At 35.0% G+C, this 144,179-nt stretch overlaps 9 protein-coding genes and 1 long non-coding RNA gene across 14 annotated transcripts; 6 read left to right on the forward strand and 4 right to left on the reverse strand.

The window, feature by feature from the left end:
- Positions 1-2,874: 2,874 nt before the first annotated feature.
- Positions 2,875-9,159, forward strand: LOC108984125 (protein LOW PSII ACCUMULATION 1, chloroplastic). 2 transcript variants are annotated; one of them, XM_018955960.2, is made up of 9 exons: positions 2,875-3,276; positions 5,108-5,211; positions 5,634-5,769; positions 6,040-6,271; positions 6,378-6,535; positions 7,219-7,407; positions 7,961-8,061; positions 8,260-8,356; positions 8,848-9,159. In XM_018955960.2, exons 1-9 carry the CDS (start codon positions 3,040-3,042, stop codon positions 8,920-8,922), a joined length of 1,329 nt encoding a protein of 442 aa, XP_018811505.1. In that variant the 5' UTR covers positions 2,875-3,039; the 3' UTR covers positions 8,923-9,159. The 2 variants fall into 2 exon arrangements, with proteins under 2 accessions (XP_018811505.1, XP_018811507.1); XM_018955962.2 differs by lacking the exon at positions 8,848-9,159 and having other exon boundaries at positions 2,882-3,276; positions 8,234-8,339.
- Positions 9,160-12,571: 3,412 nt separating this feature from the next.
- On the forward strand, positions 12,572-13,366 carry LOC108984123 (protein RALF-like 33). Its single transcript, XM_018955957.2, has one exon. The coding sequence runs from the start codon at positions 12,683-12,685 to the stop codon at positions 13,052-13,054; it is 372 nt and encodes a 123-aa protein (XP_018811502.1). The 5' UTR covers positions 12,572-12,682; the 3' UTR covers positions 13,055-13,366.
- Positions 13,367-13,621: 255 nt separating this feature from the next.
- On the reverse strand, positions 13,622-16,030 carry LOC108984124 (heat shock factor-binding protein-like). Its single transcript, XM_018955958.2, has 5 exons — positions 15,908-16,030; positions 15,349-15,402; positions 14,873-14,896; positions 14,760-14,802; positions 13,622-14,095 (listed from the first exon to the last, which is right to left on the reverse strand). Exons 1-5 carry the CDS (start codon positions 15,908-15,910, stop codon positions 13,950-13,952), a joined length of 270 nt encoding a protein of 89 aa, XP_018811503.1. The 5' UTR covers positions 15,911-16,030; the 3' UTR covers positions 13,622-13,949.
- Positions 16,031-21,161: 5,131 nt separating this feature from the next.
- Positions 21,162-33,273, reverse strand: LOC109003856 (dol-P-Man:Man(5)GlcNAc(2)-PP-Dol alpha-1,3-mannosyltransferase-like). The gene is made up of 13 exons (XM_035682788.1): positions 32,971-33,273; positions 32,847-32,881; positions 31,394-31,531; positions 30,952-31,020; positions 25,158-25,315; positions 25,017-25,083; positions 24,866-24,919; positions 24,514-24,602; positions 23,814-23,930; positions 23,451-23,548; positions 23,188-23,266; positions 21,635-21,691; positions 21,162-21,530 (listed from the first exon to the last, which is right to left on the reverse strand). The coding sequence occupies exons 1-13, from the start codon at positions 33,119-33,121 to the stop codon at positions 21,356-21,358; spliced, it is 1,287 nt and encodes a 428-aa protein (XP_035538681.1). The 5' UTR covers positions 33,122-33,273; the 3' UTR covers positions 21,162-21,355.
- A 17,651-nt stretch (positions 33,274-50,924) lies between these two features.
- Positions 50,925-58,283, reverse strand: LOC108986851. Its single transcript, XR_001995428.2, has 3 exons — positions 58,081-58,283; positions 53,710-53,862; positions 50,925-50,967 (listed from the first exon to the last, which is right to left on the reverse strand). It is a non-coding gene; the product is annotated as an uncharacterized LOC108986851 (long non-coding RNA).
- A 5,305-nt stretch (positions 58,284-63,588) lies between these two features.
- Positions 63,589-64,394, forward strand: LOC108986877 (translocator protein homolog). The gene has a single exon (XM_018959674.2). The coding sequence runs from the start codon at positions 63,623-63,625 to the stop codon at positions 64,190-64,192; it is 570 nt and encodes a 189-aa protein (XP_018815219.1). The 5' UTR covers positions 63,589-63,622; the 3' UTR covers positions 64,193-64,394.
- Positions 64,395-65,194: 800 nt separating this feature from the next.
- Positions 65,195-67,864, reverse strand: LOC108986878 (alkylated DNA repair protein ALKBH8 homolog). Its single transcript, XM_018959675.2, has 4 exons — positions 67,572-67,864; positions 67,230-67,261; positions 66,694-66,900; positions 65,195-65,784 (listed from the first exon to the last, which is right to left on the reverse strand). Exons 1-4 carry the CDS (start codon positions 67,813-67,815, stop codon positions 65,464-65,466), a joined length of 804 nt encoding a protein of 267 aa, XP_018815220.1. The 5' UTR covers positions 67,816-67,864; the 3' UTR covers positions 65,195-65,463.
- Positions 67,865-84,346: 16,482 nt separating this feature from the next.
- LOC108986858 lies at positions 84,347-116,932 on the forward strand. 3 transcript variants are annotated; one of them, XR_004802736.1, is made up of 27 exons: positions 84,347-84,688; positions 84,769-84,988; positions 85,113-85,243; positions 88,750-88,866; positions 88,968-89,114; positions 89,325-89,995; positions 90,260-90,381; positions 90,482-90,573; positions 90,790-91,009; positions 91,154-91,220; positions 91,441-91,604; positions 91,715-91,788; positions 91,865-92,038; positions 92,168-92,239; positions 94,021-94,122; positions 94,205-94,294; positions 94,745-94,820; positions 94,910-95,006; positions 95,125-95,194; positions 95,328-95,507; positions 95,665-95,787; positions 95,872-95,955; positions 96,132-96,316; positions 96,414-96,552; positions 96,651-96,710; positions 104,641-104,715; positions 114,505-114,586. XR_004802736.1 is itself a non-coding variant. In XM_018959635.2 (27 exons), exons 1-27 carry the CDS (start codon positions 84,608-84,610, stop codon positions 116,604-116,606), a joined length of 3,777 nt encoding a protein of 1,258 aa, XP_018815180.1. In that variant the 5' UTR covers positions 84,347-84,607; the 3' UTR covers positions 116,607-116,932. The 3 variants fall into 3 exon arrangements, 2 of the variants coding, with proteins under 2 accessions (XP_018815180.1, XP_018815181.1); XM_018959635.2 differs by lacking the exon at positions 104,641-104,715 and adding an exon at positions 116,493-116,932 and having other exon boundaries at positions 114,505-114,609; XM_018959636.2 differs by lacking the exon at positions 104,641-104,715 and adding an exon at positions 116,493-116,932 and having other exon boundaries at positions 91,456-91,604; positions 114,505-114,609.
- Positions 116,933-128,164: 11,232 nt separating this feature from the next.
- On the forward strand, positions 128,165-131,720 carry LOC108986844 (thiamine pyrophosphokinase 1). 2 transcript variants are annotated; one of them, XM_018959614.2, is made up of 6 exons: positions 128,165-128,363; positions 128,481-128,577; positions 130,066-130,138; positions 130,390-130,491; positions 130,743-130,992; positions 131,425-131,720. In XM_018959614.2, the coding sequence occupies exons 1-6, from the start codon at positions 128,231-128,233 to the stop codon at positions 131,541-131,543; spliced, it is 774 nt and encodes a 257-aa protein (XP_018815159.1). In that variant the 5' UTR covers positions 128,165-128,230; the 3' UTR covers positions 131,544-131,720. The 2 variants fall into 2 exon arrangements, with proteins under 2 accessions (XP_018815159.1, XP_018815162.1); XM_018959617.2 differs by having other exon boundaries at positions 128,183-128,363; positions 128,476-128,577.
- A 9,189-nt stretch (positions 131,721-140,909) lies between these two features.
- On the forward strand, positions 140,910-144,150 carry LOC108986882 (probable U6 snRNA-associated Sm-like protein LSm4). The gene is made up of 8 exons (XM_018959682.2): positions 140,910-141,124; positions 141,266-141,301; positions 141,679-141,720; positions 141,845-141,943; positions 142,085-142,162; positions 142,813-142,852; positions 143,242-143,409; positions 143,884-144,150. Exons 2-8 carry the CDS (start codon positions 141,299-141,301, stop codon positions 143,904-143,906), a joined length of 453 nt encoding a protein of 150 aa, XP_018815227.1. The 5' UTR covers positions 140,910-141,124; positions 141,266-141,298; the 3' UTR covers positions 143,907-144,150.
- The last annotated feature ends 29 nt before the right edge of the window (positions 144,151-144,179 follow it).

The following is a 144,179-nucleotide window of genomic DNA, read 5'->3' on the forward strand; positions in this document are numbered from 1 at the left end:
GTGGGTTGATCGGCGTAGGGGAAAGTGAGAGAGGGATGCGGAGGAGCTGTCCGTGACCATGGTATCATGCCGTGGAGGATGGAGGCGGCGGAGCCCTAGTCTAGATAGAGAGACGGAGAAGAGAATGGAAGGGAGAGAGATTTGAGAGAGGGAGAGTGAAATCGAGAGGGATGAGAGGAGGTGGTGGCGGCGTCGCGTGGTGGTGGCGTTGCGTCTGTGGTGGCGGTTGAGAGAGAGAGAGAGATGGCAATGTTGAGGGAGTGAGGGGCCAAGGGAGAAGATGGGGGTGGTTGGCCGGCGACGGCGTGCGCGTGGTGGCCAGAGAGGCTGCCGGCGACGGCAACACTAGCTGGTTTGTAGAGAGGGGCATTCGGGAGTTTTCAGCTTGGGGCAGTGGGGGTTGACAACACCTGGAGGGAAGGGGGAGAGACTAGAGGAAATTAGGGTTTTATCCAAGTCATCCTAGCCCTACATTCTAACTCTAATCCAATGGTGAAGATTAAAAATAACTCTTTTTCAGTGTCTTATACGAAATATTGTCGTCGCAAAAAGTTGGTATATTCTCACTAACATTGTGATTTAAGTGTTTTATACAGTAGACTTATTTACAGCGATACAAAGTTGTTGCAAATAGTTCATTTTACTTGCGACTTTTTGGTTGTCGAATGTGATTTCGTGGTGAGAGGTTGATTTTTTTTTTTTTTCCATAGACGTTGTTTGTAACATCAGGTAAGTATTTTCTACCAACTTATTTCTTGAAAAAAGAACTTGTGGGAAATGGACAAATTTGTTGTAGGGAGGACAATTTGCAAATCTCGAACATGTAGATAGATCATAGACTAACGAGTACTTATGGTTGGGAGCCACAACTTATAATATATATATATATATATATATATATATAACTATGCATTGTAGTTGATTATTTTAACACTTAATGAACATAGCACAATATCTAGATTCATATGAGTCATATCTTTGAAATTTCATAGGTGATATATATATTTATATATATATATATATATATACACTACAAAATAAATGAACATTTATGACGAGTTGTGTGAAATGAAAATAATTATTTATGATAAGAATAGACTCATTTTGACATGAAATAATTTACAATAAATAAAAAAATTTCTTATAATAGTGTGTGGTTGTATGTAGTGTAGTGTATATGAGGTCCACATCATGTTAAAGGTGGGAGAATGGCAAAGTTGCATCTAGATCGAAGAATTGAGGTTGAGAAAAGGAGTAGTGCAGCATTTGTGCTAGCTATATATGAGTTTTATTATGTACAAACAAGTTTGCATACCAATATGCATATTAATGTTGTTGTCTTCATATTCTAAATTCAAATTAGTACTGTTTTCAATAAAATCTATTTTCTGACTAATCATATTGAATATGTGCGCGTATTAATGTATAAAATCACTTACAATTAAGTTTTTTCGCTATATATTTAACGATCAGTTAATTGACATGGAGGAACAAGGCTAGCTTGTCTATGACTTATGAGTCGACGCACGCAGCCACCTGGTACGTAGTCCTTAATTACAAAGAATCAATGTACATCTTGTTATTTGAAGATCAGCCTGTTTTGTTCTGTTTAGTTCCTTTTTCTTTAGTTAATTGCAAAATGAGACCTTACATATTTATATCTTTACAAAAAAACAAAAGTAAAAAAGCTATTACATAAGTAATTGTAAGCTTTTGTATGACCGTGGTCTTTTAACTGTCATACAAAAGCTCACAATTACTTGCTTATGTAATAGCACAATATGTCATATGGCCAATAGTATATGTCAATCAATTATAAAAGTCGGCACATTGGCATTTTATTTTCATGTCAAACACTTTACTAAAAGAATTAGGTATATTTGGGTAGTGAGAAGTGTTGAGAATGTTTGTGAATAGTAATGAAAAAATAATAATAAAATATTAAATAATAATAAAAAGTAAGTGAAAAGTAATTAATAATAGAAAAGTAGCTAAAAAATAATAATAAAGTAAAGAATAGTAGTTACTCTCACTTGCCAAACATACCCAAATCAAAACGTAAAAGATACTTTAAAAGTCAAAAAGTATTTTCAAAATTGAAATTAAAAATATTAGAAAAATAGTATTTTTATAGTTTTTTGTTTTATATAGAGTTTTAGGTCTCGTTTGGTTTTGTAGGACATCTCAGGTCATCTCAGTTCATCTCAACTCATCTCAGCTCATCTCAACTCATCTCACTACTATTCATTACTATTCAGCAACTTTAACTCACAAATCTTACTACTATTCACAACTCATCTCATTACTATTCACAATTCATCTCAACTCATCTCAACTCATCTTCGAATCCAAACGTCTCATAATTTCTATATATGCTTCTTTTATTTTTAGTCGAGGAGGGGGTCGAATCCAAAATCTTTATTTTGAAAGTTTGGTTGTTATGTCATCAGGTCATATGCTTTTGACAATTTTTATATAGAGTAATGTTACGTACAGTCTCTATTTTAAAAATTACAATACAAGTTTAAGTAATTTTATCTTTAAAATTTTTTAAAAGTGTAAAAATATTCCTCCTAAAATAATTTTTTTCTTATTTAATAAAGGGTTTGCATATACAGTCTCTAAGTAGAGACTGTAAATAGAATTTCTCTTCTATATATGCTTTTATTTGTTGGTTAAGGGATTTTTTAATGATTTATGGATTTTGAAACCTATAGGCTATTGTTATATTTCTTTACACTTCTTTTTCCAAGTGCTTTGACCCTAAAACGAATATATCTGGAACGGCATTAACAAAGTTGTCGTTAGCCACTACGGAGAGGACGGAATGCAATGCCGTTTATAAGAACGAGATCTGAACCGTCATTTGACTCATTTCGAACAAGCCACGTACACACGAACGCCCCGGACTTTTGCTGCGGCCTGCGGTAGATAGGAGCCCCCACCACCGAAGCTCTTTGGATAGATTGACAACGGTAATCTGTGACTTGAAATCTCTCTCTCTCTCCTCCTCCTCCTCCTCCTCCTCCATCGATCTCCATGGCTCTAGCTGCTCTTGCTCCGCACCATCAGTTGTTCAGCCTCTCAAATTCGAAAACGGGAACAAGACCATGGCTTCCATTTAAAACAAGCCTTTTGCATTCTCGAAAGAAAACTCATTTTTACTTCATTTCTTGCTCCTCCTCTTCTTCTTCTACTTCCGACTCTCCAGAAACCAATGTACAGACAGCTGAGTCCTGTGTCAACTTGGGTCTCCAGCTCTTCTCCAAAGGACGGGTATGTCAATGGGTTTTATGGCTTTTGGGACATGGTCACATGGGTGTGCTGGGTTTTGGGTTTTTTGGCTACAATATGTGCGAAATTCGACTATGTGGAGCGTGGGTTGTGATTTTGGTGAAAGATATCGTATGGGGATTGTCCTTGTTACTTATATAGCTACAATTTTGTTTCGCATACGTTAAAAGTTTGACACCAGGGATTAATTTTACTCTTTGTTGGGATGTTAAACTTTTTCTTTCTTTCTTTTTTTAATATTTGTTCAAAACTATATTATAAATTTATAGTCGTACTGGTTAGAAATTACGCTGCATATATTGCTCTGTAATCGACGCTTAATTTTTATGTAGACCAGTTTCTTTATATGGATCGTGTTTATTAATTTTAAACGTAGTTGGCGTTTCCTCTTATTATATATTGACACTTTTAATGCAATGCAGAAAATATTTCTCCTGTTTTGGGTTTTCACAATATTTCTTTCCCTGTTAATTATTTTGGCCTTATGTATTTTAATTCATCTATAAAATTATAGGATGTGATGCCATTTGTTATGGCGTTGAGTCGCATTGCATTTTACCTTCCTTTTGTCTATATCTCATCCAACTACAAGTATGAAACATGGCCCCATTAGCTATGTAGTAATGAACATCAATTTTTTTTTTCATTTTGATTGGTGTAACCTCAATCTTCCAAGCTAACCGGATAATAAACACTTAGGCCTCGTTTGTTATGGCGTTGAGTCGCATTGCATTTTACCTTCCTTTTGTCCCCATATCTCATCCAACTATAAGTATGAAACATGGCCCCATTAGTTATGTAGTAATGAACATCAATTTTTTTTTTTTCCCCATTTTCATTGGTGTAACCTCAATCTTCCAAGCTAACCGGATAATAAACACTTAGGCCTCGTTTGGTTGCACAAATGAGATGAGAAATAGGTGAATAGTAGTGAGATAGTTTGAAAATAGTAGTGACATGGTTGAGTTAAGATATTTTATAGGATTTTGGGAAATGAGAGAGAAAAAGTTGAATAAAAATATTATAAAGTTAAAATATTGTTAAAATATTATTTTTAATATTATTTTTGTTTTGAGATTTGAAAAGGTTGAATTGTTTTTTGTGTTTTGTTTGGAAGTTTGAGAAAGTTGTAATGATTGGGTAATGATTATATGAAAAAGTTGAAAATTTGAAAATTTGAAATTGAAAATTGTTTGTGGTTCTGTTTGAATGGTGGTTGAATGTTGATAAGATGAGATGAGATGAAATGGGATGCGATAGGTTGAGACCATCTGTGAAACCAGATGGGGCCTTAATTGTATTTATCGATAAACTGATGGTCCATTGTCTTGCCATCTGTATATCATCATTCTCATGTTAAGTTGCTCAGATTCTGTTCCCTACCTTGTTCTTGTATTGCAAGTCATGCAGTCCTAATGTTTCTTAACATTCCAGGGTTTTTACTCAGCATAGTGATAAAGACTAACACTTCACTTAGTAAAGCACTGTATGGGATGAAGTCCTTTGTAGATGTTTGTATTGGAATCATGATTAGTTACTAGCCTAAACAATATTTTCTTCTTTGATTTTACTTAATAGGGGTCCAAGCCTCTTGTATCAGAAGACTTTATTGTCCAATCGTTTAATTTTCCTGCATGACAGGTTAAAACATTTCGTTGAATGATATACTTTTTACTTTTGTACCTTAAGTAGATATATATGTTCTTATAACAATCTGTTTTTTCTTAAAAAAAAAAAAACTGTGTTCTTGGGATAAGTTTTACAAAATTTTTGTAAATGAATCCAATTGTCTCCATGGTGATGGATTTCTCAGGTAAAAGATGCTCTGGTTCAGTTTGAAACAGCACTTAACTTGGATCCTAACCCAATAGAGGCCCAAGCTGCACTTTATAACAAAGCTTGCTGTCATGCCTACAGGTGGAAAATTTGCTACTGTCATTTAATTACTGTTTTTTCTTCTATCCTGTAGTCTCAACATAATTAAAATACATTGAAGTCACGTGAAAGGGATTAAATGAATGATTTCCATAATTTAAATGAAATAATATGAACTCATTTAAAGAGTCTGTTAGGTTTAATGCTCTCTGGAAGTTGCTTCCAGGCCCCAACTGTATGGTAGAGCTTAGAATCTTCATTCAAAGAAGGGCCCTGAATCAGTCACAGTTACATACACTTATTAGTCAATCACATTGAATGCAATCCAATTTCTCGACCTGTGCTCTTCTTAAAAAGATTTAAGAGTTTTGGTTTGTATCTTACATACACTATATTTTAGATTTCACATTAAGCAACCCTTAGTGAAGCTGATGGATTTGTTTATCAATCTTATTTTGAGGAAGGGGGGAAGGAAAAAAAGCTTCTGATTGTCTGCGAACTGCTTTGAGGGAATATAACCTTAAATTTGGTACAGTACTGAATGATCCTGATTTAGCCTCGTTTAGAGCTTTGCCTGAGTTCAAGGAATTGCAAGAAGAGGTTTGTCGCTAAAGTTTGGCTGCTTTATGTTTATTGTCTCTAGTTTCTTCCCTTTTTTGCAAACAACAGAGGCTTGCAAGCCATCTTACATCTTTAGAAGTTAAATATTGCACCTAATCCTCAGTTTTTTTTTTTTTTTTCTCATCACTCAAAAGTAGGAAATGATAGAATCTGTTGAAAGGATTTTAATTAACCCTCACCATAATTTCTTCAATCTGTGGATTTAGATTCTTGAACAGCATATCTCATACTTATTTGTTGTTTTTACAGGCTAGACTGGGTGGGGAAGATATAGGTTACAGTTTCCGAAGAGATCTCAAACTCATTAGTGAAGTTCAAGCACCATTCCGGGGGGTTAGGAGATTCTTTTATGTGGCATTTTCTGCTGCCGCAGGAATATCATTGTTCTTTACTATACCCTTGTTATTCCGTGCGATTAGAGGCGGTGATGATGCCCCTGATTTATGGGGAACTACTGGAAATGCTGCCATTAATATCGGAGGTAAAGATTGATTACAATAGTCTTTAGGGCACAACAATAATTTTTAAGCAAACTCTTTATAACTTGCTTCTTAAAATGACTAAGCTTTTGAATCAGCCTTCTACAGGTATCATTGTTCTGACAGCTCTGTTTTTCTGGGACAACAAGAAAGAAGAGGAGCAGCTTGCACAGATATCCCGAGATGAAACTTTATCAAGGTTGCCTTTGCGCCTTTCCACTAATCGAGTTGTTGAACTTGTGCAGCTGCGAGACACTGTTCGGCCGGTTAGTATCAACAATTAATTTTGCTCAAATTGTTCATGTCAAAATATGTGGACTATTTTAAATAAATATTCATGTTCCAGTGCCATCAATGTATGGCTCTATATTCAGTTTATCTTCTTTTTTCTCTACTTTAATGCAAGGGAAGAACCTTATGATATATGTGCATTAGACGGTTTCATTATTTCTTGAAAATATCTATTCTTCTGCATATTCATGAATTTGTTATAATACTTTCCAGTTTCCACCGCAGTTTGAAGCATCTATTGGATGCTGACACATGTTGGAAATGACCAGAATATTTCCGGGAATTATAATTCTTCTATATATATTCGTTCCACTTTTTCCAAGTTCTCTAATCAATTAACATCACCTCGGGTTTATGGGGAGTGAAGCATACATGTGGAACAAATCAGAGAGGTACTGGAAAATTGAAAAGCTTTTTGGACTTTTCAACTCAAATAGTTCCTCAAATATTTGCAACCAGAGTGGAGTTTGTATCCATCTTTTTTAAGTGCTACTGCATTGTTTTTTGCACCTAAAATATTTTTAATGCATATTAAGCATAATCTAAATACAATAATGTTAACTTAAAGAGTCTTAGATTTAGGTCTGCTTCCTTCCTTTCCCATGTCTTCACCGTTGTCTATATCTGAATATGTCAATGACCTAAGTCTTGGATATAGGTTATTTTAGCAGGGAAAAAAGAGTCTGTTTCTTTGGCTATCGAGAAGGCAGATAGGTTTCGGACTGAACTCGTTAGACGAGGTGTTCTTTTAGTCCCTGTCATATGGGGTCAAGGTACGGCACCAAAAATTGAGAAGAAAGGCTTTGGTCTACCGTCAAAGGCAGCTGCTGCTATTCCATCTATTGGTGTAAGATTTGAGGGCTCATATCTAATTTGTCCTGCAAGCATCATTAAAAGCATCTTATTCATCAAGTTCCCATTTCATCTATCATGTGTATAGTTACATTTTGGGATAGTTTATATGAATGTAATCTTTTTGCATGTTGCATCTGCATGCTTGTGTATGCCTGATTGTTTCTCATGCTCCCAAAGGCTATATGCCAAAAGTATTACCACCAGTTTGATAGGTTTTGTTAAAGCCTTACAGAGATGAATTTAGAATAATTCTACTTATCATCCCCACACACCACACACTTCACTTATTTTAATTTTTTTTTTCATTTTTCTTATAACAAATATATGGTGTATGAATGATAGGTAGAACAATTCAATTAGTTTAACAAGAATAAAATAAAATAAAAAATAATTTTAAAATATGTAAAGTGTATGGTGTGGGATGATGAGTAGCATCCCTCATGAATTTAAGGTGTGGGATTTAGAGCCATGCATGTTTCAAGATTGCTACTTAGATATAAAGGTTCTTTTCCTTTCTTGACACTAATCTAATGGCACCATGGTAGGAAGATTTTGATAAACGAGCTCAGTCTATAACTGCAAAATCAAAGTTGAAAGCTGAAATTCGATTTAAGGCTGAGACTGTATCACCTGCAGAATGGGAAAGGTCATATTCTACTCTATCTTGTCTACATTTGCCATCATTTATGAAAAAAAGAAGGCTTCTCCATAATTTGTATTGGACACGATAAGTTCTTGAACCAGTAAAAAAAGAGAACTAGTTATCGTGGATAAATTTTGCTTTTTTCTGACTTCCCTACTGATTTTGATCACTATAGACTCCGATATTTTTTAAACAATCTAGGTGGATAAGGGATCAGCAAAAGTCTGAAGGAGTTACTCCTGGTGAGGATGTTTACATTATACTGCGCCTCGATGGCCGGGTTCGAAGGTCAGGGAAAGTAAGTGCTTGTGGAGGAGTAATTTGTTGCTTGTTCTTGAATTGAATTGAAAATCTTTTTCAAGTAGCATGTTCAGGGAAATTGGGAGTTAATAACATTCACTAGATTTCTTTCTTTTTAAAGAATAGTAACCAAACTTAAATGCTTGGGTGGCTGAGTGATGGTAAAAGATTGGGATTCTGCAGTTCAATAATATTGTATTTGTAACCTTAAATTGTTCCAGGGTTCCAGTTCAATGATGTTTTTGTTTTCTGATCCAAGTTCATTTTGATTTTTTTTCGTGCACCTCTATTTGTCAACAATTGGGACGTGCATACTGCATCCCAGATTAATGTGGGTGAAAATGGTTTAAATTGTTGGGAGATAACTCTAATTGTTGTTTTTTAGAGAGCTCATGTATTCTTAGAAATCTTGTGGAAGAGTATTATGAGATAGTAAACCTTTTTTCTCAAGTCCGATGTTCACCATACCAAACAATCATATCTTTGCAGGGCATGCCTGACTGGCAACAAATTGTGACGGAGCTACCACCATTGGAGGCATTGCTAAGCAAGCTAGAAAGATAGGAGTTCCTTCCATAACCAAACTGTATGATTTTCTACAGGAACACCTTTTAGTTTGTCCTTTGACACTGCTTAGAAATCTTTACCCATGCTTTTAAGTGTCACGAATACCATGTATTATAAATCTTACAAAGGAAATTGTAGAAAAGGAGGCAGAGATATTGGTATTTGGAAGTTGATATTGATGTCCATTTTTACAGGGAAAAAAAAAAAACAAAAAACTACATGCTTTTTTAGCCATGGATCTTCTTGGTTCCATTTATTTATTTATCCCTCAAACATCGGACACGCCACATTATTCATTTTCCCTATGTTTGTATTCTCGAAGAAGTTTTGTTTTGGGAGTGAAATTCTTGTTGTTTGTAAATGATTTAGTTCACAATCTACTGAATGGAAAATTGGTTTTGGAGAACAGCTCGCTGCATATTCATTCTAGGTTCTTGAGGTGTGAACAACATGAAAGTGGATTATTCACAACCCACATTTTATACACAACTTCTAAGCAATTGACATTTGACACAGGTGAAATTTGAAAACATTGTTGTTAAAACCAGAAGAATTGGGATCCGTTTAGATAGTGAGATGAAATGAAAATATTGTTAGACTTTTATTTTTAATATTATGATTGTTTTGAGATTTAAAAAGATTGAATTGTTTATTATATTTTGTGTGGAAATTTGATAAAGTTATAATGATGTGATGAGATGAGATGAAATCATTTCTATTTCTATATCCAAACAGGACTAAAGTCTTTACCAGTTATTGTGTTTAAAAAATAAAAAGTTAAATAAAATAAAATAAACCTTGAACGCGCTTTTGTATTCAAACTTGCATTTTCTTATTGTATGCAAGTCAAATCTATACACTTATGCCTCTTATCAAATTATTCATATAATTATACAAAGTCCATTAGGAAAAGACTTGTGAGTGTAAAATCTAAAACTAGATTTCCATTGGACAAATTAAATAAGTTTAAACATTAAAAAGAAATTAAAAAAGTTACATGACTTTTCAATTTTTTCAATTTATATTCCTTGTGTTTGAGAAATTTATCAGTCGTATGTATACTGTCAACTAAATCAAGGGCACCCTTGTCATGTATCTCCAAAACCACTTGATATTCATTCAATTGGACAGCAATTCATTAAAAACTTGACACATTTAACTCTGTTTGGGAATGCAGTGAGAAATATAGCTTATAACTTTAGAACTTATAACTTATAATTTAAATAATAAATTCTATTATTAAAAAGTTATTTACTGTTTGATAACTATATGTTTAAAGTACTTTTAAACATATTACATTTGTTTAGAAACAAATTAAAAAAGTACTTTCTAATGTAGAAATTACGATTATTTAAATTTTTAAAAATTATGACAATATCTTTGAAAGTTTAAAAGTTGTAGTTATTTAAAAATTGTGTGGATATTTTCGTCTATTAATAATCTTTTTAAAACCTAAATTACATTTTGCATTATTTAGAAAACGTTTGATATTTTTTCTCAAACGTACTTTTTAATTTATTCGAGATTAAAAGTACTTTTATATGTAACAATCAAATAGCCTAATTTTTTCATTAAAGAATTTTTAAGATTATTTAAACATTTTTTAAGACTCTTACCGCAACCCTAAACAAGCCCTAAAACATCAAAAAAAATACCACATTAATTTGAAGTTAATAAGCTGCCAAGGAGATGGGTAAAGGAGATGGTGAAGGGAGAAGAGTGAAGGCACCCTAACATCAAGCCACACCTTTAAAATATCCAAAGAGACTCCTTCGCAAGATGGCTGGAGACTCGTGGCTAAAAAGGGTTCTCCCATTAGGGTGTCAAATCGTGTTAACGGGTCGTATTCGTATTGTGTCAAGTTATGTATATTATATGATTTGGGTCAACTCAAACACGATCCATTAAGCTTAACGGGTCAGATTTTTAAATCCTAACACGACCCATTAAAATAACAACAACACGTTTTGACCCGTTAGGAATTAATTAAAAATATATTGACACGACCCATTTCGACCCATGTCAACCCGTTTATGTAAATGGATTGAATTGACCCAAATAATCCATTTCACCTATTTACATAATTTCATATAAAATTTAAAATCGTAATATCTACCAAAAATATAAAACTAATTACATAAGTCTAAAATTACAATCCGAACAGTAAAAATACAAAAATTACAATCCAAAGAAAGTATGAGAGACAGTCGTGACCCTTGAGAACTGATTAAACTAATAATTGTGTGTATGTGAGAGAGAGAGAGAGAGAGAGAGAGAGAGGAAATACGAAATAAAGTTAAGGTATTTTTGTTTTTAGGTTAAAAATAATATAATTGTAATTTTGAGTAAAAAGTTTAACAGGTCACTAACGGGTTAAGCGGGTTGACCTGTTAACGAATGATGTCGTAACATGTCAACCCGTTTTGACCCGAACTTGTTAACATCAAACTCAAATCCGTTAATTTTGTATTGTATTTATATTGGGTTAACGGGTCGTATCACATATTGACACTAATTTTTCCAAACAATTTCTTGTGGGATGCTTTGGGCCACTTTGAGAGTTTCCAACGGGCCACCTTGAGAAGGGTCGGACCCACCCCACAAAAGGATATATTTCCTTTTTATCCTTTTTTTTCTAAATTGTTATTATTTTTTTAGCTGACATCATTGGGGATATCATGTGGCAAGACTATCGTTAATTCAGTTGACGGAATATGAACGAAATGAGATTTTCAAAATCTAAGGTGTGAAGTGATAAAATTGAAAATGGCTCTTGAAAAAATGGCATGGCATGGCATAATGCAACGTGACAACACGTTTTGGCATGTGTAATTGTGATCCATTGGTGCATATATTCAATTACGAGAAAAGGATTGCGTGAACGAAAGAAAGAAAGAAATACAAATTCCATACAAAATAAGCTTTTTACATGCTTTGATTTTGAAGTAATCAATGTCGGTTTCTGTTTAGGTATTGAAATTGAACTCTTTTACTTTGTCAATATATGAAAACAAAGTCTACTCTTGCAAAGAATGAGCTTTGTAATTATCACACTTTTCTACTAAAATATTTTTTTTTCATTTTTAAATTATTGCTCTTTTTAATTATTTATTTAGCCGCCCAGGATTAATCTTATCAGTCAAAGGTCAACTAAATGCCTCCCTCCTCTATAAGCCATTATCTTCCATTTAATTACAGAACTACCACTTACTCGGTGTTCACAAATTATGCATTACACAATTATCCTAAATTATTTTTATGGAAATTGCCAATGGCTTGTGACATGATTGGGATAAATCCTAGTCTTCAAAATGGAGGTATTGGATTCGAAACCCTCCCTCTCCAAATGTATCAAAAAATAAAAAATAAAAAATAATTACCATAAATACGAAGAGATTATACAAAATAAATTTATAAACTAATGCGATTTCATGAAATCTGTTAGATCTATTTTATAATAAAAGTAACTTTACAATCTGACGTATCACATGAATCCACATCAATTTGTAGATTTATTTTTGTGTAATTAATTTGTAACTAAAATATTTCTTAAAATGAATTATCGCCGCCGAAGACTGGCAATTCCGTAAATATTGACAAACTCAATGCTATAGTTTGGGAACCATATCACTTGAAAACAAGTTGCCGACTTGCCACCCGCTATCGTCACGCATACTCATATAAACAAAGAGCAGCTCTGAAATAGTTCAGAGAAGGAAGGATAGTTAGCTGAAGGGAAAACAACAGCCCAACAACAATGGCCAAGTCTTCCTCTGTTAATCTGCTGACCTTTTGCCTCTTCATCACAGCCCTGACGATCATCGCCTCCTCCAACGTCGTCAACGCGGGCGTGGAGGAAAACTTGAGTTGGGTACAGTCGACGAGAAGACAGCAGTGCCAAGGTTCCATTGCCGAGTGCATGGGAAGTTCTGTAGACGATGAATTCGCCATGGATACGGAGATAAGCAGGCGCATCTTGGCCACCACCCAGTACATTAGTTATGGAGCTCTGCAGAGGAACACCGTGCCTTGCTCTCGAAGGGGTACCTCTTACTACAACTGCGAGTCCGGTGGCGAGGCTAACCCCTACAACCGTGGTTGCAGTGCCATCACTCGTTGCCGGAGTTAATTTGGTTCTTTTTCTTCTCCATTTTGTGTTCTTTTACGTACGTGGATCTGCTTTTTCTCTATTCATGTGTAGGTTTTGTGACTTTGTCTTCATATTTTCTTTTCACTTCGATGGGATGTTGACTATATTTACTTTTAAGTTTATATTGTGTTTTCCTTTTCATGATTCATTTCATCTTACTCTTTGTTCCTTTTTCTTTATCAATAGTTGTTTTTTTCCTGTGATTTTGCAAAACTTGTTTAAAGAGCGATGATCTCGAACTTGCCCTTATTGGAAAGGAAAATTGTCGGGTCAGACCACTTGGTTGATCTTTAAATTCAGTTCTCATCTTGAAGAGGGATTATTCTTTTATTTGCTATTATTCTTTGGGGGAGAGAAGGATTTGAGTAAGATGGCAAGATCATATTTAATATATATGATTCATATATTTTTCAAGAGGATTATGTCCAGGAACTCGGTGTTGGCGCAGGACCTATTCTGATAAACAGGTCCTGCACCTGTTTAACGCATTCTGACGAATCTCGTGGAGATCTGCCAGTTACAGGACCGAGAAAACTGAGCTGACTGGGGTAAGAAATTATGCTTACCATTCACACGGTTTAGCATCTGAACCTGCTTTCACGGAGTATAAATGTATAGGGGGCTACTTGTATGTCCACAAAAATAAATTGTCATACTCGTGACATTCCTGACAATATCACACGATCAAATTCAAGGGGCCAGAGAAACTATTACCGGCACCCGAATTAGGGAAGGAAAACAGCACATTAACTACAAAAACAAACAGGGTACTCATTCCATCTAACAGCAGTTTTTCATTTCTCAAACCTAACCGCAGATTACAGAATGCAGGCCAATGCTCATCACTCCAAGTAAAACATGAACTTTGTTAGCTCTATTCAGGACCTTCCTCTTTCTTCACTTCATCTAACTTGGGCTTGGATGGGGGCACAGGAGATGGAGAGCCTTCCACTCCCATCTCTGCTCTTAGGTCATTAATGCTTTGCTCCAACTCATTTATGCGACTTCCCATATCATCAAGTGAGTAGCAGTCAAGGAAACATAAAACGTCTTTCAACTTTACCAGTTTTGCAGAAGAGCATATACGTCTTATCTAAGCAAGTATAATAATAACATGGCACAAAACAAGGTTCCATTTATATCCAACGCTGTTAAAAACCTGGTAACCAAAACCAGGAACAGAGAGATAGGTTCTAATTTATTCTCCCACTCAAGGTTCCTGCTTCGGTGGTGGTTCGAATACCATCCCAGGCATAAGAGATGGAGGCCTACTTACACTAATCTTCAATAATTACTCCTAGCATCTGATCTGTTCACAGAACATTTCTGGAATACGAATAGCTGGATATCAGAGCCAGAACTAAGTTCTTCTGCCCATTTCCCCCCCCCCCCCCCCCCCCCCCCCCCCCTCGCGGCAGCTGCCCGCTCATTTCTTGTTTTCTCCCAATGATAAATGCCCAACTCTTCCCCTGAGCTGAAATCTCCAAAGTAGGAACAATAGTCAACTTTTCCTTAAGATATCCTACAGGAGGACCACTAATTCTAATCAAACGCCAGATTTACATAAATTGTGTAACTTAGTTCCTTCATTCATAACTGTTTCTATCTTCTTTTTATAATTATTACTGTTTCTATCCTAGAAAGTTTACTTTCCACAAAATCAACAAATGTTCAAAAAGGATATTCTTTGTCACGATTGATTCAGACATTTGTTGGAACCTTGATTGCTGCACAGACAAAATATTGGTTAGTTACAGCAGGATATTTGCCAAACATAAGCTCCATAGTGTAACTTACCATCTGTTCAAGAAGATTTTGCACCTGAAAATTTAAAGAAAGCAGTACATCAGCAAGGCTTAGACAAGAAAAACACAAAGACCGTTACAACGACGACGATAAGAAATTCGTATATCCTCAACAAGCTACCAAGTTTGTTTTTTTGTTTTTTTTTTTGTAAGCAAGCTATCCCAATATATATCCAATCATTGATGGATTGATAATGAATCATATCAGATTTCGTAAACAAAGGCTCAAAGAATATGCTCGACCAAACAATCTCACACAATCACATGAGTTCACACAACTAATAAGCAATAAGTACCTGAATTATGCTCTATCCTTATGGCATGTAGAATAAAGGTGGTATTAAAATGACACCAAATAATTATTTTTGGATCAGTAAACAAAGTTTTTATTAATCATGAGAATAGGCAAAAGCCAAAGTACACGAAAATGACACCAAATAATTAATCTCATAATCTTGTGCAACTTACAAAAACCGTCATATCTGCAGTGTTTTGCTTCGGATCTTCTGCATCATGACCATCCTGCGAAAAGTATGAAAATTCAGAGCAACTAAAATCATAACACAATGCATATATACAAGGAGATTGCATTAGCCTCCCCCCCCCAAAAAAAAAAAATGATGATCAAACACGAAAAGCACAACAATTGACGAAGCTGGAACACACAACTGATCATCGATATAGATTACCATGTTGAAAAAAAATTAAAGAAAATTCTAATTTCCAAGCATTCCCCAATATAGTGAATGGTTTTTACACATGCACGCAGACACATACTACTATTGGGTTCATTCAAGCCCCAACGCATACAAGATTTTGAATTATTTTGTTATACCATACATGAAAAACCTTACATTCTGTAAGGAATATAAATTTGTTCGACGAGTATGGATCTATGCGCTTTGAAAAGCATATTTGGGAAGAAATCTAGCTTAAAATTCTCGAAACCCTAACGCTTCAAATATGCAAAAAACTACAAGAGGTAATCAGTATATATGCCAGAACAGAAATCAAGAACAGGAAATACCATCTTTTCTCCCTCCGATTGTCCGTACAATGGCTGCAATTCGAAGTTCAAAAGCTAGACCGAGCGAGTGAAAAGGAAAAGGAAAATGAAAATGAAAATGGTCGCCCGCCTCTAAATCCTAAGCTGGGCAGTGGGCAGTCCCATATTATTTTATTCCCGTCTTTTCGTACAATTACGCTATTGCCATTGATTTGGGAAAATAATTAAAATCGCTGGGCATGTAGCATTTTCTTATGTTTTTTTTTTAATTTTTTTATATAGATATTTTTAATAATTTTAAATATTTAAAAAAATAAAATAAAAATTATAATATTATTAAAAAATACTTTTTTAATTATGAAGTAGAATAAAAAATTATATAAAAATATTTTTTTATAATTTTTTATTTTACTTCGTAATTAAGAAAGTATTTTTTAATATATATTTTTTTACTTTCTGATTAAGAAAGTATTTTTTTAATAATATTTTAAATTTATTTTATTTTTTAAAAATATTAAAAAATATTAAAAAATCTATATAAAAAGTTATTTAAATAAAACAAATATAAAATAATATAACAATCCCAGCGGGACTGTAGCATCACCCAATTAAAATACGCATCATAAAATACTAAAAACTATGCTGTTGATGCAATAGTATTTAACAAATTTTAGATAATATTTATTAGAAATAAATATATAAAAATTAAATATTTATTAAATATTTTCATGCTAATAAAGTCAGATAATAATAATATAGTAGTGTAGTTTGTTATATTAGTCATTTATAACATATATTAATAATAGATAATGCTATAAATTACGCTATCTCGCTTTATTTTTTGTGTCAAATTTTAATAAAAATAGATTATGGTGTATAATAATTGAATAGTTTTGTATTTTCGAGCAATTTTTATAGTATTTAAAATTTAATATTAAAATAGTTGTTATAGTTTGCTAAGCTCAATGCAAATATAAATTGGTCTATGAACTTTAAAATTAAACTTTTTACTATATTGCATTTCAAGATTAGTTTCATCGTCACTATTAAAAAACAAAAAATCCAGTTTTCATCGTCACTTTTTTTGTCAGCAAATCGGTCCGAATATCATTTCAAAATTAATAATTATTCTTGACATTTTGTAAGTGTAAAACAATTAAAAAGTATCCAAAAAATTCATTTGATAATTGTAAATCAAAAGCTTTTGAATAATCCCCGAAACGTTAATGGATTCTAAATTTGCCTTCAATATCCATATAAAAGCACATAAATTAAACCCATGGTTATATTTGTCTTTTTATTTCTTGCCTTGGCACTTTTCCGTATTTTAATTTATGGAAAATAATTTACACATAATATTTTTTAAAATACTTTACATAATTATACTTTAAATTAGGATTATTTTTGTAAAACAACCTTATAAAAATAACATCATTTTATATTTTATTATAAAAATACTATCATTTTATAAAAATATCTTCATTTTATAATATTATTGTGTAATATACCGTGTGTAAATCATTAGTCTTAATTTATTGAGTTTGAGTTTGAGGGAGTCATGTTCGCATCAGGAAACCGAAACATGGGAGGACATTTCTGTCATTTCGAGCTTTTTTCTTTTAAAATTCGAATGCGCTGCTAGGAGCGCAATTGTCCCTAAATTTTCAAATTTTGAAAAGTGAAAAGTAAATGACTTTTTCTTTTTACTATTGTTTTTTTTTTTCATTATTTATATTACTATTTGGTCTTGGGTCATGGTCAAAGTGGACCCACTTAGCAACTTTCATTATTTAATTCCACGAAAATTATATGAGAATTGCTACATATACAAAGAAATTATATAAAATAAATTCACAAACTGACGTGTTTTACGTGATCTGTTAAATCTATTTTATAATAAAAATAATTTTATAATTTAACGTACTACATCAAACTACGTCAATTTATAAATTTATTTTTATATAATCTCTTTATGTCTAAAACATTTCTCAAATTATATATGCCGTGCCCATCTCTAAGGGCTCAATTTCGCCATAAAAAATACTTGAGATAACAAATATCAAGTAATATATCCGACAACAATTCAGATCAATAATATCATTCTAAGCACAGTACTTGATAATAAATAAGGTTGATCGATAACCAGCTGTGATAGTTATGGATGAGTTCTTGTAACATAAGGACTAATCCTTGAGTATCCACACCATCATTAGAAAAATAATTTCTTTCAAATTTATGTAACACTCGATGGATAGTATTTGGATAGCTAGAAAATATGAAAGAAAATGGTCAGATTTGATATTGACCTAGCCTCCAAGGGAAAGAGAAAAAAAGAAAATATTTTCATTAATGATTCTGAATGTCTTTTCAAAATCAAGTTGCTCAGTACATATAACCCACGTATTGGGCTTGGGCTAAAAGTAAGAACAAGATAATAAGACTAGAATCTGCAACTAGTTTATGCTATGTGCCTAAGCCCACTACCTATCATAATCCAAAGATCCAGTAAAATAGTCTGAGGCCTAACACATAAGGGTAAAGTAGTAAAATGATATAAGGATAGTCCATGGCTTGGATTGGGCCCAAGTTACTTGGCTTGTTACATTGCCGTTCCCTTTAAACAACCTTGTCCTCAAGGTTGGAAGCACGGATGTAACTCTACGACTCAGTCCTTGTAACAGACTTTTCCATATATTATTCTACAGTCCCAACTGAAATCCTCCCTCTTGCTCTATTGCATCAAGAATTAACTTGACCGTCTCATCAGCAGCCTTGTAAGGCACAACGGTGGCATCAATATCACCAATAGTCTCCAATTTATCTCTACACGAGGCTCCCAACAAGCAACAATCATTTCCATAACAACCCATTGTGAGATACATGCTACCCCCCACCAGGGTAAAAAATGAGGATGTTATTTTTCCTAATTTTGTCACTCTTCTCTTCTTTAGTCCCCTTCAATCCCTGTGTAATTAGCTTACGAATAGCTAGTGACCCACGGATCCAATCAACAGATGGGACATCATCAACCATTTTTGGATTAAATCCTTCTAGACAATCAGAGGAGGAGAAGGCTTGGAGTAAACCACCACCTAATCCTTTGGTCTTAAAGCCATCGGCATCACCACAATCCCACACCCAAAAAATAATATAAGAAAATACCACAATACCACAATCCCGCAATGGCAACGATGAAGTTGGTTCCTTCTCACAAAACTCGGTCCAAGAAAATGCATTTTTACCACCATATCTAATGCCATTATTAGAAGGACCATATCCATTAAAAATTCGGTGCCACCAAGGACCATTCGCATCCTCCAATTATTTTCAAAGAAGACTTCCAGCATGTTCCAATTTGCAAAGCCTTTTCAGGCATATTATCAAACAATTGATGGACAAAAAATTTCTTACCCGTATACATGGGATTTGTAGCTGCTTCCATGGCGACAAAGCTAGCCACGCCCACATTGGCACCCGCATCGACGACAAGCTCATTACCTCTTCCTTCACCTCCTAATTTCTCACACTTCAAGCAATTAAAAGCCATATGCACGAGATTTGTATTCGGAAATGAAACAAGAGTTTGTGTTAAGGGAAACCCCTTGCGAATCGGAAACATGGCTACGATCAAGCTTGTTAAATCCCATCAAATCTTCGACAGCCGTGGAAATCCAACCGTCCAAGTTGATATTATTCTTTCTAATGAGAGCCTGGCTAGAGCTGCTATTCCAAGTGGTGCTTCTACAAGCGTCTACGAAGCCCTGGAGTTGAGAGATGGGGGAATTCGAAAATGATGGAGATGCTAGGTCCCGTGATACTTCACACTGTGTATTTGCGGAAGAAGATTTGGCTATCGTGGGGGTTGAAACAGCTGGTTCCGGCAGATAAGGAGGCGGTGAAACCTGAAGATTGGCTGGACGAGGAGCCTTGAGAATTTTCTTTTTGACAATGGCGAGCTTAAGTGCTTCTCTATGGACCTCGTTTGCCTTACCAAGATCTCGTTGTCCTGGTCTGCGACGAAAATCATGCCACTGCCACACACGTTCATGATTACGATCCAGGTGGTTGGCATGACCGACTTCTACCCTCAATACAAGAGTATCAAACCCTGGCTTAAGATGAAGACTCCACCCGTGAAAGGCAAGGAGATTTAAAGATTTAAAGATTTGAAGATTTGCCATCCCTTCAACAACGAAGATTTGTGAGTTAGATCTGTTAGGGCATTGATTTAATGGAGACGAGGACTTTGATTTAAGGAAGTGAGAAGCTCGGTTTTGGGAGTTTGGGAATTGTTGGACCGTGGATGACTGAGTGACGCCTCCTGGCCATGGAGGATGCCAAACTAAACAAGGCCATTTGCTTGGAACTGTTGACGGAAGGGAGCAAGAGGAGAAATCATTTCTAGAAAGTGATGGAAACGAAAGTCGGAGATGGAAATTTGAGTGTCCAAAAATTAATTTCAGATCTGTAAGAGAATTTCTGGGAACATGGATATCGACGGGATCACCCATGGCTCACTCTTCCTCTTCCTGTTCCTGCAATGCCTGGAGCTCTTGTTCCAGATAAGTAAACTCTTCGTTGAAGTTGTTCTTGAATTTTTCGAAGTTATTTTTGACATCTCTGAATGTCTGTAAAATAACATCCAAACGTTGTTGGGATTGTTCGACTTGTTTTCTGTTGTTTAGCAAGGATGAAATAATTTATTTTATTTCCATGGATTGATGAAGCCGATCTAAGGAAAGACTAGCTCTGGATACCACTTGTAACACATTCGATGGATAGTGTTTGGATAGCTAGAAAATATGAAAGAAAATGGGCAAATTCGAAGTTGACCTAGCCTCCAAGAGAGAAAAAAAGAGAATAAGAAAATATTTTCATTAATGATTCTGAATGTCTTTTCAAAGCCAAGTTGCTCAGTACATATAACCCACGTATTGGGCCTGGGCTAAAAGTAAGAACGAGATAATAAGACTAGAATCTGCAACTAGTTTATGCTATGCACCTAAGCCCACTACCTATTACAATCCAAAGATCCAGGAAAATAGTCTAAGGCCTAACACAAGGGTAAAAGTAGTAAAATGATAGAAGGATAGTCCATGGCTTGGATTGGGCCCAAGTTACTTGGCTTGTTACAATTTAATACCATATTTTGTCTTTTTAGACAACTTTTAAGGATGGTTTTATCTTTTAAAGTGAAAAATTGGGAACATGGGTAATCACTAAAATGATTAGGTGGGGGGGGGGGGGGGGGGGGGGTGACTGACTACAAATTGAATGGTAGCTTGAGAAGTATTTGTGTATTTCTCCCAAAATTTTGTAAAAATAAAAACAAAAAGAGCACATACAGAATTGGGAGGCCGACTGAAATTCATCCCTCTTGATTGCCCAAAAAAGAAATTCATCACTCTCGGAACAATAAACCAGTTACAGCCAGCTGTGATAAAATTTCAGCTATGGCGGAAAAAAATCCTACTTTTCCTTTCGTTTCTCCTTGTATGCTTTATTGTCCAGATAAGGATATTCGGATGGGGCAGACCATAGACCCCATAGTATAACCAAGTGGAGACACATAAGAAGTGCAGATGAATAAGCATTTGAAGGATAGACATTCCAGCAAATCTCCACACCCATAAACAAAATTAGACTGACACACAAAAAAAAAAAAAAGGATCAGATTGATTATCATTAAAGGAATAATCATGCAAAAAACTATTACAATTACAGCAAATGGAAATCGAAAGCGCCTACCGCAGTAAAGTAGGGAATGGTGTACACCACAATAGGTAAGGTAAACTGTAGAAATACCTGCCGCAAACACATGAAAATGAGGGTTCACCACCTTTTCACTTCAAATTATAAATAGAAAATCATGTACACCACATTTTAAACGATAATTGTAAGCAATGTATGATATTTACTGGGGTTTATCCAAGCAGTTTCAACACCAGAGTGAATGTATATGGATCACTTTCTCCAAGAATTGAAGGAAATGCTTAAACAAACCTCTACGTAACGAAAACAGAAGGCAGAGAAGTATAAACTCAGATGGCAAGAAAGGCAGCCCATGGGGAAGAAATTAAAATTATCAAGGTTGACTTTTCCATTTGTAGACCAAAAGGTTAAATACCACTGGTATTTCAGAGCTGATCTAGATTTCCAATGTCTCAGGGAATTGATCCGGATGGAAGACAACACATCTTCCATTGGAGGTAATCTCCTCTTTTAGGCCTTCACTTCCCGAAAAACAGAATGCTCAGTTGTAATAGTATACCAATGCAAACTGAAGCAACTACAAATTAAGAAAGTGGCGCATCACAAGAAAGGATGCTCAACCATAATGTAAACAGCACCTCTGGCTTGGTACTTAGGAATAAAAATGAAAATAAGCTTCATACACAGAAGAAGTTTCTGGAAAATAGGCGATGGATAGAATCGGTTTGCCATGAAATCAGTCAACTTCCTAACTAACTCTAGACTATACTTCTGCATCCCATGCTGAATGGTTTTGGACTTTTGGAGGCAATTAATGACTCACATGTCCTGGCAGTGACACGATGCAGTCTATTGATTATAAACCAGCACGATGCAGTCATTGAATTGATACATACCAGCACCATTGATATTACAAAATAACAGCATCAATTATAAACTCCCTTCAAGGCAGCCCCTAACTTGAAAGGTACTTTTATACTAACAACTGCCAACAATGATGTAGAGAAATGGAGGTAGAAAAACCAGATGTTCACAATGATGTAGAGAAATGGGAAAAGCTTTTGCTTGATAATTATGAATGCCAAATAAATATTATAGCCATAAAAAAAGGGGATCACCCTCAGTTATACAGATGGTACACAGCCCACTGGAAGCAACTGCCTAAGAGTAATGGTAGCACAGGTAATATTAGTAGTAAGATATAAGAAAAGTCCATGACATTTTTTGATGACGAGAAATACTAGAGACCGTGTAACCGCAACATGTCTTTTATATGGTTAAACCAAATTAATGTAACACGTCACCATCACACAGATCAGGTAAATCACCAGCTCTTCATCGATGGGGGCGTGGCCCCTAGAAATTTTTTTCACCCAAGGGTTTGAACCTTGGACTTACACTAAGACCAAGGCTCTTACTACTTGAGCCAACCCCTAGGGCTATACACATGAAGCTTCAAATATATTTCCACCCCAACATTACAATGTGGTACTTGATATAATTTTTTGAAAATACATAAGCAACTAGCAGTGTTGTTCAACCACCAAATCAGTGTTGTATAGAAAAGTATTTCATCCATCAAAACTTACCATGAATAGAACTGATAGTGCAAAGATCGAGCGCAAAAAATGCCGATGAAGTTCCCAACAAACATTGTTGTCACAATATCTGATTTAATAAGGGAAAATTTTAGCATCCAAATTTAGGAAAAGGAGAGAGAGAAGAAAAGAGCAAGGGGGTAGACTCGGGGGATGGAGACCAAAAACACACTTAACCTGACTAAAAAGAGAAATAATTCAAAGGGACAGAAACAGACATCCTCCTGATTTCATCTGGAAACCCAGCCACTTACGTTCTTTTTTGAGTATCTTGAAGGATGAATTGGTAAAGTCAGATCTCTTCAAAGATAGAAATCTAGAATGCAAAAAGTTGAGAAGCCCCCCTTCATGCCTACAGGCAAACATTAACTAAACATTATCCACTCCATGAACAAACACAACAATTTGGCTGCATCCAAAATACCAATATTCTATGGGAAAAAGCCATCTACAATGCATTATTGCTTCACAACATGGTGTTTACAACCTCATATTTGCAAATCACCCTGGATTACTACTTCAAAACAAGCAAAGCTTTTCCTTAATCCCACGTCCACATTATCATTGCAACTTCCAGTTTCTAACTTATGATGAAAAACTTAAGCTGTTGTACTTACCTGCACCATCTATAATGAGTGAAAGCCGCAAGTAATACAAGGTGAGCAATCAGCAAAGAGACAGCAAATTCCTTCGAAACAAAAAGTGGTTCAGGAATGAACTTGAAGTTCACAGACCTGACAAAAGAGAGTGAAGGTTATTTTTCAACAGAACTCACCTCAATCAATCATGGGAGAAAATTATCTTTAATATTTCAAATAAAATCTTTAATTTTTTTTTATAAGTTATTTCAAATAACATCTACAAAAGCAAAATTTGGAAATAGAATGCCATTCAAGTCTTTATGATAGATACTGCATAACAAGGTTAGGAAATTATAGAGCTATATCTCACTTCAAAATGATTCAGACAAAAGGAACAACTAGAATGGACTAAAGCTCTGAATGCAACTAAAATTTGGTGTGTGATTGTAGCATGATTCTTTGATGGAGTAATCACCATACTGACTCATGATTCTGGAGGGTGCATCTGGGATCACCCTCAATTAAATTGAACTCTATGGGGCCCTAGAATGATTTCTAATAACTATCTGAGGCATGTGTTGTCAAACACACATAAAAAAAAGGATCCAGAAAGTATCTGTCGAACACCATTTCAGAATAATTTAAACTACTCTTTTGATTATTTATGGAGCAAATAAGTACACATTGAGAAAGGTTCTCAAGAATCTGCAAAACCATAAATTCAGAAGCAAGGTACCAAAAGTGGATGAAGACACGCCCGAGATTGAAAGCTCTGGATATGTAAGCAATCGGATGTGATAGAATGAAAGGTAGTCCCAACAGGATCTGTACAACCATTCACCGGGTGCAAACACATGAATACCATAGATAATGCCCTCTCTTACAATATAACGGCAGTTGAACTCCAACTCACCTAAGCACGTTGGACAAAAAACATATAAGAATAACGCATACATCCAACTTCCAGAATCCAGCTTTAAAATACTTGCATATAACATGAGAAAAATAATAAGGGCTATATATTGATTGAAGAAAAATTTCAAGCCTACACAGACAACCCCTTAGAATGAGGCTGACAGTGTAATTACCTGCACCAGCGCTGCACCAGCTAAAGCTGATATCACCCCACTAATATCCATAGCCTGTACAAGAAGTGTTCCAGGAACAAACAATGGTTGCTTGAAAAATTTTAATAAATAATATTGGACTACCATTAAGAAATTTACGAACAGAAATTACCTTAACCATGAGAAGAAACAAAGGTGGAGCATATAGGAGCACATTCATCTTTATTGAAACAGCCCCACTGTACAAACAAAAAGGAAATGATCAACCCTTTACCTTTAAAAAAAAGGTGCAGTAAGCAAGCCAAGATGCTACCTGAAAATGATCAACCCTAGATGCCACCTTTTGTAAAGAAATGATGCCAATGAAGCATGAAGTAGCATCATTGCAAAACAGTCATTAAAAAGGCGGAGCACAAAAATAGAGTGGATTCTTTTTGACAGACAAAGTAAGCTAAGAGCCCACCATGGAACCTGTAACACAAAAGAAGTGAAGCTTATTAAAGTTCAGAAAAAACAGACAAGGAGAGAGGGAGAGGGAGAGAGAGAGTTATGAAATCTGTAATGTTTCAAAGCATGAATACTTCTTAAAAATTTACTTTCAGGTTAATTTCCAGAAGCCGCTTTCAATTACAGTTTCGCAATAAGGGAATTCGGTTTTAAGGTTCAAATATCAGACACTTGACTCCATTCAAAAGTTGATGTTGTACACCTATCACCAAAGACTAAGCCAACGAAGCATGCACATGGAACAATCGTTGCTGCAGAACATCTACTCTAAGAGCAGTGAGCAGTGAGCAGTATCCAGTCTTCAGTTTAAAAACCAGATAGCTATAACACCTCAGATACGGAATATGATTAAATTGCTGAATAAAGCATGCAATGCAATTTGATCTTATTATAGGCCCCACCTAGAGGAGCTCCAACTACATATTGACAAAGGGACAGAAATAAAACCACATCAAGTAGCCAAAAAAAGAAAACCAGAGGTTGCCCAACTCAGTGATAAAGAACCTTTGATGTCAAGGCAAAACAAGCCCATGATCATGCATAGGCTCAAGCTAAGCACCAAACTTAACCACTACCCTGGCTAGCATCAAACACTCACATGCAAACCGACCAATAGAAACTGATACAAGCTGAGCATAATGGCATACACCACACACAGCCATGTGGACCCATCAACATTGGAAGACGGCTTGTTCTTTTGTCAACTTAGAAGACGGCTTTAAGTGGGCGTTTGCTGGGGTTTATAGCCCTAATCTTGATTCAGAGAGAAGATTCTTGTGGGAAGAACTGGCGGGAATCATTAGTTGGTGGGAGCTACCGAGTTGCATAGGGGGTGACTTTAATACTTCTTGTTTTCCAAGTGAGAGGTCGGGATCTTCTCGTATCACTTCAGCCATGAGAGATTTCTCTGATTTTATTTCAGAACAGGAGCTCATGGACATTCCACTATCAGGAGGCACTTTTACCTGGTCCAACAACCGTGATTGCCCATCATGGTCGAGGATCGATAGATTTTTGCTAATACCCGATTGGGAGTCACACTTTCCGGATGTGGCTCAAAGAAGATTACCCCGTTTATGTTCTGATCACTTCCCTATTATTTTAGATTGTGGAGGCATCAATGGGGTAGAAGATATTTTAAATTTGAACATATGTGGCTTAAAACTGACGGTTTTTGTAGACAGGGTTAGACAATGGTGGACTTCCTATAGTTTCCAAGGCTCTCCAAGTTTCATTATGGCTAAAAAGTTGAAAGCGCTGAAACAGGACCAGAAGCAGTGGAATGAACAAGTTTTTGGCAATGTGCTTCAGCAAAAGCGCTCTCTTTTAGAGGAATTACAGGACTTGGAAGGTGAGGAGGAGGCCAGATCCCTTTCTGATCCTGACAAAATCCGTAAGAACCAGGTAGTTGCTGATCTTGAAAGGGTTACTTTGATGGAAGAGATTTCATGGAGACAGAAATCAAGGGTACTCTGGCTCAAGGAGGGGGACAAATGCACGAAATTCTTCCACAGGATGGCTAACTCTCACAGGAGGAATAATGCTATTGATACACTGATGGTAGATGGGGCAACTTCTTCGGATCAGACGGTTATCAAAAACCACATTCAACAATACTACCAACAATTATTATCAGAAGAGCATAATTGGAGACCGAGAGTGGATGGGTTGACTTTTAATATTTTAGATCAGCACAGTGCAGGGTGGTTAGAAAGGCCTTTTACAGAAGAGGAAGTGGGCAATGTTATCAGAAGTATGTCAAGTGATAAGGCTCCCGGTCCGGATGGGTTTACCCTGGGTTTTTTTCAAGCCTGTTGGGAGGTGGTCAAGGAAGATCTTATGCAAGTCTTTCTTGAATTTCATTCTAATGCTAGTTTTGAAAAGAGCCTAAATGCCACCTTTTTAGCCCTCATTCCTAAAAAGGTGGGATCTAGGGATGTGAGGGACTATCGCATATTAGTCTCGTGAACGGGATGTACAAGATTCTTTCCAAAGTGTTAGCAAATAGACTAAGCTCGGTGGTGGAAAAATTAATCTCGAAGCCGCAAAATGCATTTATCAAAGGTAGACAAATCCTTGACTCGGTTCTTATTGCAAATGAAGTATTGGATGGTCGGCTTAAGTCTAGAGAGCCTGGGCTACTTTGCAAGCTAGACATGGAGAAAGCTTATGATCATGTCAACTGGAAGTTCATTCTTTATTTACTTGAAAGATGTGGTTTTGGGGGGAAATGGCAGAAATGGATAGAATTTTGTATCACTTCAGCTCGCTTCTCCATCTTGGTAAATGGCTCTCCGGTGGGTTTCTTCAACTCCTCTCGTGGCCTGAGACAGGGAGATCCGCTCTCCCCTCTACTTTTTTTATTTGTCATGGAAGCTCTCAGTAAGATGATTGAGGGGATGGTGGATGGTGGGTTACTCCAAGGTTTTTCGGTAGGGAATGGTGTTCTTAACATTTCTCATTTGTTATTTGCTGATGACACACTTATTTTTTGTGGTGCACACCTCGGTCAAGTCCAAGACTTGAGGGCGTTACTCCTTTGCTTTGCGGTAGTGTCAGGATTGAGCATTAACCTCGCTAAGTCGGAAATAGTGCCAGTGGGGGCCGTCCCCGATGTGGAAATTTTTGCTTCTACCTTGGGTTGTAAGATATCTTCACTTCCTATGAAATATCTTGGTTTACCGTTGGGTGCCTCTTTTAAATCTGAAAGGATTTGGAATGATGTAGTCGAAAGGGTGGAGCATAGATTGGCTGCTTGGAAGAGGCTTTACTTGTCGAAAGGTGGTAGGTTGACTTTGATTAAAAGCACTCTTTCTAACTTACCCACCTATTTCTTGTCTCTGTTCCCGCTTCCTACAAAGGTGGCTAATAGAATTGAGAAGTTACAAAGGGATTTTTTATGGAGCGGTTTGGGGGAAGAGTTCAAATTCCACTTGGTTAATTGGTCTACAGTTTGTACCCCAATTTCTGGGGGAGGTTTGGGGATTCGCCACTTGCTGAAATTCAATCAAGCCCTCTTGGGTAAGTGGTTGTGGAGGTACCAAAATGAAAGGGAGGCTTTTTGGAGGGAGGTCATAGTTTCTCAGTTTGGGGAAGCTTAGGGAGGATGGTGTTCGAATGAGGTTCGAGGCACTTATGGAGTGGGTTTATGGAAAAACATTAGGAGTCTTTGGGGGACATTCCGTGAACAGGAACATTTTGTTGTAGGCGATGGTTCGCGTATCCGTTTTTGGTTTGATATATGGTGTGGTAACCATTGTCTACGAGATACTTTTCCTACCATCTTTGCGCTTGCAAGAGCTAAGGAGGCATCGATTGCCTTTCTTCATTCTTCAGCAAATGGCACCCCTCAATGGAATATTGACTTCATTAGGGCAGCCCATGACTGGGAATTGGAGTCTTTTACGGAGTTTTTTGCGGCTTTATATTCTGTAAGTATTCCAGGAGGCTCCGGTGATAAGTTGTATTGGAATCATTCTAAGAAAGGTATCTTCTCGGTCAGTTCCTTTTATCAAAAGCTTACGAACCCCGGTTTGTCTATATTTCCGTGGAAGAGTATATGGAAGACGAAAGCTCCTTCAAAAGCAGCCTTCTTTGTCTGGACAGCGTCTTTGGACAAGATTCTTACCATTGATAATTTGAGAAAACGACGGGTCATTATTCTAGATTGGTCTTGTATGTGTAAGAAGCAAGGGGAGTCTGTCGATCATTTGCTTTTACACTGTGAGGTGGCTAAGGCTGTATGGGATGATGTTTTCTTAAGAGTCGGACTGTCTTGGGTTATGCCTTGGAGATTGGTGGATTTCCTCGCTAGCTGGACAGGACTACACGGAGATTTTCAGGTAGCGGCAATTTGGAGATTGGTACCAATATGCATGTGTTGGTGCATTTGGAGGGAGAGAAATGCTAGATGTTTTGATGATCAAGAGAGAACAAGGGACGAGCTTAAAGTTTTCTTTTTTAAGACATTGTTCCTATGGGCGGGGGCTATAGTTTGTAACAGACGTAGTGTCCATGATCTCCTTCTTTCTATTGTTTCTTCTAGCTAGGTGTGTTTTCATGTATACTTCCTGTGTACCTGGGCTATACCTATTTTTATGAATATATTATCTTTGATTACCGATCAAAAAAAAAAAGAAACTAGATACTAATGTGAGAGACTCCGAAAATAAGTTGATAGCAACAGCACCTGAACAAACGTAGGAATCTTAACTATCAAAATACACAGGAATCTTGTAGGCTTGATTTTCTCAGTCATCCATAAAAACTTCTTTCATAAAAACTTCTTTTTTATAAGTCATCCTAAAAACTTAATAAAGGATATATATGAGAGACTCCAATTGACCAGAAAGCTTTCCTGATACAAGCCTAATGCTAAATTAACCTAAGAGGGAAAAAGGTAACCTTAATTAGAGGCAGTGTCGTGACAACAGACCACCTATCCTGGGCCCGGCAGTCGAAGGTGGCCTGAATTTATGCATAATAGAGAGTCCCATATATTAAACCAAACATTTTAGACATCTGGAGGATTTTTTTTTCAAAATTCTGTGAAAAAACCAGAATTTTTTAAGGACTAGACGATACTATCACCTTCTTCCCAGCGTCCAGGTTTCAGAAGCACCATTTAATTGCCTAATAAAAAAACTGCTGTAAATAATCAATCAGACCAAGCTTTAAACGCAGTCTATCTCATAGTTCTCTATGCTGCACCTCTCCCCCTCTTCCTTCAGTGCTCAAGTCGATTTAGATCCCTCATCCTCACATCCTTTAACTCCCATCCCTTCCCCCTTCTAATTTTTCGGATGCAGTGAAAGCCCCATATGTTCACAGCTAGGCCTGATTATGCTCCTCCAGCACTTGTTTAAGTTATTCAAATTTCATTAAGAGCGCAGCTCACTGTGAACCAAATATTCTCAACTAGCACTTAATATCGTATACCAGTAACATTGGCAGCTGCTATCAATTGTCAGACATATCACAATGAAGCATGTAGTTGATGGCAACTCACACCACCCTGAAAATGCATGCATTGGTTTGAAAATACACACAATCCAACTATTGAATCTACAGTTACACTCCATATATCAACTAATATCTTTTATATCAAAATCCTTTTTGGATTGGCACCAGGTGTCCAGGAACAAAGTCCTAACTATTCCTGTGGGGTGCACATACTCTCAATAAGGAGTTTCTTGCAAGTGCACCTCAAGTAATTCAAGAGGAAATTTCACTAGTCTAATGGCCCCTAGAAATTGTCTACACCCAAGGATTCAAACATTAGACCTGGAGGGAGCATACTACAAAGACCAAGGCTATTACCACTTGTGCCAACCCCTAGGCATTCAAAACCCAACAAATATCTCTTGTATACAGCCCGTGTATTTGGACACACCTTTTGCATAGATTAACAAAGTTAAATACATATAAAATAAATAAATCAAAATCAGTATCAAGCAACCATCAGTGACATATATGTCTCTTTTTTGAGTTTCATAAGTAATGCAAATCTATGTTACTCTTTTTCGAGTTAAGAATGACATAAATGTCTCTTAAAGTCAAAATTAGCACTTTATCTTCAACAAAGTGGAGCATATTCATACCACGTCAGTCTCCGTGTAGATGACTAAGACAATTCCCAGATTTATAATGTACAAAAAGCCGAACAAAATCTGCACCACCATAAAAGAATATTAACAATGAGGTAGTCATTTAATGTGGGACATACATGGATATCAATCTAAACTCTTCAATATAGAAATGATTTCACTTCATTATCCAAAGAAAAAAGAGGGTTTGGGGTTGGGGTGGGGGCGAGGGACAGAGGAGATTATGATATCAGCTTATAATGGCATAACTGCAACCAAAATCACTCCCCTCAATTCAAGTTCTCATAGAAATCCAAAGAGCATGAGCACTCATTTTACTTTAAAACACTTTAGCACTAGTTTTTGGTGCCAAGTGAACCAACTAGGCAGTCATTTTCATTGATTCAAGCAAATACGAACAACTTCAATTTTATTTTTCAAAATAAAATTGAAGTACCTGAGCTGGAGAGACCTCCCCACCTGTAACAGATTGAATTGCAGAATAAATATAGAGAAACCCAGCTGGATAGACCAGAGGCCCTGTGTCACCTTTCAATTTGCTGTAATCCCTTTCTCCTCCAAGAAACCCACTTACCTGTTTCACAAACAGATCAAACAGTACTGACGCATTTCACCAAAATAAAAGTCATACCAAGCCAGAAAACAAAACTACTCAACACCTCATTTGGTAGTTTAGAACAACTAAACCAAGTTATACAAGGCCTTCAATCAAAACTAATAACCTAACAAACACAAAACGCAAGTGTTAGGGGGAAAATGGGCAACACCGATTGCAGGCCTCAAGAACCCTGTACAAGAATGGCCCAACGAACCACACTCAAGCGAACCCGCGGGTGGACAAGGAGACTTGTGCCCGCAGGAACGGCTACTGATTCAGTTGGCACAGGGCAAGTTGGAATCACCCACCCCTCCCTGGCGCAATGCTGAGAGGGCTACGGTTTTTTTTTTTTTTATAAGTAAATATATATATATATATATATCAAAATGAGTAACCAAGTACACTAAATGTATACAAGTGAACACTTTGCCCATACTAGAAAACCCCTAATAAAAAGCCCGTGAAAAACAACCCAAAATATACCAAGCCCGACCCCAACCACTTGCTTCCTGTAGAACTAAAACTCTACCCAAAAACCCCACTCCATCCCCTTGTTTTCCCATCTTCACAATAAAGTGGCCCCTCAAGGGACATGCCTGTGTCAGGCCCCAAACCCCATAGGGTCCAAGAGAGGACGTCACAATAAACATGGTGATGTCTCCATCAAAGCATGGGCAAGCGTCAGATTACCTAGGGAAAGGAAAGGCAACCACTACGCTCTAAACAATATGAGTTGTGCTACACCCACCGACGGTTTGGCCCACAAATTCTCCCGAGAAGGCTAAATGCCTTTTTTTCATACATTTTTTTATATCCTTAAACATTTAAATCACAACATCGTTCAAAAACACTTCCTTAATCATTAAGTAAAAAAAAAAGCATCGGGACCCATTTTCGGTAGGGATCCTTGGGATACAAAGCATTTCCCAAACAATATACAGCATGCGGGAGGTAAGCCAAAAGGCATGATCATCTGTCCAACTATCTCCTTTTCCTTTTTCTATATACCTTCCCTGTAAGAGGACGAAAAGGAACTAACTTTGGCATTGGAGGCTTCCCCTGAATACTCAGGGGCCAATCTGTTCACAGGTATTCAGCAGGACAGTGAGCATACCGAAATTGACCTCAACAGCAAGTATACCAAAGAGCCCAATCGGTAGCTAAGAAAACAAAAATAGAGCATTTAATATGGAATATTATTTATTTCATTCAAAGAATTAGAATTGGATTTTCTGTTTCGTTTTCTCGGGAACGAAACAAAGTCTAAAAAGACTTTGATTTGTTCGCATACCTGTGACATGTAAGCGTCCCAGTCAATCTTCGTATCTGAAACCAACAATCACAATGTCACAAAAACGCGTTCATTTGAAGGGAGAACAAAAGAAAGAGATACATGAAGGAAATGGATTATATACAGGGAACGTAGGTGATGATGAGAGAGACGAGGACGGAATCGGCCAAAATCAATGCGAAAGCGAAGGGTACTTTAGGGTTTCTGAACAGTTTGGATGTCGGAGCCATCGATCTCGGCGAGGGTTTCGCATGCAGCGCCGATCGGGCCGCCATGGTTATCTTCTCTGTCGTTGCTCCCAGTCCCAGAGAGTAGACAGCGTCGCGGAAGTAGTACGGATCGTTTTAGACGTTATTGGGCTTTCGACGGTATTGAAGCATTCCCAGTGAATTATGGACAGTCAGTTGAGAGCGAGTCGATTTGGATTGAAATTGAGATAGATAAAATTGAATAAATAATATTAGATATTAGTTATAAAATATATAAGTGTCGCGTAATATTTTTTTAAAAGAATAATTTATTTTAAAAAAATTTTTTATGTAGATCTCATATTTATTTATTTTTTTAAAAAATGATTGTGTCACGTTGTGCACTCAACGGTTACAAATACTATTTCTCATATATTTTTTTCATCACATATTGAATTATATATAAACTTGTTAAACTATTAAAATCATGTCTGTTAATATTTTTTTCTTATTTAACATATATAACAGTTTATTTTTAAATTCAATCGTCATATTTATTATATTATCTAAACATTTTTTTTTTTTTACAGTCTTTTTGTTTTAACGATAGCTTTTATTTATGGACATTACAATTGCGAGATATCAATATGCTATATCTAACTTAAGTGGATAAAATAAGAATGATTTTTATGTGTTGCAAGCACCGAAGAATATGTGATTGATTTTAAAAGTTATTACAATAATATCAATCTCCTCGTGCTGTAAACCCAAAGTACATTTGGATTTTTTAGGAGCATTTCTCTAAAATAGTAAATTGCAAAGATTGCATTATAATAACAAGATTTCATTAAACAAATTTTCATAATTAATAAGTTTTTATTGTTTTACATTTTATTTTTCAAACATTCCCTAGAATTTCATCTGGGAGAACTTATTTTTACAATGTTTTTGACAGCATTGCATCATACATTGTTCATTAGATGTAGCTTAATTATAAGAACTACATTGCGGTAGATAAATAAGAAAATAAAATCATAAAATTATAGTAATTAAAGAATATAAGAATAAAATGCTCATTTACACAAGCTACAATATCCAACAAATTGTAGATGAAGTTAAGAACTTGATTAGTTTACTAATACTTGCACGATCGGAGTGTTTTCGTAATTTTTTAACAACAATTTCAATTTTGATTTCGAATTTTAAATTTTAAATTTTAAAATTTAAAATTTAAATTTTAAATTTTTTTAACTCTATTGAAATTAGAATTTTTCTACACCCTATTAGGTCTCGTTTTGATACAAAAATAGTTTCATCTCATCTCATTTCATCATTACAACTTTTTCAAATATATTAAAAAATGATATTATAATAATATTTTATTAAACTTTTAACTTTTATCTAAAACCATCTCATCTCATCTCACTATCCAAACGAAACCTTCTAAAGATTTGGAGGAAGTCTATCAAATACAAGCACGAGTAAAATAAGCTCTTAAAATAATATAAATGAGTAGTGCTACATATACTTACACTCTTACTTATATTTTTACTTACAAAATTCATTTTGTTAGTTTTCTTTTGAAATTCAAATTTTAAATTTTAAATTTCATGATTTTCAATATATCAATAATTGACATGTAAAGAACTAAATTTTTTATAAATTTTTCTTAAATACATTTAACATTTTTCAATATAAATAAATGAGATGAAAGAGGGAGGAGCGATAACCGATGGAGTGTCTAGAAATGAAAACCGATTGGGAAACTACTGGGGAGATCGACGCTTTTCACCAATAAAGTGTACCAATCAATTTATTTCTTATTTTTTTATAATATTTTTAAAAAACATTAAAAATATAAAATGAAGTCATCCGTTCACTTCACGATTGAGAATTGTCTATTGTATCAGATTTTTTTAACCTACTATACTTCATGGAGACTCCTATGACACAATATGATAGATTAAGTGGAGGTCTAATAATCACAAGAAATGTACAATTAAAGCGTACTATAAAATTTGTCCACACAAGATCATACTCTATTCCCTTATAAGAATATTTAGAGGTCTCGTGTGCCTTTTAAAGTAACATGTTTTTGTATGGAATGTCACTCTTGGGAAGATCTTGACCACGGACAATCTGAGGAAGAGGGGATGTGTAGTGATAGATTGGTGTTATATATGTAAAAAGAATAGAGAATCTGTGGATAACCTCTTACTGCATTATGAGGTAACAATGGTGTTGTGGGATGAGATCTTTCAAATGTTGATATTGTTTGGATTTATGCCTTTGAGGGTGGTGGATTTGTTGGGTAGTTGGAGGAAGATGCAAGGCCGTCATCAAGTGACAGCAGTGTGGAAGATGATATCGTTGTGTATCATATGGTGTATTTGGTCAAAAATGAATGTGCATTGCTTTGAAGAAACGCACAATGGCGGAGCTTAAGAATTTTTTTTCTCCACACTTTACTACTTTGGTTTTCCGTTATTGTACTAAATGGGAACAGTGTTCATGATTTTTTATCTTTAATTTATCGCTCTTAGAATTTATTTAGGTGTTCTTCTGCATACTTTCGGGCTGTACCTTTTTCATTCATATCAATAATATTTATCTCTTATAAAAAAAAATATTACTTGTTGGAATTTTCTATATAGTCCATGGATCGTGTACACCCTCCTATAACTAATGCGTGAAATTTTGACTTATGTTTTATACGCCGAATGCATTGATCTTTGATTGTCATATATTAGCTTTTGATCATGGACTCGGATTTGGAAATCTGACACACAGATCCTGAGCTATGGGTGGATGAGATGAGATAAATTTTCATTGAGATGTTGTAGTCTGATACCCTTATTAGTGCACTAAGGGTTGGGAAGATCACAAGTAGGGATCATGCTTCGTATGTTGAACATCTTACAGCTATGGGCATGAGGGCGTATGATGCGAGCCAAATAAGGAGAAAAATACATAGGCTAAAGATGAAACCTAATGAGCCAAACTGGTATGGGATAAGACCCTAATACAAAAACAGTTATAGGAAGTGACAAATATTGGGCAAATGCCATTAGGATAAGGAAGTTGTAGCCACGGTTTTTAAAATATTATACCATATTTGCGCTATTGTATCATGTGTTCTTATATTTATTGTCGTATTAACGACTCTCCAATCTATAAATATTAAAATGTTTGAACTAGGCCAAACCACAAGTGAAGAGGTTTCGTACCTAGAGCTGCCCAAAGTATGCAGAGCTTTGCACGATTTTTTATGCTTTAGTTGTCACCGGTACACTCCACCCCGAGTCCACCAATAGCCGCCAACGTCCGACAATGATCAGCATCTTGATGCAGAGATGCGGCGTCGTGGTCCTACACTGGGCAAGCGAGCCAGTGCGGATTTTCATGTAGATGGCATGACGCAGCCCTCCATGGATGTGGGGACACCTTCATCGGGACACATCAAGTAAATCATGCATTTTTATAAGGTACAACAGAAGTACTATTAGGGTAGAGCTGAAGCATTAGGGGGAAAGTGTAGCAGAGGATCGGGACCCACCATGGACAGCGATGATGGTTGGGATACGTTTGCTCATTGTGGGACATTGTCAGAGGCACTTCATCCTCCACTGCCGAACGGGATTTTTTTCCGTGCATTCAACCGCTTACTTGATCCCATGGTTTATCGAGGATTTCTGGCCATGGATGATGTGCCTCGACGAGTGTGGGCCATGTATAGTTAAGAGATATTGCTTATCCATTCAGCAGCCTATGAATAAATTGCTATGTTGAGATGTTATTTTTCATTTACAGCTCTGTGTTGAAAGATATTTATTTGATATTGCTATTTGCTATGTTGATTTGGAACTCTATAGACCTGATGGTATTATGTTAGATGTTACCATTTGATCTATATTTGGATTTTTTTTTTTTTTTAATTGTTAATGCATCTAAATATATTGTCGATGTATAACTTTTTACTTATGTCTACAAACAGTATACGCTCCAGTGTTAGAGAATGGATGATTACAATATTTGAATTGAAGTGAGTGATAGTGATGATGGGTCTGATCCCATGGAGCCAATAGATGTCCTCAACTTAATTAGGGTCATGTCTCCTCCCAAAGGGGAAGGAATCACCCAATGCCACAACATAATATAGACATCTGCGTAGATCAATATATTATACAGATTTTGAATGGAGATCTTGATAATTGTAAGGAGATGTTTTGCATGGAGGTACTCACATTCCGTGCATTGTTATATACCAATCATTTGTTGAGTGATTCTAGGAGATCAGTGACAGTGGAGGAATCTCTGACTATGTTTTGCGTGCTTGTGGGGCATGCACATGCCCAACACATTGTTGGGGACAGGTTTCAACATTCGTTACAAACAATTAATAAACATGTGAGAATTGTTATAAAAACACTATGTGAGCGTAGGAGACATTTGATTGTGCCAACACACAAAGACGGTGTGCACCCCTATATCTCAAGCAACTACTGAAATTTTCCTTGGTTTCGGGTAAGAAATCAAATTCAAACTTATAAAGTCCAAAATAAAATTGGCCTTACTTCATCTAAGGTAGTTGTTTATTGACAATTTTATTTTTAACTTGATAAGGATGCATTGGTGTGACGGACGACACCATGATGGAGGCAATCGTACTAGGTGAGGCATATCAAAATCGGTTGGTGCAAGTTACCCAAAATGTACTATGTATAGTTGATTTGGATAAGAAGTTTATATTTGTATACACTGGATGAGAGGGATTGGCGCATGACGCTCGTGTCTTCCACCATGCATGTAGTGATTCATCTGCCCATTTTTCATGGCCGCACGAGGGTAAACATATTATGTTTTTCCCTTTTGCAATATTTACCTTTGGAAGTGATTTGTTTTTCCCTTTATAAATATTTAATTGTGTTCTGCTTTTCCATGCACTAAGGGAGTTATGTCCCTATTCAAGAGAACGATACCACGAGTGATCGTCACAACTAGCGTCAATTTCGGAGGTATAAGATTATTTTAATTACCGTCATTCAACAATTCGTAATATCATAGAACACACACTTTTAGTGCCTTAAAAGAATGGTTTAAAATTCTGAAGTTAATGTCTGCATATTCTGTTGGGAGGCAAGGACTCATTATTACAGCTTATTGTGCGCTGCATAACTTCATTAGAACAGTGACTCCCGATGACTGGCTATTTCAGAGCTGTAGCAGGGTGCAGCTCCCTGTTATTGAGCGTGAAGTTGGTGACAGGGCATCCTCATCCCGTAATGTGGACATGACAACTAAAGGCAGCCAAGCTATGGCTGCAATAAGATATGAGATTGTCATTTCTCTGTGGGAAGCTAGCGGTGACCATTGATGGTATAATTAAAAACTTAGCGTATTTGTAAAAGAAAAATGATAAACACACATCACTTTTTATAACACTTTACATAACAATGTTTTAAAAGGAGTGGTGTTTTTGTAAAATACCTTATAAAACTAACATCATTTTGTAAAAATACCCTTATTTTATAACATATGTTGTAAAATATGTTGTAAAATATATTGTATAGATATCATTACTCTTTGTAAAATAGAAGTTTTTGTTGTGATGGTGTAGTTTGTTATTTTTCCTATACGTATTTCATACATCTTGTTATTAATATTGCTACGATTGACACTTTCAATTGTACGATATTTCATGACACTACTTGATTTTAGAATGAAAAATATATAAAATTGCATGTTATAACGTCAATAGCGTGTGTAATCGGAAACAGAGTTATATAGAATATTAATGAGAAATGGTATAAAATATTAATGAGAAATGGTAGATCCTTTGTGATTTTAGACTGAATTGTTTGTTTTTTTTTTTTTTTTACAAATATTTAAAAGGGTTTGCAAAATATTTGAAAAAAAGAAAAGAAAATTACACATACTTGGTGCAGGTAGGTGAAATATGTCTGTGTGGGATGCTTGGATATATGTATGAAATAAAAGGAAGCAATAGAAAAAAAAATGGTTTGCCCGGAACGCCCCTACATGGATGCAAATTTTGTTTTCGGCAATCCTTTACAGTTGCTTGGACATGGGATTTTCATTAAAATATTACCCATTTCAACAAAATAATAATTGATGGGTCGAGTATTGTTACACACAATATATTTTCACAATATATTTCACAATAATATTATAAGATGAGAATATTTTTATAAAGTAATGTTACTTTTATAAAGAGTTTTACAAAATTACCCCTCATTGGAGTTGTGAAAAATGTTGTGTATAAATTATTTTCTATTTTTAAAACTCATCTCATCTTATCTCAATTCATATATTTCAAAAACTCTCATCTCGTCTCATCTGCAAAAACAAACAAGATTAATGATTTGGTTAGCCATTTTGCATTTTTAACAAGAATTCAAAATATTTACTTTAATTAAGAATATATGCAAAATAAATATATGTAAAATATATATTTTGTTAAAATATATAAAATATAATTTTGTACAGTGATTCTTTATGGCTAAATAAGTACTAATTTTAAAAGCATAGTATTGATAATGAATAGATAAATTGACGTTGAATATATTTCAAAAGTCATTATTTAAAACAAATAACTTAGCTTTTAAGGACGTTACAATTAACGCAGTGACATAGAATTGAAAATATGACATATAGGTTCTCATAAGTGATTTTAAAAAAGAAAAACATAATATTTATTATTTTACATATAAATTTTGTAGATTATATTGTATGCTCGATAAATCTTACATATCTTCTCACCTATACCCTAATCATAAATATTTAGGCAAGATGGATTAGAATTTAAGTTATAACATTGTGAGATGAATCCTATAATATATATTATCATACGCTTAAGGGCATATTTGGATACGTAGAGAGTATCTCAAAAATTTTTAAATAGTAGTGAAATTGTTTTAGTGAATATGTTTTAATAGATTTTAGAAAATGAGAAAAAAAGTTAAATAAAAATATATTTTAAAATAAGTATTGTGTTGTAGTTTGTGAAAGTGAATAGATAAAGTTAAAAAGAAAATTAATATAAAATTTTAATATTATTTTTATTTTGAAGTTTGTAAAAATTATATTGATTTTTATGTTTAACTAATTATTAGATGAAAAAGTAGAAAATTAAATATTAAAAAGTATTTTATGTTTGAGTGATATATAAGAATGAAGAAATGATAAATTTTAAAATTTTTGAAATTTTCGAGATAAATAATAAATATTTTATAAATCTCTCTCCCAGTCTTTAAAGAATCTAAATAAACGGCAAGATTTCTTAAAATAAGATGAGATAGTTTGTAAAAAAATATAAGTTTGGATAGTAAGATGAGATGAGATAGTTTTGACTTTTTGAAATTTGTTTGAGATGAATTTGAAAATGTATAGATGAAATAAAGATGAAATACTAACTGTTTGGATGTCCAAAACCCGCTCATCCGTACAGACCAGATGAGATAAAACGTTTGGCCATCCAAACCGAGCAAGTTACTAATATATAATAATATTTTACTAAAGTATAATAACATGTAATTAGGCACTATATTATAAGTCTTATATAGAAATAAATTAGACACTAGTATAGAAATAACTAATAAGTCTAGTATAATAAGTTAATAACACATAATACCAATTTATTAAAGTATAATAACATGTAATTAGACAGTAGAAATAAGTTTAGTATAGAAATAAGTTATAAATAATTAGACACTAGTATAATATAATAGCATGTAATATTACAGTATAATAACATATAATCAGACACTAAAAAATAATAGGTAATACTATAGTATAATAATATGTAATTAGACACTATAGTATATGTCTAATATAAAAATAAGTTAGATATTAGTATAAAAGTAAATTAGCAATGAATGATTTAGTTTTAATTTTTAATTTTTTCGAAAACTTGATATTTGAAAGCCCACAAAAAATTCTTTTTTAAATGGGCTAAATATGAAGTTTAAAAAAAAAGAAGCCCAAAGCCAAAAGCTCAAATCCGACTCTGTTCCGACAAGTTAGAGTCGGAGTTGGATCGGAGCCTACACAAGTTGAACTTGGAGTTGGAGTTTAGATTTGAACTCCGACAAAGTCGGGGTCGTTATCGAATTTAGGGGAATCCGGTTCTAACTAAGTCGGTGCTCACCCCTACCATCAATGGCCATAAAGTGGTTATTTTGGCCACTTCATTACTCAAGAATAACTAGTAGGTTTTATTGCCAAGCAACCAAGGGTGAAGGGAGTGCCTATTAAAGGGTGCACTTACGCTCTTTATTACATATCACAATCGTACGTAGTGGGTATGACCTTAGATTTGCATATTTTAACGTGTTCTCAATATTGTTCATGCTAGCAAATAGATTGTTTGACCACAGAGTACACCTGCAAAAGAAATGTAGGAATACTACACCAAATCTCTCTGAGAGAAAACCAACATAACAGCATCCTTAGAGTGTCTCTCTATGCCCTAAACTCATTCGATCACATCTAATCAAGCATTTTTTTGTCCTTCTTGAGTTCAAGAAACCCATAATATGCTTGACCACCTCTAATTCATTTGAAACACAAACTTTGTTACTACAACGTGTAGCACCAAAATGTGACATCAGCAAACACAAAATAAAAAGTATTGTCAAATTGTCTTCCCTTCGCCTTCATATTAGTCAACTTTGGTCCAACCGTTTTTCCAGCAATACGTCTTTAAACCAAATCAATCATGATCTTAGATAATATGCTAGAGTAGTAGACATCAAAACTCTATCTTACAACGTAGTCAAAAGTAAACAAGAGCACTTATAAATAAGAATGAGACACGTACAATGAGGTAGTAAGGAATCATTCATTCACTTTCACATTTGATCGAATAAGCACATGTAGTTACGATGGATTTCTCTTTAAAAATAGTGTATGCTCATATCAAACACTATACGTATCTTAGTCTAGACACTATTTGTGCATTTAGCTCAAGTCCCTCTATTTGCTCGCCTCCAATGTGCCAAAGAGGATCTTGCATCTAGCTAACTCCAGGCTACTTGGATTGTGGGGTGTCTCTGCATGGTCCTCTCAATATAATGGATCTCATCTTAACTCCCACTAATGACATATTTTTGTGTCATTCAACATATCCCTTTTGGACAAGTACCAAAAGACACAACGTTTCATCTCTATTGACTACCTCTTTGTAGTGCTAGAGGTGTTCACTAGTGTGAGTGAGTCGATCTAAATCTGTTAACATACCTATACAAATCATGTCATATGATAAAGACAACTTCTAAAAACATATTATATTACATCAATATCCCAAAAAATGTTTACATTAATTGGTCTATTGAAATAGAAAATTACAATTACTATATATAGATGAGATATATTTAGGAAAAGGAAAAGATGAGAATGCGTTATGTTCCAGATTTCTTGAACCCAAGATGTATGTTTTCATGAGTGATATATTTTTCCCACCATTCTCTAACACTACATGAATAGTGTCGGTGACTTGAGTTTTATCTTGAGTTACCTTAATCCAATTATCTGGTAAAGAAATAGGAACAAAACAAAGAGAAACAAAAGCAATTGATAGAGTAAATCAAATGCTAAAAGAATTAACAAAAAATTAAATAGGAGAATGCATCTACCTCAAAAACTATAAAGGTTATAATAAAGAAAAATACAGATGATAGCTCAGAAAAATAAGAGTTTTCTGAAACTAAACAGAATAAAAAGTACAAGAACAACCCAACAAGCCTAACAAACAATTGGTATCCTAGATCAACTCATCTGGATATCCAATTTGAAGAAAGAAGCTTTCAAAGTCAGTTTTTAGTATTTATGGATAAAATATATGAATGGAACGTAGATTATTTTTCTACACAAGAAATCCTTAATAAATTCAACACATGACAATGGTAGCTAACAACTATTTGGTCAACCAAAAAATAAAATAACCAGAAGTAGTAGATCTACTCATAGACTCTGTAATAAATTAATAACTTTGTAAAAGATGTAAAAAAATAAACATAATATGTAAAGCAGGTAGAAAACAAACATAATATGTAAAGTAGATAAACAATAAACATACTTTGAAATATAAATTTTATTGAAAATAATAAAATTACTTGCAATTTTTGGCTTTTCTCGAATACATGACTTGAAGTTTCTACTTTGATTCAAACGAACAATGATATATGAGAAAAATAAGGAAGGAGTTTCTCTCTAATTTTCTCCTTTTACAATTCGCTCTTGGTTACTGATATTTCTCGTTGTGCGTTCTATGTTCATTGATTCTTCTTCTTATAGGGTTGGGAATGTCCTGATGACTCCTCCAGCTATGGTTTTTTCTTTTGCATCAGTCAAATTATTTTCTTTTTGGCTTGGCAGCACGAGAGTGCTCTAAAGATTCTTGCAGCTGTTCTTTTGCTTTTTTTTTTTGTCAAATTATTTTCCTTTTGACTTGGTAGCATCAAAAGTTTCTTGTCTTGTAGTTCTAGCACCCAAAACTTCCACAAACTTGAGGCGAATTTGACCACAGGGTGACGCACTCTTTATGAATAATACTCTGTCGGATTTTACTATTCCATGAATAGTGTCTATGACTTATTTTTCTACTACATTTTTACTTGTCACCTTCACTTCCTCCATGAAAAAAATTGAAGCAAAAAAGAAAAGACAGATGAGAATGACTTATGTTCAGGATTTCTGACTAAATTTTGTCAGAAGAGTAAAGACGAGAAATGGTTAGAAAAAGCAGACATCTTGGATTTCCTTTTTCATCTTGTCTTTTATTCTTATTGCTTTTAGTTGTTACATTATCTTTCTTAGTGAGATATTTATGTGTCGGTTTTTATGGTTAAAAATTGGAAATTTATAGGATCTTCTAAATCTGTTTATGTTGGAGAGTTTTGTCCCTATTTTTCCATGTTTTAGACTTGGCTGTATAATATGAAGTACTTACATGAGACTCACTTTGGACTACCAAAAAATTAAAATGGAATTGTTGAAGTTCATCTTGAGTCATAGGGAAAGCTGTTTCACTGCATATGACATTGAGTAACTTGGAAGTCAAGGAAGATACTTTGAAATTGGTGTGTTTAAACTTGAGTTTATGATGAAGGTGAGGCATGGATGCTCTTAATAATTTAATAACTCTGTAAAGAATGTGAACAATAAACATAATATATAAAGCAACTAGGCACTAAATATGCTTTGAAATATAAATTTTGTTGAAAATAGTAAGATTACTTACAATCTTGGGCTTTTATCAAATATATGACTTGAAGTTTCAACTTATATTCAAACAAACAGTGATACATTAGAAAAATAAGGGAGGATTTCCCTATGATTTTCTCACTTCACAATTCGCTCTTGGTTATTATATTTTTCGTTGTTCATTCTTTATTCATTGATCATTCTTTTTAAATAGCTGGAAATACTCTGAGGATTCATTCAGCCGTGGTTTTTTCTTTTTCTTCTGTCAAAATTTTTTTTGACTTGGCAGCATAAATTGATCTAAAAGTTCTTGCGGCTGTCATTTTGCGTTTTCTTTTATCAAACTATTCCTTTTGATTTGGTAGCACCAAAAGTTTCTTGTCTTGTAGAAATTATCTCTAGCACCCAAAACATCTACAGACTTGAGGTGAGATTGGTCACGGGGTTATGCATTGTTCATTAATAGTATTTTGTCGAAATTTACTATTTCATGAATAGTATCTTGACTTTATTTTTTTCTACATTTTTACTTGTCATCTTTTCTTCCTCCGTGGGAAAAGAAAGAAAAGACAAGGATAAGAATGACTTATATTCAGGATTTTTGACAAAATTTATTCGGAAAAACGTAGATGAGAAATATTCACAAAAAGTAGACATCTTGGGTTTCCTTCATCTTATCTTTTAAAATGTAAACCCAAGATGCCTGTTTTTCGTGAATATTTATCATCTATGTTTTTCCGAATAAGTTTTTTCAAAAATCTTGAACATAAGTCATTCTTATCTTTACCTTTTCTTTCTTGTTGTAATTTTTCTCACGGAGGAAGAGAACATGACAAGTAAAAATGTAGCAAAAAAATCAAGTCAAGATACTTTTGACTGCCAAATAATTAAAATGGAATTGTTGGAGTTCATCTTGAGTCATAGGAAAACTACTTCATCGCATATGACATTGAGTAACTTATAGGACAAGAAAGATACTTTGAAATTGGTGGGTTTAAACTTGAGTTTATGATGAAGGCGAGGTATGGATGCTCTTAATAATTTAATAACTCTGTAGAGAAGGTAAACAACAAACATAATATGTAAAACAGCTGGACACTAAACATACTTTGAAATATAAATTTTATTGAAAATAATAGGATTACTTACAATCTTAGGCTTTTATCAAATATATGACTTGAAACTTCAACTTAGATTCAAACAAACAATGATACATGAGAAAAATAAAAGAGGTGTTTCCCTGTGATTTGCTCACTTTACAATTCGCTATTGGTTATTATATTTTTCATTGTTCCTTATTTCTTGATCGATCCTTCTTTTATAGAGCTCAAAATGCTCTGAGGATTCCTCCAGTTTTAGTTTCTTCTTTTCCTTCGATCAAAATTGTTTTTGTCATGGCCGCATAAACTGATCTGAAAGTTTATGCAGCTGTCGTTTTGCTTTTCGTTTTGTTGAATTATTTTCCTTTTGACTTGGTAGGATCAAAAGTTTCTTGTCTTGTAGCAATTATCTCTAGCACCCAAAACTTCTGCAGACTTGAGGTGAACTTGATCGTGGGGTGATGCATTGTTCATGAATAGTACTTTGTTGAATTTTACTATTTCATGAATAGTCTCCATGGCTTGATTTTTCTACTGCATTTTTACTTGTCACATTAACTTTATCCATGGAAACAATTACAACAAGAAATAAAAGACAAAGATGAGAATGACTTATGTTCAGGATTTTCAACAAAAATTTATCAAAAAAGCAAAGATGAGAAATAATCACAAAAAGCAGACATCTTGGGTTTCCTTCATCTTGTCTTTTTTTCCTATTGCTTTTACTTCTTATTTTCTCTTCCTTAGTGAGATGTTTTTGTGTATTTTTTTATGGTTAACAATTGAGAATTTATAGGTTCTTCTAAATCTATTTGTGTCGGAGAATTTTGTTCCTATTTTTTCATGTTTCAGATTTGGTTGTATAACATGAAGTACTTATATGAGACTCATTTTTTACTACCAAATAATTAAAATGGAATTGTTGGAGTTCATCTTGAGTCATAGGGAAACTACTTGACTACATATTACATTGAGTAACTTGGAGGTCAAGGAAGATACTTTGAAATTGGTGGGTTTAGACTTGAGTTTATGATGAAGGCGAGGCATGGATGCTCTTAATAATTTAATAACTCTGTAAAGAAGGTAAACAATAAATATAATATGTAAAGCAACTAGACAGTAAACATACTTTGAAATATAAATTTTATTGAAAACCGTAAAATTACTTACAATCTTAGGCTTTTATCAAATATATGACTTGAAATTTCAACTTAAATTCAAACGAACAGGGACACATGAGAAAAATAAGAGAGGGGTTTCCCTATGATTTCCTCTCTTTAAACCACACTCTTGGTTATTAGGGGTGTAAATGGTACGGTCCGATTTAGTTTGCGCCGAGGGGGAGGGGGGTCACAAACTGAAAATTTTGGTCCACTATTTTTCCAGACCTGATCGGATTGATCACCCCTAAAGACCAGACTGGACAATTAATTATCGGTCCATATCGATCTGGTATAGTTTAAAAGGCTCATCACTCCATCAGGAAACAAAAAAGCCTAAAATGTACATTTTCAGCCCATTAGTATTAAAAAAAAAAAAAAAACCCACAATGTTTATAATTTTGAATAATACAACTATTGAACTTTATTAGCACATTTTGTACTTAAAATTAGTCTAAAAAAAGTTGAGAAATTTATCAAAATTATCCATACCCATCAATTCTCCATAAAAAAGTTAAAAACTTAAAGAAATAGAGAAAATCAAATTGAAAAATGCAATATCATCCAAACTTCAAATAAAAGAAAAAAATCGAATATGTATCTTTGCATATAATATTATGAATTTATGATTTATCGTGAGTCATACGATATATTATTAGTTAATTGATAACATGTTAATATTTATATATTTAACATTTTATATTGTCAACGGTGATAGTTTAGATAAAAATTACTTAATTCACTTATAACACTATTATATATATAATGTGTAAAATATATATTTATAATTCGGTCTGTCCAGGGTGAAAGAACCCCACCTCAAGACCCGACCGATTCTCGAAATCCCCATACAACTAGAACCAAAAGCGACCATTAAGCATTTCAGTCTGGTCCGGTCATTTTTTTCAATCCGAACCAAAAAATTTCACTCCTATAGGTTATTGATATTTTTCGCCGTTCCTTCTCTATTCATCTATTCTTCTTTTTATAGAGCTTGGAATGCTTTGAGGATTTCACCTGCTACAATTTTTTCTTTTTCTTCTGTCAAATTATTATTTTTACTTGGTAGCATAAAGTGCTCCCAACATAGGTTGTTTTGCTTTTTCTTTTGTCGAATTATTCTCCTTTCGACTTGGTAGCACCGAAGGTTTCATATCTTGTAGCAATTATCTCTAGCACCCAAAACTTCTGCAGACTTGAGGTGAGATTGGTCACAGGGTTATCCATTGTTCATTAATATTACTTTGTCGGATTTTACTACTCCATGAATAGTGTCTTGACTTTTTTCATTATTTTTTTGGCTACATTTTTACTTGTCATCTTCTCTTCCTTGTGGAAAAAATTGCAATAAGAAAGAAAAGATAAAGATAAGAATGACTTACGTTCAAGATTTTTGACAATTTATTCGAAAAAACATAGATGAGAAATATTCACGAAAAGCAGACATCTTGGGTTTCCTTCATCTTGTCTTTTAAAATGGAAACCCAAGATGTTTGATTTTCGAGAATATTTCTCATCTATGTTCTTTCAAATAATTTTTTTCAAAAATCCTAAACATAAGTCATTTTTATCTTTGACTTTTCTTTTTTGTTGTTATTTTTCTCACGAAGGAAGTGAGGATAACAAGTAAAAATGTAGCAAAATAATTTTTTCCTGAACATATCATGCACATGTGAAAAGTTTCAATCAATCATCTTTCAAATTTTAAATTTCAAACTTATATCGTGCACATGTTGAGAAAATGCAAAAATATTTTTCATGAGTATATTAAAAATATTTTTGAGAGTAGTAGTTACTTAGCAACATTAGATTACTTAAAATATGAAGATTCATGCACCTGTTGTTTTCCTTTTTCTGTCGAATTATTTTCTTTTTGACTTCGTAGCATCAAAAGTTTCTTGTCTTGTAGCAATTATCTCTGTCACCCAAAACTTTTGCAGACGAGGCAAATATGATCATGGGACGACACACTATTGGTGAGTTGATTTCTCTGCTACATTTTTACTTGTTACCTTCTCTTGAAGGGTTTAAAAATCTCCACCAAGGTAAGAATATGGATATTGTGGTTCTTTGAAAACCTCACTAAGTCATGAATTAGGCTTAATCTTAGGAGTGTGACTTTGTCTAAGCTTTATTGAGGACTCATTTTCTTGTTCTTGTTCTTGTTCTTGTTCTTATTCTTGACTCATTTTATTATATTCCTTCAATTTGCAATGGTTCTTCTTTTAGAAGGTCTGCAAGGTCATCCTTGATCTTGACATCGATCATGGCTAAAGTCATGACTGTCTGAAGTCCTTCTTTCTCTACAATGAACTTGGTTTGGTCTTTTGGTGTTGGGAATTTGTATGAGCTTGTAAAACTACCATGTGAAAACTTGAATTAATCTCACAATTTTACATAAAACTTCTATATACAAGTATCTCATTATTTGGCAAATTTTCATTTCAGGATCCATGAGACTTTATACTTAATTATGAGAAGGAAGGAAGCAGGAAATTAGGAATCATGTTTGTGAACTAGGAAGATAGTTGAAAATTGTCTGATGCCTTCAAGTAATTATTCAGGGTAAATTTCCATGACGGTGTCATAAATAGTCCACCATCTTAAAAACCAACTTGAAATTTTGCTCTTGAATGAGTTGTCAAAACTTACAAACCAAGAATGAGTATAACTCTCATTTTGATAGAGAAGAACTTTGAACCATGCTTCCATGTAGTCATAATAACTAAATAGTTATTGATGATTTTGTAATTTCTTGGAAACGGATGAGTGAGTTCCCCATTGTTTTTTGGAAATTATATTTAAAATACACAATTTATGGAATGTAAATTTTTTACCAATGGGGTCAAATTCATCCATGATAGGATTGAAAACAACTGACTTAGTATGCTCAAGGATTGACTTGTAATACTTAATAGACTTAGCTGGGTGAAATGGGATAAAATATCATTTTGAGTGATAGAAATATTTAGGTAGTCTCTTGGATTTTTTATGTGACTTTGATTAGCTTCTATACTGAATAATGTTGTCCAAATGACTAACCTAAGAGGGTGGTGAATTGAGTTGTTTAAAAAAATAACAATTATAAATCAAATGCACAATATAAAATGTGATATAATATTAAGTAGCGATAAATATAAAGAGCAAGGATAAGAGTGCAAATTCTGTATTTTAATGAGCTTTAGCCCCACTGTCTACACCCTCACCTCAAGCCACCCCTTAAATATTCTCAAATTTTCTATTCTACCTTCTTTATGTGGAGATAGAAACCTATTACACATTTGAGTAACACTGCTTCAAAAAATTCGTGTAGAACACTTTTTACACTTACAATCATCTTACAAGTGGTGATTCAGATATTCTTTATATAGAACTCCTACTACTCTCACAAAGGTTACACAACCCTTTGACTATTTATATAAGAGATGATACTGGATAAATTATCAGAGGACACTACTCAATAATTGAAATGGAACAGTCAAACGCACACTATATCTCTCAAAATGAACAAGTGTTAAGACTTAAATATTATAAAAGAGAGTTTGAAGGCTTTTGATGAATGAATATTGTAAAGCTTGTAGTTGATGTGTGATGTTGCAAATTTCAAATGAGCTATTTATAGACATATAAGACTTTATTTCAAATTTTAAACTTTCAAACCTATCATGCACTGTACATATAAGAAATGACAATCAATCATCTTTCAAATTTTCAAATTTCAAACTTTAAAACATATAATGCACATGAGAAAAATCTCAACCAACCATCTTTCAAATTTTAACTTTCAAACTTTTAATCATATCGTGCACATGTTAAAAAATGCAAAATGATTTTTCATGAGTACATTAAAAATATTTTTAGCCTTAACCCTTTTTTGAATTTTCATGAGTGTATTAAAAAATGATTTTTCATGAGTATATTAAAAATATTTTTGAGCCTTTGCCCTTTCTCGAATTTTGAAAGAGATTTATAGAAATACTCTTAGGACTTCATTTGTAAGCTTGTTCCATTTCTTGATCATGCTTGATTTGTTAATTTTCTTGATCTTCAAATCTTAATTATATAGATAACTTGAGACTCCTTTATACTTGAACTCATTTATTATTATCAAAACCTATAAATAGAAATAGAATTATGTGATTCTTGAAACCTTGGATTTAACAATCTCCCCCTTTTTATGATGGAAAACACTTAGTAGAATTTTGATATCTGTAGTAATTACTAAGCTCCCTTGAGAATGTGTGTTAATTTTTCAAGCAATAGATATAGATAAACTTAACTCTAAGCATATATATATATATATATATACTAGTTAATGTTGCAACGTGCAAGGCACGTTTTCCCAGTAACACTGGGTGTCAGTACAAGTTGAAACTTGAATGAAATAAATGGTATGTAAATTGTATTGTTTACCGTGCCCTTCAGAAACATTGTATCATCGGGAACTCTCCTACACATAGAGACAAAAGCATGAAGCAACACTGGAAACTCAAAACATCCAATGAAAATTACCATAAAAAATATGAGTTGACTGGAAAATAAAAGTAAGCATGTAGAAAATGGAGCATGAGAATGTAACAAATAGGACAAAAACACAAATACGGGCACAATGAAATAACTACAAGACCAGTTTCCAAATTCAAACCTCACATAGTTCCAATGAACTTCAAACAACCTTTTCAATTTACAAGAAAATCATCTAACAAAAACATCTAGCTTTATAAATCTGCATCATTGGAACCATCATATATTTTGATTTTTTTTTTCTTGGAATGAGAAGCTGAATATAGTTGCAGAAAGATGAATTTATCTGTTTAAATGTCAAATCCTTTAAAATGAAATGTTTCTTGGTTCAATATAATGGAACTGAATGTGATTTTTTTATAACTAATTCATTGTATAACTTAAGACTGAGATGATCTAGCTAACTGTTGGGAAGAAATAAAAGATGTTGTTTCTAACAAATGGAGGCTTGTTCCAAGAATGTAAAATTTTTTAAGAATTAAATTGTTGGGTGTGGAGATAAATTTATTGTAAAAACGAAGAAAGTATAGTAACGACTGTAAATAAGATATTTGCATGTATAGACAAGCAAAAAAACACCAAGGAAAAATTTACTTGTAAATAAGAGATAAATTTACTTTCCGTAGACAAACAAAAAAAACTATTGCTTTCCATTGTAGACGATTCTCTTATTTAGATCTTGTTAACCATCCCTATAACATTACTTCACTATTTTATTAAAATTTTATTCATTTATTTGCTCCTTTTTGTGAACAAAAGAAACATTGTTGGTGTTTTTTGTTTTACTATTACAATATGTTTTGCCTTCTTGTAGATAATACAAAAAAAAATTTAGACCATAAAACCTTTAGTTTATAGTTATTGGTATCATACATTTTCCTTTTTTTTCTTGGAATGAGAAGCTGAATATAGTTGCAGAATGATGAATTTATCTATTTAAATGTCAAATCCTTTATAATGAAATGTTTCTTGGTTCAATATAATGGAATTAAATGTGATTTTTTTATAATTAATTCATTGTATAACTTAAAACTGAGATGATCTAGCTAATTGTTGGGAAAAAGTAAAAGATGTTGTTTCTAACAAATGGAGGATTGTTTCAAGAATGTAAAATTTTTTAAGAATTAAATTGTTGGATGTGGAGATAAATTTATTGTAAAAACGAAAAAAGTATGGTAACGACCGTAAATAAGAGATTTGCTTGTATAGACAAGCAAAAAAACATAATAAGAAAAATTTTACTTGTAAATAAGAGATAAATTTACTTTCCGTAGACAAGCAAAAAAAACTATTGCTTTCCATTGTCTACGATTCTCTTATTTAGATCTTGTCAACCATCCCTATAACATTACTTCACTATTTTATTAAAATTTTATTCATTTATTTGCTCATTTTTTGGGACAAAAGAAACATTTTTTGTTTTTTTGTTTTTTTTTTACTATTACAATATGTTTTGCCTTCTTGTAGATAATACACAAAAAAAAAAAAAAAATTAGACCATAGAACCTTTACATCACATATGTGTAGATTTAACATCACATATGGTAAGATTTAATTTATAGTTATTGGTATCATACATTTTTGATTTTTTTTCTTGGAATGAGAAGCTGAATATAGTTGCAGAATGATGAATTTATCTGTTTAAATGTCAAATCCTTTAAAATGAAATGTTTCTTGGTTCAACATAATGGAACTGAATGTGATTTTTTTTATAATTAATTCATTGTATAACTTAAGACTGAGATGATCTAGCTAACTGTTAGGAAGAAGTAAAAGATGTTGTTTCTAACAAATGGAGGCTTGTTCCAATAATGTAAAATTTTTTAAGAATTAAATTGTTAGATGTGAAGATAAATTTATTGTAAAAATGAAGAAAATATGGTAACGACCATAAATAAGATATTTTCTTGTATAGACAAGCAAAAAAATACTAAGAAAAAATTTACTTGTAAATAAGAGATAAATTTACTTTCCGTAGACAAGCAAAAAAAACTATTGCTTTTCATTGTCTACGATTCTCTTATTTAGATCTTGTTAACCATCCCTATAACATTACTTTACTATTTTATTAAAATTTTATTCATTTATTTGCTCCTTTTTTGGGACAAAAGAAACATTTTTGGTGTTTTTTGTTTTACTATTACAATATGTTTTGCCTTCTTGTAGATAATACAAAAAAAAAAAAAAAAATTAGACCATAGAACCTTTACATCACATATGTGCAGATTTAACATCACATATATGCAAATTTAATTTATAGTTATTGGTATCATACATTTTGAGTTTTTTTTCTTGGAATGAGAAGCTGAATATAGTTGCTTAAGACTGAAATGATCTAGCTAACTGTTGGAAAAAAGTAAAAGATGTTGTTCCTAACAAATGGAGGCTTGTTCCAAGAATGTAAAACTTTTTAAAAATTAAATTGTTAGATGGAGATAAATTTATTTTAAAAACAAAGAAAGTATGGTAACTTTTGTAAATAAGAGATTTGCATGTATAGACAAGCAAAAAAATACAATAAGAAAAATTTACTTGTAAATAAGAGATAAATTTACTTTCCGTAAACAAGCAAAAAAACACAGCAAAATACAAAAAAAAAAAAAAAAAAAAAAAAAAAAAAAAAAAAAAAAAAAAAAAAAAAAAAAAAAAAAAAGTGTATAGAAAGTACCTTTTCAGATCCAAATCTCGCAGAAAGGAAAAAATTGGAATCGAAAGAAGTATACCCATAGTGCACCACGAAAGACCAACGAAGAAAACCAGTCAAGATATACCCAGGAACGAATTTTCTTCGGCGCTTCACCTTCGATGTTCCTCTTGTAACCTTCCAATCAGCTTAAAATCCTGAGCTTAAAATCCTCAATTTCTTGCTTCATGTATAGTACTTGAGCACAACTACCCACAACAACATTTTATGCCTCGTAGTAGATAATGCAATAGAGTTTTACTTTGCTAAACCTTGAAACAAGTGCATGAACTAAAAAATGACATGTTCTACTAGTACTTTTTTATCAACTTTGCAACCAGCATAATCTACATCTAAGTAAATAATTAGATCAAAATAAGTGTGCTTAGGATACTATAACCCTAGATCAATTGTACCAATAAGATATTTGAGAATACTTTTAACAATAATCGAATGAGATTTTTTTAGAGATGATTGAAAACGCAGCATAATCATACACTAAATATAATATTTGGTTTACTTGTTGTCAGATATAATAAACGACCAATCATATTTCAATATACCTTGAGTCAGCTGGTATTATCTTTGTCTAGTTTGATGACTGAGTTCATTGGTGCTTCGCACATTACATTCCAAACTTTTTTGAGCAATTCTTTTATATATCTTGACTGATTAATGAATGTTCTACTTTTGGTTACTTGATTTGCAATATGAAAAAAAAAGTTAAATTATCTCATCATGCTCATATCAAATTCTTTCTGCATACTTTTAGTAAAAACTTGGCACATCTTTTCATTAATGGTACGAAATATTATATCAGTTATATAAATGTGAATCAAAAGAATATCATCCTTAAAATGTTTAATGAAAAAAGTTGTGTTGATTTTTCATCTTGAAAATTATTTTTCAATTAAATCATTGAGTCTCTCATACCAAGCTCTAGGAGCTTGTCTGAGTCTATATAGTACTTTTGTGAGCTTAAAAGTATAATTTGAAGAAATATGATTTTCAAAACCTAACATACGCAAGTAATCATTTCGAATAGCTTCTAATCTTACAATCAGTGCATGTCTCATCATAATCGATTCCTTCTTCTTGATTAAAACCTTAGGCTACAAGTCGAGCCTTATTTCTAGCGATGACTCCGAATTCATCTTTCTTGTCTCTAAAAATTCATTTTGTTCCAATTAATAGTATGATTTCTGGGTCAAGGAACAAGTATCCAAATATCATTTCATTCAAATTGATTTAGCTCTTCTTGCATAGCTAGAATCCAAGATTCATCAAGAAGTGTTTCATCAATATTTTTGTGTTCAATTTGAGATAATAATAATAATAATAAAGTATAATTGCAAGTATTTCTAAGAGACGATCGAGTATTTACACCTTGTGATGGTTCTCCTAGAATTTGTTCCATTGGTGATCTTTCACAAATTTCTACTATTTGATTGCATCTTACATTAAGTTTTGATTATCTTTTCTTATGTCTTCATGTTGGACTTCCTTTGTTGTGTTCTTTTTATTAAGTCTGAGGCTCTCCATGTCATTTATAAGTTATGTTTCTTCATCAACATATTTCTTGGAAACTAGGCAGTTAGATTTATCAAATATTACATGCATAGATTCTTATATAGTCAGTCTTTTTATTGAATCTTTGAATGACAAAGATTCTATAAGCTTTACCATTAGTAGAATACCCTAGAAAAATACTTTCATCATATTTTACTTCAAACTCACCTAAATTATCTTTGTCATTCAAAATGAAACATTTGCATAATAACACATGAAAGTAGCCAATGTTGGGCTTTCTCCCACTCCAAAGCTCATAGACGGTTTTATCTAACTTAGATATTAACATAACTCAATTTATAACATAACATAACATGCAATACTTACCACTTTGACCAAAAAATAACTAGGCAAGTTGTTCTCATTGAGCATTGTTCTTGCTATCTCTCTTGAAGGGATATGTTCTTCCTTTATCCTATCCCATTTTGTTGACGAATTCAAGGAATAGAGAGATTATGCACAAAATCATTCTCATCACAAAAATTTCAATGTCTTTATTACAAACTCTTTCCCCTATCACTTCTTATACTTGAAATAGTATAGTTATTTTCATTTTGAATTATCTTGCCTTTTTAAAGGCTTGCCTCATCTTTATGAGCAAGAAAGATGACCCAAGTATATATAGAGAAATCATTAACAATAAAAAAAAATGCCTATTATTTTCCTTCCAACTTTGTTTGGTCCAACAAAATCCATGTGTATTAGTTGCAATAATCTAGTAGTGAAAATATATTTCTTGGTTTTAAAAGAAATTTCTATTTGTTTACTAACCTGGCATGCATCACAGATTTTGTCTTTAAGAAAATTTATCTTTGGTAAACCTCTCACAAGATTATTTTTTGAAAGTTTAGAAATAAATCCCATGTGGGCATGACTAGTCTTCTATGCCATAGCCAATTAGTTTCATTTTGAGCTGAAAAAAAATTAACATTACAAGACAATTTCTTCAAATTCAATCGTATAAACATTATTGCTTCTAAAAATAATAAAACAAATATTGTAGTCATGATCATTCAAAATAATACACTTCTCATCTCATCTCATCATTGCACCTTTTTCAAATCTATATACAAAATATAATAAATAATTCAACTTTTTTAAATCCCAATTCAAATTTTTCAAATCCCAACACAATAATAATACTAAAACATAATACTTTAAACACTAAAATAAAACACAAAATTCTCATCTCACCCCCCAAACATGTCCTAACTATAAAAATCTTTATTGCATAATTGAATTCTGCACAAAAGATTATGCTTTAAACATTCAACAAGTAGCACATATCCAATTATGAGTGAATATTCATTACCAATGTTACTTATTCCCACTATCTTTTCTTTCGAGTTGTCTTCAAATGTGACAGGTTCTCCATCTTTGTATGTAAGATCAATTAACTTAATTTTTTTTTTTTTTTCAATCATATGTCTTGAGCATCCACTATCTAAAAACTATTTGTTTTTACTTATAGAAGACTTCATGCATACCTAAAAAAACAATTAAAACCCCGTTTAGATAGTAAGATGAGATAGTTTTAGATGAAAATTGAAAGTTAAATAAAATATTATTATAATATTATTTTTTAATATTATTATTGTTTTAAGATTTGAAAAAATCTGGGTTATTTATTATATTTTGAGTGAAAAATTTAAAAAGTTGTAATGATGAGATGAGATGAAACTATTTTTGTATCCAAACGGGACCTAAATTCTTAGCTTTCTTGGTAAAGTGCTACAGTATAAAAATGATGTAAAAGTAAACTCATAAACTGATATGATTTATATGATACGTTAGATCTATTTACAATAAGAATAACTTTACAATCTAATGTATTACATTAAATCACGTCAATTTGTGAGTTTACTTTTATGAAATCTCTTTATAATTAAATGATTTATGTTTGACATTTTGGTACTACATTAGCTAAAAGTCATTTGCATTTAATTTTAAAACTTTACTACTCATCATCCCACACATCACACTTAATTTTATTTATTTTTTATTTTATTCCGACTAAACTAATTAAGTTCTTCTACTCTTCATCCATACATTACACATTTAGTAAGAGAAAAATAAAAAAAAATCATGTGTTATGTGTGGTGTAGAGATGACAACTAGAAATTTTTCTTAATTTTATTACACGCATTGACCGAAGAGTTAACACATGTTTTAACCAATCGTTAAATTCGAAACATGAATATCTTCTATTTTTTCTTTTTTATGTCGAGAAATCTCTCTAAGGCAGAACCCTTCAGACCTATCCCTATAGAGTAAATCTTAGTCCATGCACCCTACACGAAACTGGTTAAATCGTTGACTTTTCACTAGGAGGTGTGGCCTCAAATGATTATTTGCACCTATGAAGTGTTAAACCTTAGACCTTGAAGAGAGTGATACCCCAAGATCAAGACCTTCATCACTTAAGCCAACCCCTTAAGTACGTGAATATCTTGTGGCAGCTAGCACTATATGGACATTTTTCATTTTGTTTCCCCATTCCTCATTTAAATTACGGGAAAATAGTAATAATTTTGATAGATATTGATTCTTGAATAATTATACTCATCATTTCTACACCACACACCTACTTCTATTTTTTATCTTTTTATTTTTATTTTTTCTCTTATCATGTGTTGCAATGATGAATAGAAGAATTCAATTAATTTAGCATTAAAAAAAAAAAAGTTAAAACAATAGTGTGCAGTGCAGGCAACTGAATAGAAGGACTCACACAAACGGCATTTGATAAAAAAATAAAATATTAAAATATTAAAAAAAAAAAAAAACCTGAGGGATTTGAGTAAGACATGGAAAGAGTCGAGAGAAACACTGAAATTGAAGACCGAAGGCCAAGATCAAAGATATCACCGGTGATTATTCTCATGCAATTAGGCCTTTGCCCTTGGAACTTGTAGCATCTCTTCTTATGAGGGATGCTTCAAGCTTCTAGTCATCGGATACAACCGATCCAATCATGTGATCAGAAGTGATTGGCGACACCCTGCATCATGGTACTGATGATCGCTAAGAGGACTGGATCTCATTGAACATTTATGACAAATATATAGTCAATCTGTATGCTTAGTCACTATCCAACTACCAATAATTAATCACTCTCAAAACAGCTAAGAACACCATACTTTGGTATCTTCAATCACCATGTCATATAATTTAGAACTAATTTGTTTATTGTGCCTCTTACAAGCAACTTTCCCAACTTCTCAAAAAATCATTACTTACAATAAACTCTAAATTATCTTCTTTCTCCCTATTTTCCCCCTCCACATGCATAAATTCACAAAAGATAGACATATAACTCTACTATCCTCCTTTCATTCTCACAAAGAATTAAACGACGTAAAATGATTAAGAAATAATATCATCTCTACAGTTTTCCTTTCCGAACAATTAGGACAAGTTTGTGAGGTGAGATGAGAATTTTGTGTTTTGTTTTAGTGTTTAAAATATTATGTTTTTGTATTATTATTGTATTGGGATTTGAAAAAGTTGAATTGTTTATTATATTTTGTATGGGGATTTGAAAAATGTGTAATAATGAGATGAGATGAGATGAAAATTTTGTGTCTTATCCCACCCTCCAAACCTGCCCTTAGTCTTTATAAGAAATAAAAGGTCCTTTCCAACATACATACAGCCCATACATGGTCAATAACATGCATATAGCACCGTTCGTTTACAACAGAAGCCCCACCATAATGATGTATACATGCAACCCTGTATTATATGACCAGTGGGCCCTGTCATTTGCATACAATAGTTAGTCTTATCATCTCTATTGTTTTCCTTTCCTAACAGTTAGTCTTTTTAAGAAATAAAAGGCCCTTTCCAACCTACATGAAGCCCATACATACATACAGCCCTGCCAATAACATATATACAACACCATTTGTTTACAACAGAAGCCCCACCATAATGTATACATACAACCCTGTATTATATGACCAGTGAAGTGAGCCCTCCCATTTGCATACAATAGAGGTCTCACCATTTGCATATAAACAGCCCTGTCAATACTATTGCATACAACATAAGCCTCACTACTTATAAAAAAAAAAAAAAAAAACATAAGCCTCACAATTTCCATACATTCATACATAGTTGTGTTAATAATATTCATGAAATATATAGCATACATGACAGTCAACATTCATGAAATCTATACACCATTGTCAAAATTTACAAATATAACAAGGTTGTTATGATGGCATAGCAGTTTAGTGTGCTGCCCGACTTATCAAAAGAGAGAACAACACAGTCTGCACCTATTTCTGTAGTCAGTATGCATGCACATGTGGGTTTCCAGCTTATAGTATTGTTCTTTAAAAAAAAGATCAAAATCTAACAATCTAAAATGGCTGCTTTTATGTTGTCAGTAACTACTCACACGTGGGTTTCCAGCTTTGAGTTGTGTTCTTTACAAAAAGGGATCAGAATATAACTATCTAAAGCGGCTGCATTTACGTAGTCAATAGGCATCCACACGCGGGCTTCCCAGCTTTGAGTTGTGTTCTTTACGAAAAATTATCAAAATATACTATCGATAGTGGCTACATTGTTACTTTAAAAAAGATTGTCCTTTGCAACTCATGCCGAACCCACAATCACGATTTTTTAGACCTTCGCTTCTCAAGTGTTTTCAATTGGATGAAATAGAAATAATCTTACTGTATTGGAGGCAAAGTTGAGGTGTCCATCCTCATAATTTCCTACTCCTCTTTTTGCTCGTCCAGATCAAGCCTCTCTTTGTTGAGGCTGATAATCTCTTTCCTATTATTATATTCTCTTTTCACAACATTTGCTCTCTTCTTCTCCTCTTTCATCTCATTCATCAAGTCAATAAGATTGGAATTTGCGATATCTTGCATCTTTCTCTTTTTCTCTCACTCTTTTTCAGTATTCTTTCCAATAGGTCTCTCCAAATCCACATGTATAGATGGAGACATGGTATCTTCACTATACATGTAAACTCCGATACATAAGCTTCTTCAGGTACTAATTTCCTCTTAATTTTCATCTTCCCTTTAGCCACCGTCTGTTTTCATTTCAGGTGGTACCTTAGAATAGTCCAACAATGAAGGAAATTGAATGTGACAGAGTGGTTACTTCGGTAGAGCACCTTTGCTTGCTCGATAACCCCACTTGTCAACCTTCCTTTGATTTGGGCTAAGGCCCCACAAAATGTGTTTGTGGCATATTATATGGTTGACCACCTATTCATGAGAGAGCTGGAGCTATGTTCACAAGAAGTGAATTTTTGGTTTTCCTCATAGTATTCATGTACTCTAACCTAAAATGAATGTTTAGATTGATCAACTCCATGGATCAGGTCCAAACTAGAATTGAGCCAAGTTTATAATAATGAATTGTCCTCTTCTACACTAAAGTTTCCTTGTCTCGATTTTTAATTTTCTAGTATTCGCTTGTTTTGGTTTGGGAGGGGAGTAACTTGGGATTCTAAGTTGTCATTTAAGGATGCCTTGAGGTAGTCATTGTAGCTTTCTTCCCCCTCTTGTAAGAGGGTAGTGAAGGAAGGAACTCTATGGAGTTGTGAATCCATCCTTCAAAGTAAAAAGAGTTGGCACCATGGAACTCAATCAAAGTCAATTAAAAAGTAAGTAAAATTCTAAATGACAAGTACCTCTCATTTTGACAAAAACTCAATTAAAAATAGAGGCAAAATTTGATATGGTTTCTAGCTACTAAAAAACAGAGGCAAAAATTGACACCTACTGCAAAAAACATAGGTAAACATGACACCTTATCTAGCTACTGCAAAAACAGAGACAATCATTGATATGGTTTGTACAATATCTGCAGCTACTATAATAAAAGACAGTTTATTCATTTTATACATTTTATACATTTTAATTTTTTGGTTCATAATGTGTGAAGAAATGAAATTTGCATGCAATTCTAGTTTGTCATTTACTTTCTTTAGACAGTTTTAGAAAATGAGAAAAAACAGTTTTAGCATTTCGAGCATTAAAAGAGAAAAACAAAGGTGATGAGAACCATGGCCTATGTTTTATAAATCTAACTGCTAATGGGTGTTTCTAGTTCAATCACTTTATATTTTAAAGATTTTTCTATAAATTCAAAGAACTACATTGTTGTAACATCAGAAATTGGAGAAAAAATGAATTGGCATTTAGGGCACGAATGGAAAATGGAGACTTCATAATCATACTCAAACCAGAAACGCCCCACACTCAACAGCAACAACATTCCCATATTTTCTTCCTTGGGAAGACGACAACAACAAACTCAAACCAGTTTTTGAAATCATATATGCAATCAGCGGGTTTTTTAATTGAATCATTGCATCTCAAGACTTTAAATAGACTTAAAACCAGCAAATAAATATATGCAATCAAACCCAACAAGTGTTGCGAGTTTGAAGAGGTAGCAGCTGTCGAACCAAGGAAAATAAGACAAAAAATCCTAAATATGCGACCATCCCCAAATTTGCACAAGAAAAAAATCCAAACACATACCAACATGCTCGAAAATCTCATATTTCAACCACTAAAAATTTTTACAGCAGCTTATCAGGAGAACAGAGAGATTGATAGAGAAGAGGTTGAAGCATACCCAAAACTCACTCAGAAAAAGAAGGAAAGGGTGGAGAATACATACATTATGCTTACCTCAAGCGGACGACGGGATGGAACCAGAGTCTTGCATATTTGAAGCACAAGAAAGGAAGGTCGTGGTTGATGGAATCGACGAGCAGAAACCAACCGAGGAAGGGAAATAAGGTGAAATTTCGCTACGGGGAAAAAAAGTACACGAGAGAAAAATTAATTAAAAATAGAAAATGATAAAGTGAGTCGGATTAGAGTAGCCCGCTAAAGTTAATCGTTTATTGCTTTTTTTTTTTTTTTTTTATATTTTTTTAATATATTTAGATATTTTTAAAAAATAAATAAAAAAATATCTTAATACATTTAAAATTACTTTCTTAATCATTAAATAAAAAAAATTATCAAGAGTCAAATTAAACAGTACAATTGAGAGACAAAATAGTTTTTTCCATAACAATTTGCATACAAGATGAAATAAAATAATATTATTTTTAATTTGATTTTGACTTTTACTTTTAATTTGATGTGTTTAAGTATAATAAAAAATATTATTATGTTTAAAGTTATCTATAAATTATGAATTGATTGTTAGACTATCACTATCCATTAAAAATTATTTATATTGTGCACAATACACGCTAGATATACATGTAAGTTGTAACGCTATAACAAATTGAATAAAATAAAGCATCACTTAGATAATTGAGTTTTGTTATTCATCATTTTCATATATTATATATCACACTTGTTTTTAATTTTTTTTAAAAAAAATCTATTTGGTAAATTAATTTTTTATTTTATTTTTAAAGTTGTTTATTTTATTTTATTTTTAAAAATTTATTTAAAAAAATTGATTTTATTCTTTCTAAACTAATTGAGTTATTCTACTTATCATCCATACACTACATATTTAATAAAAAAAAATTATATATAGTGTGTGGTATGTGGGGATGATGAGTATAATTTTTCTAGACAATTTGATAGATACATGAATTTTACATCACCTATTAACGAGATGTTGAGAAATCATTTTCGATCTCATCTTATCTCATTTAATTTCATTTCTTTTCAAAAAATTATTCAAATACAATTTTTTTCAAATTAATCCTTATAATATTTTTCAATTAATTATTATAACTTTTCCAAACTTTTAAATAAAAAATAATTTAACTTTTTCAAATTTTAAATTAAAAATTACATTAAAAAATTATATTCTAATAATATTTTAAATTTATAATATTTTTTATTTAACTTTTTCTATCTTCATTCTAAAAATTCAATAAATACTTAACATAAATTATCTCATTACTATTAATAAATTATCTAATTATTATTCACAAAATTAACATCTCATTTCATTGTCCAATTATCTCCTTAAAAAAAAAAAGATCTTAACAAAGCGTCGGTGTTTATCTTTTGTGGTGGCGGACTAATTCTCATCGGACACTGACAAAATAACACACGTGTGGCTGCGGAAATGCTTTTGGAAGTTGGAGCTCCTGCCCCACATTCCTTACGTTCCGTAAGCAGCGTGAAGATGACGATGACCATATTCTTTTGATCTGCTGGCACTGAGCCCTATCCACGTGTAACATCTCTGTCCACTTCTTAGCCACCTCCTACTCCACGTTTCACTTCCGTCCCCACCCCCTGTCTATATATAACGACCCGCCTCCAAACGTTTTCTTCTAACTCGCACAATCCGTACAGACGCACACACGTTTATGGCTTCCCACGACCTCAAACATCGTACTAGAGAGGACCCCGACATCACCACCCGCACCTACAACGACAGGGAAAACAAAGCCAAACCTCTTAGAAACGCGGCCATAGCCAAACGCGGCCTTAGGTCCCTGGCCATAGGTATTTCCGGCCCGCTTTCTCTTACCCTCTTAAGCCTTCACCTCGGCGCCGACCGCAGCTGCTACGGCACTCTGTCAAAGCGCTTCTGGTTACCACCGCCGTGGGCCCTGCACATGACATGCCTGGCTTCGAGTTTCCTGATGAATCTGTCGGCTTGGCTTGTCTGGGCCGTGGGTGGGTTCCATAGGAAACCGACAGCGCTGTACCTTTACTTGGCTCAACTCGGATTGAGCTTGGCTTGGAACCAGATTGTTCTCGGCACGGGAGCCAATCGAGTCGGGCTGCTGGTGTGTTTGGCGATGTTTGGGGCTGTGGTCGGGTGTTATCGGATGTTTAAGGAGGTGAATCCGATCTCCGGTGATCTGGCTAAACCCTGTTTGGCGTGGACTGCATTTTTGGCTATTGTAAATCTCAAGCTTCTTTTTCTTTGAGAATTCTGGACGATTGTTCCTTTCTTTTTCCCCCTTTGTGGCATGAAGAGCACACTGTTATCCTAGATATAGTTTGTAAAAAGTTCATTTTCTGCATTCAATTAGTAGATACATCATACATGGCATGTTGAATATGTAATGTTGTGAGCCGTGACTGTATAATAATAATGCTAACACTGGTCCGGTTTGGATATAAGAGATATTGCTTTGTTTTTTTTTTTTTTCCTTGGGATTTCACAATGATCAGTAATAACAATGTTATCTAAGCTCAAAAGCTAAGAACACTTTTTGTGTTCTTTGAAAACATGTGATTCAATGTTAAGAGATTCGAAGGAACCCAATTAATAATAGCTTACGAGATTTGCGATTCTCCTCGACAGGTTATCCATTTTATGACCAGAATCAGTTGACTGTTAAGTAGCTTTCATGACTTTCTTATTTGGCTGGTTGCAGACAAATACACGCATCATGCATACAGAACAGAGCAAGGCCTAACAGCAGTAGTAGCGAATTCAAAGATGAAACTTTCAACTAAATGAAGTGACACTAATGAAGTTAAACATCCATCTAATCTTACTTTTCCTACTTATACAGTCCCATCTCAGCACTCGAGTCCAGCAATAATGAAAAGGTAATTCAAATGATCTTATAATTTACAAGAGACCATTTTTAATGTTGCTTTTCTTATTCAACTTCCGTTCTGCCAGTGCAAATCGTGCGACCACATCAGTTGTTGCCTGGAATGAGTGAGAATCAAAATTCATATGGTTGCTGGATGTTAAGTGGATCTCACCAAAGTTTCAAACTCACTCAATTATCTCAACTCATTACTATTTATAAAGAACTCAGATCAGCTGAAGTCAACTCAACATCTAAACGCAGCCTTAATGATATATAGGCATGAGAATTATCCGAACAAACTAGAACAGTCATGCCATATTGGAATAGGACTTCCCAGGACTAAAATTTAAGGAAATTAGATACTTCTAGAATTTCAATTGGTTAAACATAAGGTGCCAAACGTCCTTTATTCTTTTTTCTTTCGAGACACAAAAAGCTTCAGAAATCCTACAAAAAGGAAAAGAGATACAACACAAGCTAATTTTCTGTAACTAAGACTTATGGGTGCACTCTTATTGACGTTCTCAATCGAGCATTATCCTCTAGTCACCCCATATGAAGTACAAGCCCTAAGATCAAGAAGAACGAGGGCTCAATCAAAAACAATAAAACGAATGTATCCTGCAACTCAAAATGTGATGGTTAATATGCTAATCAACCCTGCAGAGCTTCCTTAGTGTTACCGAGATTCTCCTTCTCTGATTTAGTTCCTGCCCTTCCCATATTTGAATCCCTGGCTTCCGGTTGATTTCGTGCTTCCAACTGTAGCGAGCTTCTCCTGATATAAGAACTAGCGATCCAGGGGTCAGATAAACCGGAATCTTTGTCGCGGGTGGATGCGGCTTTCCCCCATTTGCAGCATCACAATAAGCTTCTCCAACTTTGGTGAAATGCATCACACATGATGACTCCAAGGAGACAATGGCAATACCATCTTCAAAGCGCATAAGGTCTACATGTGCACAGATCCCCTGCACATACGTGTGCTGGAATGTCATGTAATATTTGACACGAATAAATAAAGCATATGGCAAGTACTTTAAACTTTTACGTCAGGAAGAGTATATGGTGATGTGATAATTGGCAATATATAAAGCACCATAAGGCCCATAGGCTTGCTTTTAAGTTGAGTGACATCCCAAAATATAAATATTGAATCTTACTAAAAAGACTTCCAGGGAGACTATCTCCTTAACACATAATTCTACATTGCAACATGGCGATTTCATAAGAGAATTGTGGATATATTATTGATGTCTTGGTAAAGACACTTGATGTGAAACCACAAAAGACCATTCACTTCAGATGTGAAAGATGCAACAGAGCTTGATTGCAGCATCTTCTCTCTTTGCCACATCAATACTCTACACAGTTGCATATATCCATATATCTATATAAATATATATATATCAATATACATACATAGTAAAAAGAAATTAAAAAAATATCCAAGAAAGGAACGCAGTTTCTCAGTTTTCTTTTGCTCCCTTTTTTTCCCTACCCTTCCTGCGATCCAAACTAATCCACTTAACACACAAAAGCCAAAACGGAGTTAAGGTTCTACCAAAACGATGTCGATAAATAAAATTTGGGACCAGGAATTTCCATTTCGAACTACGTGACCAGACTTGATTTTATCCTTATTTACTAGAATGATAGACAACAAAGACACCACCGGTACAATCTTTAGAAACCCTCATAAAAGACACCACCAATACAATCTTTAGAAACCCTTATTACTTCCAAAGGAAGCACAAGAGGTTAAACGATCACATAGAAGTCTGCAGAAATAAGCCAAAATCAACAATCTCAAAGCCCAATAACTTCATGGCTAATGACTCAAGACCATGTAATTGAAACTAGAAGTAGTTATCTCGCACCTCACCTGGCTGGTATGCATTTACAATGAGCTGGTCAAAGAGAGGCTCCCTCCAAAGTAAATCTGATGGAAATGCACATTCTTCTTCAGCCCCATAATAAGTTCCCAAGTTCATAGGATCAAGACCAGGATCATTTAAAAGCACCAACTCACGGATAGAATCTGAAATCTCACTTGCCCATGCCGGAAGATTTCCAAACCTCATAGCCTGCAGAGCAAGAAGCCGATAAGCTTATCTGAAAAAACCTATATCACAAGTAAGTTTCACGTGTAATTGCTATCATCACCTTAGTTGTGATCCCCGGTTTGCAAATAAAATTCTCATACAGTATCCAACTACCATCAAGCTGTTCTCAACTACCATCTAAACTAAAAACCAACGGGTAAACTGCTTCACAATTTACAGATACACGACAACCAATGTGACAGGTAAAAATCTTATCTTGACGTTAGCATACCCATAATTAGTACCAGATTATATATTCAAGATTTAGAACACTGTGCTAATCTTATGTTACATTCTAGGCTAGTACGGACCTGGTTATGAGAGGCTTCAGTGAACCATCCTTCTGCAACCACACGTTCGTACAAAACACAACATGTGAGACTTTAACAATGATGTTAAACCTAAAATCACATGAATTTACTACATAACATTACACAACCTTATAAAGTTAAAATAAAATTCTATTCAATTACAACTTTATTCATTAGATGGACAATTATTTCTGTTTTCGTATCAGTGGCAATGAACTCCTCTTTCTCCTTCCATTTCTTCGATTTTTCCTTATAAACCTAAAAAAAATTCAATATCGAAAAACTGGGAAAGGGGAGGAAAAGGTAAGGAAAGAAAGAAGAGTGGGTGGGCATGAAAAGCACCGTTTTCAATGGAGAAGAGCACGGAAGACTGTTGTCCAGCCGAGAGAAAATCCCTGCACAACCACAGCCCTCTGATCTCTTTGATTTGTTCCCAGTTGGTGTTTTGATCGAAAGTTGTTGGGGTAGGTCGATCTTCGTGCATTTCATCATGTTCTTCCAATCGAGGCGATTGTTGTTGTTCGTACCCTTCGCTGTCCGATGAGTCGCCAAACACTTCTTTGAAAACTGCCTCTTGATCATCCATTTCTTCGAAAATTAGCTCGAAATTGATTCTGACTGGGCAAGGGCCATTCTTTCTTCTATTTTCCCAAGTAATTTCCTTTTTTTATTCCCAGGTAATTGATAAATTTTTACTAATTAATTTTTTGAAAATTACAAAAAATAAAAAAGAGATAAAAAATGCTGAATTAAAGTGAAAAATAACTATTTTCTGAGTGCCAGTAGTATTTATGTATAGGTAGTAACCCTATTATTTGTCCTACAAAAATTTTATACACCATAGACAAGGGGTGGGCAGGGCCCGCCTCCATCCACCCCGCCCCGTATGGTAGATGCCTAGTTTAAATATAATTATTATATTGTATTGATCTTCTATGTAAAAGTTAGTTTATGAGATAAAAACAATTCAAAATACAACTTTAATTTATTTTAAACTTAAAACAAATTTATAGATCTAATGGCTTACTGGGCTGGGGGGGCGAGGCGGGGTGCGATTTCAACCTCCCGGCGCCCCACAAGGCCAGGAGGGGGTGCCCCCATACCATACGGTGCAGGTAGCACCCCTACCATAGACTCGAACATAAACCTACAGTTGTGTAAGTGAAAAATATAAAAACTAAAAAATGGAAGCAAATGGATTCCTCCATCTAGTCTTATTAATTATGTTTGAGTACTAAAATAATTTCAAATAATCTGTTAATAGTAATTAAAAGTAATGAAAATGTAATTATAAAATATTAAATAGTAATTGAGTGATTTTGACAAGATAGTAGTTGAGTGATTTTGAAGAGCAATCATATGGAGTGAATGGTATCTTATCTGATATTGAGATGGTCTCATGCAATCTCGTCTTATCTAAACATTTAAACATCATTTAAATATAAATATTTTTAATTTTTAATTTTTTTATCTAATTATTAACTTATAATTATAACTTTTTTAAACTTTAAAATAAAATATAAAAAATAATTTAATTTTTTAAAATTTTAAAATAAAAATAACATTAAAAATTTGAGAGAGGCTAGGAACCGGACTCAGTGCTAATGTTATATTTACACCCTTCAATAAAATCGTGACACATCCTTTCTACGAAATGTAAAATAATCAGTTTTCTAAGAAATTGTGAATGTAGATAATCTGTTTTCGTGTACCTTCTCCCCCGTCGAAATTCTCAACTTCTCTCACCTCTCATTCGCGCTCCCTCTCTCTCCCCTCAAGCAATCGCAAGCATTGCAGTCGGTTCTCTCTCCCTCTACATGGGTTTTGTTGCAGTATATAAACATGTGCCGATAACCCCATCAGATTAACATCGAGGAAAAAACAAAGCAACTAGCTTCTGTGGCGTCTCAGCCATTAGCTTCCAGCACTGACACACAAGTCTCTAAAAATAAAAATAAAAAGCACCGACGCACGACCACTCACAGCTTTCTCGATTTTCATCTCTCTTTGGCATTGGTTGGTTGAAAGCGATAGAATACTTTTGTTAACGATCAATTTTTTTTTATGGATATTCGCTTATTTAATTGGTTTGATACAATATAACGATTTCTTATTTTTCTTGTTTGTCAAAGATTTACCAAAGTTTATTTACGTGAAAACTCATCATGAGATTGGTAGATTGTAGAGGATAAAGTAAAGGATTTAGGATCGGTTTCAGAGTACTAAAGAGAGCAGGATCTTTATGGCTGCTCTTCATATTGATTTTGACGATATACTTCGGTGTCTTTCTTAAGTTGCTTGAATACTGTTGGAGATTCTTTATGCCATTGTAGACTCGTGTCTGCAAAACTCTCTGTCTCTCTCTCTCTCATAATGCCTTTGATCTTTTTCTCGCTCTTCATGTGATTTTGTTTCTCTTCCTTTTCATCAAATCTCATGATGTACGTTGAGGGCGCGTGAGGGGAGAGAGAGAGGGCGACCGATGGAAAGGGAAAGGGGAGAAAGAGAAAAGGAAGAGGAGAGGGGGAGCTGGGGGCAGGGGAGAAGAGAAAGAGGACTTGGAGAGTCGACAGAAAGGGAAAATGGCTGGTTTTGCTTTCTCAAATTGCACACTGTAAATAACGTAGACGCTCTACGTGTCGATTTTTTATTGGATGGTGTAAGATAAAAAAAACACCACGTCGGTTTTGAAGTTAAACTCTAAAAAATTATATTTTAATAATATTTTAACTTTATAATTTTTTATTCATTTTTTTCATTTCATTTCCCAAAATTTCATAAAACATATTAACTCAAATCATTTCACTATAATTCACATATTATTTTTCTATTATTCACAGATTTATCATCCAATCTCAACATTCAAATGAGGCTTAAGAGCCATTTGGATACTAGAATATATCAGTATATTTATGAATAATAATGAAATAGTTTGAGTTAAAATATTTTATTTGGTTTGTGAAATAAGAGAGAAAATTGAATAAAAATGTTATAAAATTAAAAAGTTGTTTGAATATAATTTTTTATTGAAAAAGTAATATTTTTTTATATTTTGTTTAAAAGTTTTGAAAAGTTGTAATGATTAGTTAATAATTGGATGAAAAAATTAAAAATTTGAAATTGAAAAATATTTTATTTTTTAATAATATTTAAGAAGGAAATATTGAGAATATCATATAATACTTTAAAATAGTTGTGTTACCAAACAGACCTAAGTATCAAGAAAACAAATCATCACAAATTATCTAATTGAAGAATAATATTATTTGAAGGCTTTTATACCACACGTAATCTATGTGACATAATTTGATTTGTAAAATTTAAATTTTAAAATCTATATTCTAAATCAAATTATGTTATGTGAATTGTGTGTAGTGTAAAGATGTTCAAATCAAATTATTCTTAAGTGAACAATCGTGTTATGAATTATTGTGTTTTGAGTCTTTTGCCTGCTGCATGGAATGGATATCACAAGGTTATGAGTTGATATATAATTAATATATCAACTTTCGTCTACATTAAAAAAAGAATTGTAAGATAGGCAAGAAGAGACAATAAGACATTAGACATTTGATGATTCACACTGTAATAATACCAGCACATGGGAGACATGCCAATGGGGTTGAAGTTTGAACTGAGGGAAATAAAAATTCAAAGAATCGGATGGTGCGGCATGCACATGTTGCTTAAGGTGTGATGATATGTGAAACTTCTACGCGCGATACTTGAAGTTCATGCAATAACAAAAATAGAAATGAAAAATAAAAAGAGAACTTTTTGGAGGATTTGAAATCAAAAATGGAAATTTTGGAAGATTTTTTTTCTTTTTTTTTTTTAATAGGGCTAAGGTCTAATTTGGCTTCACAAACATTTCAAACCATCAAATCTCATCTCATCTAATTTCAAATATTATTCAAATTCAAATATTTTTTAACTTTTCAATAGAGGTGGGCAGCGACACACCCACATGGTGGGGCGTGCAACCCCGCTACTTATCTGGCCCCCTTAGCGGGGGCTAGGGGCGGGGATGGCCCAACCCCACCCCGCTTTTCCCCATGCCACCCCAAACTTATATATTTTATTATATAAATATATATTTATATTATACATATTTATAAATATTTATTATTTGTACTATATATAAATATGGTAATATGTATTAAGTATAACTTTTAATTAATATTTTGTGTAAGTTGTGGTGTAGTAAAGTGACCCTTTTATAGATTGACAATGCAATACAAGAGTCCCCACATTACTTTTGTATGAGACTTGTATTGTGAATGTAATTTATAAAAAGGTCATTCTACTACATTACAATTTACACAAAATATGCACTAGCAAATTTACAAATTTAAATTTACAATTTGGGTCTAAAAATATATTTTTGATCACTTTTTGACCCAAGAATAATTATTGGATCTAGTGGACTGTAGTCTATTATTGAAGTGGGCGGTGGGCAGGGCGGATGGGGGATGCGAGGTGGCGAGGGGGCTATGGTGCGGGGTAGCCTACTTTTAAATTTTTTCATCTAATCATTACAACTTTCACAAATTTTCAAACACAAAAAATAATTCAAAATTTTCAAATTCTAAAACAAAAATTATATTATAACCATCTTTTAACTTTATAACTTTTTTATTTAACTTTTTCTCTAATCATTCCAAAAATCCCATAAAAATATTATCCCATAAAAATCAAATCATTTTATTACTATTTATAAATTATCTCATTACTATTCATAGATTTTTCATCTGATCTCATTTCATCTGTATAACCAAACGAGGCCTAATAATTGTTTAGATGGGCTTATATATCCGCAATAAACATCAAGTGCAATGTATTTGTCTTTGCACTGAAATTATTGAGAGATCTTATACTTTACACTTCAATTTCGAAGTATCAAAATAGACATATATTGCACACTCTAACTATAAAAAAGGGGAAAAAAATACATACAACACTATTTTCCAATTCTGACCTTTAAAATAAATGAAAAATATATGACCTGCCATAATGTGGATGATTCAATCTTGAATGCAAAATGCAAAGACAAGTTTCTATATATCATCTCCTATGTATGGTCAAATCACTAGTGAATAAATGAAAAATAACAAATAAATTTTTAATTAATGAATACCATGTTAAAATTTAATAGAAGAATAATAATAATTAAATGGGCGATAAATAACCTATTTCATATAATTTGAGTTTATAGAGTAAGATTAATCAGTCTTTTATAGCAAGTAACACTCACTCCCACTTCCTTTCAACGACAAAATCTTATCTAAACAACCGAACGACAGGGATTCTAAGAATTTATCGAAATATTTTAATTGTTTTTTGGTTGCATTCGGAAGATATAACGTTTGAGATGTTTGAGTTATTTTGTCAGCACGCGTTTTGTTTACTTCCCCCTTTCGTTTCTTATGATCTTAAATGCATGGCTAATATTTCTTGCTTCTCAGATATAGCCCAGCATCCAAAATTCTCTTCCATCTCCACAGTTACACACTTCTTTCTTTTCAAAAAAATATTTACTTTTTTTTAATAAAAAATTTTAAAAAAATAAATTTCCTTCAATATTAAATTAAATATTAATTATCTGAAACATATATAGTATATTTCACCTAAACTGGCGATGAAGTGTCAAATATTGGTACAAGATATTACGCATTATCGGGTAAGGGTGCAGATGGCAGCCCACTGGATAATTTGGCTTTCGACCAAATTGGAAAGCCTACCCTCTACCTTTTAGTGTCTGAAATTCATCGGCCACTATTTACTTTTATACTCTATAGTATTTATAGATTTTTTCTAGTATGAAATATTTTTTATAAGATGCGAGGTGTGAGATGGTAAATAATAACTGATAAAAAAAAAATTCAATATAAATATATTCTTCTCGTTATAAATAACTCGTCATAAATATTTTTTTTATAATTATTATTGAACATAAAATCAATAAATATTTTAGGTTACTGCTTGAATGGCCGATAAATATGTGTGTTTCATGTTATGAAATCAGTAAATTTATAAATTTACATGATTTAATATGATATATTAAATTTACTTTATAAAAAAATAGTACTTTTACAATTTAACATACTATATCAAGTCACGTTACTTTACAAAATTACTGTTGTAAAATCTATTTGTAATTAAAATATTTTTATAAAGTAAATTTGTAAATTTGTAACATACTATATCAAGACTTCATTTTTCGTGTTCAAATAACAAATTAAGGAACTTCCCCCACCCAAGAAAGAGAGGATCAAAAGGAAAAAAAAATAATAATGATGTCTCGCGTTCATATATTGCGTTTACAATGAAGTCTTGCTTTGGATCTGAACATATGATTGTTATCATGGGAGCTCCCAAAATGGAAATATTAATTCACAATACAAAAGCATGCATGGATTTGCTCTATCGTGTCATGCGGTCCTTAAAATTCAGAGTACTGTTACCTAATGATGGAGCATGAATGATTTGATGCCTATCTATCTTCCATATATATATTGTTTTCCATTGATTTTTAATTTTAGTATCAGCTAATAATTTATATTGGCCCCACACCAAATCTTATATCGACGTAAACAAACCCATCAATGATTAAATCTAATAAAAATCATGCATAAATTTAATTAATTTAAGTCCACTCGGATTCCTTTTTCTACTCTCTAAGGTGCATGTGATCCCTCTTTAAAAAAATATTAAGAAAAGAATCATATTCACACAAACATTTCGTATAAGCAAAATTTTCACACACTGATGTATCTTGTGATATGTTATCATGATATTTTTATTTACAATAAAATAATTTTACATGAATCTAATGCATTATAATAAAATAAACACAATCGAGTTGATCCAAGTGATGAAGACTTTGATATTAGGGTATCACTCTCTTCAAGATATAAAGTTCAACACCTCATTGATGCAAACAATCATTTGGAGTCACACTTACTGGTAAAAAATCAGCGATTTAATCAGTTATGTGTAAAAAAGCTTTTGAAGATGCGGTACACGAGACCGGAATTTACTTTACAAGAATAGATTTGAAGAGCCCTACTTTAAAGAGGTTTCCGACATAAAAATAAAAAAATAAACTAAACACTTCTTTAATACTAAACATCAACCTATATATATATATATATAGAGAAATGATACTTGCAGTCGTGAGTGTGCAAGTGCCGTACAGTCACTTTGAAAAAAATGAATAAATATGAGATTCACATAAAAAAAATTAATTTTTTAATAATAGATCCTACTCTTTTTCAAAACGAATGCATGACATTTACATATTCCAACTCATCCTCCGAATATAATTAACATTGTAGTTTCCTGCACATTGATAATGACCCGTGCATGACAATATCCTTATGGCTAGCTTTTTGCGGTTTTCAACTTTACAGGGCAGTTCTACATTTTTTTAACACCATGCCTAAAAAATTCGGGTACTTACGGCAGCAGAAGTAAACGGCTTTGGAGCAGGTAATTATTGTGTTTTATTCTATCTATCTCTATATATATATAATATATATATATTTCTGTAAGAGGTCGGTCGGGCGTGAAGAATACATGAAAGTATGATCTGTTGTCCCTTAATTTCATTGTTCGCTTACCTGTTTGCGATTGATTGCATGTGGACCAAGTTGGAAATAAAATGCTAAGAGCATTCTTATTGTACTAATTAAAGTTAAAAGATATTTTTTTTATGAATATAAGAGAAATTTAAATTTTAACTATTTCATTAACATAAATCTCCACATTAGAATAGTTATTTTTTTATTATATAATAATAAAATAATATAAGATAAATTTGATTTTAATTATTCACATCAAATCTTTACATTGGATTATATATTTATTTATTATATAGTAATAAATAACTAATAATTTCAAAAATATTTAATTTTTTTAATTATTAATTTATTTTATTTTATCATATTTTACTATTTTACCTATTATATATTAATTAATAATCATATTCTTATTAAATTAATAAATCATTAACTCAAATTAATATATCAATTTTAAAAATATTTTAATTTTTTTAATTATGAAATTATTTTATTTTATCGTATTTTACTATTCATAATATTATATATTAATTAGTAATCATATTCTAATTAAATTATGGATTAAAAATAGAAATTAGAAAGACATTGATGGAGACCTCAGAAGAGATAAACAAATGATATAAAATAGATTTAATGAATAAACAGTATCTTTCAAATTTAAAAATAACTTTAGAAGTTATTATAGCTATATTTCAAATATTTGGAATATAACTATTCCAATGTAATACATTTTATAGTTCAATAGCTAAATTCTCATTAGATTTAATTTTTAGCTAATCCAATGAGAATGCTCTAAAATGAGTGATCGATAAATATTAGCGATAGAGCATTCTTATGTTTTTCTTCTTAATATTTTAAAAAATATATTGTTTGGTAACACCCGTCATTCACTCTTTTTGAACATTATAGCAGTGCGCGCCTACATATATATATATACTAGTATGCCCAGTTGTCTATCATTAAATGCTTTGAGATGTATAATAGATAGTAAAATATGACCAATTTCAGATAGAATCATCGTGTAAAGTAAATCATCATATTATCACAAGCAGTATATGAGTAAGGATTTTTGACTAAATCATTTCCCTTTTTATCTCATATTATAAACCCTAATATCAATGATTATATCCAATAGTATTTTTACGAGTTTCATATAAAATAACATATAATGAGAATCTTGGATCTTGTTAGGCAGCAAACTCAAGAATTGAATGCACTTAAATGAAAATGTAACATCCATAAGCAAATTAAGATTATTTCTTTTACTAAAAATAAAATATTGTTTGGTTAAGCTTACCAAAATCTCTTGTTTAAAAAGTCAATGTTTCTATAATATTAAAAAATAATATTCTAACAATATTTTATTTAACTTTTAATTTTCATTTCAACTAATCTCATCTCAATTAGGATCTAACCTATAAAAAAAAAAAAAACCTCAGTATCCAAACTCACCTAATCGGCAAAAGATAAAAAACATAAGAGAACCGGATTTGATGAGAAAAAAAGGAAAAAAGAGAGAGAAATTGATAAGAACATTATTCATCCCTTACTTATTTTCAAATAAAAATATATTGAAAATAGATTTTATTGCAAAATTTTCATATCATATCCCATCTCTTTTTTAAACATAATTGAAATACAAAACTTTTAAAATAATCATTACAACTTTATCAAAATTTTAAATTTCAAATAAAATATAATTTATCTTTTTAAATTTCAAAACAAAAAGAATATTATAAAAATATTTTAATTTTATCATATTTTTTATTTAACTATTTCTCTCTTTCAATTATTTTTTATAAAATTTCATCTCATCTAACTCTCTCCAATATTATATAAATTTTCAGAGAAGGAAAAAATTAAAAATGTTCTAATGTATATTAACATATTCTAGACCATATTATTTAACATTACAAATAATGTTAAATTATTGCGTTAGTTCAAAGGCAGTCTAGCTCTTAATTTAGGAATGCAAACCAGATCATCTTAATTTACTTCAAAAGTTTTCATAACTCTTTTTCATATTATTAAAACAGAAACACTATAAGAAATAATAACAATGAAAAACATTAATTTATTTAACATTTTCACACTTGGCTAAATAAAATAGTAATAATGACATATTATATTTTTAAATTATTAAGAAATTATAATTTATTTCCTTATGAAAATTTGTAATTATACTAACTAACCTACTATTGTTACTCTTAATAATTATAGTTGGATGCGCATGTTGTATATTTGTTATTTCCAAAATAAATATATAATGCGTCAGTTTTGAAATTCAAAACTACAGTGGTAAGTATTAAATAATTTAATCATATATTTTATAAAGTCTCATCCTTTACATTTAAAAAAAGGTAATGATAGGATTACTACCCTATTACTACCCAATTACTACTTATAGTTAATTTCAAGTTTTTTTTATTTTTTTATCATTTTCTTTGAAGTATTTTTTTAACATTTTTAATCGAAAAATTAAAAAAATATATAATTTTATTAATAATCACTTCCTTAACCATTAAGTAAAATAAAAATTTAAAAAAAAAATTAAATATAAAAAGAGTAGTAAATGAGTAGTAGGAGAGTAGTAACCCTATCATTTTCTTTTTTAAAAAAATTAAATAAACTATAGTACATTGGAAACTATAAATCTACTTCAAATAGTGTAATTAATTTCAGGTTAATTAATAAACTATTCAATTTATCGAGAAATAAAAAAAAATATTTAAGTTTATTTCTTAATAAATCATTAAACAAAAATCATTAATAAAAGGAAAAAAATTAGATTTATACTGAAATGTAACAATTGAATTGAATATTTACATAATTCAAAAATAAAGGAAATAAAACATAATAAAAACACAGCCGCTCCTATCAAAAAAATTAAATTAAATTAAATTAAAAAATTAAAAAGAAAAAGAAAGAACCACGGCTTGGATTCGTCGTGGCGGTTAACAGCGGCATGATAGGAGCTGATATTGGAAGGGGAGGAACGCTAGACGGAGGGGAAGAGAATGGGTGGGGCGACAAAGAATCGGACGGGCCGCGGCTTGGATTCGCTCGTGGCGGTCAACATCAGCACGAGAGGGGCTGAGCCTGAGATTTGAAGGGAATAGATGCGGGTCGGAGGGGAAGAGAATGAGAGCGGTGGTGTCGAGCACGACGGCGTGCGGCGGCGTACCGTAGCAGATGAAGAAACGGATGGGGGAGAGGGGAGGAGGGGCTCGCGCGCAAGAGAACCAGGGGTAAAATGGGAAGAATTTTAGTGACAAAATCGAAATTTTGAAATAAAATCAGGGATAAAATTGAAAAAAAAATTTTAGACAAAAATATTGTTTCTGACTTATTCGCATTTTATATATAAGTAGATATAGAGAGAGAGAGAGACAGAGATAGATACTGCCACTTTACTGGCTAGCATCGACCCATTGCACGCCTAGCCATCGAACTAGGGCTTAGATCCCCACATGCAAGAGTACTACTCGTCAAACTTGACTCTGCTCGTCTAAACTTGACTTTGCCCACATCCAAGAGTACTACAGCCATCTTAGATATATGTATATATATATGATTGCAGCGTGGCGAAAGAGAGAAATGGTAGTTGTTTGTAAAAGACTATTTCACATGGGAAACAATAAAAGCTCCAACGACCCCTTATAGTTGCAATAGTCTTTTATTTGGTGCGTCTGTGATCTCTATTTATCAGACATAATTTCCTACTTAAAAATAGTCTTTTCTGTCTGGTTTTCAGCAAGTAAAATGTCGTTATCATCGCACCCAAATATGAAAGCATTATTCGATTGTCCCTTTCTATCATTTTTATTTAAGAAAAAAAAACGTTTTTTTTTTACCTTCCTCCAAACTCCTCTAAAGTCTAAAGTACTTCTCATTTTGAGTCGACGCACCCACAAGGAAAGACGGGACCTGACTAGTCTTCTTCAACCTTTGATCTCTTTTTCCTGATCCGTTGAATAAACAGATCATGGTCTTCTTCAAAAGTGTATCAAAATAATTACATGGATGAACCAAAATGTTCTGTCCAATATGTGATCCAAACAATTTTTTAGAAATGCTTTGGCATGCACAAAGAGATATTATAAAACGAAATTCACAAATTGATATAACTTGATGTAATATATTAAATTATATAATTATTTTTATTATAAAATAGATCTAATGTATAATATAAGATCACGTTATTTTATAAATTTATTTTTATAAGATCTCTTTATAACTGTAATATTTTTTTTTAAATGCCATTGGTATTCTTTCGGCCACATGATTTGATATGCAAGGGCAGCACTGCACATACCTTAAAATTCCAAGAATGCTCGTATTTAAAGCTATAACATGTCGGACTTTAAATTTCACTTTAGAACCTAACACGTAAGCATAAGCCAGCCCCATTTAGGTAATGCTAGCTAGCCATTCGATCTGAATTATCTTCATCGTATTTAAATGTTTTTCTTTATTGAGAGATTTATAATTTCTGAAGACGATATAAATTGGCAAACTCGATGGTTGTCTAGTTATTTTGTTTTTGATGAATGAAAAGTGATGGTCGAGTATTTGAACTAGAGCAATATTGATTTTATACATAAATCTTAAAAAAAAAAAATTGATAACATGATATAATTTAATGTGATACGTCAAACTTTAAAACATGGTTTATTAAAAAATAGATTTGACATATTACGTTAAGTCAAACTAATTTATTAATTATTTTATAAAATCACCGTAAACGATGATATCATTCCTGCTAATTTCGAGAACTTTTTTTTTGTTATTTTTAAAAAAGCAAATGATTTCATTATAATAATCCAAAATACAGTAAATTGGGATTGGGGACCTTTATAATCACCACAAATTTGCAAACCTAAGTGCTATACAGTCAAGGAAGTGTACAAAGAAAATATAGAGAGGAGAAATTGGGACTAACTGTCTAACTCTCATGAAGCTAACCATGAAGGTGGCTTTGTTGGCAATCTTCACAAAGGTCTGCCAAAGATTTCCACTGCAGTCAAGAGAGGCTGTTGTAGTTAGATACGATAGTACCAATTTTGGATTAATTGTTGCAATTGAAGAAAGTATACGTATCATATTTCAAAAACTTTGCTGGGAGAATACATTGGGATTTTGGAGAAAGAAGTAAGACGTGGGATTGGAGGATTGACTCGACCACATCTTTGTAGATGTGTGAGAAGCACTACGATATCTACCGGTGCGTGGAGCTTAGGCTTACAATTGATTAATTTGGAAAGGTGTGTGAAAATTTTATACACCACGTTACTATTTTATTTTTATCATACTATATAAGATGTGTCATATTTATGACATATTTATCACTATTGAATGATAAGAATAATGATAAATGTATCATATCTTATATAATAAGATAAATATAAGATAAGAATATAAAGTATAATATTACTCGTATGACTCAAAGATAGTTAAAAGTCGGCTGATTAATTATTTGTCATCCCAAATATGAGAAAATATATAAAAACTTTGCATTCATAGTTTGAAGTGAGGAGAAACTAACAGGGAGAGGGAAGGAGAGTAGGATTTAAAGAGTGTGTGTGACTTAAAAGAGAGAATGGTTGCGAATTTATTGGGAATTTGACGATACAAACGACTTTTGAACACTTCGATGGTGTTGTTTTGAGATTATTGTGTCCCCCGGCTTAGACCATTGTGTCCTAGAATGGCTAAATTGGCCGCACACCGAGGTTGAACTTACACATATATGTAGAATGAGTAATGTTATATATAATTATAGAGTGTGTAAACGTCGTGTAATCGTTTTATAAAATAGTATAAAAAATAATTTTTTTATATAAATCTCAAATTTATTATTTTTTTTAAAATAATTATATAATATTTATATAATTACGATTATAAGTATAATTTCTCCTAAAGAATATAAATGCCTATCCCTAAGCCCATGCCATACTTTTTGGCTTTTAAAAGCAACTTGACGTCGATGGTGTCAATGCACTTTTGCCTTGACAGTTGACAAGCTAATTATCCAATCAAATTCCTTTCACATGCATTCTCCATAATTTCTCATTACACTGCCTAAGCTCCCCTATCATATAATCTCATTAAAGCTAATTATAAAAAAAATACTATGTTTGCTAAGCTCCCCTATAGAAAAAATATCTAGTAAGGGCGGTGCTTGATGTTACCACTAGGCCAAAATTTTCTTTTTTTTTTTCTTCAATTTTTTTTCATATTTATTTATTATTTTAAAATATTTTTAAAAATTATAAAAAAATATCAATACAGTAATAGTCAATTTCTTAACTATTAAGTAAAATAAAAAAATAAAATAACAAATAAAATATTTGAAATATCAAAATGAGGAGACAAATTGAGTAGATAAAGTAACATTATTCATCTAATAAACATCATGAATGACTAAACTGCATGGTCTACCTTATGCACGACTGGATGTTTGTAGTAAGAAAAATTATTTTCTCAAATCAATATGTAGAGTATATGTATTAAACTGTTTATATAATATAAACTGATTTAAAAGATAATTTTTAAAATTTGAATCTTATAAATTAAATCTTATTATAATTTAAATAATGTGAATAATTTACTCTACATATTGAATTGTAACTCTTACATTAAAATTGTATTTTAAAAGGGTTTGTACTTTACAGATGAGATCTAGACATATGATCAGTTTTTAAGAACTTACGACAATAAGAGAAAAGCAATTATATGAATTATATTTTATAATAGGGTGCATTTTCGTCAGATGTGGTACATTTTTCAATTATACACCACCACTTCATAATTTTAAAGTATTTTTCTACTATATTGATATAGTTTAAAAGAAAATTTCGAACCATAAAATCTTTCAAAATCTTAATTTTAATTATTTTTTAGAGTTTTTTTAATCATTATTCCAGCTATTGCGTCGAGAAATTGTCGGAGTTCACTCGGATCGGGTCACCAGCCGTCGGAGTTTGGTGGCCAATAGACACCATAATTTTTTTTGAAAAAAAAAAAAAATTATAAGTTTTGATTGTGTATAAATAAGTACATTTTAACTATGATGAAAAAGCTGACTTGATATATTTTTAAAATATAAATGATTTGTACGAAATATTAAATAGATAAATTTCGTATAATTTTTATAAAACAAAATATCTTATTTAAGGAAGAAATTAAAAAATTATTATTTATTAATAAAATCCATTTTTTTCTATAAAGAATCTGCTCGATGGCTGTCTATTTAATATTTATACCTACCATTTATCCTTTTAAAAACTCATACCAATACTAATAAATATCATGCATCCAGAACAATGGTAGAACCATTGTGTTATGAACCCCTTAGGTAGAACTCACCCTTGAAAACTAGCTTACAAGGGAAGGGTACCTAGGAGCTTATAAACCATCAACTAATCCCGTACTTAGTCAATGTGAGATCGTAACACATTGGGCGCTACATGGTATAATTTATACTAATCAAGAGAAACTACTTTTTCGTATAAATATACCTATAGAAGTATAAGAATAGAACACATGAGGCTAGTTTGATTACACAAAATTAAATTATTTTATCTCATCTTATCTTATATAATTATTATAATTTTTTTTAAACTCTCACATAAAATATAATAAATAATTTAATTTTTTAAAATTTTTTAAAATTTAAAATAAAAATAATATTGTACAATATTTTATTTAATTTTTAACAAAATATTTCATTTCATTTCATCTGAACTGCGTAACCAAATAAGACTAGTCCCAATTTCTAGCATTCCTTGAGCATAAAAACTCATTATATTAATCTCTCTTTCTGCCTCTAACTCAATTTTAATCCCAATTTCTCACGTTATAAGAAAAAAAAATTACATTAATTGTTTATAATTCCGTTGAAATTTGACTAGTCCTTTCAGATTTTTTACTGTTTGCACCGTAAATTTAATTTGTTGAGTTGCAAAAGATGGTTTGAATAAACACTATTTAGTATTTGAGAAATGCTAAATGTTTCGAATTCGAGATTCAAAAAGTGTCTCGAATGATTTTTTTTCTTAATGATTAAATAATTATTTTTTAATGATATTATGAACTTTTTTTATTTTTTAAAAATATTTATAATGATTAAAAAAATATATAAAAAAAAAAAGAAAAAACTTAAATATACTGTTCGAGAAATGTATTCGGGAGCAAGTATTTATACTTGTTCAACTTTTTAAGGTTTTCCTCAAGTGAGTTTTGTTGGGACGAAATAATTGAATGCAATAAAAAGAAAGATGAAGACAAAGTGATCAATTACAACAATTAAAAAAAGAGAAAATTTATTCATTATTATTTTTTTATTATTCTCTCATAATTATATGATGTGATATTAAATAATAAATTTACAAACGAAACATAATAAATAGTTTCTAATTATCTACCGACATGCGACATGTGCCGCACTAAAAAATATAATAGCAATATATCTCTTACATTAGTGACTCGAATCATTCATAGCTAACAATCTAGCCATATTATCGTTTTTTCCTAATCAAAGATGGAAAATAAGAGGTAATAGATTTATCCACCAACCAATCCAAAGAGGGAAGTACATCACTCAAATCGTCATGCCTTGCCTTCTAGCTTTGGCTCTACAGTCCATAAGTCTGAAGAAGACATGAGTGTATTAAAATTGCTACATAAGATGGCTCACCTTAGTGAGGATAGATCCATATCCATTTTCTGTCATTTCTTTTGTGTTGTAGTAGCTGTAATATGGTGTTTATTGGGACCTTCTAATTCTAATCTTGATCACATGACAAAATACATCCCTGCTTAGAACAAAAACAGTGGGTTTTTATTCTCTCTAATTTTAGATTTTAAGGTATATTTTTTGTAACGGAAAAGTCATTGAAGTAATTTTATTTTTTGAGCGCTTTGACTTTATTTATGATCTTAAATAAGTATCCTTTATTTTTCATTTTTATATTTAAAGTAACAATAAAATAATAAACATATAAAAAAAAGTTATTCTACTATTCATTTTCCCACTCTACATCTATAACTTTTTTTTTAAAACTTTTTTACATACAAGTGGATTCACGGACCAATCTGTGCAATATTAATGTAGACTATTTTGTTAAATGTTAATTTTTAAATTCGCACCATTTTATTAAATCTATATTTCCACCTTAATATTGGTGTGTATTGGGACACAAATCTACTTATAACTCATTTTTTTTTAATAGGATGTGAGGGTATTTTTTTTTGAAAAATGATACTTGCAGTCATGAGTGCGTAAGTAACGTACAATCATTTTGAAAAAATGAATAAATACAGGACACACATGAAAATAAATTAATTTTTAAATAATAGATCCTACTCTTTTTCAAAGTGACTGTACGACACTTATATACTTTATGACTGTATGTATTATGACTTATTTTTTATAAGATGTGGAAGTGTGAGATGTGAGATATTGAATAGTGGTTGATGAGAAATATATATATATATATATATAATATGTGCGTGTGAAAATGAAATACATATTAAATCCCCGATTCCACAAAAGCAGAGCTGCAGAGAGCCTCTTCCAAGTTCCTACCACCCACCGCTTCACAACTTGTGTCGTCCGTAGGCAAAGAAAAATGAAGAAATCTATAAAGCCAAACAGAACACAAGAAAAAACCCTCAACTGATCTTCGTCAATCATTGAGAAGACCACCTTGATCTCCCTCTCCGGCCAAGACCTTGTTTGGATCAGAGACAAAAAGCAAAAAAAAAAAAAAAAAACTATCAACAACCAACAACACCATGGTTGAAACCAGACGCAGCTCCTCCTCTTCCAAACGTGCCCTCTCCTCCCCTCCTCCCACCACCGCCAAACGATCCAAGGTACCCTCTATATCCTTTACGGTTGTCTAGGTGCATATATGGTTTTTTTTTTTTGGATTGATTGTGGCGTGAAACTCTAGGTATCCGAGGCGTCCTCGTCAACCAATGATGCTCGCAGCGCTCCGTCGGTGGAGAATTTAGGTCCAGTTAAGGAATCCGGGTCTGAAACTGAAGACCCGGAGCTGCAATCCCCTGATCTGCTGAACACCGGTTCGCCAAAGCCCACTGATGCCTGCGATGTGGATAAATGTGCTGGTTTCGTTGTGGAAGGCGAGGCCTTGGTGTCGTCGCTGTCTTTGGGTAAAATAATTTCGAAGCTTTAGCTTTTGCATGAGCTCTTGAGTGTGTTTGAAATCTGGGTTTTTGTTTGAGTTGTGCATTTAGGTGGTTTTATTTTTTGTTCTGGGGTTGGTGGTGGATTTAGGTGGAGCTGCCGTGGATGCTGATAAATCAAAGGCGGCCGGCACTGCACTACGTTCAAAGAAGCGTCCTACAAAGCTGACCAAATCGAGTTCCAAAGCCGCTTGGGGAAAGCTTCTTTCCCAGTGCTCTCAGGTTGGCTTTTCTTCTTTTCCTGTGCTTTCTCCGAAATCTGGATTATTTTGATGCGATCGTTGCTCTGTTTGGTTTATTGGGAAAATCCATGGAGAGGAAAGAATTACTTTTTGATGGCTGTTTGTTACTTGAACCTTTCCAAATAGAATCAATATTTTATCTTGTTGCATTCTCTTGGGTTTTCTAAGCAATTGAGCCAAGACTCTGGGTTTTTTGTATTGAGCTTTTGAGATTTGGTTGAATTGGTTATACATGGTTTGTTAAAACTTTTATTGGGTTATGCATGGTTTTTTGAGCTGTGACTCCCTTCTTAAGCCTGCATTTGTTAGATCTGCTAGGCCTGATAAAATTGTTTTGGTTGCCTTTATGGTGGGTACCTTTTGTCTGGAGTAGCTGTGTGAAGTGGGGAAGTTTGATTTGTCTGTTCAAGTAAGCTGAAATCACAAAGGGAAAAGTAGGCATGGATCAATTACTTTCATTTGGAATCTGACCCTTTAATTCTCCTCATTAGGGAGGTTTACAATTGGACTGGTAATTATTGGATAAGTAGGAGATGAGACTTTACAATGGCCTTAAACTTAATAGGCTTCTTTGGTGATTATTTGTTACTACATTATGCTTGAACCTAGTCTTGTTTGCGTTTATAATCTTTTTAAGAATATCCTACCAAAAAAATGATTGCTTTTAAGACTAATTATATATTTTGAAAGAATAAAAAGGGAAAAGGGGTAAGAAGTCTTAGGCCTCGTTTGTTTTTTGAGATGAGATGAGATGAGATGAAAGTTGAAAATTGAATAAAATATTGTTAGAATATTTTTTTTAATATTATTTTTGTCTTGTGATTTGAAAAAGTTGAATTGTTTATTATATTTTATGGGAAAATTTGAAAAAATTGTAATGATTAGATAAGATGATTTGAGATGAACTGTGAAAACAAATGAGGCCTAAATCAGTTTAAGAAAGTGCTACCAGGGGAAAGGATTACATTGTTACTCTACAAAGAGGGAAGCTTTATAGAGAAGGGTAGTGAAAACAAAATATAATTTGAATGGAGGATGGACTAAGGTGGTACTGGGTCCTTATGGAGTTGCATTTAGAAATGCATTAGGAGGGGTGGGGAGATTTTTGAGTTTTTTCAGATATGAAGTTAGGGATGGAATTAAGATGAGGTTTTGCCATGACATATGGTGCGGGGATCAACCATTAAAGGACTTTTCTGTAGTCGTTCAGTATTGCTTGCAGTAAGGAGGCGTGGGTAGTTGATTAGACAATATTCTATGAAACTCTTCAGTGGAATTTATCTCTTATTAGATCTGTTCAAGGTTGGGAGGTCAAATTGGGAATAATTTTTTTGAATGTTGTACTCTCTCAAAGTGAGACAAGGTGGTGAAAATAGTATTTGGTGGCTCCCTTCCAAGAGAAGGAAGTTTGAAGTTAGGTTGCACTATCAAGCATTATTTATGTTGGAAGATTATTTTCTGTAGAAGAGTTTTTGAAAAGTTAATGTGCCTGTGAAATGTTATTGTGTGGATGGTGGACCTTGGGAAGGTTTTGACTTTATATAACCCAAGGGAGATAAATTTTTGTGGTGGATTGGTGTTGTATGTGCAATGGGAGCGGGGAATCCATTAGTCACCGTCTCCATTGTAAAGCGGCAAGACTGCGATTCTAAGCCTTGTCAGAGTAGAGTGGGTCATGTCTAGAAGGGTGGTGGAGTTATTAGATTGTTAGAGTTCGATTGGGAGATCACCCAGTTTTAGCTGCTTTGAGGACGGTACCTCTGTGTTTGTTGCAAAGCATATGGAGAGAGTGCAATGGAAGATGCTTTGAAGATTGTGAGATGCCGGTAGATGATCTATAGAATATATTGGTGAAATACTTCGTACATGGATGAGGATGTATAATATTTCCCAAGTTTGTAATATTTCTGGATTTATGAATTCTTGTCCCTCTTTTAACCATTAAAGGGATTATCTCTCACTTATAAAAAACAGGGTTATCTCGTCTATACATCTTGTGTACTAGGGTTGTGCTCCTGTGCTTTTAATGAAATGAATTCACTCATCAAAGTGTAACAAAGAGGAGGAGGAGGACTTGGTGTTCTCATGAGGGGTGGAAGTGACATTACTGGTTCAGAATGGTGGTCTTATTATGTATCCTCTGTTTCATGAAGAAAAAAAACCTTACTCCTCATGTCTTCCTCAACTATTTTCTCGCTGTTGGAGTGTTGTTCAATGCAGGTTTAGAATGCCTGTATTTCTTGAGACATGAGTTTGGATCATGATGCAACCTAGATAATTGATGGGAAAGTTGCTTGAAGTTATCCTGTGAGGCTTTTAGTGGTGTGTAGTGATTGCTTAGCTTGTCAATTTCTTCTTTCCTTGGCCAGAGTGTCTAAGTGAAAAATTTTCTGGAAGTATAAATAATAATGTTGTCAAAGAAAGGGGAACGCTGCTATTAGGAGCCCAGCCCCCCTCCCCCCCACCCCAGCCAAGAGCAAGGTGAAAGAAGATGATTTGGTGTACTCTTGAGCGGTGGAAGTGACATTACTGGTTTAGAAGGGTGGTCTTATAATGTATCCTCTATTCATGAAGGAAAAAACCTTACTCTACATGTCTGTGCGGAACTGTTAAGAGTATTGCGTGATGCAGGTTTAGAATGCCTGTATTTGTTGAGACATGAGTTTGGATCATAAGATGCAGCCCGTAGAATTGATGGGAAAGCAAAAAGCTTGTAAGAAGCTCCCCCCCACCCACCCCAAAAAAAAAAAAAACCACCCACCCACCCAAGACACAAGAAGAGCAAGGTGGAGAGTATGGTTGTGGGTTCAAGACCCTTGGGTGCGTTTTTTACTTACCAATATTGGAAAAAGGGGAAAAAAAGAGAGAAAAGAATAGCACAACTGAGAACGTGCCTTTCCTTTTTTTTGGTAACACTTATCTTTCTAAGAAGGTATTTATCCTATCCTTTTGATTTGTCTATTGAGAATTTCTTCTTCTCTTTTTGCCGAAAGTTGTTTTCCCTTTAATCATTAATGTACTTTTTACCAAACATTTTTTCATACAGCCTTTTCAACATATCATTGTTTGTTTTGGCTAATCAAGAAACTAATGGATATTATTGCTGAGATGAAAAGTTTAGTTGAAAAGAATCTGTAACTTGGTTAATGAAACTCGCCCTCTTCCCATCTCTCTTAATCTTAGTTTTTTCCTTGCCTTAAGAAACTTGGATCCTGTTTTTTATTACAAATATATCCTGGAGTCTGAATCTGCTTAATTAACTTCAATTCTCGTATATTTTGGGGTGAATTATTTTTGGTTGCCACAGCAAACAGGTAAATGAGGACTTGATTTTTATTTCTCATCTATTACCGTTTCTTTACCTAGAATTTTTTATTTTATTTATTTCTCATCTCTTCTAGTGAGGCAGGCAGGGTCTTAACTTGATCTTGATGTTGTATCATTGCTTTTGAACTAATCTGCTGTTTGGTTCTTATCTTTTCCCAGAACCCTCACCTGTCATTATGTGGTACTACCTTCACTGTTGGTCAAGGCCCTCAATGCGATTTGTGTATTGATGATGAATCCATTAGTGCTAAATTGTGTAGATTCAAGTACATAGAGGTTGGTTCTCTTTACAGTGCAAGGACATTGCTTATATATTTCAGGATGACTCGTAATACTACTGACCTGTTTTTTTTTTTGTTCAAAATAATTCTGGATAGCGTGAAGGGTCATCTGTTACGTTACTGGAAATCACTGGGGGAAAAGGTGTCGTGCAAGTAAATGGCAAGACCTATAGAAAGAATTCTAGTGTAATTCTAAGTGGAGGTGATGAGTTGGTCTTCAGTACTTTTGGGAAGCATGCATATGTATCCTTCCCCCCCCCCCCCAATTTTTACAGAAAATGCCATCGTGGGTAAAGCTGTTTAATTTATTTATTTTAAAACATCCCCCCACCCTTTAGAAAAAGAAGAAATTCCTATGTTTTCTTTTGATGTGGTGCCTTTGATACAGTTGCTTCATGCAATCTTTTTATTTCTCCCTATGGATGTTCTATATATTCCTTGACATGAAATCAGATCTTTCAGCAGCTCACCAGCGATAATTTAGCTGCTCCTGTAAGTATATTAGAAGCACATAGTGCTCCAATAAAGGGGATTCATATCGAGGCAAGATCTGGGGACCCCTCAGCTGTTGCTGGAGCATCAATTTTAGCTTCTTTGTCTAATTTGCCAAAGGAGCTAACCTTACTTCAGGAACCTGCTAAGACTGGTGAGGATGTGGAACAGAATACTGAGATATCCACGCTACCTTCTGGATGTGGAGGGTCAGATGATCATACTCCAGACATTGACTTGAAGGATATTGCTAATGATAATGATCTTACCGGTATTTCTTCAAGAGAGAAAACTGTTGTTCCATCCCCTGATGCTGTCAATGAGAACCCTAATCTTGCTAATCTTGGATTGGATCCTTTTTTGGTCTCTGATGTTGGAAAAGTCCCTGCAGCAAACTATGAATTAAGGCCACTATTGCGGATGCTTGCTGGTGCATCTTCAGATTTTGGTTTAAGCAGCAGCATCTCTAAAAGACTTGATGAGCAGAGGGAAATGAGAGAAATCCTTAAGGATTTTGATCCTCCATCAAATTTGATAAGTAGGAGGCAAGCATATAAGGACAGATTACAACTAGGAATTTTCAGTTCTGACAATATTGAAGTCTCATTTGATAGTTTTCCATATTACTTGAGGTATAAAACTTTACTTTTATTTTATAATTAGGTTGTACGTCATTTGAAACTTATTTTAATCATTGCATATGCTTTATTTGGCAATGTGTTGTACATTCCATGCCTAGGAAACTACACAAAAAAAGGAAAAGAAAAAGAAAAAGGCATCTGGTTCCTGTACTTCCTTGTTTGATCCAGGCTGATAGCCTGATATTGCCCGTACACGTTACATATTCTGCTGTACATTGGAGACTTATCTTCTTTGAATTATGTGCGATGTGGCAGTGACACTACCAAGGATGTTTTGATTGCTTCAACGCATGTTCATTTGAAGTGTAATAAATTTGTGAAGTATTCCTCAGACCTACCTACTGTGTCCCCACGTATATTACTCTCTGGTCCTGCAGGTAATCTGCCATTTCTGTGTTGATGTGATTCCTATGTTGGGCGTGTTGAAGTTTTTCTATTCCTAATCCTGGATGAGACATTGCCAATGGAATTTTATAGGTTCAGAGATATATCAGGAGACTTTGGTAAAGGCGCTTGCCAAACATTTTGGCGCTAGACTGCTAATTGTTGATTCTCTTATGTTGCCTGGTGTAAGCTTCCTTGATGTCTTTATATAATTTTCTCTTTCATTGTTGAAATTTACCTCCTCTGTGTTGTAAGGATTTTATTACTGTCTTTTAAGCTGCAATTTTCTGTTAACAAAAGCTGTTTCCACATTATTGTCATATAAGCTCTTGGTTGGACCAAAGAATTACCAGTTTGCATGCGCATCTTACCTTTTTTTGCACCATTGCAAATAATTTTAGGGACCACCACCAAAAGATTCTGATTCTGTGAAAGAAGCTTTGAGGCCTGACCGAGCATCAATTTTTGTTAAACGAGCTGCGCAGGCTGCTGGGTTTCAGTATAAGAAACCAGCTTCTAGCGTTGAGGCTGATATTACAGGTGGATCCACATTAAGTTCTCAGGCTATGCCGAAGCAGGAGGCATCCACTGCATCATCAAAAAGCACTACACTCAAAGCAGGCACGCTAGTCCTCTGCACTCTTCTGTAACTATAATATATGGATGCTTGATTATCCATGTGCTTGGTTACTATGCTATGAATGGCTGTATCATAATTTATTTAGTATACACATAATTTATTGCTGCATCATGTAAAATTTACAGGTGATAGAGTAAAATTTGTTGGTACAATACCTTCTGGAGTTCCTCCACTGCCTAATTGTCCGCTAAGGTATTCTTTCTGCATGCTATAAATCGCATACCATTTATTGGCATATAAGGATTGATTGGGGATTACGGTTTTATTTTGTGTATCAGGATCTGGTACTAATTCTTTGTATTGAGGGAATGATTAGTGATCTTTTGTATTAATTTATACTTTGATGCAAAGTTCATGGTATTTTGTGTAAAACACCTATGTTCTTGTTGCAAATTTATTTATTTGTATTTAGTTCATCCCTAAGCAGGGGACCAACAGCTGGTTGTCGTGGCAAAGTTGTTCTTGCTTTTGAAGAAAATGGTAATTCAAAAATTGGGGTTAGATTTGATAAATCAATTCCAGATGGCAACAATCTCGGTGGCCTTTGTGAAGATGACCATGGTTTCTTTTGTTCGGGTGATTCCTTTGATCCAAATCTCCTCTATTTCATTCATTTTGAATCCTGGCTTTCTATTCGTTTCAGTTTTCTGTTGTCTTGTGTGACTTATTGATGCTTTACTCTGCAGCCAACAGTTTACAACGCTTAGATGGTTTTGGAGTTGATGATATTGACAAGCTTGCTATTAATGAGCTCTTTGAGGTAGTTCCACTCTTTACTGGTCTAAGTGGTGGTGGTGGTGTTTTGGAATCAAGATTGAGATGTCTCATGTTTGTAGGTCACTTCTAAAGAAAGTAAAGTTGGTCCATTAATATTGTTCATCAAGGACATAGAAAAGGCTATGGTGGGTAGCTCGGATTCATATACGGTCTTAAAGAGTAAGCTCGAAAATTTACCAGAGAATGTTGTTATAATTGGCTCCCATACCCAGATGGACAGTCGTAAGGAGAAGGTAAGAAATTGCTTGTTTTCCTCTGTTGGGTTGTTTGCAAATGTAGGCACTGACGTTCTTGTCCAAGATTTGTATTTGGCCTGCTGAAATACTGTTCCTACTTAATGTTTGCGACTTCCATTTTTCCAGTGCCATCCTGGTGGGCTTCTGTTCACCAAGTTTGGAAGCAACCAGACAGCTTTGCTTGATCTTGCTTTTCCGGTATGCTGACCTCTGCCATTTCTTTTTCCCTTCTGCCCTTTCTGCTTTGGGTGCATGTATATATCCATATGTATTTGTTTGGGTGTCTTAGCTCTGCTCTCTACCTATAAAGATTGTCACTAACTTATATATGCATATGATTCTAATTAGTGTCTCAATTTGTTATCATGTATATACACTGCATGCAATACCTAACATCTCCTTAGTGGCATAGTTTTTCAGAGTTGTCATTTTGTATATATGTTTGGGAAACTTGAAATATCTCTTGCAATTGCACATTTGCAGATGTCATGCTGTTTTTACTTGTTTTTTAATTTTCCTTCCCCCATCTAGTTAGTTTAGCTCATGGTAGATAATTGTTCAACAATGATAGATGACATGCACGATATTCAGCATGTGAAGAAATGAGCTATGCAGTCCTCTGACTACAGTTCTATTATGTAGCATAAAGGCAACCAAAGCAGATTGAGCACCAGTATTTTCCTTCTCCCTTCTAGTTAGTTTAGCTCATGGTAGATAATTGTCCAACAATGATAGATGACACAATATTCAGCATGTTAAGAAACTAGCTATGCGGTCCTCTGACTACAGTTATATTATGTAGCATAAAGGAAACCAAAGCAGATCGAGCATGTCTATGGATTATTCTCAAATTGGTCCACTTGAGATGATCCTGACAGATCCTGTATTAATTAGTTGAGATGGCTACAGAAAATGAGTCTTTGTTTTGCAGATGAATGACTAAAGGTGAATGGTGGTTGTGAAGGATGAGAAGAACCTGCAAAATCACAGCTACAGTTTATAAAGTAATCAGTGATCACCATGTATTAGTTGTGGTTTGAGCAGTTCTAGAAAAGACAAATTGAACTAATTTGTTGATAATCATTGACAGTTTGCCTTAAAAATAGCAAGGCCCTGACTTGAAAACTCCAACCTGGGAATTGATCAGAGTACGATTATTTATGAAGAATTAAGGATAAGAATCACATGAAATAAATTCTCGCATTACTATGCCTTAGGATTTCTTTGGACATCCTCTTCCTCACTTTTTTCTTTACCTTCACCTCTATTAATTGCCATTATGTGTTATAAATTTTGGAAATATTAATCTCTGTTAAGGTTTAATATTTCTTTGGAGCTAAATTATTCAAATAACCTTGAGGGGAAGTAAGCTCCATTTCCTAAGTTTTTCAGATAGCCTTGGAAAGAAGTAAGCCCCATTTTCTAGGTTTCTTCCTGATAGCCTTCATCAATCTTGTTTTAATTAGATTTTCTTCTTTGGCCAAAAAGCTGAAAGGTGTATTCTTACTTTTCCACATTCAGTTCTGCTTGGTTTGTACTATGGTAATGCATGACTATTTGGGGACCATGATTATATAGGACTGTGGAACTTGACACGGTTCTCTTTGTGAAGTGGAAGTTGGATCATTTAAGATTTTGGGTCTGTTGGTGGCATTAAAAAATAACCTATCAAGGCTTGTGTGATTCCTCTTCCTCTAGGATAGAGTCGAAATTGGCCTTCAGGACGGGGAATGGTTGGCTTTTAACACTGAAAGCGTTACCTTTGCTTTGAGTGCCATGATGGCTGAATCTGATTTCTGGTCACTACTCTGTTTATGGAATACAATCTTGTCTACTGTGCATAAAATTTGCTATTGGATAGAAAGTTTATTATATGATCTCTCTCCCTCTCTCAATGCAAACAGAGATAGACATGCACTCACACATATGCACAGTGGTCAAATTTGATCTAAATGATATGGTTATTGCTTTAATTTCAGGATAATTTTGGTAGATTGCATGATAGGAGTAAAGAAATCCCAAAAGCAATGAAGCAACTCGCTCGACTTTTCCCTAACAAAGTGATGGTACAACTGCCTCAGGTATGGGCCCACCTTCATCTATACTGCCATGATGATGCTGTTATTTTCTGAAAATATTTGATATTTCTGTTATTCTTGACAGGATGAAACTCTACTTTTGGACTGGAAGCAGCAGTTGGAGCGTGATATTGAAACTTTGAAAGCTCAGTCTAATATTGTCAGCATTTGCTCAGTGAGTAGCACCTGATCCTGTTGTTTGGGGATCTTACTTTCACTCTCTACGTTCCTCTATGCTGATAGTTATTTCTGCCTAGAAAAAAAATCCATTGGCTCATTCTTCTTGGCTTTAAAGAACCATTTGACATTATGGCAGTGGTAGTGCATTAGTGCTCGTACATTTGTCCCATAATTTGGGCCCAGTGGGAATTAGATATCCATTCATAAATAATATCTGAGGTTGAATAGTGCTCTCTCTCTCTCTCTCTCTCTCTCTCTCTCTCTCTCTCGCGCGCGCGCGCGCCCATATGCTGACACAGGACAAATGTATTCATTCTCATCAGCTTCAGAAATCCTTAATATTTGTATTTCTTTGAAATTTATTTTTGTTATAACAGTCAGATTGTTTAGTTTTTGTTGACTTTGTGCTATTATTGGATGTTAACAAAATAATTTTTGGCTTCAGGTTCTAAACCGAATTGGCTTGGATTGTCCTGACCTTGAAACTTTGTTTATTAAAGATCAAGCCCTTACTACTGAAAGTATGTATTCTGTCTCAACCTTTGTTTCCCCAAGTTATGTGGGGATCTTCACTGTGATATCATTTTGCCTTTACTTATTCTTATGCTAGGTGTTGAGAAAATAATAGGATGGGCTCTAAGTAACCACTTTATGCATCATACTGAAGCGTCAGTCAAAGATGCTAAACTTGTGATTTCTGCTGAAAGGTAGTCCAATTCTTTTGAATTGTGGTCATCATGTTTTGGAAATTCGTAATCAAATAGTTAAAAAATGGTTTACCTCTCTTTCCCCATGTTAACACTGTTCATGACTGTTAATTTGCAGCATTAAGTATGGGCTGAACATTCTGCAGAGCATTCAAAATGAAAGCAAAAACTTGAAGAAATCACTCAAGGTAAAGTTAACATCTACTTTTTGGTTGTTCTCACAGATTCAATTGTCACCTCTCCCATTCCTTTCTGGGAATGAAATGTACTCCCCCCGATTTGTTTGCACTTTATATTCTGTTTAAGCTCAAAATTTTTCAGGATGTGGTAACTGAGAATGAATTTGAGAAGAAACTTCTTGCTGATGTTATTCCACCAAGTGACATTGGGGTTACTTTTGATAACATTGGGGCTTTAGAAAATGTAAAGGATACCTTGAAGGAATTGGTGATGCTTCCTCTTCAGAGGCCTGAATTATTTTGTAGAGGGCAGCTGACTAAGGTGAGAGGATCTATATATGTGTTTTTCACTAGTTTCTCCTACCTATATTTGGCTAAGAAGCTATGCTTTATTTTCCCATGCACATCTGTTTTGGATCTCTCTTTTGGGGGGTGGGGGGCTGTGATTCACCTTCTTAATATAGCTACTCATGTGACAGCCTTGCAAGGGAATATTGCTCTTTGGGCCTCCTGGTACCGGGAAAACAATGCTTGCAAAGGCTGTTGCCACTGAGGCCGGTGCAAATTTTATCAATATATCAATGTCGAGCATTACTTCAAAGGTATTTATGGATATGGAAAGGTTGTCTGCACTCTATTCTGTTGCTTCTTCTGAACTTCTAGTGATGTCTCTCTATTGCTTGCAGTGGTTTGGTGAAGGGGAGAAGTATGTGAAAGCAGTTTTTTCTTTAGCTAGTAAAATTGCTCCTAGTGTTGTCTTTGTTGATGAGGTAAGTTTAATGCAAGGGTTTTTTTTTTTTTTTTTTTGTTGATAGATTAGTTTGATCCAACCTTGCCCCCTTTTTGTTGTGTGGGGGTGTTCACCACAGCCCTCATATAAGCTTTCTGGTTGCTTCTCCCTCCTCTTTAACAGGGAAAAAACTATTCACTTCAATTATTTTTACAGGTCGATAGCATGCTAGGAAGAAGGGAAAATCCAGGAGAGCATGAGGCTATGCGTAAAATGAAAAATGAGTTTATGGTGAATTGGGATGGTCTGCGAACAAAGGATAAGGAGCGAGTGCTGGTACTTGCTGCTACCAATAGGCCTTTTGACCTTGATGAGGCTGTTATTAGGAGGCTTCCCCGGAGGTAAAGTAAACGCGTAATACTTGTCAGCACTTTGTTCCATTACTATTTGGCACAAAACAAGTTTCATATGCTTTCTACATGCAATTGTTGTGTATAGATTGATGGTCAATCTGCCAGATGCACCAAATAGAGAAAAAATTCTGAGAGTTATTTTAGCCAAAGAAGAGTTGTCGCCTGATGTTGATTTGGAAGCAATTGCAAATATGACTGATGGCTATTCTGGGAGTGACCTAAAGGTTCCCATTACTTTTTTTTTTTAATCTGCTCCCCAGCTAGATAATTTATCACATCTTTATTGCATTTTGGGTTCATCTAATTACTTTTTTGGTTGTAGAATCTTTGTGTGACTGCGGCACATTGTCCGATTAGAGAAATTTTGGAGAAGGAAAAGAAGGTTAGTTCAAGGATGTATTTTTTTTTGGTTTGCTATCTTGGTATATGAATGAAACTCTGCTTTATCTTTTAATGAGGGCATAATAAGCTCAGCCTGACACCTGTTTCGTCAAGTTTTATCTTTATGTTTGGTGCTAATTGTATTCTAAGCTTGGCCACACCCTTTGTCAACAATGTGACGAAAAATATGCTTCCTCCTCCTCTTGATTCTGTTATATATGCTAGGAATAAACAATACGATTGACTGTTAATTGTGATCCATTGCTTTATATTTTGCTTTTGCATTGATTTGAGCTACCACCTTTTACTTATTCTTACACGTAATCAAATTACTGCCTAGAAAGTACAGTATCTTGCAATATATCTTCTATTTGAAGAAGAGCCTATTCTAAGGTGCCCATTTTAATCTATATTATGACTTGGGTCTAGGAGCTTCTTAAGATGGTGTCCCAATTTGGACTGTAGGAATTCCTAGAATTGGCTATACAAACATCATATGACATATCCGTACTATTGATGGTATGATAATTTAGCTTCCTAACTTATTAAGGATATTTGTTAGGATCTAGGAATAACTTTTTTGATAAGTAGGATCTTTGAATAGTGATCCTCGATCCTCCTAAAGTCCATGATTTGGATACATGGCAGGCCTGTTTCTTTTATGAATCAAAGGCGACCGTGAAAAATTGAATAAAGGTCTCCTTATAATCAATATTTTAAGTCTATGAATAACCTTTAGCAACCAACATGCCTTTAAATGTTCAATTGAGCCATTTATGTAAAATTTACCGTGTACACCCACTTGTAACGAACAATCTGTTTATCAGAAAGTAGTAAAATAATATCCATTACAGTTCCTTCCGAGGGACTTCAATGTATGAATTTTGGTTGGGTTGAATGCAACCTTCTAAATATTGTCCAGTTACGAGGATAGCTGGACATATAGAGTAGAACCTCAAGTTCCATAGAATGATTATCATTTTAAATATGATAGAGATACAAATGTCATATTTTCCCTCTTGGTGGAACTTTTCTAGATGATGTGCTTGAAATATTTTCCCTTGTAGTGATTAACGATAAGTTTTTGAGTTTGAGGAATCAAGGAGCTGCTACTTTTAATCATGGGAGTTTTGAAACAGCTACTCTTTGAATTCAAAGTATTTGCATTAATGGTGGAAGGCAGATCGATTCAGATAACTAAGAGGAGTTGGAAGGTCACGAAAGAGATGATCCTAGGGATGTACCCGGTGAACTGGCTCACTAAAACGCTGGAGGAATGCTTGATGGGTGAGAAGAAGGAATTTTATGCAACGTCACGGGATGGTGGTGGTAGAAGTTTTATTGCCCAGAGATGCGCTAATGCTCATGGTCAATATATGGCACTAGTGGAGTTTGGAGGTGGTGGCAGACGAGATTTTACCTTCATGAGTGAAGAAATGAAGGGAATGGGGTGGAAGAAAATGATGGTTGCACTGAGAGAAGTGTGCGACAACTCGGAGTATGGAGGAAAATCGGGTTATTATAGAGGGAGGTTGGGCTTCAGTCGAAAGGAGGAGCCTTCTTGAGGAATGAGGTCGGTTTTGGTGTCGAAGGTGGAGGTAATCCAAGGGAACAAACAATTGTATAGGGAGGTGCTTAAAGAGTCGATGGCCCTGTCATTGTCCCGGCACCCAGTGTAGGGGAGGAGGTAATGTCAAGTTGACTGTCAAGGGAGGAGCTGCCGCTGGTCACAACAACGGCCATGGTCTCGAGAAAAGTAAGCATGTAGGTCCATCATTTGCTCAGAAGAGATTAGGTGGTGATGGTCTTTATGGTGGCTTTGCAAGGGGTGGCATACGTAGCATTCTATGGGATATGAAGGAGCAATTGATGGATTTGCTAGAGACAGTGAATAGTTTAATACGATGTGTTGATAAGGAATTGGGAATGGGCTTTGGCTTAGAGAGTGGCCCGGTAAAGCATATTAAGGCCCCATTTGGATAGTGAAAGTGTCTCATCTCATCTCATCTCATCATTACATTTTTCTCAAATTTTCATACAAAATATAATAAACAATTCAACTTTTTTAAATCCCAAAACAATAATAATATTAAAAAATAATATTCTAACAATATTTTATTCAACTTTCAATTTTCATCTAAAATCATCTCATCTCATCTCAATATCCAAACTAGACCTAATACAACAACTAGTGGGTTGGGCTTAAACGTGGTAGGTGGGCAGAATCGAGCGAGACTTGGGGCTGAAGTTTTTAAGCAAATGGGCCACTCCATTGGGCCCCAAGTAATGGGTTGAGATAAGAGGAAGTCTAAAATAGGGTTGGGTCTAATTGATATAACCCTGACTAATGCAATGTGGTGGGTTAGGGGAGGATGCGAGAGTGCAACAGGGCCCTTTGTGGCTAGGAGCCTGTTAACCGCGCCTGAGATTGCACCGATTGATTCGCGGCAGACCCATGAGCCGTTGTTGGTGGTCTAGATGAAGAAATTAATGGAAGAAGAGTTGGCAGTAGGGTGTGTAATGGGCACAAAATCGGCCAACATGAAAACTCACTACCTTGCATCGGAGCTTCAATCCAAAATAGACAGGAAGATATGATGGGCTGCATGGAAGCTATTCCACTGGAGTCCAAGGGGTTGTCATAGTCGACAAAGGAATCTTTGAAAGGAGAAGGTTCTGAAGAGCCTTGTACTGAGGTGGGTCCAGAGTTTTCAGTTTCATTTCTCGACGGTAATAAGGATGCCTTACGGATGCTGGTAGCTTCTAATAAGGATCAAGATTTGGAGTGTAGATCTCTCTTCCCTGAGGGAGAGATGGGGGAATTGATGGAATTGCAGTGAGCCACAAGGGAAGGAATTGAGATGGCAGATGAACCCGTTCCTTTAAATTTATGGCATTACTCACTGTCATTGGAGTAGGTCATGCTTAGATTAAGAAGTTAGGTTCCAAAGGGAGGGTGCATTCAACTTCTTTATGAAGCCAAAGATTGCATCTTGGAATGTCCGAGAGCTTAATGTGGCCAATAAGCATCTTCGGATAAAAAATTTGCTTTGTGAATGGACGGTGGACATTGTTTGCTTGCAAGAAATTGTGATGAAAGTTATTTCCAAAAGTTTTGTTCAAAGCTTGTGGAGTTGTCCATATGTTGGTTGCATAGCTGGTGGGACTTGCCATGGTGCATCGATGATGATTTTAATGTTATCAGATTCCCAAGCGAGAGATTGGGTGAGAGTGGGCTTCGGCCTGAAATGATGGAGTTCTTGGAGTTTATATTTGATTTGGACTTGGTGGATATTCCTCTAATGGCTAGAACATGCACATGGTCAAACAATCAAACGTGGTTTAGATTGGACAGATTTTTAGTTTTCTCGGATTGGGAAACTCATTATCTGAAGTTATGTTAGAAAAGATTACATCTCCTCTGTTCAGATCTTGTTGGATTGTGGAGGTATTCAAGGGGGCGTAGGTACTTCAAGTTTGAGAATATGTGGCTAAAAATTGAAGATTTGGTGGAGAGGATCAGGCAATGGTGGTCCTCCTATCAGATCCATGTTCTAAAAAAATATTTGAAGATATGGAATAAACAATCTTTTGGTGATATAGGTGATCGGAAGAAGTCTCTATTGGAGAAGCTACAGGAGGTAGAGAGTGAAGAGGAGGGTAGGGCATAATCTCTGGAAGAACTCTCTTGGAAGACAACTAGTTTTAGAACTTGAGAGGGTCACTTTATTGGAGGAGATTTCATGGCGTCAAAAATCTCGGGCACTATGGTTAAAAGACAGGGATCGAAGTACGAAGTTTTTCTATAGAGTGGCCAATTCACACAGGACTAATACCTTTGAGTTGTTGAACATCAACGAAGTTGTTCCTTTCTGTGATTAAGGAGCATGTTGCTGGTTTTTATGAATAGTTTTTCACCGAGCCGATGGCGTGGAGGCCAAATCTCGAAGGGTTAGCTTTTAAGACCTTTGAGCATTAGAGCAATTCTTAAAAGCTGGTGAGGACGATGGTCAAAGATAAAGCACCTGATCCAAACCCTTTTTCTATGGGTTTTTTCCAATCCTGTTGGGAAGTGGTGAAGGATGATATGATGAGTCTTCCAGGAATTTTTCTCATTTGGGCAGTTTGAGAAAGGCCTCAATGCCACTTTTATTGCGCTTATTCCCAAGAAGGTTGGGGCAATGAATGTAAAGGAATGTTTGGATAGTTGATTAAAATCGGGCGTATCGGGTATTTTATGCAAGCTGGATATGGAGACAGCTTATGATTATGTTAACTGGGACTTCCTACTATACTTGCTTGGGAGGTGTGGTTTTGGGGAACGATGATGCTCATGGAATAGGCATTGCAACTTCAAATAAGGTTCTCAGTTTTGGTGAATGATAGTCTAGTTGATTTCTTTAACAGTTCTCGAGGGCTAAGGTAGGGGGATCCTTGTCCCATTTTCTTTTTGTCATTGTTATGGAGGTACTTAACATAATGATGCCTACTATGGTTGGAAGTGGCTTTATGGCTGGGTTTTTGATTGGTGACACCAATCGTGGTACTCTTTAACATTTATCATTTGTTGTTTACAGATGATACTTTGATTTTTTTTAGGCAAAACAAAGTCAGATTCATTCTTTATGGTCACTCCTACTTTGCTTTGAAGTCGTGTCTGGTTTGAAAGTGAACTTATACAAGTCGAAGTTGGTTTCAGTTGGAAACATTTGCAAGCTTCGGATGTTGGCTAACATTTTGGGGTGCAAGGTATCCTCTTTTCCCGTGAAATATCTCGGTCTTTCTTTGGGTGCCTCTTTCATAGCTAAATCAATATGAGATGAAGTAATAGAGAAGATCGAACTAAGATTGGCAGGTTGGAAGATGTATTTGTCGAAAGGCAGGGAGGACCACTTTAATCAATAGCACTTTGTTCAATTTGCCAACCTATTTCTTATCTTTGTTCCCACTTCTAGCCTATGTGGCAAACTGTATTGAGAAGCTCCAACGTGACTTCCTTTGGAGCGGGTTAGGTGATGAATTAAGTTTCTGTTGGAAAATAGATAATTGATTCCCTCAATCTTTGGTATATTAGGAAACCTATATATTTATATATTTGACTTTCCTAGGATTAGGGGATAACCATTAAGGAATCCCACTGATATAGAAATCTGTTTTAGCAAGGAAAGTTTCCTATTTTATTTCCTTGTAATTAGCTCTATAAATCAGCCATGTAGTCGTACATATAGTCTGTGTAAAGGCTACAATTGATAATAATACAATTGATTCATTTTTCCCACATGGTATCAGAGCTTTAGGCTCTTTTCTGGGATTCTTGGCCTTCATTGTCGTGAATCAATGTCTGAAATCAAAGTATCCAATATTATGGCACAATTTGAGGACACCCTTTCACATTAGTCATCCGGTGACCTACAAAACATTCAGGCAGCATATAGGCTGAACGGAAAGAACTACTTGAAGTGGTCCCAATTTATTCGAACCTATTTGAAGGGAAAGGAAAGCTTAGCCATCTCTTAGGGACTGGACCAAAGGAAGGAGATCCACGGTATGATGTGTGGGATGAAGTAGATTCCATGATTATGTCATGGTTATGGAATTCGATGAACTTGGAGATTAGCGACACTTGTATGTTTTTATCCACAGTTAAAGAAATCTGGGATGCGGTTCGATAGACGTACTCGAAGGCCCGTGATGTAGCTCAAGTATACGAGATCAAGGTCAAGACCAGTGCAACTAGACAAGTAAAACTGTAACCGAATATGCCAACTTGCTGAAAAATCTGTGGCAGGAACTTGATCATTAACGGTGCATAGAGACTAAATGTGCATCAGATGTTGCCATCTTAAAAGGTTTTATTGAAAAGGATTGAGTCTACGACTTCCTCGTAGGACTCAACGTATAATTCGATCAGGTCAGGGTCCAAATTCTCGGCAAAGAAGAGGTACCGTCTCTCAATGAGACTATCTCGTTGATTCGTGCTGAGGAAAGTCGCATGGGAGTTATGCTGGAACCCCAAGTTCTGGAAGGTTCAGCCATGGTGACTAAAACAGAACAACAACCAATACAAGAGAACATGAAGAGAGATCCATTGAGAAACTTGGGATGAGATGACAAAGATGCCCTCTGGTGCACTTATTGCAAGAAACCACGACATACTAAACAAAATTGTTGGAAGTTGAATGGTAAACAACCAAGCAAAGAATGGGGTTATCAAGGAGGATCGCAGAGGAATCCAAACCAGGAATACTTCACCACGACTCAACCCACAAATCAGCAACATCAAGAAATTTCCCAAAATTTGGTTGAGCTCAATAAGAAAGAGATTGAGAAATTCAGGGGACTTTTGGGATCATTGGAGAAGCCTACTGGTGCATGTTCTCTTGCACTCTCAGGTGAGTTCTCTATTTCTAAAGGATTAAATGTCTCAGATGAACCTATTAGGAATCTATGGGTTATTGACTTAGGAGCCATGGATCATATGACTCACTCTTCACTACATTTTAACACTTATACCCCATGCCCAAGCAATCGGAAAATAGTCGTTGCTGATGGTTCTCTCACTACAGTAGCTGGTATCCGTGTCAATCCATCTTATCCTAAAAAATGTTCTTCATGTCCCCAAATTATCCACCAACCTAGTATCCATCCAAAAACTAACTCAAGATATTAACTGCAATGTGGTTTTCTATCCCTCTTAATGTGTATTTCAGGACCAGGATTCGGGGAAGAGGATTGGACTTGCTAGGGAGAAGGACGGGCTCTACTATCTTGAGGAATCAGGCATATCAAATATTGTCAGGAATAAATTATCTCTGTCACTGTTATCATCATCCAATAGAGACACCATTTGGCTTCATCATTTTAGACTAGGGCTCCCATCATTTGGAGTTTTAAAAACTATGTTTCCTTCATTGTTTAAAGGGCTGAATTCTGAACCTTTTTTTTGTGATGTATGTGAGTTTGCAAAACATAAACGTGTACCCTTTCCAATAAGTAATGAGAGAAGTTCAGTTCCATTTGCTTTGATTCATAGTGACATATGGGGACCCTCCACAGTTCCAAATGTTTCTGGTTCACGATGGTTTGTCTCTTTTATCGATGATTGCACTAGAGTCTCTTGGATCTTTCTCCTCAAAACTAAATCTGATGTAAGCAGTGTGCTCCCAAATTTTCGTAACATGATTGAAAACCAGTTTGGTGTTAAAATAAAAAAATTTAGATCAGATAATGCACGGGATTATTTCAATCATATCTTGTCTCCTTACTTCCAAAAAGAAGGTATTATCCATGAATCCTCTTGCATTAATACCCCACAGCAAAATGGCATTGCTGAGAGGAAGAATGGTCATTTGCAAGCCACAACCCGAGCCTTCCTTTTCCATCAAAATGTTCCAAAAACTTATTGGGGGGAGGCTGTACTCACAGCTACATATATCATCAACCGACTGCCATCAAGGGTGCTAGGGTTTAAAACACCAATGGAGACACTTTCTCAATTTTATCCTGATCTAAGAATAACAAATCATCTCATTCCATGAATTTTTGGTTGCACGGCCTTTGTTCATATTCATAGCCATCAAAGAGGAAAACTGGATCCAAGAGCAGTTAAGTGTATTTTTGTGGGGTATTCATCAACCCAAAAGGGGTACAAGTGTTATCATCCACCTACCAGGAAGTTCTTTGTTTCTATTGATGTCACCTTTGAGGAGCAAAAATCATACTTTACTCAGCCTTATCTTCAGGGGGAGCCTTGTCATTCATTGAAGATAAGGACAAAGATTTGTTTTTACTTGAGTTACCATCGAATCCTTCAATTCCTCAAACCTCAAACTCAACCCCTGAATTTGTCCAATCCACTTCCATACTTGCTGAACCATCTCAAACTGTGATAGAGAATGATGAATTTCGTGACTCGTAGAAGATTTGTGCAGGTTTACTCAAGATGAAGAGATCCGGACCCTAATCCTGAGCAAATTCCAGCTTCAACTCCAGATCTTGAGAATGAGGTAAGTCCCGATATTTCTCCTCCATCAGCTCATGATCACGATCTTCCTATTGCTATTAGGTTGTACCCTTTATCAAAGTTTGTGTCATTTAGAAAATTCTCACAATCACAGGGGAGTTTTCTAGTAAGCATAAATACCATTCATATTCTTAATACTTTATCTGAGGCATTATCTAATGAGAATTGGAGAAATGCTATGAATGAAGAGATGCAGGCACTAACAAAAAGTCAGACATGGGAAATTGCGGATTTACCACCCTGGAAGAAAGTTGTGGGATGCAAGTGGGTGTTTATAGTGAAGTACAAGTCAGATGGTTCCTTGGAGAGATACAAGACCAGACTAGTGGCAAAAGGATACATGCAGACCTATGGGGTTGACTATCAAGAAACATTTGCTCCAGTGGCTAAGATGAGTACAGTAAGAGTGTTGCTATCACTAGTTGCTAACTTTGACTGGTACTTGGAGCAATTCGATGTAAAAAAACGCCTTTCTTCATGGTGAGTTGGAGGAAGAAATATACATGGATGTTCCTCCGGGCTTCAAGGGAAATCTGAAAAGTAATAAAGTGTGCAAATTGAAGAAAGCACTTTATGGTCTTAAACAATCACCAAGGGCTTGGTTTGGAAGGTTTACCAAAGTAATGCTTGCCATTGGATACAGACAAAGTCAAGGAGATCATACACTCTTTGTTAAGCACTCAGATGCAGGGGGAGTCATAGCTCTTTTGGTATATGTTGATGACATAATTGTGACAGGAAATGATGAGAAGGAGAAGGAAGCCTTGAGAAGGTGTCTTGTCAAAGAATTTGAGATAAAAGAACTTGGAAGACTAAAGTATTTTTTGGGAATTGAAGTAGCTTATTCCAAAAAAGGCATCTTTATTTCACAATAGAAATATGTAACTGATCTTCTAAGGGAGACAGGAAAGTTGGCATTTAGACCCGTCTCCACACCAATCGAGCCAAACCACAAACTTGGAGAGGCAAATGAAGATCTACCTGTAGACAAGGAAATGTACCAGAAATTGGTAGGAAAACTTATATATCTTGCTCACACACGGCCAGACATTGCATATGCCGTGAGTGTGGTTAGCCAATTTATGCACAGTCCAAGAGAAGTTCACCTACAAGCAGTGTACCGTGTACTACATTACCTAAAGGCCAATCCTGGCAAGGGAATTCTATTTAGAAGAAACGCCGAATTGATTCTTGAAGCATACACTGATGCTGATTATGTAGGCGCAGCAGTTGATAGGAGGTCTACTACAGGTTATTGCACTTTCCTTGGAGGCAATCTTGTGACCTGGAGGAGTAAGAAGCAGAATGTGGTAGCTAGATCAAGTGCGGAGGCAAAATTTAGGGCAATGGCTCAAGGAGTGTGTGAATTACTATGGCTCAAGATAATTCTGGAAGACCTTAGAATCGGATGGGAAGGACCAATGAAATTATTTTGTGACAACAAGTCAGCCATCAACATTGCTCACAATCCTGTTCAACATGATAGAATAAAGCACATTGAAGTGGATAGACACTTCATAAAAGAAAAGTTGGATAGTGGATTAATTTGTGCCCCATATGTGTCAACTAATGGCCAACTTGCGGATGTACTCACAAAAGGGCTTAGCAGTGCAGCATTCCAAGGACTTATCTTCAAGCTGGGAATAACGGATGTATATTCACCAGCTTGAAGGGGAGTGTTGGAAAATAGATAATTGATTCCCTCAATCTTTGGTATATTAGGAAACCTATATATTTGTATCTTTGACTTTCCTAGGATTACGGGATAACCATTAAGGAATCCCACTGATATAGAAATCTATTTTAGGAAGGAAAGTTTCCTATTTTATTTCCTTGTAATTAGCTCCGTAAATCAGCCATGTAATCGTACATATAGTCTGTGTAAAGGCTACAATTGATAATAATACAATTGATTCATTTTTCCCACAATTTCACCTGGTCTAGTGGGGAAGCTATGCTCTCCAATCTTTGTTGGTGGGTTGGGGATTAGAAACTTGAAGGTATTCAACAGGCTCTTCTTGGGAAATGGTTGTGGCAGTATATCATTGAGAGGGAGGTTTTGTGGAAGTTGGTGATTGATTGTAAGTATGTGGGTATGTTTGGGGAGCACTAGGGAGGTAGAAGGGGTTTATGGGGTTGGAGTCTGGAAGCCTATCAAAAGAGGTTGGGGGTTTTTTTCGACATACTAAAATTGTGATGGGATACGGATCTAGAATCAAATTCTGACATGATAAATGGTGTGGAGATAGAGCTTTCAAGGACACATCCCATTCTCACATCAAAGGATCCGTGATCTAGAATCAAATTCTGGCATGATAGATGGTGTGGAGATAGAGCTCTCAAGGACACATCCCATTCTCACATCAAAGGATCCGTCAAAACTAGTGGCATTCTCAACCCTACCAACCAGAAGCAATAACCCTACCAACCAGAAGCAATTAAGATTTAGCTAAGTTGATCTTTAAATCATGAAGTGCTTAAAGTACAGGAATAAACAACATAGCTTTTGGAAATGGTCATGACTTGCCTCACAAAATGTTGGTGTCATTTGTGAAAAGTAGATGGGAAATACTGAGATCCATCCCATTCCCAACATGCACTTAAAAGCTTGGTATCAAACTTCTTTCCGCAGTGACATTAGTCATCCCTCTCAAAGGAAGACACATTCAGAGGTTCACAATATTGCCATCCCTTGTAATCACCTATTGCCATTGAAGGGGATCTTAATTCCACAGGCATATACCACTGCCTTAGCGAAGAACCCATTACAAAAGCATCCATTGAAGACATAGCAACAACCTCTCATTTGCTTAGGTTACCCCCACATTTTCCGCCAATGGCAATAATAGAAGGAAGGAAAATGAAAAGAGTAATTATATTCCTTCTGACCTTTTCTTGTTACTAAAACGGAATTGGAGTGCTTGCATCCTGAAATAATGGTTGTTAGTTCTGGGCTTAGTCCTAGGACCATCATCATGTCTCCCTATGCAAAGGGGATGCTCAATAGATTTTCCCCAAGGGTCCCATAGTGCATAACCCTTTCTTGAATCTCCTTTCCCACAATCTTTATGCATAAATAAGGGATAATGGTGTTTGAAATCTGTACTTGATAGGTGTTGGTAGACATGTTGTCAGACTTTGCCTCCTCCAATGTGCATTGGGTCTCCTTTTGATGATTTTCTACAAAAGCAAAGTGAGTTTCATCCTTCTTTGGTGCCTATAACAGTGCTTAGAGAATGCCACAGTTGTTCATCCCACTCGGGTGCTGCTTTTAGGGTGTGTTTGGTTGTTGAACCCAACCCAACTTATCTCAACTCATCTTAAACCAATCATTGATGAGACCCACTACTTTTTCAATTTCCCATAAAAAAAGTTAAACTCATCTCAACCTACTTCATATATTTCAACTTAAAAAGTTAAACCCATCTCAATCTAAAAAAGTTAAACCCATCTCAATAGGACTCAAAAAATACTACTATTCACAACTTAACTCAACTTATCTCAACATTCAAACGCAGCCTTAGTGTTTCAGTAGGTCAAAATTCAAAGGTTGAGGTCCTCGAGAATGATGGTTTGAGGGCTTTGGCCTTCGTTTTAATCCACTATTGAGTGGGCTGGTTTAGTTGAACATTGACCTGCCCTTTTTTGGTTTCATACATAGCGTACATGATTGAGCCTACAATTTTCAAACCATTTGGATTGCAATGTTGAGAGCTATGTTGGAAATATTTGATGCTGCATGATGATAATGCCCTTGCCTCCGTAATACCTCTATAAAAAAAAAATTGTACGGACAGCTTCTTTAGAGAATATCCTAATTAGGAAAACTTAAGGAAACACCAGAATTAAGAGAGTTGGGTTGATATGGGTGATGTTCATAAGGGTGGTTGTTCTTGCAAATTGGAGAAGATTATATGGCAATCCCTAAGTCGTAGCAGTATGAAAGATGGCCCACATATGCTCACTATGATGTATTTAAAGAGAGATAAATTATCGGAATTTCATGTCATGAACAGTTTTTTAATCGGTAAACAAGATTTTGTTGATCATTAGAATAAGACCCAAGTATACATGGCATATACAAGAGCATCGTCTGAGTGTGCTAGCTCAGTGATTCAAGAAGTTCATGGAAGCTCATTATGATAAAATCAATTACAACCAACCAATGAAGTAGAGTATTGAAAAATAATTTTCTAAGCTCATCCATTGACTGCTCTCGATCTTTGAAGCTTTTTTCGTTCCTCTCCCTCTAAATGCACCATAGGCATATTGAGACCATCTTCCATATTGCTGCAATATGAGAGTTACCTCTGAACTCCTCTCTAAGAAGTTAGGAGATCGATCACCCTTCTCGGCATCACCCAAGTTAGTTCCACCTGAGTGTAGAGTTCATTCCATAGGGGCAATAGCTAGGAGATCTTGAACAGTCATTGGATGACTTTAGAAATCTCTTCACCAATACCTTGTTTTTATGGGCAATAGCTAAAGACTTCAATGGGCTAAGTTTCTGTGATTTTCTTGTATCTGTTTTTTTTTTTTTTTTTTTGATAAGTAATCAATTTTCTTGTATCTGTTTCTAGTCCTTAGATAGGTGCTTTCTCTTTGTATACATACCTTGCACTTAGGCTAAGCCTATTTTGTTTGCCTATTTAATAAAATAAAAAAAACACTTACACAAATATGGCCATGATATGATTTTTGCCATTAAGTTCGACATAAGTCATTTTGGCATTAAAAAAAGGTTGAGGTGATTAATACATACTTAGGACCTGTTTGGGCATTGAGATGAAACACAAACCGTCTTAGTGTGTTTGGTATGGATAGACAACCTTTGGCATCCAAACATAAATCCGAGTGTATCTCATCTCATCCCAGTCGGTCTCTCATCATCTCAACACTATTCATTGACAAGACCATACACGGACACAAAATACAGATACACAATCCCAAGCCTTTCTCAAGAATGGCTCCTCTCTCATTCTGTGTTACCCTAAGGATTCTTCTACTTTCTTTTGCCATTTCCTTCCTCTGTTTCACAAGGCCTAGAAAGTAAAATCCCACTTCGCAGCTGTGTTTGCACCATTCTCGCTTTGTTTACACAGAGACGCTCTCATCTCAAATACTTTGGTGTGGAGAGCATTACGCTGCCGAAGTGGTTGCTATGTTTTCAAGTTGGTAAAAGGTGGTTTGACTGCTTCTGTGGTGCAGGTATGGCGGTTCATGGGGAGGGTGTTATGGAGGCTTCGTCGGTTGGTTTCCCAAGGTGCGTTTCAACATCATACGGGACGTTGGTGGCAGTTAGCAGCTTATTGGCAGAGACATCGTGGTTCTATGCAATGATGTCTTGGCTTGAGCCTTTCGTTGTTGGTTTTTTCAATGGTGCAATTGGCTGCGGGAGGTGGAGCTTGGACATGGGCTGCGGCTGTGTTAGGGACCTCGGTCAAGTCCCTAAACACTATGATCTCCACGCCTAGGATCTCCTTGAGATGACCGAATGCCCGTTCCTCTCTTGCTTGATTCTCGAACAATTGTCACAATGATGATATTTTGGTAAGGTGAGGTTAGGTGTTTAGGCTTGAATTGGTGTATGGAATGGTGGTAAGAATGAAGTGTATTGGCTTCAATGGGTGAAAGGGGCGCACGGCAATGGAGGGGAATTTGGGTTGGCGCCACTTAGGGTTTAGGTTTAGGGTTTGGATGATGAGGCTAGGGTTTTGGAATTAGGGTTAGGATGTGGGGCGGCTAGGGTTGGACGGCCACAAGGTGTATGGCTTGATTGGTTGATTGAGAGATTTGAGGAAGGGTTCCTAAAATCTTGGAACTCAATATGGAAAGGGATATGGCCGGCTATGGGAAAGGATATGGTCAACTAGGGTTCCTAAAATATAGGAACACCAATATGGAAAGAGTGGGTGGCGGCTAAGGTTAATTCAAATTAGGCAACCCCTTACCTAATTTGAATTAGGACCAATAAGGAAAGTGTGTTTCGGCTAGGGCAATTTGGATGGAGCAAACAATTTATGGAAAGTTGACAAATACAAGTGTTGGTCGACTTTTAGGGTTGGATGGATTGGAAGAGCAAAAAATGTAATTAACACCAAGAACACAATAAAGAACACTCAAGAACAAAAGCAAAAATACTTGAGAACTTGAATGAACAAAGATAAAAATTCAACAATTGATTCATGGATTGCACAAGTGTTAAATAAACCTCATATATTGATAAAAATATAATAACAATGATAACACAACTTGGATTCACGAATTGCACCAAGTTGCAAGAACAAGATAAATGAATCCACACCTATTCAAAAAATTGCAAGGTGTGATCCTCTCTTTGGGATTCACGAATTTCACCCAAAAAGCCCAAGTGCAATGGCATTGGTTTGTGATCTCTCAAACAATAGTCTTCCCTCTAGGAAATTTGCCAAAAGATTTTAAAGCAAGTGAAAGATGTCCTATTTATTAGCAATACAAATTGGAAACCCCAATAGGTCCCTTGGAAATAAAAGAAATAAACATGATAGTGGCATGAACCAAGCTTGGCCGTGGCATGCATGGGCCCATGGTGGGCTAGATTGGTGCATGGTGGTCTTCGGGCTGGCCCATGGCTAAGTGGTGCGGCATGGCTTGCTGATGGTGAGCCATGTGTGTGCGCTACATGGCCCAGGCTGGTGGCCTAGGCGCTGACTTTGCATGGCCCAAGCTGGTGGCTTGGGCGTTGAGGCTGCAAGGCACGGGCTGGATGGCATGCCATTGGCCTGGCCTGCAAGGCACGGGCTGGAGCCGTGCATTGGATGGTATGCCTGTGAGGCATGCCACTAATCTCGTTGATGTGCGGTAGGTGGGCTAGCAGTGCTGTGCATGGGCACGCGCGTGCGCATGGCCTTGCAGCACCTGGGCGTGCGTAGGGCCACTTGGCGCATAAGAATGCGCATGGGCGCTCATGCTGCGCGCAATGCCACTCGCATGGGCGCGCTGAGTAGAGCTGTGCGCATGGGCAGGCGCCCACTAACCTCGTTGGCCCACATGCTGGGCACCTCGTGTGTGTCATCGCGCCCCGTGCGCGGGCCAAGGCAGACATGCATGCTAGGTGCCCCGTGCGTGTCACTCCATGAGCCAAGGCATGCTTGTGGGCTAGCCAAGGGGCATGTCCCCACCATGACTAGGGCATGTGCGGCATCTCTAGAGGCAACTCGATGTGGGGGTCTAACAAGTTGCTAATTGGATGTGCAGGAATCCCTCGGTGCAGGGGACGACTGTGTTTTTATGGAGGGGTGGCTCTCGATTTGGTTGCTGGTGGTGCAATTGGTGTGAGGGTTGATGTTGTGCTTAGGTTTGGGTTTGCTTCCGTCAGTGACTGATCCTTGGCGGCAATTTCTTGGTCTCATGGTGGAGAAGAGAGAAGTCGAGAGAGAGCTTCTAAAAAATAGAGAGAAACCGAGAAAGAGAGAAATTTTCTATTAATAAGATTCATCAATATTAATTATTAAAAACACTTTCTAATAATTGGGGACCCATAACTTTTTCAAGCTTTCATAAAAAGTTAAAACTATCTCATCTCACTTCTACATCCAAACATATTTCACAATGGGACCCACACTTTTACAAAACCATTTCAAACATCTTAACTCAAACCATCTCACTACTATTTATAGATTTCTCATCTCATCTGATCTCAATTCCCAAATGAGTCCTTAGCATCCATGATACTTGTTCAAAACCTAACACTAGGAAGCAACCCAATCAAATTAATTAGTGGTAATACCTTGAATTTCCCAACCAACCAAATAATTGTACAAACACATGGTGGTATCAAAACCATACACTAACATTAGCAAGCAAAATTAGTGGTAATAACTTGAAGTTCCGAACCAACCAAATAATTGCCCAAAGGCTGCCAACCAGACCAAACAGCAAGTGCTCTCAGTAGGAACTATTGAAATAAGAGAATAAAGCTAAACTGGAACAAAAAAAAGTACAAAAGCCAAACTTGGTATAGTTTTAAACAGATGACACTGTGCATTAGGCATTGGAATTTCATTCAAAGGAAATCGTGTTTGAAATAGCCCAAATAGCATGGATTCAATTGAATTGGCAGGAAAACCCACCTGAATTGAATGGAATTTTACATGATTGATTAATTATAAAAAAAAAAATTGACAATTGATTGGTTTCAATCATGATTGGGAGTGTAGGTTGGTATAATTACAAGGATAAACGCTGCAGATCGAGCTTTACAGTTTTCAAACCTTGTTTTCAGGCCTGTTGCTCCATACTGATGGGCCAACATCCACCATAGTCACAATGATGTCAATCACCAAAATATAACCACTAAAATCAATTATAGTTGAGATTGATGATTCTCAATACAGACATGCCAACACCATCACAAAGGTGACCAATAACCCCAGCAATTACATTAGGAATCACCACTTAATTGAACAAACATTATTTACCATCACCCACAACCACCAACATCCTTGAATCGATAAGCTTATCGATGGATTATTTATTTTTGACAAGTAGCTTTTTTGAGGGAAAATAACCTCCTCAACAGCCACCATCTAGATTTGTTTTCTACCACATGGATGAGGAAGCAATGCAATGGAAAAAATGACATCCCTCCATTTGCAGCAATGATGACAAAGCCATCCACCTCCATGGGCTTCGGTTATGTACTAAGCCCATTGCTGAGTATAACTAGGGAGAACAAAATGAGAAACAAGAACATTACTAAGAAAAATGGTTGGGAAGAGAAAGAGAAGTGCTTCGAGAAAGTAAAAAAATGTTGAATCCTAGGATCTTGCTCTGATACCATGTCAACTCTAGAGCTGCACAAAATGAGAGGGAGAAACTCCCTCTCAATCTTTTGCTAAATGTAGTGGGAATAGAGAATGAATTGACTAGTACACCCTTGTATTGTATATTTATATTTTATTACATCAGTGCCCTCTAACATTTATTATGAGAATATTCTTTCTTGAACACTCTGAAATGGGATAATGATTCTCTTCTACACCTATAGATGCTTTAGGAGGTTGATTTGTGTATACGTCCTATGCACTTGGCCTACATTCTTGTTTTTAATAAAATATTTTATTATTTACCAAAATTAGAGGTCTTGATTCATGGAGCTTTCCTATTAAGCGGGCAATAGGATACCTTGGCCATAACACTTCATGTAGTGAAATTGTTTGTACACTAATAATGTAGGCCCAAGTCGCACCTGGGCCTATACTCCAAAATGACTGTCAATGATACAATTGGAGCTCCATTGAAACTATTATAAAGAATAAAAACTTCACATTTTTAAGTAATGTGATATCTCATACACTACCTACCTATCATTCATTCAGAATGTAGTATCACAATCCCCCCCACCCAAACTCCCAAAGTCTTCGTCGGGTTCAAAATGACTAGTTAATGATACAATTGGAGTCTCATTGAAACAATTATAAAGAGCAAGAACTTCTCATTTCCAAGCAATGTGGGATTACATGCACCACCTATCATTATCATTTAGTATGGTATCATAAATAAGATTCTATTATTGTATCTAATCAGCATGTTATCTTCTTGGCTTTTTCTACTCTGAACTTTGGCTATTTTTTGTGGAATTTCAAGGAATTAGTTTAAATTTGCAATTACGTCGCGTCTCCCAGTCTGTGTCCATCTCTGTCGTTATTCTCTTTACACCTATGTGGTAGCTAGTGATATTCATAACAGGTCTATTTTGGTTTAAAGAAAACCCCCCTTGTGTATATTCCAGGAAAAGAATGCAGCGCTGGTAGAGAATAGGCCTTTACCAGCATTGCATAGCAGTGCTGATGTTCGTTCTCTGAAGATGGAGGATTTCAAATATGCGCATGAGCAGGTATGATGAATTGTTTAAGAATAAACTTTTGAGAAGCTAGTTTTGACCCCTTGAAAATATTGGTCGAGTGGTTTTAAGAAATAGCAAATTGAAGAATTTTTTTCCCAGCATGAATCACATTGCACCATTTAGCTAAAAAGGCATCGTGTTAAAAATAGCATTTGTGTTTCGTTGATAGTTTTGTTTTTGCCAATGTTGGGTAATTGATATATCTCTCTGTTTAATATTTGGATTGTATTTCTTGGAATCAATCACTCTTTTTTTCAGGAATAAATCTAGTCCTTTTTCTTTTCTCATGGTCTTCATGATTACGAGTGTTGTAGTTGGTTGTGTAAAGAGTTTAAACACGTCTTTAAATTTATGTCATGGTATAATTCTTTACTTCATCATAGGTGGAGTCGAACTTCATAAAGTAGGTGTTGGGATTTAAAAGCTTATGGAATATGCTAGACTTGAATATATGGGGATTTGTTGGGAGTTATGTCAACAAGATCTCTTGCAATAAGATAGGATTGTATGTGGGATTTATTTTCTTGGGAGTAGAGGTCCCGTGTGTGTTTTAGTTTCTAGGTGTAGATCTTTTCTCCACTTGGTGGCATCCTTTCAGCGATTAGGGGTCCAACTTGGGCAAGCCAGCCCAGACCAACTCAAGCCTAAATTTCTAGCTCCGGTTGGAATTTTTCAAGCCCATGGTGGGCTTGGGTTGAAAACTCTGACTTTGAATTGAAGAGGAAAAATACACATTGCATGCTCAAAGTATCACACGTTTAACAATGTGACATGCAAACTATTACTTTTGACACATTTCATCCCTAAACTACAACTTTATTTCAAATAACACATTCCGTCAAATTGTTGACGGTCAATTAACTGATTGTGCACGTTACTACTTTTTGGTAGTTTGTTCAAACCCAACTTGTAACCCTAACATGTAGATCAAGATATCAAACCAAATATTTGGAAATAATTAGATAATATTTCTAATAACTGTAAACTAAATGTTGATTTCTAGTTGCTGTCCTAAATTTTAAATTGATAGTTAATTGAATATTTTATGAAAATGCAAAAGATCGCCCTGGTACACAGAAATTGTACAAGAAGAACACCCAGCTAGAAATAGAAAAAGTGACAAAAAAAATAATGGAAATTCAGCCTATTAAAGTCTATAGATGTTGCCAAAGGAACAGAGTATTATGAATCAATTTATAGGCTTCTCTTTTATTCACTCACAAAATTTCTATCATTCTTTTCCTCCAAATAAACCATACAAAACAGATAAGAACAACCTTCCCCCCAATGTGGCAATTTTGGTAATTATTTTATACATCCCATTGTTTATGGTGATAATCATCAACAGCCCTACTTTTTACAAATGATGTTGTGAAGGTGGCAATAAGGCTTTTTTCAAACTTACTATTGGTATGAAACTTGTTGATTACACACATGGGGTGTTCTTTAATCAGATCCCAGCAAGCTCAAAAGAAAGTCATGGTAAAACCATCCGTGTCTGGTGCTTCATCATTGATTGTACCTTTCACCACTTTATGAACCTTACTGATTCTTGTATTTATACATGCATGTTATGTCAATTGGTTCTTATTTGAGGTGTATGTATTTTTGTTTTATATTTCTGCGGCCATGGTATTATTATAGTTCTAGTTTTTATTTCCTAATGATGCATCGCAATATATTTTATTTCTTAATTGGGAGTTAAGTACCATATTAAATTTTATTTGTACAAATTGAAGTAGGAGTTTGGTTTTGTTGGGGCCTAAGGTTTGAAAAAAACTTTAACTAGCTGCCAGATTGCCCCCCTATCAATGATATTCTCCATATTTATGGGACTTGAAGACTACTTCATTGAATCATTCGTCTTGATGCAGGTGTGTGCAAGTGTGTCATCAGAGTCTACAAATATGAACGAACTCTTGCAGTGGAATGACCTTTATGGAGAGGGTGGATCAAGGAAGAAGAGATCTCTAAGCTATTTCATGTAGGGTGGATGTATCTTTTGTATAGCATTTCTTTAGGTCATTCTTCGTCGTGCTAAAGAGCGGCGAGATTGGGGACCTTAATTTGTGGAAATTCCTTTGCAGGTCCTTACCCCCCATTGTATTATATATAGGGTTTTTCCCTTTTATTGTTTTTTTTTATAAAATTTCTTTAACCTTTTTGTTAGGAAATTTACAAGTGCCCGAGCAGTAAATTTAACTGTAGCATCTTATTAATCCAATCTATTTCTTCTCTAAAACGAATTGTAAGTTCAGGATAATAAGTTGCAGAAAGTGTATATCGATCATGCTGATGATTCTTTTGTTCACAACCTGTCATCTCTCCCCCTCTCTATGCTTTACAATTGTGAGAATTTGAAAAAATTGTAATGATGAGATGGGTTGAGAGTATTTCTCAATTCAAATGACTGAAACCTTGTACTTGTCTATTTTTAAATTGTCACTTATAAATAGCTACCATCTGATATGGATGATCGGGAACAAGATGGGTGCATGGCTTTTGTCAGGCTAACCAATCACCAAATTTGCTAGGCATATCCATGGGATTTACAAGAAAACATTGTTAGAGTAAAGAAGAGGATTGTAGAATAATTTTTTCATTGATTTTCTTATACAGGAATGAGTGTATTTATACAAGATGAGTAAGAGGATAAAATAATTGTTTTTATTACAAATAACCGTAGAGTAGTAACTGATTTCTCTACTGTTCCTTTCTAGACTTTTCTTCTTGTTGCGTGGTGTCCTGCTGTTGTATAAGGCAATGAGATTGTAACCGATTGTCTTCATCTGCTGTGGTGCAGGGAGTGCACACCTGTTGTTTGTGAAAAGGCACCATAAGGTCTTCTAGTCTAGTATGCCCCCGCGAGCCCAAGGGGGTATCAACCACATTGAGGCTCGTCCGAAAGTGAGTGAACTTCTCTGCAACCAACGGCTTAGTTAGGACATCTGCTAGTTGATCCTTTGAACTGCAGAATTTGACTTGTAAGACACGGGCATCAACTTTATCTCTTATGAAGTGAAAATCGATATCCATTTGTTTAGTTTTGGAGTGATAGATTGGGTTGACAGAGAGATATGTGGCTCCAATGTTATCACACCATAGGATTGGAGCTGTAGGAAGAGAAATACCCAGCTCTCTAAGAACCGTTTGAAGCCATATGGTCTCAGCAGCTGACGATGCTAGAGCCTTGTATTCGGCTTCTGTTGTTGATCGTGCCACTGTCTTCTGTTTCTTCGAGCTCCATGATATTAGATGACTTCCAAGATAGATACAAAAACCACTGGTTGAGCGTCGATCATCGGGACAACCTCCCCAATTAGCATCTGAATATGTTTGGAGTGTGAAGGTGGAATTTCTTTTAAAGAGTAGACTGTGATTGATAGAAGTTTTGAGATACCGAATAACTCTTTTTACTACACTCCAATGAGACTGTTTTGGAGAATGCATGAATTGGCAGATCTTATTCACTGCGAATGAAATATCTGGTCTGGTGAGGGAGAGGTACTGTAAGTCACCAACGATGCTCTTGTATCAGGTTGGGTCATCAAAATCTGGAGAATCAAACTTGGATAGTTTGAGTGACGTAGCCATGGGAGAGGAGATGCCTTTGGCATGAAGCATCTGACTTCGTGTGAGCAAACTCTTAATATACTTACGTTGAGTAAGAATGAGGTCTGCTGAAGTGTGAACAACCTCAAGGCCAAGGAAAAAGGACAAGTTTCCCAAGTCTTTGATTGGAAAGGCAGAGCCTAAGTCACGTATGAGCAGATCAATAGCTGAGGATGTAGACCCAATGATGACCAAGTCATCAACATAGACCAGAAGATAAAGCAAGACATCCGCATGTTGTAATATAAATAAGGAGGGATCTACCTTTGAGGCCTTGAACCCGTATGCAAGTAACCACGAGCTAAGTTGTGCAAACCAAGCTCGTGGTGCTTGCTTGAGGCCATAGAGAGCCTTGTGCAGTTTGCACACATTTGTGGGACGTAATGGGTCTATAAATCCCTGAGGCTGTTGCATATATATATCATCATACAATAATCCATGAAAAAATACATTTTGGATGTCCAGTTGCCGTAAAGGCCATGATCGAGATACAACGGGAGAAAAGGTCTCATTGTAGTCAAGACCATGTAGTTGATGATACCCTTTGGCAACAATACGAGCTTTCCGTCTTTGAAAGGAGCCATCTGCGTTGGTTTTGATGCGAAATACCCACCTGCAACCAAGAATATTAGACATGGGTGTGGGAGGTACAAGACTCCAGGTGCAATTTTGTTGAAGAGCAGCATATTCTTGAGCCATTGCATCTTTCCATTTTGTGAATTTCGAAGTAGCTGAGTAGCTAGATGGTTCGTCTGGAACAGTGATGGAAGTGGTGAGACAAAACCGAGTGGAATAAGGAATGGTGCTATCGGTGAACTATCTTGGTCTAGAGGAATTGGTCTGGGCACGCGTAATGATCGGGGAGCGAGGGGGTTGTAAAATTGGTGGAGGAGAGGGAAGAATAGAGATCGAAGAGGGGGAAGAAGTTGATGCAGGGGAGCTCGAGGTAGACGAAGATATAAGAGACGGAATGGGCTGAGTTGTGGGTTGACTTGGACCGGGCCCTAGGATAGACTTAGAGAAAAGAGGAAGAGCAACGAGTCGGTCATTTTGATTTGTGAGTGGGCTGACTTGTGTTTGAGAAGGCTTGTTGATGGGCCGTAGAAGAGGGAATGAGATCTCATTAAAAATAACATCTCGAGAGATGTATAGTTTGTTATTTTTGAGATCCAGGCATTTGTAGCCTTTGTGAGATGAACTGTAACCCACAAAAAGACATGAAGTAGAACGAAAATTCAATTTATTTGAGAGATAAGGCCTGAGATTAGGCCAACATTCACACCCAAACACTTTTAAAAATTTGTAATCTGGTTCAGAATTATGAACAAGAAAATGAGGGGATTTATTTTTTAGAGTAGATGAGGGAAGGAGATTAATTAAATAAACTGCAGTTTCAAAAGCATCAGCCCAATAGGAAAAAGGTAAGAATGAGTGGGCTAGAAGAGCAAGTCCAGTTTCAACAATGTGCCTATACTTTCTTTCGATCAGTCCATTTTGTTGGTGTGTATGAGGACATGAGAGACGATGACTTATTCCCAATTTTTGACAAATTTGAGTTAAAGGTTTAAATTCCCCACCACCATCTGTTTGTAGGATTTTAAGTTTGGAATTGAATAAACGTTCAAGATAAGGGAGAAAGGAAGTAAAAATTTGAGTAACATCAAATTTGAGCTTAAGGGGAAAAAACCAAGTGTATCGTGTATAATGATCAACAAATGAGATATAGTATTTAAATCCAAGGCGTGAAATATAAAGAGCCGGACCCCATAAGTCAGCACAAATTAGATCTAAGGGCCGAGTGTATTGGGTCTGGCTATTACAAAATGGTAACTGATGACTCTTAGCTAAGGGACATTCTGGACATTTAAAAACGGAAGCACTTGAGAGAACAGGTAGACATCTGGAGTGCAGCACGCGTGATACAAGAGCTAGGGAAGGATGTCCTAGCCGGTGATGCCACTGCTCTAGACTGGTTCGTTCACCAAGATGAGTGGAGGGGACAGGAGATGAAGATGCGGCTAAGGGAAAAACATATAGACCATTACGCGTTGGCCTGGTGAGGAGGATTGTCTTCGTTTGTTTGTCCTTCACAGCAAAATGAGAGGAATGAAATTCAAAAAAGCATGAATTATCAATGCAAAATTGAAGCATAGATACCAAATTTTTTGTAATGGAAGGGACGTGCAACATATTGCGAAGTGAAAAAGAAGAGGAAGAAGACACAGGTGAGAAGGAACAGTCACCAAAATTTTGGATGGGAAGACCACTGCCATCTCCAACCTGAATTGTTTCACCACCACTATACTGTTCAGAAGAAATATTTAAGTTACTCAAATCATTTGTTATATGATGTGTAGCTGCTGAATCCGGGTACCATGAGGAATCAGAGAAAGAAGCAGGGGCAGTGTAATTTGCAGAGAATGATCTTGGAGCCTCAAGTTGATAGGAATGATCAAACCTGTATCGGCACTGGAGAGCAACGTGACCAGATTTGTTGCAAACCTGGCAGGTAGGACGCTGAGCAGTGTAGTGAGGTGTTGGATTTGTGAACGAATGTGTCCTGCCACCACGAGAGTTGACGTTAAAACGGCCTCGCCCTCGACCTTGACGTCCATTTCCACGTCCACGACCACGTTGATCCCTTCCACTTGAAGCACTGAAGTTGGCTATGGGTTCAATAGAGGAGAGAGTATTTATGGTGAAGTGAGCAATGCGTGCCTCATGTATGAGGAGGAGTTGATATAACTCCTCAGAAGAAAGAGGGTCAACTCGTGTGGTTACGGAAGTAATGAAGGGTTCATATGCTTGGCCAAGACCATTAAGCAAGTATGTAACGATTTCTTTTTCGGGTAGGGGATTTCTAGTTGCAGCAAGTGAATCAGCTAGCATATGAACTTTGCCAAAATATTCAGACATTGGTTGATCACCTCTAGACAGATTGGTGAGTTGAAAACGGATTTGAAACTCTTTGGCCTGGGAATGAGAAGCAAACATGGAAGCAAACCGAACCCATAGATCACGAGCAGTGATGGATGAAATAACGTGACCAAGAATAGAGTTAGAGAGGGAAGAAAAAAGAACACTGAGGACGAGTTGGTCCGTGCGTTGCCAAGAGAGAAATGCTGGATTGAGTTTGGGTATGGTGGTAGTCGAATCAGTTATAGTTTTTGGGGGAGAAGAAAGGGAACCATCGATGTATTGAAAAAGATCTTGGCCCCTGAGATAAGCAGAGATCTGTACCTTCCATAGAAGGTAATTATCAGTGGTGAGTTTAGTAGAAATAATATGAGAAAAAGAGGATAAGGTGGAGGAAGGAGGTGGAGGATCTGAAGAAATAGCCATGGATCAGAGAGACGATAGTCTTCGGGCTCTTGATACCATGTTAGAGTAAAGAAGAGGATTGTAGAAGAATTTCTTCGTTGATTTTCTTATACAGGAATGAGTGTATTTATACAAGATGAGTAAGAGGATAAAATAATTGTTTTTATTACAAATAACCGTAGAGAGTAGTAACTGATTTCTCTATTGTTCCTTTCTAGACTTTTCTTGTTGTTGCGTGGTGTCCTGCTGTTGTATAAGGCAATGAGATTGTAACCGATTGTCTTCATCTGCTGTGGTGCAGGGAGTGCACACTTGCTGCTTGTGAAAAGGCACCATAAGGTCTTCTAGTCTAATAAGCATCAGTCAATGTGCTTAATCTACAATTGAAGCAGCAGGCCGCCTTGATCAACACGCGCTCGCGCACACATATTCTCCTCACAAAGCAACCATTCCTTGGGCCTTTTTTTCATATATTCTCATTCTTGAAATGCAGCTTCTCCCCGTTGGCTTCAGAATTTAGGACAAGCCTCTGAATTACAACCCAAGTCAGTCATCACGAAAAGACAACTCAGGTATAATTTTTCCAAAAACTTATAGTATGCGTCGGTATAAACTCTGAAACATATGGTATGCACTCATTGTTCTTTGTGGTATGCGTCTTTTTCACGCAATGCAGATGGTGTCCATTAAGATTCGTCCAAAATAGGTTACAGTCAACTCTCAACTACTCAAAGAGAGACAAGTCTAATTTGCAATTCAAAATGCATTCATGAGCGCTCAAAGAATTAAGAACAAGAGAAACAGGTACTGTCCCATCATTTCCACGTATGCATAAACCTTAATGCACGCACCACTTCAACAACTTCCTCGACCATCAATATATGTCTTATCTTCCCATTTTACTTATGTTTGCCAAAGTTTGGGTAGCCAACATATCTCAATACTTTTTAAGTATTTTTATATTATTAAAAATACTCTATATGTCAAACGTAATGAACCATTTTCGTATCAAAGTCTTTCTAAAAATCACTATAATATTTTTCATTATAATATATAAATAAAAAATAAAATCACTATAATATATAAATATAAAATAACATTACTATAATATTTATCACTATTATATATAAATTAAAAATAAAATCATTATAATATTTATCACTATTATATAAAAATGAAATAAAATCACTACAATATTTATTAATATTAAAAAATCACTATAATAAAATCACTATAATATTTATTACTAAAAATAAAATCACTATAATATTTATGGGACCCACACTTTTTTCAACTACCTATCCAAAAGTCAACAACTCAACATACTTCACACATCCAAACAACTCAAAATATTCTCAATGGGATCCACAAACTCACTCTAATCTTTACTCATAATTATTCACAAATATTCTCGTTGACTTCTCATGTATTCTCACTACCCAAACGTATTACCGATGATATTCTTAAAGCAAGCCACAAAACACACATCCAATCATTTTCAGGAAAATCAAAATGAGCTATAACATTGAGGATCATTGAATCAGTCATTCTTGTGATGACTATTTCCTTAAATCTTAAGCAATTAGAAAATCTGGTCCTTCCTTTTTTTTATATTGGCATTTATAGTAATTATAAAATAGCCTTTGTAAATTGTGGAGGTACCGGAATTGGGAGAAGGACATTCTCTGACTCACGAGATCTTCTCAAAAAAATCTCAAATAAGTTTCTCGACCTTGCACCTATTATTTTATTTCGTAGAACAAATTAATATATATGTATATATATTTATATATGAACGGACCCACAAAATGTGGTGTGCACTGAGAACGTGCACAAGCACTGGGCAACGCATGCCATGCGTGTCACGTGCTCGTGCATGGCCCAGAGAACCTCCACTGCCCCTTCGAGGATCGCCGTGCATGGCAGACTTGCTGCCTATAGACTCCATGTGTGGCACGACACAGTCCCGGCTACTAGGCCAAGAAGGACAGAGTCGACGTGGGTTTCGATGAGGGCAGCTTCACCCGCTGGCAACACTCTAGCAAGCGACCACCACCGGTCTTTATCACCAGCACAAGGGGTCCTTTACCCCATAGCTCCGCCCGCCGTAACACTCCACAAGCAATCGGCGAGCTTAACTGCACCATGCACGTTGTCGAAGGCCCAGAAGTGAAGTTTTCGTGCATCGGCAAGACCGCCGACAACCACCACCTGCCTCGCCGACATTTTAGGCTGCCGTCAAAAGAGATCCTAGACCATGTAAGAGTTGCCGGCCAGTTTCTCGTCGCCAGATGACCGCCATCGAAGTTCCAATGCTCGCCACTAAGTTCCTCGCCACTCGTGCTCGCCACCGGTGTTTGCCACCGAAATTCCCTTGCCATCGAAGTTCTAGTTCCTCGGCAGTGCTAGCCCACGGAAGCTCCCTCGCCCACGGAGACAACATTGAGCAGTTCACACAGCGAGCGATGTTGCATGGTAGGCAACAACTTAAGACGACGTACCTTGGCGAGCACCTCTCCACCGAGCAACTAAGCCAACGTCTCTGCCGAACTCTGCTTTAAGTCACAACCAGTGAAGACAAAATTACCACCTAGAAGCACACGACTTGAACCCCCACATTCAACTCCGCCATGAGCAACGCGTTTGTACAGAATGACTATGAATCAAATACTTCAATTGAAGACAGAGGAATTGATGAACAATGCACCTCGGTCTCATGTAAACCAGGAGTCCCAAGGAATCGAAAGCGATAGCTAAATTGCTCTGGTTTGTCTCAATCTTGTTATTTCATTTTTACTAACGAATTTGATTTCTAGAAGATTTTCCCAATAAAGCTCCTCGAGGTTCCACGAGAAATGTAGTGGTTGTACACCTCGACCCCGAGAATATAATTCGCTGGGAATCACCAGTGTGGCACAAGCCACCAACTGCGAAGCCCCTCTCAAGCATCGCTCGCCATCTTAATTTGTTGTCATCAGAACAGACTGCTCAGTATTGTGGGCTTCCCGTGTCCTCATCGTTGTCAAAGCATGTTTGCCAATGGGCATTGTGCTCATGTGTCACCAGCCTTCACCACTCAAGCGAGATGACCCATGTTTGCAAATTTTAAACTTGTGATTTCGATTATTTAATCTAACATGTCCGGTTTTTATTTTGGTACAAGGCGAGCTCTAGCTCCCACCACAGAGTGCGGCCGCATTTTATCTCCCACACAACGAAGCAGTTGAACTTGACTTTAACACCAACACGGTCTAGGGATCCTCTTGCTACATCTCCTACCAGAGTTACGTGGTCAAGCAACTTTCCCGCTACACCCATCGCCAGAGTTACACAGTTGAGACATTCTCATGCTACACCCATCACCAAAATTACTTGGTCGAGGCATCCTCCAGCTACACCCATCGCCAGACTTACATGGTCGAGGCATCCTCCCGCTACAACAGCTGCCAACGAGTTACCTTCTTGAACAAGCTTCTGAGCTCTACAATCGCCTCACATGATTGTCATTCGGAAACAAGTCGACAGACTCAACAACCACCTAAGATGGATCTAGGGGGTCAACGGGCTCCCTGACCACTTAAGCGCGGGTTACTACCGACAAACACCAACAACAAAATGAGAACACCAATATAAATTTACATTGAGGGGTAGAAAATTAACCACAACCAACAAACAATAAAACGAGAACACCAATAATAATTTACAAGGGGCAGAAAATCTACTACTAAGGGTGTAACCGGTCCGGTCCGGTCCAGTTTTGGACAAAATTTAGGACCGAATCGGTTTGCACCGATTTTGCATTTTCCAAAACTGATTACTCACCAGTTACCCTCCTAAACCAGTACCTCCGGTTTTACCGATTTTTTATCCGATTCGGTCCAGTTTTTCGATTTAAATAATTTGTAAATTTGTCATAAAAAATCTGTTTATATTAAAAAAAAAAAAACTGCTTTAAAAAATCTGTTTTATTAAAAATCTGTTACTATTTACAAAAATTTGTTTCATAAAAAAATATGCTATAAATATCTACTTTATAAAAAAATCTGTTATGTAAAAACAATTCTGCTATAAAACAAAATTTTATTCAAAAGATCTACAATAAAAAGAAAATTATTTATGATGTTAATTGCTAATTTGTTACTAACTTAGAGTATGCCAATGTACTAATACTATATGTTATATATTATGGAATATATATTATATATTATATAATAATACATTGATACTAAATTATTACTAATATTATATATTATATAATAATATATGGTCATAGTGATAATTATATAATATCTTATTTATAATTATAATTTATATTATTATATAATATTACAAAAATTAATTTAAATATATATTATAGTGAACCGGTCCAGTCCGGTCCTAAAAATCATAGAACCGGAATAGTTCTGGCCGGTTTTTATATTTTAGAAACCGGTTCCAAACTGATCCAGTCCGGTCCAATTTTTGGGTTAAAATTTACACCCTTATTTACTGCTACCAACAAAAGCAAAAATGATCACAAAAGTACACACAAAAAAATCATGAAAATATGCATTATTCGTCGACAATAAACAATCTCTCATGGCAAACATCTACCCAAATAAACAAATTCAAAATCGAGCTCCACGCTCACACATAATATGCTCAAGTTCATCTTCCGCCAACGCAGAGCTCCATGCTCACACTTAATGTGGTTGAGTATATCTCCCGTCAAAGTAGAGCTCCATGCTCACATCTAATGTGATTGAGTACATCTCCCACCAAAGTAGAACTCTATGCTCACATCTAATGTGGTCGAGTACACCTCCTGCCTATCTCTCCAAGTTGAGCTCTTCACTGCTTAGCACAAATCAAACAGAAAATCAAGGATCAAATTAGAAACCGGGGATCAATTTTCAAAATTTATTCTGCAGATTATTGACTTGAAGATTCTCAAGGCCTTCTTGTGCAGTAAATCGCCCTTAAGAATCGCATGCATCTGTACTCTGTAGGGGTCAAATTAGCAGCCTATAATTTAGCCTCAAGATAAGACTAAAAATCAAGCTAAGATATAAAGCCAAGAAGAGATATGACAAGTTGACTCAGACTCCTAAAAGGAAATACACATAGACTTTTAAAAGAAAAGACACACAGACTCCTAAAAGGAAAGAGACTCAAACTCCTAAAAGGAAAGTGATTATGACTACTAAAAGGAAAAAGATTCACAAGGCAAGTTGGACCTTTATATATTTGAGGAGATCCCCCACAAAACGGACGGACACAAAAGATCTCTCCACAGAAGCTCCCTACGTACAACTTTCACTACATATACCAACTCCAAAGGATCTCCACTAAATTCCTCTATTGTATTGAGCAATAAGTGAGCCATGAGATGTTGTAAAATTACCAATCATAGTAGATTTCACCCCTAAACAACCCGTGGACGTAGACATTATGCCAAACCACGTAAATCTCTGTGTCTCTATTTATTTACTTTTATTCGCTTATTTATTATTTATCATATGGATGAATACGAGGAGCACTGTATCAAAACCCAAATCACCATTGTGAGCTGAGATGATTCTTTCCTCCTTCCAGTCTGTTATGCAAGTTAAGACATTAACAAATAATGAACTGTTTAGTAAAAAAAATTGAGACTAAGGACAAGGTTGGGTTATCCTGAACCTCATTCATTTATGAATATCTAATCTATTTTATTTCTCCTTTGATAACCTTATTATGGCATAATGTTTCTAAAATAAAAATACAAAATTATAGTATAAGAAAATGAAACATGATATTTATAGTCTTGTAATGCGTAACTATCTCGCAATTCTTTTAAAAAAGAGTGAATAAATACATGACTCACATGAAAAAAAAAATTAATAGAAGACTCCACTATTTTTTAAAAATATTATATAACACTTGTACATTCTACGACTGTATCTAATATTAATCAGGAAAAATATATTTTCCCACTAATTGGATTGGGGTACACCAACCCTTTGGTTGTCCAAGTCAACCATTAAGTTTTGTTTTCACTCTCTTCATAATTCATGTTCATGCTAATTAATATATTTTACAATCGATATAATTCACACAGAATTTTATTTACAATTTTTTTATATAATTATATTTTTAATAATAACTATTTTTATAAAATAAATTCAAAAAATAATATTATTTTATATAAATATCTTTATTTTAAAACATAATTATATAAAGAAATTATGCGTGTATTTTTATTCTCTTAGAATTCTAAATGAATGCCAATAATGAAGAACTCTTTTTTGTATAAAATATCTATATTTGATGAATTATAGAAGAGTGATACGATGTTATTATTTATTTTTGTATAGTTGTGGAAATACTTTAGATTAGATAAAAGTAAATTTATAAAATAAGGCTGTTTAGTATGATAAGTTATATTATAAAGTTATTTTTTATTATAAAATAAATCTGACAAATTTAATAAAATTATATTAATTTATAGGTTTATTTTGATTAATATACATGTAACTGTTCTCTTGACTAAAAATGAGCCCGGCAGCCATTATAGACCGCTGTCCCACGTTACCCCACGTGCGGTCATGACACGTCATCATCTTCCATAACAGCACGGCCTTCGACTTCCTTTCTATATCTCTGTCTTTCCTTTGTATCTGTGAGATTAGTTTGCGTACCAAAAACGCGCACGTTAGCGATGGACGTCATGTCCCATTCTTCGGCCTTCCTTTTGCCCACAATCCCGCCCGACCACCGCCCCTTTCTAACCTACGCGCTTGTCTTGCTTAACCAACGCATCCCGAAATTTACTCCCTTGCTCTGGGAGCACGGTACTTTTCTTGCACCTCTTCCCGCTCTGTTTCTTGTCTGCATTCATAGGGTTTTAATCGGTGATTTCTGGCTCTCTGAGAAATAATATGGTGCGTGCATGCGCTTGTGTAGAGCAGCACAACTCCGTCTCTGTGCTGATGGAGGCGCGAACCGCTTGTACGATGAAATGCCTCTGCTCTTTCCTCGCGAGGACGCCGTCCATGTTCGAAACAGGTTTGAAATTATTTTGTTGCTTTAATCTAGGGTATGTGCTTGTTTTGCTGTTTGTTTTTAATTTGAATTTGAATTTGAATTTTTATGTTTATTGTCTCTTTGTATTCGCACTCGATGCAGAAATCTTTTTCAGTTAAAGTGGTTGTACTTTAAGTTTTGATTTTTGACGAGATCGATTTGTGCATGCGCGGGGACGTAATTTTCAGTATGGAAAAGCAATTTTTTGGCCTTTTAACTTATCAAAAAACAGTTTTTTGGCCTTTTAAGCTTTAGGAATAGTTCCAGTTGGTGTCGGTACATGGTAAGTTTGTAGAATTGAAGACTTGTCCAAAAAAAGTTTATAGAATTGAAGTTTTTTTTTTTTTTTTTTGGGGGGGGGGGGGGTAAACTGAACAATTGATTAACCTGTGCGAAAGAAGACCTTATATTGATTCAGAGAGGCATGAGGAACCGCTGCCAATTTGAAGTCTTTCATAGTAGTCTAATGCATCATTTGTTTTCGCAGATGAGATGCGACAAAAATTGAAAATTGAATAAAATATTATTAGAATATATTTTTTTAATATTAATTTTATTTTGAAATTTGAAAAAGTGGAATTGTTTATTTTATTTTGTGCGAAAATTTGAGAAAGTTGTAATGATTAGATGAAATGAGTTGAAAAGTTTTGAAAAAACAAACGAGGCCATAATGACTAGTAGTTTGAAGCCTGCGTTCAGTCAATAACGGATACATGCTATTGCCACTACAAAGAAATAGCTGAGCTTTAACACGTTTTGTGGATTCCATTTCTTTATCGTTAGTTTCGAGTATCATTTTGCCAATCATTTGGAACATGGTGGTGAACTGCTAGGATAGTTTCTTACTTTAGTTTATGTTAGCTACAACAATTTAGGGCTCATTGTTTGGCTGCCTGTTCTTGGATCTTGGCATCATGAAGCTTCCCGTTACTTCACTAAAAAGAAAATTGAGCATCCTGATATACCAACTGAAATGGATGCATATAAGCTTGAATTGTTCTTAGATCTGGCATTAACTGCTTCAGCATTTATGTTTCATACTTCCATCGTTCACGCCTTCTGTCTCTCGGGATGACAGGCTGTTTCTGTTGTTCCCTGATGCTCTTTTAAATGAGACAGTAAAAAAAAAATTCTAGGCACACTTTCTTTTTAACCCAAAATCTCTCCCTCCATCCCATTCTTTTGGAGGAAGTCTCATTTGACCTAGAGTTCATTGGCAGTATTTGTGCTACTTTGGCTTTTAACTGTATCAATTTTGCTCCTCTAGATGCAAACCTGCCAAGTGCCTCTGTGTGCATCTGAAGCCACCATGTTAGACCGCACAAGATAGAGCTTGAGTGGTTGTCAAGTTGGTGTATTGTCTTGTTTTGAAAGCTATTTTGATGCTGGATTTTGGTTTAGTTCATTACAGCGTGGTTTCTAAAATAATGCCGGTGTGTTAAATAGCACTTACTTCTGATATTTGCACAGGTACAAGCCGGATGTTATCAAAGGTGACATGGATTCAATTCGAACAGAAGTACTGGACTTTTATGCAAACCTGGTAACTAGGTTTATTTTCTCTGGAAAACCCTTCAACTATCCTGTTGTGGAGTCTTGACTCTAGAACTTGTGACTTTGCTTTACAAGGATGATTTTATACCTGGAGCTAGCATCTAAAGACCATTACATATGCATCCAAGTTTACAAGTTTCATATATTTTATGTTATTATGGTGGTGTTGCTGTTTGGTTTTAACATTTTCAGTGCTCTGGAACGATTCTCAGTATGTCTATATTTGTTTACTGAATTCAGGGAACCGAGACATTGGATGAATCTCAGGACCAGGACACAACAGATCTACATAAGTGTATATCATATTTGCTTGATATCACACCAGACATTAATAAGTCAAATGTAAGTCAAGTATGGTCATCATAGAAGCTCTTTATGTGAAACTGCCAGTGTTAGCTTGAATCTGTCTGGTTCTGTATTCCAAATTGTGATTATACAATTCTATTTGCATCTGCTCATGCACCTCCTGATTACATACGGGTTGTTTTTTCTTTTTTAGTGTGCCAGACTCTCTGTGATTCTGCTGAATTAGTCACCAGCATGCATGCTCAGTTTGGCATTGTTATTAATTTTCGTTCTTGATTTAATGCCAGTTATGCATTCTTGTCGCTGGAGCACTTGGTGGGCGGTTTGACCACGAGATTGGAAACATCAACATTCTTTGCCGCTTTTCAAGCATGCGAATAATTCTTTTATCTGATGATTGTCTCATTCACCTTCTTCCAAAAACTCATCATCATGAGATCCATATCCAGTCCTCTGTTGAGGGTCCGCATTGTGGACTCATTCCAATTGGTATGCCATCTGGAAGCACTACAACCACTGGACTCCGGTGGGATCTGAGTAAGTATACCACAATCCCACACTTACCATCTGAGTTCTTGATTTCATTTACCAAGCTTTAATGGGAAGAAATTGGCTTTGATGGTCGGATCACCAATCAGTGCCCTTCAAATCTTGCATAAAGATATGACCAAATTGGTGGCAATGGCTGATTTATTAGGCACTGAGTAATGGTGCTGGTTCTCCAATGAGTGAGGCAAGTCCTCTAGTGGTTGACCCCTCCATCCATTATTCATCCAAATGCGGATAGTTGGTGGGAAACCCATTAAATATTCACATATTGGGGTTGGGCAATAGTGCTATAGGCGTGTTGTCAAGGTGCTGATGGTCTTGGTGGTCTTTAACGTTTTGTTCTTTTTATCTTTCCTCTTTCACTACCTGATTTGATACCATGTCTGATTTACTTTGATTTTTGTGTTCTTTCTATTCCAGTTGACAGGGAGATGAAGTTTGGTGGTTTAATAAGCACATCAAATATTGTCAAAGAAGAAAAAATAACAGTGCGATCTGATTCTGATCTTCTTTGGACGATCTCTATTAAGAAGTCATAATCGATATTGCATTTGAGAGTGGCGCTCACGCACTAGTTTTCACAATTTCTTATAACTTGAAAATTGTCGGGATCACCTTTAAATTATTGAAGTTGAGGTGAATGTCTGCAGGTAGCAAGTATCCTGAACTCTTGTTGTATTTTGGTATTCGTAAGTAATTGGGGATTTAGCATATCATCTCTTCTTTTTCTTCAAGCATTTCATTTTATGATGCTCCTTTTTAAATTTTGGGGATGATTTATTGGGCATTCTGTCATGTTTTCAAGAACAAGTGGTCTTGAGAATTCCAAACAAACGTGAAGAAGTTATGAGTTTGGCTTCCATTCAGTGAAAAAGTTATTGGATATGTCCTGTTAATTGAATGAACAAATGAGATTGATTGTGGTTAGGGGAAAAAAAATTCTCTCACTTGTTAACAGGACACATCTAATGATTTTTTTTGCACCAGATGTAGGCTCAACTCAAGAAGTTATAACTTGAAAATTATTGGTCGACTCCGCAAATCAAGATTGGAAACATTTGAACATCTATTCCTCTTGACAATCACTTTTATTAGGGTTCTCGATTCCTTAAAATCCTATAACCATAGGTGAGCCTTGGGTCAGTGTGGGATTGTCGTTAGTGTATGCCTTCTAATCATACATGATAATTGCTGCATACACAAAAAAATTATACAAAGTAAACTTATAAAATGATGTAGTTTTATAAGATTTATTAGATCTATTTTACAGTAAAAATAATTTTACAATTTAATGTATCACATCAAGTCACATTAATTTATGATTTTATTTTTGTGTAATCATTTTGTGTCTAAAGTTTTTCTATCGTATAATTGGACGTAACTCATTTACCAACACTTTTAAGAATCTTCAGCCTTCTGAATTCCTAATTAAAACGAAGTCATTTTGATAATGAATTTAATTTTTTTATGTGTGTGTATATATATACATTAGTTTGTAATCACTTTGTTTTGTTACTTGTTACTGTTCTTTTTCAGAATTTTGGGATATTATCATTATAAACATTCGAATTCGAAATAAAATAGTTAAATTTTATATCCGAATAATCTTAGATAGCTCATCATGTTCAAGCCTGATGCAAACTCCTTAAAAAAAAAAAGAGTAATTCTACATATAACTATAAAATGCGTAAATTTCGCGTAATCGTTTTGAAAAAAAATGGAGTCTATTATTAAAAAATTATTATTATTTTCATATGGGTCTCATATTTTATCATTTTTTTAAAAATGATTACGTGACGATTGCACAATTCACGATTGTAAATATGTTTTCTCTAAAAAGAATTAAGAACTAATAAAAAAAAAGTAGAATTGAAGTTTGTATCAGGATTGCACGCTTTGGATCTGCATAAATCATTATCCTTTTATTAATTCTTAATAATTTAATATACTATTTGGCGGAATTCTAGTTGGAATTGCCCGAATGCAAGATGATAACGTTTGCATAAGTTCAGAAGAAAAAGGATGATACCTTTTAATGATCTTTCCATAAGTATACATCCGCATTTAGTTTATATCTAATTCATTTAACAATAATGTTAATTTTCATTTCAGAATTGTCTTGTTCTAAATTATTAGTGACAATTACCTTGGCTCTCCACTTACACTGCTTTACATAACTGAGCATCACAAGCTGAACAAAGCTCTACAAGTAATGTAATTTATCCTTCTTTAATCATCATCTTTTGACATGATAGTCAATAATTTATAGATAAGTAAGATCCAATAGTTAAAAAAAAAAATGATTAATAGCATTTTTTTTATGTACCCTTGGCATTTAATGCTTGCGAAAATTGAACTTTTTCTTTCTATTTGCAACCATAGCATTGAACATCATTTCTATAAAGGAAAATGTTATTCTTCTCGTTGGAATTTTTTTTTTTAAGTTTTTTTTTATTATTTTGTGATTAAGAAAATATTTTTTAATGATATTACGATTTTTTTTAAATATTTAAGAATGTTAAAAAAATACATAAAAAAAAAATTACATGAAATGTACCAGCGAGAACCCCCAGCACTGCCACCCTTACATAAATTACTTTATTTTCTATAGTATATTATGAAAGATGATGTCATTCATGAGTTATTTGCACAACTAAAATGAAAGTAACTTTGTGACGAAGATAACTTATTTTAAATCAATAGTTGTGAATTATCAATCTATATTTTAAGTCATTGCTTTTTTTAAATATCAAGACTAAATAATTATTAAGTGATCTTAAACTTATTTTATTAAATTTATATCTATAAAGACTAATGATTATATCAATAATCATAATGATATAAATTGGTTGACTCCAAATTCAATTGGTGTTATCCATTTGTTGTAATTTAAGGTCCCGTTTGTTTTCACAATTATTCTCATTTCAGGCTACTCATATTGCAGGGATTCTTCTCTCAACTGCTTTCCGTTTCTGGAAAGCGATAGAGGTGAAGCCGTTAGTCGTCTTCCTCAACTGAGTAAGGGAGGATCTCTTTGCTCGTGAGTGTGAGCAGAGTAGTGCGATGGAGGAAATGGAGGATGTGTGGAGGAGGTTGAAGTTGAATGATGAGGAGGAGAGTCCAATTGAAGTTGAGCAAGATGTGGTAGGTTTGACGAGATCAAAGGGTGAAAGAAGTTTGGTTGGGAAGGTGATTTTGGATTGCAGGATTGGAAGAGATGTTGTCAGATCGATGATGGAAAAAGTGTGGAAGGTAGGAAAATTGTTAGAATTTCGTGATATTGGAAGTAATTGCTTTGTTATTACTTTTGTCAATTGAAGAGATAAGTTGAGAGTTCTCGATGGTTATCCATATGTTTGTTCTTAAGGATTTTGATGGTGAAATGCAGCCTAGAAAACTTGATTTCGATCATGCTTGTCTATGGGTGCAGATGCTAAATTTACCTCAAGTTACATGAATAAGAAAATGGAGGAGATAATTGGAAGATCATTGGGGGAGGTTATGGGGGTAGATGTACAAGAGGATGGCTTGGCTTGGAGGAGGTGTCTGAGGGTGAAGGTGAAGTGTGACTTAAGAAGGACTTTAGCTCGAGGGAGAATTATTGTTGTGGATGGTAGGACTAGCTGGGTGCCATTTCAATATGAGAAATTCCCTAGGCTGTGCTTTAATTGTAGAAGGATTGTTCATGAGAATGATGGATGTAAGGAAAGGGAAGGGAATTCTAGTCAGTATGGTGTTTGGCTGAAAGCTATACCTCAAATCAGGAAAGATATTGCTAAGGGTAGGGATCAGAAAGGGAGTGATTTTAATGAAGAAAAAAAAGGAAAAGTCAGGGAATAACTGTGATAATGTGGAGAAGGGAGATGAGTCAAAAGGGGAAGGGATGGAAAACGAGATAGTAAAAGAAGGGGAGGAATCAATTGTTGGTTTGGAGGTACAATCTTCAGTTAAGTTGCTTGTGGTGATTGTGGAAAGGCCATACATTTATGTATGTGAGAATGATGGTCAAAATGATGTGTTTGATAGTAAGATGCAATTAGAAAGAAAGAGTCCCAATGCAGTGGAACAAATTTAAGAAAGTAAAAGATCCTCAAGATGGAAGAGAAGGGCTCGAGTTAGGCCTGAATCAGGTAAGCTCTCTAGCTCACTTTCTGCTTTGAAAAGAAACTATGAACCTAGGGAGGATAATTGTGAATTGATGGTGGATGGGAAGAGGTTGAGAGGGTGTGATTTTTTGGTCTGTGATGAGGATAGACTAGGGGTGGTGGCTATTGAGCAACACCACTTAGCATTATGAATATTTTATGTTGGAACTGTCAAGGGCTTGGCAACCCTTAGGAAATTCAGGACCTTAGCTTCATGGTTAAGGAGAAGAGGCCTACACTGGTTTTTGTTTGTGAAACAAAAACTAGATCTTATAAAATTGCAGGACTGCAGAGGAGACTAGGTATGGAAGGTTGCCTGGTGTGGGTTCTGTTGGGAGGAAATGAGGTCTTGTGCTGTTCTAGAAAGAGGAGAAAGGAGTTGAGGTTGTCAATTATTCGAATTGGCATATCAATGTACATGTTAAAGGGGATAGAGGGGAAAGAGATTGGACCTTTACTGGGTTCTATGGCAATCCTAAGACAGGAAGGAGATGTCTCTTTTGGGACTTATTGAGGAAGTTGAAGCCTTCTACTGATGCAACTTGGTGTGTAGGAGGAGACTTTAATGAAATTATGTGGCAAGAGGAGAAGATGGGAGGTAAGAGATGGGCTGAGAGTCAAATTAACTTATTTAAAGAGGTGCTGGAGGATTGTGGATTAGGGGATCTTGGCTGTTGTGGGAATGGATTTACCTGGTCAAATAAGCACATTAATCATCCTTTTACAAAAGAAAGGTTGGATAGGTTTGTAGTGAATGATAAATGGAGATCTCTATTTAAGGAAATGAGAGTAAAAACTTTGAGTGGAAGGTGTTCAGATCACTTGCCTATACTATTATCCATGGCTAAAGTGAGCAAAGTAGGAAAATAAAACATTTTCCTTTCAGATTTGAAGCTTGTTGGATAAAACAGAAAGAATGTGAAGATGTAATTAGAAGAGGATGAGAGAAGGGGCAGTTTATTGTAGAACCTCTTCAGAGAGTTTAGTCCAGACTTAATATATGCATTGGTTCTCTATCTTCATGAATCAAAGGAAGAGACAATGGGAGAATGAGGGAGATTGAACATATTTTTTATAAGATTAAGAAAATTCAAGAAAATTTAAGTTAGAATAATATGGAGGAATTGAAGGCTCTGCAAGACAATGTGGGTTTATTATTGGAGCAGAAGATGTGAAGTGGAAGCAGCGTGCAAAGAGGAATTGGTACAACTTGGGAGATAAAAACACTAGATTCTTCCATGAGTGTGCAAATTAGAGGAAAAGAAGGAATAAGATTGTGTCTATTAGGGATGGCCAAATAATTTTAAGGGAAAATGAGGAAGCTAGTGCTACTACTTTCAGAGACCATTTTCTGTGATTTATGCTAGTGCCAACCCTTCTACTGAAGCTATCCAGGAGTGCATTGAGGTTGTGGAGCCTAGGGTAATAGATTTTATGAATGATTTTCTTGAAAAAGAGTTTCAAAAGGAGGAGGTAAATGAGGCTTTGAGAATGATGGGAGCTTTGAAAGCCCCAGGACCTGATGGTTATGGAGCATGTTTTTCAATCTTTTTGGCATGTGGTAAGGGATGATGTGTGTAAAGCAGTGTTGGGCTTCTTGAATGGTGATAAGTTGCATGATGCCATCAATCATCAAACTTTTATAGCACTAATTCCTAAAGTAAGCGAGCCAAGTAGCATGAATGAATATAGGCCTATAAGTCTTTGCAATGTTGTTTATGAAATCATTGCAAAGACCCTTGCAAATAGACTTAAGAGTGTACTGTATGATGTTATTTCAAAATGCCAAAATGCATTTATTCCTAGGAGGCTGATTTCAAATAATGTCATAGCAACCTATGAGATGTTGCATTCGATGAAGTGTAGGCAAAGAGGTAGAGTGGGAAGCATGGCAGTAAAACTAGACATTTCAAAGGCCTATGATAGGGTGGAATGGGGGTATTTGGAGGCTGTCATGAAAAAGTTGACTTTTGGAGATAGGTGGATTGGTCTGATTATGAAATGCATTTCATCAGTCTCATATGTTGTCCTTGTCAATGGAAAGCCAGGTGATTTTATTAATCCAACAAGATGATTAAGACAAGGAGACTCGTTGTCTCCTTATCTTTTTCTGATTTGTGCTGAGGGTTTAAGTGCACTGCTTGAGTAGGCTAAAGAGAGAGGTGAAATAAGGGGTTTCAGTAGCTCGAGGGGGGATGAAATTGACTTATCTTTTATTTGCAAATGATTGCTTAATCTTTGGGAAAGCTTCTTGGAGAGAGTGGAAGAAAATCAGTGGGATATTGGAGGTGTATGAGAAGGCATCTGGGTATAGCTTGAATAAGCATAAGACAACTATTTTGTTTAGTCCTATAGTTGGTTCTAAGGTGAGAGCATATATTGTGAAGGATAGTGGGGCTAGAGTGCAGAGTAATTATGAAAAGTATTTTGGTTTTCCAAGCATGGTTGACAGGTCAAGATATCAATCTTTCAGCAGTTTGGAAGGAGTTGAGTAACTGGAAAAACCAGTTCTTATCACCCTCAAGAAAAGAAGTACTCTTAAAGGCAGTTATCCAAACTATTCCCACGTATTATATGAGCGTTTTTAAATTGCCTAAGAAGCTGTGTCAGGAGTTAGCATCACAAATGGCTAAATTATGGTGGGGTTTCAAGCAGAGGGATAATAGAGTCCAGTGGAGGAGTTGGGCAAAAATGGGAATGTCAAAAGCTGATGGAGGTTTGGGTTTCAGAGAGTTAGATGCTTTTAAAAATCTCTCCTTGCAAAGCAGTGTTGGAGGGTAGTGATGAATCCTTAGTCTAGGGCTGCAATAATTCTTAAGGATAAATACTTTAGGAATTATGAGATCTTGCAAACTTCTTTGGGGTCTAAACCTTTTGCTATTTGGAGGAGCTTGTGGTATTCTTTGGATTTACTAAAGGATGGTCTGATGTGGAGAGTAGGGGATAGTAAGAATATAAAAATTTGGGAAGATAGGTGGATTCCCAAGGCTGAAACTTTCAAAATTCCATCTCCTGTGAATATTTTAAATGCTAAAGCAAGAGTGGAGGAATTGATTGTAGTGAATAGAGGGTGGAATAAGGAGTTAGTGAATCAAGTGTTCAATGAAGATGAAGTTGTTGTGGTATGTAGGTTGCCTGTCAATATTACTAGGCTCCCTAATAAGCAAATATGGGCTCATTCAAAGAATGGTTTGTATAGTGTTAAAACTGCTTATCATGCTGAAATGAAGAGAAGAAGAAGGGTGAGTAGGGAGGCATCGGATGAAGTTGAGGAGGCTTAGAGGAAATTATGGAGTCTGAAAATCCCAAGGGTTGTGAAGGTTTTTGTTTGGAAAACTATCACCAACTGTCTTCCAACAAAGAGAAATTTGATGAAAATGAAAGTTCTAAAAGAAGCTTTATGCCCAGTTTGCAAGAGGTTTGAGGAGTTAGTTTGTCATGCTCTGTGGAGTTGCGGTGAGGTAAGTGATGTGTGGGCTTGTGAGAGAAGTCCAGTGCATAAATAGTCCAGTAATGAAAGGGGCATGTTTGATCTCTGGTCAGAATGGACTTCAAAGCTTGCTCAAGATCAATTAGAGGTGATGGTTGTGATGATGAGAAGAGTGTGGTTGAGAAGAAATGGGATGGTTTTTTATAATAAGTTCGAGGGTCCTAATGAGGTTTTTAATCAAGCAGCAACAAGCTCAGATCAAGCAGGGTAGTGGCCAACGATATGGGACTCAATGCAATAGGATTACTTGATGGAAACCACATGTTGGGGAGACAGTTAAGGTCAATTGGGATGCAGCTTTGAAGATTAATGAAAACAAATGTGAGATTGGGGTGGTGATTAGAGATAGTTGTGGTGAAGTCCTAGTTTCACTGTGTTGTCCTAAACAAAGTGTTGTAGAACCTGTTTTGGCATATATTTATGCTTTTTGGAGGGCTATGAAGCTATGTGATTAATTAAATTTTAGTATGGTGCAATTGGAGGGGGATCCCTTAATTGTGATTCAAGCTGTAAATAAGGTTAAAGTCTCATGGGAGTGGCATGGCCAACTGATATAAGAACTGAAGGGGATACTGAAGAACAAAAGGCATTGGGAAGTTGTGTATGTGAATAGAATCTGCAATGGTGTTGCACATAGCCTTGCAAAAAGTGTTTTACTTGTAAATGAAGAGAACGCGTGGATGGAGGACTATCCTCAAGAGATTAAAAAACTTTTAGAAGTCGATAAACTTTGTAATTCTATTGATTCATGAATACAACATACAAGTTTATTTAAAAAGAAAAATTATTTTCATTTCATCTTATCTCATATTATTTAATTATTATAATTTTCTCAAATTTCTACATAAAATAAAATAAACAATTCAACTTTCTCAAATTTTAAAATAAAAATAATATTAAAAAAAAATATTTTTATAATATTTTATTTAACTTTTATATCATTTCATCTACAAAACAAACGAGACTAAGATCATAGGTTCTAATTTCGACATTAAGAGTCATCTTTTTGTTTCTACAGACAAAAAGATGGGATTATTATTTCATTAGAATTATTTAATAACTAATACCAATAAAACTAAGAGTCGGGCTACTCTGTCGCCCAGAGTAGCCCGCTCACTTTGATTGCTAGTTATTTTTGTAATTATTTATTCATATTTCTTTAATATATTTAAATATTTTTAAAAAATAAAAAATATATCAATATACTTAAAATCATTTCTTCAATTATTAAATAAAAAAAATCTCGTCAAGTAGAGTGGTAAAAATCGGTAGACAAAGTAGTTTTTTCCTAAAACTAATTCATTGGGAATATGTTTATCAAACAAAACTCAGAGCGGTAAAGAAAAAGAAACCCTTTTAGGTTCCCAAACAGTGGCTTAGAGCATCCCCATCCGGATGCTTAAAACACTATTATCTCTAAAATTTAGAGATGAAATTTAGGGAAACTGAGTTTGGCGCCTCCCATCCCATTCCCTAAATTGGGGATTACTTTTCGGGGATCTACAGTCGTTCCCCATATTTGGGGAACCACTGTACATCCCCATATCGCCCGAACCCCAAATCTGTTGCCCTTGGTCCCGCGTGTTCCTCTCTTCCCTCTCGATCGCCCTCGTTCATGAAGGAGGCCCTCTCTCGCCCCGTCTGCCACCATTTACGGTGTCTTCTCTTCATCGACTCCACAGGAATGTAAGTTTTCTCTTTTCTGTGAAACTCGCGCCCTCTTCTTCTCTCCATGGATGGACTCTGTCCTCTCTCGCAGAAATTGAACGTTGAAGAAAAGACAAAAAAAGTTACCGTTAGAGAAAAGACAAAAAAAGTTACCGTTGAAGAAGAGACAAAAAATGTTACCGTTTGATAAATGACAAAGCGTGTGTACTAATCATAACGAATTAAAAATGTTACCGTTATACTATTCTGCAAAATATTTATCATCAATAAGCGAGAAATGCACATATTTAAAAAAATTATTATTTTTAATATCGATATTGAATTGAAAAATAATATTGTATCTGTCAAAAAAATCGTATAAGTATTTATAAAATGTGATATTTGAAAATAAGAGAATAAGACAAAATAGTTAGTAGTTAAAAATGGAAATAGAAGTGAGAGAAAAAAATAATAAAGAAAGAATAGAAGAATATTATTTTAATAGAATAGAAAAAGGATAGGGAATGAGATGTAGAAGGTTTTATGAAAATGAATAAAATTTAAGATAAAATTATAGGGAGTGTCCTTTTTAGCTAAAATTTAGAGAAAATTTTAGGTATCCGGATGGGAATGCTCTTATACGTACTGCGTACACGACTCGGCCAAAAAATAAAACCTTAAAAACCCGCTCGATCCGTTGGTAACTCTCTATTTCGCCTTCCGGCTGCAATCGGAGCATCCTACTTTAGGGTTTCAAAGCAAATACGTAGCCAAAGAGAAAAAGGTTCTCGTTGTCAAAGCAATTCATCTTCTGTGTACCCGCAATCTCTCTCTGCCTGTAAGAGCGTAATCAGTTTAACTTTATTTCTTCTTCTTATTCCTTTTAAACTCTATTTTTTAATATATTGCTCGATCTAGCAAAAAGCTTAGTTCTGTATTTTCAAAAGCATTAGATTTTTACTACGACTTTTTGTTGCAGGTTTTTTGGGCCTGCTTTCTGTGCCCTAAAAATATGGTATGTTACTCTCCGAACAAAATTTTTACTTTCTGTTTGTTTGCTGAGGAAATGAAGGGAAAAAACGCGAAACCGAAATTTTGGTTCCGGGAACGTTCTCTCCCACCGTTTTGGTTTTTATTTTAAACAGAAGAACACAAAAATGAAGCTGAACTGAAACGAGCCGATTGCTTGTACCGATTTCAATTAAGTTACCTTTTTTGGTCCTGGAAATTCATGAATAATGTGAAATGTTTCAAGTTTATTAGATCAGTTTATTCTCTTTTCTATGACTTTCCCGCGACCAAACCGAGAATTCGGGTTGATATTGATTTTAATTTAATCTTGAAACGAACCTTTTCTACTCACTTTTTTTTTTTTTTTGTTTTAATTTGCAGCTTCCACTTTCTCTACTTAAGAGTGCCCAAGGGCATCCGATGGTGAGAGTTTCATCTCCTTGATGAAGTTATTATACGTTTTTAATAAACATCAGTCTGTAAAGCTTCCTAGGCATTGTGTTCTGTTTAGGGATTCATAATGTGAAGTTATCATGCGTTGTAACAGCTGGTGGAACTAAAAAATGGGGAGACCTACAACGGACATTTGGTCAACTGTGATACTTGGATGAACATCCATCTCCGTGAAGTCATCTGTACCTCTAAAGTAATTATATTGCCTTTGGCTGGCCCCTATGGTGTTTTGTAAAAGAATTTTCTTTTGTTCTCTGAAGAGTTTGTTCTCGATAATGAGAATATTGCATTCTGATTAAGATTATGACCGCATGCTATTGGAATCATAATGTAGGATGGAGATAGGTTTTGGCGTATGCCTGAATGCTACATCCGGGGGAATACAATCAAATACCTTCGAGTTCCTGATGAGGTACATTAGAATTTTTTTAATTATCTGCAGATAATAGAGAAGTAATATGGCCGTCTTTGTTCTTTTAGTGTCACTCTTTTCATAGGTTAATGCATCTCCTTTGCATAATGAGATTCTTAATTTGATCTATCACCCATTCTATTCCTATTGTTAGTTATTAGTTTCTTGCAGCAGCATTAAGTGAGGGGTGACTAGAGTTCGTGTTATACTTTGTGGATGGCACTATCGCTAATTTTTATTAAAAAGAGATTTATTTTCTTTGAAGCTAATTGCGTTTGATTAATTCTTCTATTTAATGAATAGTAAAGATGCTTGGCTTTTTATTTGGATTAATAGTCAGCTTCACTTTTTGCATTGAGTTCCACCTACTTGGTCCCCCCCACCTTTATTTCAAATACATGGCTGATGCTTTTTTCAATTTTTTTTTCCTGATTGGATCAAGATGAGCATAAAACATAATTGTTTTGGCTGCATGACTCTAGGATCCAATATTGTTGTGAATGAATTGATGTCAACTGTTAGCTTACACATTTTGAAATGTGGATGCCATAATTGTGTTATCATTTGCTTTGGTTAGTTTTTTCTTATTTCTTTTGGTTGTTTTAGTGGCGTATTTCACTGATCTGATGTTTTTTCTGTCATGTTATTAGGTGATAGATAAGGTTCAGGAAGAAACCAAGAGCCGCTCAGGTATAAACTTTTTCATCAGAGACGTCTAGGTTATTTGTTCTGATACTCACTTCTGCAATGAGGGGATAGTTTAAATAGATATGCATTCAGATAGGTGCATCTTGCATTCTTGAATCTGTGAAATCGGGTTGTAACCTGCTGCTGGATGCATCACTTACTTTACATAAATTTAGGGTTGTAAGGATTCATTCTTGTCAGGATTGGCAAAATTTACTGTAAATGTAAATGCCATATTTTGACGAATATGATTTTGTTTAATCCAATCATGATCCTGCTTTGAGTTCCCTTTTAGGCTTTCCCCCGCAGTGGGGTAATATAAAGCCTTGTATATCAGAAAAGTGGAAATTACTTTAAATTTAGGTTCTTATTTTATCAATTGTGTTTTACAGATAGGAGACCACCTGGTGTTGGGCGTGGAAGAGGAAGGGGTAGAGAGGATGGTCCTGGTGGACGTCAACCAAAAGGAATTGGGCGTGGTTTGGATGATGGAGGTGCTAAGGGTTCAGGTGGAGGCCGAGGCAGAGGTGGATCTGGTGGAAAACCAGGTGGAAACAGAGGTGAACTTATCTAACATATATTGCTTAGTGATTTCTATTCTTGTTGAATGCAAGTGTGCTTACAATGAATTCCATCTTACAAGTATGCGCAGTGGTAGTTATATGTTATTGTAGTCACATCGGACAAGGTGCTGATAGACATTTAATCTGTTTGTCAAAAGTAAAAGTGGCTTATTTATTGACTATTCTTGCCCTTTCTGTGGTGTCACATCTGGTTAGAACTATCAGCACAATGGGCAAAATCTATGCACTGATGTAAACAGAGTATTGCATGACATTATATCGTTTCATGCTATTTTCTGCTTAATGCCTGGTGACCAATGAGCTCCAACTCAAAAGGGATTTCCTTTCCCATAAGTTGTGGGTACAATATCCACTAGTGCAGTGTGACTTACCATTCAACACACACACACAGATTATTAGAGATTAATGTGAATCCATAATAAGCCATAATGTTCGTTCTTTTCTTGACAGGTGCAGGGCGTGGCCGTGGTTGATTCATGTTATGGTGAACCAACTTCAGTGGGTGGGTTGAAGGTGCATTGGGTCCAACGTCATATGTGCTGTCTGGGTGGTTAGGTTTTTTTGGAAACGTCCAGGTGTTCAGTTGCTCCAGTGCTTCCCCCTTAGGATTAATTCAGTTGGAATTGATTAATTTTGTGTAGTTAATGTAGGTGTATTATCTCAGAACACAAGCTTGTACCGTTGTTTTTCTTTTTATTGAGAAGCCCTAATACTGAATCTTACAAGTTACAAACACCCAAAAAAAA

The sequence above is a fragment of the Juglans regia genome, chromosome 11 (assembly GCF_001411555.2).
Source record: "Juglans regia cultivar Chandler chromosome 11, Walnut 2.0, whole genome shotgun sequence".
In the NCBI taxonomy this organism is placed as follows: Eukaryota; Viridiplantae; Streptophyta; class Magnoliopsida; order Fagales; family Juglandaceae; genus Juglans; species Juglans regia.

Excerpts from the sequence above, each read along its gene's own strand:
- LOC108984125 (XM_018955960.2), top strand. The coding sequence starts at position 3,040 with ATGGCTCTAGCTGCTCTTGCTCCGCACCATCAGTTGTTCAGCCTCTCA. Across the intron at positions 7,408-7,960 it reads CTGCTATTCCATCTATTGGT|GAAGATTTTGATAAACGAGC; the intron begins GTAAGATTTGAG and ends GCACCATGGTAG. Across the intron at positions 8,357-8,847 it reads GGGTTCGAAGGTCAGGGAAA|GGCATGCCTGACTGGCAACA; the intron begins GTAAGTGCTTGT and ends ATATCTTTGCAG.
- LOC108984123 (XM_018955957.2), top strand. The coding sequence starts at position 12,683 with ATGGCCAAGTCTTCCTCTGTTAATCTGCTGACCTTTTGCCTCTTCATC.
- LOC108984124 (XM_018955958.2), bottom strand. Across the intron at positions 14,897-15,348 it reads CTGCAGATATGACGGTTTTT|GTGCAAAATCTTCTTGAACA; the intron begins GTAAGTTGCACA and ends TTAAATTTTCAG. Across the intron at positions 14,096-14,759 it reads TGAATCAATCGTGACAAAGA|TTGATGATATGGGAAGTCGC; the intron begins ATATCCTTTTTG and ends ACTGCTACTCAC.
- LOC109003856 (XM_035682788.1), bottom strand. The coding sequence starts at position 33,121 with ATGGCGGCCCGATCGGCGCTGCATGCGAAACCCTCGCCGAGATCGATG. Across the intron at positions 31,532-32,846 it reads GGGACGCTTACATGTCACAG|GTAAGTGGGTTTCTTGGAGG; the intron begins GTATGCGAACAA and ends TTTGTGAAACAG. Across the intron at positions 25,084-25,157 it reads CTAGGGTTGATCATTTTCAG|TGGGGCTGTTTCAATAAAGA; the intron begins GTAGCATCTTGG and ends TTGTTTGTACAG.
- LOC108986877 (XM_018959674.2), top strand. The coding sequence starts at position 63,623 with ATGGCTTCCCACGACCTCAAACATCGTACTAGAGAGGACCCCGACATC.
- LOC108986878 (XM_018959675.2), bottom strand. The coding sequence starts at position 67,815 with ATGGATGATCAAGAGGCAGTTTTCAAAGAAGTGTTTGGCGACTCATCG. Across the intron at positions 66,901-67,229 it reads CTGAAGCCTCTCATAACCAG|GCTATGAGGTTTGGAAATCT; the intron begins GTCCGTACTAGC and ends CTTGCTCTGCAG. Across the intron at positions 65,785-66,693 it reads ATGCATACCAGCCAGGTGAG|GGGATCTGTGCACATGTAGA; the intron begins GTGCGAGATAAC and ends ACGTATGTGCAG.
- LOC108986858 (XM_018959635.2), top strand. The coding sequence starts at position 84,608 with ATGGTTGAAACCAGACGCAGCTCCTCCTCTTCCAAACGTGCCCTCTCC. Across the intron at positions 95,195-95,327 it reads ACTTGAAGAAATCACTCAAG|GATGTGGTAACTGAGAATGA; the intron begins GTAAAGTTAACA and ends AAAATTTTTCAG. Across the intron at positions 95,956-96,131 it reads GTGTTGTCTTTGTTGATGAG|GTCGATAGCATGCTAGGAAG; the intron begins GTAAGTTTAATG and ends TTATTTTTACAG.
- LOC108986844 (XM_018959614.2), top strand. The coding sequence starts at position 128,231 with ATGGACGTCATGTCCCATTCTTCGGCCTTCCTTTTGCCCACAATCCCG. Across the intron at positions 128,578-130,065 it reads GCCGTCCATGTTCGAAACAG|GTACAAGCCGGATGTTATCA; the intron begins GTTTGAAATTAT and ends ATATTTGCACAG. Across the intron at positions 130,492-130,742 it reads CAGACATTAATAAGTCAAAT|TTATGCATTCTTGTCGCTGG; the intron begins GTAAGTCAAGTA and ends ATTTAATGCCAG.
- LOC108986882 (XM_018959682.2), top strand. Across the intron at positions 141,721-141,844 it reads GTGCCCAAGGGCATCCGATG|CTGGTGGAACTAAAAAATGG; the intron begins GTGAGAGTTTCA and ends GCGTTGTAACAG. Across the intron at positions 142,163-142,812 it reads ACCTTCGAGTTCCTGATGAG|GTGATAGATAAGGTTCAGGA; the intron begins GTACATTAGAAT and ends TCATGTTATTAG.